This window comes from Bos javanicus, chromosome 2 (assembly GCF_032452875.1).
Source record: "Bos javanicus breed banteng chromosome 2, ARS-OSU_banteng_1.0, whole genome shotgun sequence".
NCBI classification, from domain to species: Eukaryota; Metazoa; Chordata; class Mammalia; order Artiodactyla; family Bovidae; genus Bos; species Bos javanicus.
The window spans coordinates 1,302,314-1,446,492 of NC_083869.1; the positions used below are offsets into that span (position 1 = coordinate 1,302,314).

The 144,179-nt window shown below is 42.0% G+C and overlaps 4 protein-coding genes, 2 long non-coding RNA genes and 1 other non-coding gene across 16 annotated transcripts; 2 read left to right on the forward strand and 5 right to left on the reverse strand.

Moving 5' to 3' along the window:
- Positions 1–2,422: 2,422 nt before the first annotated feature.
- On the reverse strand, positions 2,423–52,947 carry TUBGCP5 (tubulin gamma complex component 5). Its single transcript, XM_061431472.1, has 23 exons — positions 52,763–52,947; positions 50,472–50,525; positions 50,242–50,350; positions 37,764–37,860; positions 37,306–37,385; positions 36,705–36,840; positions 32,393–32,507; positions 25,138–25,227; positions 24,590–24,683; positions 23,865–24,111; positions 21,976–22,178; positions 20,701–20,816; positions 18,428–18,696; positions 17,246–17,444; positions 15,707–15,895; positions 14,729–14,911; positions 10,018–10,102; positions 9,783–9,903; positions 9,115–9,293; positions 7,764–7,889; positions 6,887–6,975; positions 4,246–4,346; positions 2,423–2,809 (listed from the first exon to the last, which is right to left on the reverse strand). Exons 1-23 carry the CDS (start codon positions 52,906–52,908, stop codon positions 2,763–2,765), a joined length of 3,075 nt encoding a protein of 1,024 aa, XP_061287456.1. The 5' UTR covers positions 52,909–52,947; the 3' UTR covers positions 2,423–2,762.
- A 29,979-nt stretch (positions 52,948–82,926) lies between these two features.
- TRNAE-UUC (transfer RNA glutamic acid (anticodon UUC)) lies at positions 82,927–82,998 on the reverse strand. The gene has a single exon. It is a non-coding gene; the product is annotated as a tRNA-Glu (tRNA).
- A 713-nt stretch (positions 82,999–83,711) lies between these two features.
- On the reverse strand, positions 83,712–87,791 carry CCDC115 (coiled-coil domain containing 115). Of its 2 annotated transcripts, none has more exons than XM_061431594.1 (5): positions 87,681–87,791; positions 87,498–87,601; positions 87,327–87,409; positions 86,581–86,712; positions 83,712–85,073 (listed from the first exon to the last, which is right to left on the reverse strand). In XM_061431594.1, the coding sequence occupies exons 1-5, from the start codon at positions 87,789–87,791 to the stop codon at positions 84,961–84,963; spliced, it is 543 nt and encodes a 180-aa protein (XP_061287578.1). In that variant the 3' UTR covers positions 83,712–84,960. The 2 variants fall into 2 exon arrangements, with proteins under 2 accessions (XP_061287578.1, XP_061287569.1); XM_061431585.1 differs by having other exon boundaries at positions 86,581–86,727.
- A 157-nt stretch (positions 87,792–87,948) lies between these two features.
- Positions 87,949–92,954, forward strand: IMP4 (IMP U3 small nucleolar ribonucleoprotein 4). 2 transcript variants are annotated; one of them, XM_061431572.1, is made up of 10 exons: positions 87,949–88,038; positions 88,435–88,570; positions 88,717–88,825; positions 90,632–90,715; positions 91,410–91,519; positions 91,595–91,727; positions 91,813–91,967; positions 92,058–92,152; positions 92,272–92,345; positions 92,427–92,954. In XM_061431572.1, exons 2-10 carry the CDS (start codon positions 88,568–88,570, stop codon positions 92,537–92,539), a joined length of 876 nt encoding a protein of 291 aa, XP_061287556.1. In that variant the 5' UTR covers positions 87,949–88,038; positions 88,435–88,567; the 3' UTR covers positions 92,540–92,954. The 2 variants fall into 2 exon arrangements, with proteins under 2 accessions (XP_061287556.1, XP_061287549.1); XM_061431565.1 differs by having other exon boundaries at positions 87,955–88,038; positions 88,479–88,570.
- A 101-nt stretch (positions 92,955–93,055) lies between these two features.
- Positions 93,056–122,760, forward strand: PTPN18 (protein tyrosine phosphatase non-receptor type 18). Of its 8 annotated transcripts, XM_061431486.1 has the most exons (15): positions 93,056–103,703; positions 106,161–106,269; positions 106,536–106,612; positions 106,692–106,787; positions 106,900–106,938; positions 118,078–118,146; positions 118,862–118,924; positions 119,141–119,283; positions 119,691–119,757; positions 119,836–119,913; positions 120,008–120,097; positions 120,351–120,439; positions 121,114–121,322; positions 121,741–121,815; positions 122,029–122,760. In XM_061431486.1, the coding sequence occupies exons 1-15, from the start codon at positions 103,611–103,613 to the stop codon at positions 122,094–122,096; spliced, it is 1,365 nt and encodes a 454-aa protein (XP_061287470.1). In that variant the 5' UTR covers positions 93,056–103,610; the 3' UTR covers positions 122,097–122,760. The 8 variants fall into 8 exon arrangements, with proteins under 8 accessions (XP_061287470.1, XP_061287479.1, XP_061287485.1 ...); XM_061431495.1 differs by lacking the exon at positions 106,900–106,938; XM_061431520.1 differs by lacking the exon at positions 93,056–103,703 and having other exon boundaries at positions 106,269–106,331; positions 106,699–106,787.
- Positions 103,145–106,126, reverse strand: LOC133256712 (uncharacterized). Its single transcript, XR_009739272.1, has 2 exons — positions 106,043–106,126; positions 103,145–104,204 (listed from the first exon to the last, which is right to left on the reverse strand). It is a non-coding gene; the product is annotated as an uncharacterized LOC133256712 (long non-coding RNA).
- LOC133256709 (uncharacterized) lies at positions 119,428–121,104 on the reverse strand. Its single transcript, XR_009739270.1, has 2 exons — positions 120,509–121,104; positions 119,428–119,895 (listed from the first exon to the last, which is right to left on the reverse strand). It is a non-coding gene; the product is annotated as an uncharacterized LOC133256709 (long non-coding RNA).
- Positions 122,761–144,179: the final 21,419 nt, after the last annotated feature.

The following is a 144,179-nucleotide window of genomic DNA, read 5'->3' on the forward strand; positions in this document are numbered from 1 at the left end:
GTGGAAGAAAAGCATTTTGTAGTATGCCTGTTATTCTTGCAGTCAGTCTGTGCCCCTGTGCTATGACCTTTCCGAGTACTTCTTGGTTATCTCTTCCCTCTGCTCCTACACACACACACACACACACACACACACACACACACACACACACACGTGGCACATGAAGGCTAGAAGGGGCTGGAGTTGACTGTAATTCTCTGGGCATATTATGAAATGGACACTGTTCCCTTCCACATGGCAGAAGCACAAGAGGACTTCTCTCTGATCTTCACTGTGAGAAACTGGCAATGGTCTTAAAACTCACAGAAGTGTGCCTAATCCCTTATATCCAGGTCTCCTGGAGTCTTTTAACTAAGAGTTTCATCCACATTGAGCCTCTAGTGATTTATCAATTATAATTTAAGTTCCCTTAGCCTGGTTCTGGTTCCTGCAAAAGATGAATAGTGACTTCCAAGCTCCTAACATGCTCAACTGGAAAACTGTAAGATTAAAGGTCCAAACAGAACCAGCAGAAAAATTAAAAGAGATCCCATCAAATTCCACATATAGGAGAAGGTAGTTTAATGTACATCAAAGCATTAACTTTCCCACACAACTCAAGAATCACCAGATGAGTGTAGCTGATGCACTGATGCAGTTCCAGCAGACAGCTTCAATGTTGCTCCTTGGGTGGCCTCAGCTGTAGAGATTATGCTTGCCCTAGGGTCATGCAACAAATGACTGATGGAGATGGGGAACAGAAGCCAATTCTCTCAGCCCAACACGGGACAACCAGCTGGGACAGCTTTTCTCTCTGGCCAGTCCATCTCCCTTTCCCTTTTCACTAGGTGCTCTGTACTTTGGAGGCTACTTTCCAAAGAAATTGGTGACGGTTTGTAAAGTCTGTCCTTCCCTCAATTTAAACTCTGCTAATCTTTCCTTGGAAACTCTAAAGTCATGAGAACAAATAAAAAGAACAAATATAGTATAAAACCAGTCTGTGGCAACAACAAATTCTAAATACTTAAAGTGAAAACATTTCCTAAGTATCCTACGAATAAATGTATCTTCTATTTCAGGTTTAGTGACACAGACAATAAATGTAAGTCAGTTTATGAAAGAAGTTATGTTTTGGTATGTTTGACATGATGATTTTTGCTATGCATAAAGAACTGTACCAAAACAGCCAGGCCATTATTGTTTGGGCCTTGACTCCATCATAACTGCTTTATATGAGCATGCGCTTCCATCAATTTCCACAGTTGTGACTTGTAGGACCAGATTAAGAAATACTTCTCACATTTTACAGTTGTTAGGTTGCACTGCAGTCTTTTCTTGAGACCTGAAAGTAATAACTTACTCATTGCTGACATCTGAAGGCCTCCTCAGCGAACTGTTTCCAAGACTTCAGAGTAAAGTCTGAGACCTGGGCTAGTTTCCAGGACCTCTGGTTGGCTGAGTTTGCATGCTGTAAAACAACTGAAATTATGTACAGGGTAGAAGCCCCTGAATGCTCAGCTCTGAGGCTATTTGGACTTCAGTTCAGTTCAGTTGCTTAGTCGTGTCTGACTCTTTGCAACCCCATGAATTTCAGCATGCCAGGCCCCCCTGTCCATCATCAACTCCTGGAGCTCACTCAAACTCTTGTCCATTGAGTTGGTGATGCCATGAAGCCATCTCATCCTCTGTCGTCCCCTTCTCCTCCTGTGCCCACCCCACCCCCACCCCCAGCATCAGAGTCTTTTCCAATGAGTCAACTTTTTGCATGAGGTGGCCAAAGTATTGGAGTTTCAGCTTCAGCATCAATCCCTCCAAAGAACACTCAGGACTGATCTCCTTTAGAATGGACTGGTTGGATCTCCTTGCAGTCCAAGGGACTCTTAAGAGTCTTCTCCAACACCACAGTTCAAAAGCATCAATTCTTCGGTGCTCAGCTTTCTTCACAGTCCAACTCTCACATCCATACATGACCACAGGAAAAACCATAGCCTTGACTAGATGGACCTTTGTTGGCAAAGTAATGTCTCTGCTTTTGAATATGCTATCTAGGTTGGTCATAACTTTCCTTCCAAGAAGTAAGCGTCTTTTAATTTCATGGCTGTAATCACCATCTGCAGTGATTTTTGGAGCCCCAAAAATAGCTGTTTTCAAAAAATAAGTAGTAAATATAGTGCTGAGTCATAACTGCTAGAGAAATACAACTCTACAAAGAAAATGTGGGAACAATGAACAGTAAATATAGTTTTAATCAATTATGGTTAGCTCACGAAGGCCATATAATAGGATTCTTGTACCACAGCTGGCTTTACATTTATTGACATTGGTTGAAATTGTTTTCTATCCTGGAACTTTCCAAGCATATAAAAAATACATTTTTCAACTGCCAAATCTACGACAACCTTTAGGGAAAATAGTATGTAAAACTATAAAAAACTTCTGTGACTAAGCAAAAGGGGGAATAAAGTGCTTTATTTTAAATCTTAATTACATTTTCAAAAATGATATATTTTACATTTAAAGGTACCAATACCATAAAGCTATTGCTTACAGTAGGAAATATAAGTGTAAACAGACTGTATTCAGTTTGCATTGATAAAGTTTTATACATATAACTCTATATACCAACCAATAATCCCAAGAGAATACACATAAAACCCACTTGTTTAGACAGTAGACAACAGTTTAAAAATAAACCAAAATAAGAGTCCCATTTCTTAGCTCCATATGGTGGAAATGTATATGTATAAAGATTAAATCTGAGGTATTTACTACACTGAAGATATTTAACTCTGTTCCATGCCAGCCATGAGTGACAGTGCTAGAGATTCCACTGTGGGAAGAATAAAAATAGGTTAACAAGATAGATTTAAATGACAATGGCTGAATAAGCTTTAACCAATGTCTCAAAAAGTATTAGACATTTTCTATTTTTAATGAAAATACTAATTATCTTTAACATATACTAAAGATAATAATCTTCATTTATTAAATGCAAATTGAAAAACTATGATTTACTTCTATTTCATAACATTTTAGTTTTGAAAACAACAAAGAAAAATCTGGGTTTTACACTGAACAAATCACATTTTTTGAAATATCATAAAACCTGGACTTACTTCATAACACAACACTATGTTCTAAGCTATGAATGGAATCTGTTTCCTTTAACACATTTTTAACACAGTACTTTTCTGGGCCAAGGGTATAAATGTGGGAGGCTGAGAGGTGGCAGTGGGGGTTTACAACATTAGTTTTTATATACCTGCATAACAGATGAAAGCCTCTTCATTGTAGAAGAGTCAACTCAACACAGGAAATTAGGGATCTGTGAGATTAGAATTGTCTTCCAGCCCTGCTGGCCCCCAGCTTCCACATCACTACGTACAGGGTAAGCTGGGAGTGGGGAAGACTGGCTCTCTGTGCGGGCATCTCGGATTCCAGCCTGCTACACCAACAATGGGTTTCTCTGTTCTGGCAGTCTATGTGCCTCTGGTCAGTCACTGCCCCACGTACCTGCTCTGTGGGTACAGCAGGTTAGCGCTGAAAGGCTCATCTCATAGCAGAACTTAATTTACTTAGATGTCTTTGCATTAACAACTTTTTGATATGTTTTTGTTTATTCCCAGTGTTCTGTCTTGTTACTCTAATAGTGTTTTTAAAAATGTTCACCTACTCTTAATGAGCATACCACAATCTGAATATACAGAAATAGGGAAAAAATTAGCCCAGCATACTTTTCCCAAAAAAGCTGTGCAAGAAATACTACTTTGTCCTTTGTGTCTATAAACATACAGCTCTTTTTTCCCTGTGACTCGCCACACAGACCTGTTTGCTTCCTGCTGTTTTGAACTGTCAGGCTTGCATTTCTTTGTTTAAGAGTCAGCCTTGGGAGTTTTAAAATTGCTTAAAAAAACAAACAAACAAAAAACAAAGCAAACTGACCTCCAAACCCTATTTTTTGAAAGGAATAGTTACAAAAGCTATGCATGATAGTGAAATGTGACTGAAACCTATTTTGCCATCTGGTTTACTTATGGTTTTAGAAATCCATTGGTGTTACACATGATATACCAGAAAGCAGTATCTTCAGTCTCAATATTTTACATCTGATTCACTTACACCACTTACTTGGAAATCAACTGCTGAGGGACTTTCCAGGTTTGAAGTAGTGAAAAATTATAAATCTTCATGAGATCAGTAACAAAACAGTAACAGACTGAGTTACCGGAAAATATAAAAGCAATAATATTTTAACATAATACTCACAATGGGGAAAGGATCCTCTACAGACAGCTTTGTTTAAAATGGTTACAAGAAACATATGGCAGTTTTTAAAATCAGACTCCATTTTCTCTATAGATTCCATCCTAGGAAAGAGTAAATTTCAATTTAAGTAAGCATATAAGGAGTTACTAAGCAGGCTATAAAATACCTTTGGGGTAATTACAAATGTGCTTCAGTTTAATTTATTTAGATTCCTAAGTCTAAAGATTCTAAAATAAAATAAAATAATAAAATAAAGATTCTAAAATAAAATAAAATAAAATATAAAATCTGCCAAACTTTCAAAGAGTCTGAAGGGCAGTGTCATTAGGACACAAAACTGCTGCTCCAGCATGCTGCTGAGTTCCAGAGTGAGGGTCACTGGGGACAGTCCCCTTTTTTGGCCACAGGGCTTAGGAGATCTTAGTTCCCTGACATGGGATTGAACCTGGGCCCCCTGTAGTGGAGTCTTAACCACTGGACTCCCACGGAAGTCCCTCCCTTTTCTACTGCACAATTCTATATTTTTACTTTTCAAACGCATACCTTCTTTTGAAATAAATAGCACATTAAAAGATATAAAAAGTTTATTTTTAAAAATTATTAAAAACTTGTTAATACAGGCAATAGCAAACACCCACATCCAGCTTCAGCAGTCACCCCTCCCCCCAGCCCCACATCTTCAGAAGCAAAGTTGACATCACAGCATTTCAGGCGTAAATATTTCAGTATCACAATAAACACAAAGACTCCTTTAAATCCGTAGCCACAATACCACATGTTTAAAAATTCTTAATGATTTAAAAAATATCATGAAATAATACTGTTCAAATTATACCTATCTTTAAAATTTTTTCACTTTTTTGCTTTAAATGTGACTCAGGATCAATTAATGTCCACAAACTGTGATAGTTAATATGCTTAAGTCCTCCTCACGTCCTGCTTTTTTTCTTACAATTTACTTGTTGAAGAAACAGTTCTATTTTAGCCATGTGTGCACAGCAGTATTATTACCTTCTCCTCCATCTGACAGTGACATGGAAGGAGAAGTCTCCTTCACACACTGGAAGCAGCAACAGTAAAGCAAGTAAGACTCCTATTTTCACCCCGGCAATTAGGGATTTAACCTACCATCGGAGTTTCTTCATTGAGAGCATTTTGATAAAGCCCTATAGGTTAGGATTTTCAGTTCAGTTCAGTCGCTCCGTTGTGTCTGACTCTTTGTGACCCCATGAACTGCAGCACGCCAGGCCTCCCTGTCCATCACCAACTCCCAGTGTCCACTCAAACCCATGTTGATTGAGTACGTGATGCCATCCAACCATCTCATCCTCTGTCGTCCCCTTTTCCTCCTACCCTCAGTCTTTCCCAGCATCAGGGTCTTTTCAAATGAGTCAGATCTTCGCATCAGGTGGCCAAAGTATTGGAATTTCAGCTTCAACATCAGTCCTTCCAGTGAACACCCAGGACTGATCTCCTTTAGGATGGACTGGTTGGATCTCCTTGCAGTCCAAGGGACTCTCAAGAGTCTTTTCCAACACCACAGTTCAAAAGCATCAATTCTTTGGTGCTCAGCTTTCTTTATAGTCCAACTCTCACATTCATACATGACTACTCGGAAAACCATAGCCTTGACTAGATGGACTTTTGTTGGCAAAGGAATGTCTCTGCTTTTCAATATGCTGTCTAGGTTGGTCGTAACTAGGGTTTTAGATTAGTGCTATAATGAACTTTCAGTTCCTTACTAATATCAACTAACTATAAACTATTAACTCTTAACAGTCTAGTCAACCAGACTTAACACTTTTATTTCAGGCAAGTAATACCAGCAGCATAACATTAATTTTATAAACAAGAGAAGGACAAGCTGTTGAGCTACACTTTCAAGGTAACAGTAGAAGATGGTATTCTGGATAGGAAGAAAGAGCTCCTGGGTTTTCAAGTGTCCTCTGACTTTCTATGTGATAGGCGTGAATAATAAACACCCTAACAGTAAAATGTACAATCATTCTTCTAGAGCTCTCTAAAATACGATTTTGGACTGAAGTCTAGCATAATGTCCCGAATTTGGTTTAAAATAACTGAGTGTGTGGGAGTGAGCAGTAAACATAAAACAAAACTGGGTGTCACTGTCATCTGCTGAAGTGGAGTAATGGACTCCAGGGTCTGTTATGCTTCCCCTCCACCACCCTGCCACCTACTTCTGTGTATATCTGGAGGCAACCATAACAAAAACTTAGCAAACTTATACAACAGTATGGAGAAGGAAATGACAACCCACTCCAGTGTTCTTGCCTGGAGAATCCCATGGACAGAAGAGCCTGCCAGGCTCCAGCCCATGGGGTCGCAAAGAGTCAGACACAACTGAGCAACTAACACTGCTATACAACAGGAATGTAATTTAAAGAAAATTGCTTCTGCTAATCAAGACTTCAGATTTTTCTTACTGTTTCACCAGCCACAAATTAATTGCATGATTTTTGATGCTGTCTATTCTTTAGACTAGATAATTTTCAATTCTTTCCATAATTATAAGTGTATGTGGTATGTTGTCACGATGAAAAAACAAGACTGCCAGAATGAAGTCAGCTAAAAGCAAAACTGAAATGGTCACAGCACAGAGCTCCACAAGCCGCATACTTACTGCCATGCCCCCAGGCCAGCCTGCCACCCCTCTGCAAACATGAGAGCCAAGTTCAACACCTTCATGATGGCTTCCTTCACAAAGCTGACCTGGAGAGAAAGCCATGGAAGAACACAAACCTGGTGACCATGTTTGAACACCGACACCAACACTTTTACCTAATTTAAATGTCACAGAAAAAGTTCATTAATGCAATAACTGCCTTCCAAGTCTAAGGACAAGGGAATAGCAGAGGACGAGAAACGTTAGATGGCATCACTGACTGAACAGACACAAATTTGAGCATACTCTGGGAGACAGTGGAGGACAGAGGAGCCTGGCGTGCTACAGTCTGTGGGGTTGCAGAGAGTCAGACACAGCTTAACGACTGAACAACAACAACAGCAAAGTATAAGGAAGGGTGCTAGGCTCTGAACACAACACAGTTGGAATTGGGCTGTACCCATGCACCATGTAAAGGTGCATCAGCAGCACAATCTGACCAGCAGAGCCAGTAAGCTACCATTTCCTGAGACAGGTGTTTAAATTCACCAGTGAACGGGGCATGTCATTCCAATGGCTGCATGATGACCTAATCCCATATATTCACATCAAACTGGACACAGTCCTGAACAAAAAGTACTACCAGCAGATAAAATTTTCTAATTGAATTCAAGCACAGTGCTGAGTGAGTATAGACTGTCACAAAAAAATGTCAACTGTTTCTTTTAGATCTAATTTCTGGTAATATGGCACATATTTATAATCTCACTGGATCTGGTGCTTCCTTAAAAAAATATTCTGCATATCAGAAGCTTACTAAGCATAAAACTCCAAAGATCACAGACAATTTCCCTTGGCTGGCTTCATTCCTGCCTCAATGGCCAAGTTCATGTACCTTTTCTCTCAGCAGACATCGATCATGGATGGTTGATAAGTATCTATAGTGAATTTTAATCAACTGATCTAAATCCTTGGCTTCTTCAACTTGATGTTGAAACTCCAGCCCTGTACTGTGAAGAATCTTCAAAGAGAAAGATGACAAATTTAATCAGCATATCTTTTCTGTGAGAATTTGTATACAATACACAAAACTTTTTTACCAACTTCTTCTACATTCACTTGCACAGGGAGGGAATGCCTCACTCTGGACTAACAGATTGCTCCTGCACAGAGGGACAAGTATAGAAAACTGTATAGAAAACGCACTGATTTTTTAAAAGCATCAGGTAAACTGAATTTATATGTTTCAATAAATTCCACTACTTACATAATGGTCCTTTAAAAGGAGCATAACTGTACTTTAAGTAGAAAACAAAACAAAACAAAAACAATCTCTTACCATTTACCCTCAACAATTAAGGGCTTAAAAAAAAGAATGCATATATATGTAGAACTGAGTCACTTTGCTATACAGCAGAGATTGGCACGACACTCGGAATCATCTAAACTTCAAAATAAAAAATTGAGAAAAAAGACTCAACAATTAAGAGATTAAGGTTGCCCTCTGAAGGTCACTAGTGTACAGAAAACAGAGGGCACCTCTGCCATGTGGACCATGTTTAAAACAAAGGCTTCAAAGGCACACTTCATCCACACACAAGTGGGCTCTAGAACCTATCTACCAGAGTGACTACAAATTTTTTTTAGCAACCATTTTAAACCCCAAGTGAATATTATCCTCTAATAACACTGCCACTGTTCAAATATCTGATTTTTCTCTTCAGAACTTCCTCTAGAACTGGTTTTAATATGTGTAAGAAAAGCTATTTACTCTACGAGTTACTTCTTATATTTAAGAAAAAATTACATAATCTGGCTGCATTTTCCCTCTTATACTCCATACTAGCCTGACAGATTTTTTTTTAGGCTTCCATTACTAAAAATTGAAGCCATTTTCCAGGGATAGCCCTGTTACCACTGGTGAAATTTAAAGGAATACGTGGCAAGTTCTGATGGCAATTCCAAAAGAGGAGCTCTGGGTGTGTCGTTCCAAGGGGTCACTAGACAAGAGAAAGAGCAGTCTCTGGATACATGTGCTCTGGCATGTTTAAAAAAAGGAAAGAAAAGCAAACACTTAACCTGCTGCCATGTTATTTTATGATCAAGTTTTTAGTATCTGATATCTTCACATTTACAGCCTGTAAGTATTCTGCACGCTTCTTTGTATTTATATATATATTACAAGCAATTCTCCATGAACATATGTACATACGGTGATAGAACTAAACGGATGGACAGACACAAACCCTGGTCATGATGTAGTTGTGTAAGCTGTTCACAAAGTGCATGAGCTTCACTCTTAAGAGGAACATACGATGAACCTGCAGTCTTACTGGCTCCTTCTGTGGGCCAAAATGAGCAGCTGTGTCTGGGTTACCTAAAACTCCTTCTTTACGTTGTGATCTGTCAGCAGGATTAGGTAGTTCTGTAAAGGAACAAAGAGGAGAGGGGTGGGAAGAGCGTCTGCTTAGACCTCACCTGCACTACTGCCCTAGGACTTGTGATGGTGTCATCACTGGCCCTGTGAAGAGCACTTGTCTGGATGCACAGCAGGGACACTACCTTCCCTATCTGGAAGGTGAAGCAATAAAAGTTGCTGTATCACTCTGATTATCAATGTCATCAAAATGTAAAAACAAAGTCCCATTAACTTGTCATTAAAATTTTTTTCATATGACCCCAAAATTTTATTTCTAGTTAAATTCTGGTTAAATTCCCAATTTAGTTATGGTATTTCAGATTAACTGTACTGATTCAAGAAGTTAATTCTGATGTCTGTAAAACTATTATGTAATGCCATAAATTTATGTCATTCTGGTACCTGTGTATATATAAAAAATGACCTAAGACCACCAACCTCTCTGAAAGAGAGCTAAAATTAAATTATAATTTATCTGCTGAAAACAAATCTTACCACCAAATAATAAAACATCCAGGCTATATTTTGCCCATTTTATTTGCAGTAAGAGAAGGAACACCTGATTATAAATTTTTTGACATTCCAAACTTATAACAATGTCCACAGGCCATGGGACCTGTGAAAGCAAAAACAGAATTTTCACTGTTTAGACTCAGAACAGAAAGTAACCTGTTACTTGTATGACTTAATTTTAACAGAAAATGTTCTTACAAAGAATATCAGCACATACCTTATAGCTCAGCGTCAGACCATCTAAGATATGAACAGGGAGTTTCTTCTTAGCTGTGTCAACATTCTCAAAAGATATAGATAGACTAGATAAAGAGATATCAGTTTTAGCTATTTAGCATTTTAATTTAATTTATATATTACAACAAGATATTTCATAAAAGAAACACAAATATTCCAATAAAAGTATATTTTCTAAGCATATGTTGCAGAATAGAAATCAGGTTTTAGAATTAGGGAAAGGGGGCAAAATTTTAAAATAATGAGTTTAACTATAAAAAACGAGATAGAGTAAACCTACTTAGGAAAAAAGATGAAGTCAGGGAAGGTTAACCTGCCATGTGCTTAAACCTGGCAGAGTTCAGCAACAGGCTCAGGAGACAGACCCTCTGCTGAGGGTGGTGTGAGTGTGTGTCTGTCTTGGGGAGGGGCACTGTTCTCCTCACCCTGGAGAGCACACAGGCAGTGTGTGAGCAAGCATGGAGTCTGCTTCTAAAGCAAAGGTGTCACAGACTGCTTTATCCACTCTTTCCTAATAAGCCTGAGTGTAACTCTCAATAAAATGCAGCTACCGTAGGGCATGGAAACGTCCCTGAGCCAGGCACTTGTCCTTAGAACAGTTCTGTCAGTGGACTGAGCAATGACATGACTCTCCCACGATTACAAAGCACCTCTGACAACGCCAGTAAGCAGCCCACAAAAGATTAACTGTAAGGCTTCAACCAGAAATATAAAGGGCAGTGTGTGATTTATGAGTTTAGCCAATTCATTCCATGTCACAAGCTAGTTAGAATTTTTTAGTACACATGTGCATCCACTGAGTACTTAGTAGTCACCTACTGAATACCTTATCTGTCAAGTGCTGTACAAGCAGGTGATAAAGAAATCAATCCCTCCCCTTCTTCCAGAGGCTCAGAGCCCAGAACAAATGCTCAGTCACCCTCTTGTCACCAAGCAGACATAGGGTGCTGCACCAAGCCAGATGGGCAGATCACTGCTGGCCATGCCCACGGGACAGCAGGTAACTTAAGTAACTGGGGAGTACAGAAAAACGTGAAGGCTCCTGGGGGAGAGGATATAGTTCTCAAGGAAACCAGAAATATTCCTGAATTGGAAATCTCTGAATTTCCAAATCTCTGGAGAGTATGGTGGAGAAAGTACACAATATGTCTGTACCTTTGTGTGTATAAGAAACAAGGTGGGGAGCCGAACAATGAAAAGTTTTCTCCCTCATGAAAAGCTCAGCCTACCTGCTCTGAGGCACAGAGGAGCCTGAGCATGAGTGGCAGTGGGGTGACTCGTGTTCTGAGTGGCCCTAAAGGGCCAAATGGAAGGGAGAGACTCTGAGACAGCTGGTGAGGAGGTGGCAGGGAGTACTGGAGTGAGCACTGAGATGGGGAATATTAGCCAGGAGGCAGAACTGAGGGACTACGGGTGTGTGAAGGCTGGCAGAGAGGAAGGAATCTAAGGTGAGCCTCATGGGCACTGGGATGAACAGCAGTATCCATCAAGGAGAAACAAAGGGCTCAGAAAACGATGAGCTCAATGATGTAAACATGACATTCGAGTGAAGTCATGAAGTGCTGGTTGTGCAGACGCCTGGGCCAAAAATACAGATTTGCAGGTCATTAGGGGTTGCTGAAGCCATAAACTTGGAATGAAGATGCCCAAGGCAGGGGAGCAAAAAGCTATACCAAGGGTGGGTGGAGGTCAAAGGACCCACAGGGAAGTTGCAGGTGGAACACCAATGACACGGGAGAGGTGTGAGCAGGGCAGGGGAGCCTGGAAGCGAGGGAACTCATGGGTTCAGACTTAGGAAGCTTGAGGGCACAGACAGGCACCTAGAGCACATGGGAGCCACAGGAGAAGGGGTCCCAAAGTGACGGCTCATCTGTCTTGAGTTAAATCTATGAAAGAGAAACTCAATAAAAATACCACTAAGTTTTTGCTTTCATTTTTCTGGGTAGAACTAGACAAAATGATAAAATACATTTGGAAAAATAAATAAACAAGAACAGCCAAGAAAACCTTATTGCTAAAACAGAATGCTACTAGCAATGTGAATAAAAGAACAGTGAAACAGGATGAAAAATCTAGAGACACAATGTATATAATGAGTGTATATGAAAATTTAATGACAAAGGGGTAATCAAACAAATAGGGAAAATAATTTTTTTCAAAAAGAAATAAGCAATGGCAACCAGTCATCTGGAAAAAGATAAAACCGGATCTATTTCTCATGTTTTTTAGCTGAGTAAACTCTAAATGGATCAACATCTAAATGTTAAAAAAAAAAAAAAAAAATCCATTAAAGCATTAAAAGAAAACCTGGGTGGAATTTCTTTGTAACTAGGAAAGAGTAAAACTTTCTTAATTATGACTCAAAGTCCAAAAGTAGTAAGGGAAAAGACTGATACCTGGTAGATACACTATGATACATGATACACACACTAAAAAAGGACTGCAGGGCCAAAAAGAAACTGTTACACCATAAGCAGAACAAAAGGACAAATGTCAACCTGGGAAACCTACAGAAAGAGCTTCTAAGGAATTCCCTAGAGGTCTCGTAGCTGGGACTCTGCATTCCACTGCAGGAGGCATAAGCTCAATCCTGGTCAGGGAACTAAGATCCCACAAGCCTGATAGCACAGCCAAACAAAAAGAGAGAGCTTCTAAAAACAAAGAGGATAAAGACCAATAAATAACTTGATACTGACAGAAACAGTGGCAAAAGATATGGATAGTTCACTTTAAAACAAAGGCAAAAATACACATATGAAAAGATGACTAAGAAAAATGTAAATTAAAACTATATTGAGACATCATTTTTCGTCATCAGACTAGCAAAAATCCCAAAGTCTGACAACATATTCTGTTAGTGAGGTTGTGGTGAAAGCTATGTTGGTGGGAGTCAGAAAAAAATACAGCCTTTCTAGGGACTTCCCTGGTGGTTCGGGGGCTGAGACTGTGTGCACTAGCAGCCGGACTAAAAGTGCCTTTGCATTAATGATCTTAACTTAAAAAAACAGAGCTGTTTTATACAATTAAATCTAGAAAAACAAAAACAAGGCAATTCCTAAAAGTAAAAAATAAAACAAATGAACCCAACCTTGTATCAGTGCTATAATCACATGCAGAATTAGTCCAAGTGACCTTGAAAGACAGGATTCTGATGACTTGAAAGTACAAAGAAGAGAATAAAGTCACAAGCATGTTCTAAAGTCTCAGCGGGTTTGTTGCTGCTATTGTTACTTTGGAACTATTATGATTTATTATAGAATAAATCCAGTAAGTATTTATATTAACGTGTTGGTAATCACTCAAGGAGAAAGATACAAAAGAAAATCAAAGAAGTGAAATCTTGTAATCTTTAATACATATTGGAAATATCAATATGAGCATATGATTCATTTTCCTTTTTCTACATATTTCCTAGCTCCAACCACTGAGTGAGTCCAGAAGTATTGATAATCCAGAACAGACGAACACTCTGGGACACTGAGCAAGGGCCTTTAAAGTCACAGAAGAGACGGGACGGGTGCTCCTAGGGGAGGTGTACTGCCTGGGGCAGGAAGTGCACAGGACAAGCCCAGGTATCCAGTCCTAAAAGCAAGGATGCTCTCCAAGATTACTAGGGTCAAGTGAAGGAGTTCCCTTTGGGTAAAAATGGGACAGTCAAAGCAAGAAACAGGAATAACTGTAATAGATTGAAGCATTCTAAAAATAACAAAATTCACGAGTTTCTATTGGTAGTGGAAAATATAACCTTAACTTTCCCTGGCCCCCTCTGGGGATTACTGGGCATTAATTTTTTACTACGAAAAGAATCTAGCAGTTACCCTGCTTTTACTAACCAAAGTTTTTGATGAAAATTCTGCTTTTGTGCAAAAATCAAAGGTAATACATCACATAAAAATAAAAGGAATTATTTTATGTACTACTTAGAAGTAGAATCTGGTATGGCTGCGGGGAAAACAATGTTCTAAGTGGCATGAAACAAATGTTAATTATCATCATTATAACTTTTCAAGGGCCAACAAGGGTGCCAAGAAATGCAGCCAAGGACGGACACAGAATGGGAAAAAGGACTACCAAATGGGATGGAAGATGAGCCTCTGCCATCTAAGTAATCTACTGGCACCACCCAGGCCAAGTTGATCAGCAGGCAGGAGGAGGGACAAGGAGGAGGGAAGGTGAGCTCCCCGACTAAGGAAAAGCCAGTACAACTCTCTGAAAACAGGCAACCCTGCCCATGAAGAGAAGTAAAATCTCTCTTCCCCTCCTAACTCGGGTGGACTCTGACTTGGTCTGTGGTGGAAGTGAGGGTCTGTGAGGCCTGGAGTTCAGGCCCTGGCGGTGCCAAAGGCCCTGCTCTCACTCTCTCAGAAAACCGCCTGTGACACCACCATGAATGCTGGTACAGCTGGCTGAAGAGGAAGAACCATGGGGCAGGAAGGCGGGCAGCGTGGACCCCGGCCACGTGAGCAAGGCCATCAGATCCTGAGAGGCCACACGCTCCCATCTCACATCTCCTCTCACTCAGCTGGCAAGTGGCTGCTGCCTCGGTTTTCTAATGTGCAAAATAACATTAATAAAACTCACAGGGATCGGTGCGCGGATAAAATAAGATAGCATAAAGAAGTCATAGAAGAGTTTGGGGCACATGGGTTATTTTATAGCATTTAAAAGAAAAGGTGCCTCCCATATTTTACCGTGAACTGTCTTCAGGATAACGTTGTCCTACTGCTTCTTGGAGCTGGACATTAAGAAAAGACACATTCTGCCAGGTTTCCCTTTCCCTTATTTTATCAAAAATTGACGTGTAAAAGTCATACATGGTATCTCCCCCTTCCATTAAGAAGAAATTCCTCATGGCCTGCAAGTATTCAACCAGCCTGAAAGAATAGAAAAGTCACAGAAAGACCTTAGGCTCATAAAATAGGATTCTAGACCAGTACCAGGTTTTGTACATCATTTTTAGTGAAACAGGTTTACATACTACATTTACTAAAATCAGAAATACTAAAACATTTTAAATACTTTCAAAAATAATAAAACAGCATATAGCTTACTTTTAATAATCAGAGAGGTATGTTATTTTCCTGTAACTAAAAAAATCTGGGAAACTTACTAAAGTGTTACAAAAAAGGTTAATCCAAATCATGATGAATTTCCACTGTTAATATTCAGGGCATTTGTTCCCCAGTCTTTTTAATCTATGCATTAAAAAAAAAAAAGTTCTTACCATTTTATACATCCTGGATTTTTTTACAATTTAAGAAATTTTACATTATTTAAAACTCTATATAAGTGTAATTTACATGAACTTTACAAAGTTCATACATGGAGATGAATATGCCATATTTTAATATGGATATGCCATAATTTAAAACACAAATTATCCATTATTAAGCAATTTCATGTTTTCCCCTCTGATAGCAAATATTGTGACAAGCCTTTTTGTGTAACAAGCTTTTTCTGTGTTCATTTGGGATAAATTCTCAGAAACAAATTTCACATAAAGTTAATAAAACACTGATGATTAATCGATCATCTCAAAAGTGTTCAGTGCATATCCATTCCCTATTCTAACAAAAATTAGTTCGAAATCTAGGTTTAAAAAATTATTCAACTGTTTTTCAAGTATAAAAAACTACCAGCTACTTCCCAAACTTAACCATTCCTCATACCTATAATCTTTTTTTAGAGTTCGCATGAGGTTTCCACAGCAATCTAGATATTGTTTGTCAATATGGGGATAGAGGCAAGATCTCAGCGTTAATTCAAAAGTCTGGCAAGTCACAGATTCTGATGATCTATCCACACATACGTCTCCACCAGCAAACTTCTCATGAAAGTCACTCTGTTCCAAATACAACCTTGAATATAAAAACATGAGTCTTCTTTTTAAGAGCTGCTGTCAACAGAATTCTCTCTTTAAAAAACAAAACACTCAGTTCCTTTTTTCCTTTCAATGGAGGTATAGTTATTTAGAATATTTTATTAATATAAGTTTCAGGTGTACAACACAGCAATTCACAATTTTTAAAGGTGATACTCCATTTATAGCTATTATAAAATATCAACATATTGCCTGTGCTGTCCACTGTATCTTTGTAGCTTATTTATGTTATACATAGTAGTTTATGCCTCTTAATGCCCTGCTCCTATGTAGCACCTCCCCCACCCAACTCTCCACTGGTAACCAATATTTTGTTCTTTATATCTATGAGTCTGTTTCTTGTTATTTCATCAGTTTGTTGTATTTTTCAGATTTCCCATATAAGTGATATCATATATTATTTGTCTTTCCCTTACTTGTTTCACTAAAGTATAATACCCTCTAACTCTATCTAATGCTGCTGCAAATTGCAAAATTTCATTCTTTTTAATACACCACACCTTGTCTATACATTCAACAGAATTCTCTTTAATCAAAACTTGAGTCCCATTTTTATCTTTAGTCTTAAAAATGCCAATTATTATAGAAACAGAAATCTTTTTCCTCAAAATATTCTTTGTGTGAAATAGTCCTTCACACGTTGCTTTTGCCCTAAAAGATCAAGTACAGAGGAGGCCTTTCTAGCCATTAGGCTGAAGACAGTGAACGATGGCCACTAGACAATAAACAGGGTATTTACTGTGTGGGTATTAACAACTTAAGGCTTCCCTGGTGGCTCAGAGGATAAAGCGTCTGCCTGCAATGCAGGAGACCGGCTTCGATCCCTGGGTTGGGAAGATCCCCTGGAGAAGGAAATGGCAACCCACTCCAGTATTCTTGGTTGGAGAATCCCATGGACAGAGGAGCCTGGCGGGCTACAGTCCACGGGGTCGCAAAGAGTCAGACACGACTGAGCGACTTCATACTCACACTCATTAACAACTTATTGCCTCAGGCTAAGTACCTAAAAACACTTTCTAAAGTGCCAAGATACACAGGGAGGGTCTGACTCAGCATGTCCCAGGACCGCAACTTCTACGAGCATCTTCTATATGAGTGGTGGCGTTGCCCATGGGCTCAAGGCACAGGACAGTCTATGGACTTTGACAAATAACAAGGATGCCAAATTATGTATTTGAAACAAGTAAACACAATATATTCTTGTATTTCATTCATTAGAAAGGAGAGAATAAAGGTTTCTATTTTAAAGGCTAGAAAGCCCTACCTGGCAGAAATAAACAGATTCTGCCATTTCAAACATCAAAAATCCAGCAGGTATGTATCACACCTTGCAAAATTAATTGCCAGCAGTGGATCGTGAACGTCATCCAACTCAAGATGCCTCTCGGCAATGGACTGCATCTTTATCAGGGTCTCTCTGGTGGCCTGCTGCTCAGTGAGGGCCTGTGCAGTGGAGTCTTCTCCGTGTCGAAGACGAGACTGTACAGACTCCAAAAAGAGCGTATACAGACTTTTTCTTTCTGCATCTGAAACAAAAATGTGTAAGGTGAACTATGTTTTAGTAAATAAGGAGCTATAAGAATTATTAAGTAAACTTCATATAAATATAGCCTGGTATTTTTCCTTCAGCCTGTGAATGTCTATCCCTGTTTTGTTATGTTATTCTTACAGTATAGTACCTTTAGTACAACTAAACATTTTTATACCCTCTGTTAGACAACTGCAAAGTTCATGGTCAAACATTCAAAATACAAGCTTGTTTTTTTCTGAACAGAATAACAGACTAAACAGGATTGCCACCATACTAGACAGCACTATGATAACACTAACAGGAGTCACAATTCACTGGGAAAACACTTCCAACAGTGGCCCTGTCAAGTTCTTTGTTTTATTACTCAGTAAGAAAGGAAATAGTCCACAAACTGAAAAAAATATTAAAGTAGACATAAAATAATTCAAAATAATTAACATAGCATTAAGGTGATTTACAAACAAAACAAGTAAGGTCACACCTATGCCTCTCAGAGCCTTTTTAGTCAGATGATAAAACCTTCAGTATACTGCTTAAATTACATTGCTCAAAAAAGACCATATATAATATAAATTTTATATAATATAAAAAAGTATATCAAGATTTCCTTAAAATCTATGGTCAAGTCTGAACTGCTCACCAACAAATTCCTATCTGCCAGAGTTCATGTCCTCAGATGCCAAATGCTGCACTACATTAAGAAATGCCAGAAAATTACTATAAAGGACCAGTCCTAAAGCAACAAGAATAAGGAAGATGCATGTGGAACATATCATCACTGCCTTCAAACACCATGCTCAAAGTCTCCAATGAGGACAATCTGTTTTTAGCCAAGACCAGCATGATCTATTAATTTGATCACGATGATAATTTTCATGAAAATAAAAGGCTTTGATCATTTCCAAAGTGCAAAATAATGACGTATCTCAGGACAGCAAATATGAAGAGGGAGCTGCTGCCCCACCACTAAGGGGGTACCTCTGGCTGTGGCCGGGCACGTGGTGCTCTCCGTGCACTGCAGGTTCTTCAGCAGCTGCATTGACTTGCCAGCCATTATGATCTGCTTGAGGACGGGTTTCAGGAAGGACACCATGGTGTGCTGCCTGCTGGACAGCCCTTGATCACTGCCAGAACTGGCACTAGCATTATCACTCATCTTCTCTTCATTTTCTGTCTTTTCAGATACACTGTATAGTGTGTAGGTTGCATACCAGAAGTCTCTGTGATTTACTGGAACATTTTTGTTTCTACAGGGATTCAAAACAATTTTAAACTTTATCCTTTCTTTCTTAAAAACAATATACCTGCTCTAACTTATGCATGTTTTCCAGACATTCCAAAATACAGTAATATCAACTATTAGTAAAATGATGCAATCTTTAGGTAAAATGGGACTTACCTGACTTCAGTTTAACATAGAAAAGTGGATTAATATTCTGAATGGCGTTAGTAAAATCTAATAAGCAGAAAGTTTCCTGAATTGGAATTAAACAAAATTTGATTAATTTGGTTTTCTTTAAAGGTAGAATAAATTACCTATTTTGCCGTCTCCTATGAAAGTAAACTCCAGACTTCGATATCTTTTTTTCCACATAGATTCCTAGCTGGACTGTTTTAACAATAAAACGAGGGCTACTCATTCCCCTCTAAGGAGATTAAGAATCCTGATTTTACAGTAATCCTCATGTGCAATAGAAGAAGCAGGACATTATGAGAGACTGAAGATGCAGATAAAAGGCCAGTTCATTTTATATAAGCACTGTGTAAACAGGGCTGCTGCTGCTGCTAAGTCGCTTCAGTCGTGTCCGACTCTGTGCAACCCCATAGAGGGCAGCCCACCAGGCTCCCCTGTCCCTGGGATTCTCCAGGCAAGAACACTGGAGTGGGTTGCCATTTCCTTCTCCATGTAAACAGGGCTACCTTTCTGTAACTCTAAGAAAGCGATTCTCCCTGATGAGTTAAGTGGATAGCCATCAATTAAAACACATACCTCTACACAGTGCAGAACTTAAGACTGAGATAAGAGAGCCCAAACAGTTCTACATTGCAGCTTCTATGATTCTGTTCAGAAAAATCAATTAAGTGAAGGGGAATCATCACAAGTGGATTTCGTGATGATTAAGATTTTCCTTAACTGTTTTGTTAAAAATGTACTAAATAGGTTAAAAAAAAGAGTAGCTAACTAGGAGAAATAAGTATATTAGAGGTATATTTGGTAATATTTTCACATCTTTTATCTCATCATTAATTTATTCTCCTTGATTCCCATTAATGAAGCCATTTGACATCACCTAATTCACCATTTCATGGCAAATAGAAGGGGAAAAATTGAAAGCAGTGACAGGTTTTCTTTTCGTGGGCTCCAATATCACTGTGGATGGTGATTGCACTCATGAAATTAAAAGACGTTGTGGATGGTGATTGTAGTCATAAAATTAAAAGACGTTTGGCTCCTTGGAAGAAAAGCTAGGGCAAAACTAGACAGCGTATTTAAAAGCAAAGACATCACTTTGCCAACAAAGGTCTGTCTAATCAAAGCTATGGTTTTTCCAGTAGTCATGTACAGATGTGAGAGTTGGATCATAAAGCAGGCTGAGTGCCGAAAAATCGATGCTTTTGAACTGTGGTGCTGGAAAAGACTCTTGAGATTCCCTTGGACTGCAAGGAGATCAAACCAATAATCCTAAAGGAAATCAACCCTAAATTTTCTCCAGATGAACTGATGATGAAGCTGAAGCTCCAATACTCTGGTCACCTGATGTGAACAGCCAACTCATTGGAAAAGACTGATGCTGGGAAACATTGAAGGCAAAAGAAGAGGACGGCAGAGGATGAGATGGTTAGCTAGCATTACCGCCTCAGTGGACATGAATTTGACCCAAGTCTTGGAGATTGTGAAGGACAAGGAGGCCTGGTGTTCTGCAGTCTATGGGATACAAAGTCATGACTTAGTGACTGAACAATTCATTTCAAAGGACTCGGTTTGCCTTTCACCATACCAGCCATCCATAAACATACTATAATTCAAAAAATGCAATTTGCTAATATGGAAAGCTGTGAATTGACAAAACCTTGGAAAAAAATTTTTTGGCAGGTGGTACCTGATGTCTTCTACTTATATAAAAATGCAAGAGAACTTGCCTATGCTGACAACACAGCTCTATTACTGGAACTGTCCCCACCTCCCGATATCACCTGAAGCTAATGGAAATGTTGGGGAGAAGAGCCAATGTCTGGTGCACCTCCCTCACCTCTGGATGATGAACTCCCTGGCAGAGTCGCACAGGTGCCCATGCACGATCCACTCATCCACAGTCTGCAGGTAGGGCCGCACGGTCTCCACCCAGAGGGAGAACAGCAAAGAGACCTGAAGAGAGGCACACCCATTCTCAGAACTCCCTCGTCCTTGGATAAGATGAGCCTCAAGCATTTCTGAAGCACCTTTTAAAAAGTGACTCCTGTTTTGTTTTGTTTTTTGCCACACTGGCCACGTGCGATCTTAGTTCCCCAACCTGGGATCAAACCACATCCCCTGCAGTGGAAACACAGAGTCTTAACCACTGGATCACCAGGGAAATCCATCTATGTTTTTTGAAACAAAGTAAGAAATTAAAAACCCAAAATACATGGTATAAAATCCTTATGAAAAACCTCACTTAAATATAAGAAACCATACTGTCCATAATAGCACTTTCTTAGTAGTGAAAGTTACACAGGCACAACAGTTCTAAACTGGACAATCCAAACTCTATCCAAATGGTGCTATTAGCAAAATGTCCATTAACAACAAGGAAGTGATTTCATTCTACTATATATATATATAGTTATTAATAAAAAAGAAAGTATAGAGATGAAAGAAATCAACTTCCTTTTAACTGAAATGCAGTACCAAAATGGTGAGGAAAAAAGGATCACACCAACAAACTAGGTGAAACACCTAAGTTATGTGCCTAAACAAACCTGCAGCTACCTACATCAAAGTCTCCAGTTAGATTTGCATTTTTAAATTATAGTAAAGAAATATACTATCTTAACCAAAGTGCACAGATTGGCAGTTTTAAGTATATTCACACTGCTGTGAAATAGGCCTTTCTAATCTCTTGCATGCCGCCAAACTGAAACTATGTACCCATTAACTATCCCCTTTTCTCCTCTTCCCCAGCTCCTGGTAACCAACCCTCTCATCCTCCTCTCTGTTTCTATAAGTTTGGCTACTCTAGATACATCATATAATAAACTTGTATTTGTATTTAACAAAGGGTATGGTGAGTATCTATTTCGAAGTCAGCTAGGTATTTTTCCCATCTTGCTTTTATGTTTTGCTCTGTTTTTGCCACATTCATCTGGTGAGCTTGGCAATTATAGCTAAAAAGCTAGTTTTATGCAGCCTCAAATTTAGAAGCTAATTTAAAAACTCACAACTGTCTGACACACCATTTTTACAAAGATCTACAACAGGCTATCCACCACTCCTATGCTGAGCAGAATGAGTCACACACAGTGGACTAGACAAGGATCCCACCTACAGTTTGCTCAGAGGCTTCTCCAACATTGTCGTATTCAAGAATGGCTTTGTACAGGGTGTTGAGCAGATGAGATGCTCGGACAACATTTCGAGTGTCAGGTGGAACTTCCGCTACTCCAGTACTAAACACTTTGTGCAGAACTTTGAGTTGAGCCAATCGAGGTGACAACTTGTCCACCACTATTGCAAGAGTTACTGTAGTATCTGCAAATATCAAGAAATCAAACTCCTTAGCAAGGAAAAATATCTGCATTCGAAATGTGATATAAATGCTAAGCCACTTATGGAAAAGCATAGAACAGTGGAGGATGTTTTTTTTTTTTTTTAATTTACTTTTGGCTGCACTGGGTCTTTATTGCTGAATGCAACCTTTGTCTAGTTGTGCTAAACAAGGGGCTACTCTAGTTGTGGCTTTTCATTGGGTGTCTTCTCTTGCTGCAGAGCAACGGCTCTAGTGAGCACGAGCTTAGCTGCCCCACAGCATGTGGGATCTTCCCAGACCAGGGACTGAACCTGTGTACGCAGCACTGGCAAGCAGACTCCTAACCACTGGACCACGAGGTGAGTCCAGGATGGTGGGTTTTAATCTCATGTTACAAGGAACTAATTTCCCCAAGAAAGAACTCCCTAAAAGAAGGAAAAGACAACTCGGCAGAAAAATAATTAAAGGAACTGACAATTCACAGAAAAGGAAATTCAAGCGATTCTTAAACATACAGAAAGATGTTCAACCTCACGAAAAAAAGACTGCAAAATAAAACTATACTGGGCAAATAAAACAGACTATAGTGGGCTCCTGTTTCATTGAGGGGAGGCAGAAAAGGGTGATTAATAAAGAAAGGGTAGCAAGAGTGAGTTCCCTGGTCAGGAACAGCTCTGAATCCTAAATATGGAGGTAGTAATACAAATCTACACATGTGGTAAAATGCCAAAGAACTAGAGAAAGATTTACTTACCTCCCTGAAAAATAAGCACCTGCAAAACTGGTGAAACCCATGTCAGGCCTGCAGACTAGTTATGGTACTGTGTCAATTACTGTATTTTAAGTGTCAACACAAAGGATGCTGGGTGAAGTGAACATGGGACCTCAATGTACTATTTTTTACAACGGTTGCATATATAAAAGTTAAGGGAGAAAAACCTGCACTGGGCTACCATTTTCACCTAACATACTGGTGAAGATCCAAAAGTTTGATAACACACTGCTGACAGGACTGAACAAATGCATACTCATATATATTCCCAGCAAGGGTGTAAAGTTATTTATCTACACCTCCACGGAGAACAATGTGACAGTAACTACTAAAGTCACATGTGCCATCACATACCTTCTGACTCGGCAACTCACTCTAAGAATTTGTGCTAGATAACTTGCTGTACATGTGCACAATCACTGATATGTAAGTGGTTATCACTGAAGCTGGCAACAGGAAAAGATCAGGCACAGCCCAGATGTCCGTGAAAAGGGTACTGGTCTACGATACATCCATACAACAAAATGCTCAGTTGATTAAAAAAAAAAAAAAAAATGAGGCTCTTTAAATACTTGTATGATTTAATTCTCAAAATTTAAATTGAAAACAATTTGAAGACAGTAGTGAAAAGACTACTAGGACTGTGGATATGAATATGTATCACTGTCATATGTCTGAATTATACCTGGAAGGATGCTCAAGAAATGGATCACTTGGTTGCCTCTGGACTGGGGAACCAGTGGAGGAGGAAAAATTTTTGCTGTAAATCTTTCTATACTGTTTGGGTTTTTAGAGATATGAATGGCTTAAAATTACAAACTTAATTTAAAAAAATGAGTGTATTCAGGACAATTGCTTATTTGCCATGTAAATTTCAAATCTTATATCAATTATTAAAGGAAGAATATTTAAATACCATTATTGATGATGCACTTCTCAATTTCTGCAAGTTCCTCTTTGAAATTAATGAAGTATTTGTACAGGGCCCACATGAAAGCCTGGTATGTTCTAAAAGGTGCTTCCGTTGACTTCTTAGGAACAGAACCATTTCCAGGTAACATGCTTTCAGAACTATGCCCCATGACTTCATCAATGAATTCCTGGAGTCGAAACACAACCTGGCCATATGCTGCGATTTGTTCTAGCACTGATCGTAAACAGCTCTATAACAGAAGCAAACCACAATGATTTATAGTCAGACTTCTACAGGAATTCTAATGAGTATTTTCCTCACTATAAAATATTTCTTTTGTGACTGCTTGAAACAGTATGCTTATCAAAAGACAAAGTAATAAATATTTAGTTTTATTTTCAGAGGGAACAGCGTAAGTATTAAATTTTATATGATATAGAACTGTGGCTTATACTGTTTCAAAACACACAAACAAAAGGTATATGTACTACAGGCAAAAAGTTACAGTAGATAGCTTTCCCAATACGAAATGAGAGAAAATACAAAACTAAACGTGAACACCACAAACAATATTAAAGAATTCTCCAAGCACTCTAAAGACACAAAGTTAATTTTGCCTTCTAAAACTCAAATATGTTTAGTAGTTAATTTCAATATTGCAAAATGTTATAAAATTACATTACCATGGTTTATATAAATCTTAATTACAACAAGCACAAACAACTTACATGTGTCAAATGAGTTACTATAATATTGTTCCTCACAGTTACTTTTCCATCAATCAACTGGAATATAAAGAGCTTTTTTACCCCTGAAAGTAACCTGAAATGAAATAAAAAGATGAATATAAGTCTAAAAAATATTCACTACAGTAATGTCTAGGAAATTTAAATAAAGATTCTGAAGAGAAAGGTGAGGGAGGGCAAAGAGGTAAGATAATTAGAAAATAAAAGACATCAGTCTTTTTACCTGATTATTTTAAGACTCAACATATTCCAATTTCATCTTTAAAAAAGTCCAAAACAGTGTTGTTAAAGCATTTCCTCACGTAGGTGATGGTCAAAACACAACTTCCCACTTTTGAGAACCAGAATCTGGAAATCTCAGCAGGTAACAGCACTAGATTAGGTGTCTAAGGACCTGTTTTGGGTTCAAATCTAATGGCCTATTTTTAATATACATGTGAATACCCTCAAACACCTTTCTTTAAAAAACCAAAATTCTGCTTCTCATTAATAAAGTCTTTAGACTATGAAATTAGGTTAATGGATCTTACCATAGGGTTTCCCGAATAACCTGTGTTTCAGTAACAAAAACTCTGTCATCTGGAACATATAACGGGTCACTGCTGTACAAATGTTGGTCCCTATTAGATAACAAACATCAAATGCCAATGAAAAGATGTCTCATTAAGTAAAGTTAGAAGTCTCAAAGAATATAAGTAATTTACTAGCAATTTAACAAGTATTCAATAAGTTAATAAACATAACACATGCTTTAATTTTCCTCCCATATTCATTTTCACAAGTCAACTGAAATACTCTCAGAGAAGCACTTTCAGAGTATTTGTTATGATTATTGCTGACTTAAGCAATATTTAAAATTATGTCTTGTTGTTTTGGGAAAAATTGTTAAACTATTTTTAAAGTTCATGAAAACAGAAATCAAGCAAATGGCCTAATATATACCAATCCATCCACTCTGAAAATAAACAAATCAAAGACAGACCATAGTTAAATAATAACCTCATTATGAAATTAAATTAAATAATTAAAGTCATTAATTAAAAGCTAAATTTATCAATTCAACTGAAATTGACAAAAATTTCAAGAAAATCTGAGATCTGTTTTCCCTTCTCACTTGGCTGCCTTGGGAATAAACCCTTTTCTGCTGCAACCTTGGTGTTTCAGAATTTGGCTTGCTGCTCAATAAGTGAATAGACCTAGGAAGTCGAGGAAATGACCACAGGGTAAGTGGCAAGTGTAAAGTGTTATAAAGAATAAGTGATTCAGGAGAGTGGCCAAGATGGCAGAGTAGGACCTTAAGCTAATAATATCCTCTCATAAGCACATCAAAATGACACCTATTGCAGAAGAAAACCTGATGAAAAACACTGGAACACACCAGTATAAAATAAATATTAAGTAAATATTACTTAATATTAAGTAAATATTAAAGAAGGAACCACAAGACAGGTAGGAAAGGTAGATTTGCAGTATGATCAAATCCATTTAACCCCTAGGTAGGTGACCCACAAACTGGAGAATTATTACAGAGGTTCTCCCACACGTGAGCCTTTGCTGGATGCCTGGCACCAGAAAGAGGAGAACATTTAGCTTCAAAGGCTAGTGGGGCATGATTGCACGATCTCTGTAGCCTTGAGGGAAACAGACTTCACTCTTAAAGACACACACAAAATCTCAAGCAGACCACGATCGGGGACAAAAGTAGCAATATGATAGGAACCTGGGCCAGACCTACTTGCTGGTCTTGGAGGCGGAAGATGTTTGGTGGCTCACATTGGGGACAGACCCTGGTGGTGGATATACCAGGGAGCATTCACCTACATAAGCTCTCGTGCAGGCTGACACTTTGGCACCAGGACCTGGCCCTAGCCAACAGCCTATAGACTCCAAGAAGTGCAGGGACACCTCAAGCAAAATAATAAACTGGGCAGGGATACAGTCTCACCCACCAGGAGACAGGCTACCCAAAGACTTTCACTTCCTGAGCCCATAGCCACTTCTATACATGCTCTAAGATATGACCCTGCCAACAAGAGGGACAAGACCCAGATCTACCCACCAGGGGGCAGGCACCAGGCCCTCCTGCAGGAAGCTTGCACAAATCCCACCACGGGACAGACATCACAAGCAAGAAAACCACAGTCCTGCAGCCTGTATACCGAGTCCACAAATGCAAGCCAGACAACACCCTGGGACCAGCTGGCCCCTGGCCCTTTATGCTAAGAGGGGAGTGCACTATTGGGGCACAAAGGACATTTCCTACAGAGGGCCACTTCTACAAGGTTGAGAAATGTAACTAACCTTCCACATTCATAAAAATATACATAGCAATTTAACAAAATGAGGTGACAGAGGGCATATGTTTCAGATGAAGGAATAAGATAAAATCCCATAAAAGTAAGTGACATAGAGATAGAAAATGCATCCAAAAAAGAGTTAAAAGTAATGATTGTAAAGATGATCAAAGGATGTGAAAGGAGAATGGATGTACAGAGAAAGAAATTAGAAGTTTTTAGGAAAAAAGTGAGAAAATAGAAGGAACAACCAAAAAGAATTGAGAAATACAGTAACTGAAAACTACACTAGAAGGAATCAACAGTAGACTAAATGAGGCAGAAAAACAGATCAGTGAGCTGGAAGACAGAGTAGTGGAAATCACTGCTGTTGAACAGAAAAAAGAATAAAATGAAAGGAGATCCATTTTTAAGAGACCTTTGGGACAACATCAAGTGTGCTAATATTTATAGGATAGAGCCCCAAAAAAGAAATGAGAGTAAAGGGCTTGAAAAAAATATCTGAAGAGGTAATAGCTGAAAACTTTCCTACTTGGGAAAGGAAACAGTCACCCAAGTCCAAGAAGCACAGTTTCCTACGGGATTAACTCACAGAGGAACACACCAAGATATACTACAATCAAAATGACAAAAACTTAAAGATAGAGTATGAAAAGGAACAACGGAAAAACAACAATACAGGGAACTCCTATAATGCTATCAGCTGATTTTTCAGCAGAAAATCTGCAAGGCAGAAGGGAAGAGAATACAAAGGCAGGGTATCTAAAATGCATTTGAAATTAACAGATCAGCAATTTAAAACAAGCATGAATGTATACAGACTGCTATACAAAAACCTCATGGTCACTGCAAAACAAAAATCTATAATAGGCATACACAAAAAAAGGAAAAAGATATCCACACATAACATTAAAGACAGTCATCAAATCATAAGAGAATAAAAGAAAGAGGAAAAAAAAGACCTACAGAAACAAATCCAAAACAGTTAATAAACTGGCAGTGCTGCTGCTGCTGCTGCTAAGTTGGTTCAGTTGTGTCCGACTCCGTGCGACCCCATGGACTGCAGCCTACCAGGCTTCTCCGTCCATGGGATTCTCCAGGCAAGAACACTGGAGTGGGTTGCCATTTCCTTCTCCAATGCAGGAAAGTGAAAAGTGAGAGTGAAGTCACTCAGTCGTGTCTGACTTTTAGCGACCCCATGGACTGCAGCCTAACAACGCTCCTCCATCCATGGGATTTTCCAGGCAAGAACACTGGAGTGGGTTGCCATTTCCTTCTCCAAACTGGCAATAGAAACATACATATTGATAATTACCTTAAACGTAAGCAGACTAAATGCTCCAACCAAAAAACACAGTCTGGATGTACAGGTACAAAAACAGGACCTGTATACATTCTGCCTACAAGAGACTCACTTCAGATCTACAGACACATACTAAAAGTGATGGGATGCAAACAGGTATTCCACGAAAATGGAAATCAACACAAAGTTGATGTAGAAATAATTATATGAAACAAAACAGACTTTAAAATAAAGAGTTACAAGAGACAAAAAAGGACATTACACAACGAAAAAAAGATCTAGCCAATAAGATATAATGGCTACGTAAACATATACACAGCCAACATAAAAGTACCTGAATGTACAACTAAAATGTTAACAAATCTAAAAGGAGAACTGATAGTAACCGAAAAATAACGGGAGATATTAATACCCACTTACATAAATGGACAGAGCATCCTGACAGAAAATAAATAGGGAAACATTGGCCTTAAGTTACACATTACAGTAGATCACCTTACTGATAACTTATAGAACAGTCCATTTGAGAGCAGTAGAACACACATTCTTTTCAACTTCAAATGGAACATTCTCCAGGACAGATCACATGCTGGGCCACAAAGGAAGACTCGATAAATTAAATGGAAATCATACCAAGCATCTTTTTCAACTACAATGCTATGAGACTAGTGATCAACTATGAGGGAAAAAAAGCTGCAAAAGAAAAGAAAAAGTGGGTCATGGGTCACTGATGAAATCAATGAAGAAATAAAAAAATACCTGGAGACAAATGAAAACACAAACACTTTAATCCAAAGTCTATTTACTGGACACAGCAGTTGTGAGACAAATGCTTACAGTGATACAAACCTAACTCAGGAAGAAAGAAAAATCTTGAACCTTGTACCTAAAGGAACTAGATTAAAAAGATGAGCAAATAAAACACAAAGTTAGTAGAAGGAAAGAAACCATAAAATAAATGTTAACAGATCTAAAAAAAGATATTGACAGTAACACAATAATGATGGGAGACTTTAAATGAAATAGAGACAAAGAGATAAAGAAGACCAATGAAACTAAGAGCTGGTTCCTTGAAAAGATAAACAAATTTGACAAACCTCTATTTAATCAGACTCAGTGGGGAAAACACACACACACACACACAAAAAACAGAGAGAAGGCCCAAATCAATAAAGTCAGAAATGAAAAAGGAGAAGTTAAAACTGACACCACAGAAATATGAAGGCTATTGAGAAAATACTACGAGCAACTATATGCCAATAAAACAAACAACCTAGCAGGAATGGACAAGTTCCTGGGAATGGACAATCTCCCAAGACTGAATCACAAAGAAATAGAAAGCATGAACAAACAAACATCCAGTAATTAAGTTGAATCAGTACTCAGAAAAAGTCTCAACAAACAAAAGACCAGGACCAGATGGCTTCACAGGTGCATTCTACCAAACATTTAGAGAAGAGTTAACATCCATCCTTCTGAAACTATGCCAACAAAATTGCAGAGGAAGCAACACTTTTGACCTCACTCTATGAAGCCACCATCACCCTGATATGACAAAGATATCACACAAAAAAAGAAAATTACAGGCCATCACCTGATGAACACAGATTATTAATACAAAAGTCCTCAACAAAATACTAGCAAATTGACTTGAACAATGCATTTAAAGGATCATATCATGATTAAGTAGTATTTATTCCAAGGATACAAGAGATTTCTCAGTATCTGCAGATCAGTCAATGTGATACACCACATTAACAAACTGAAAAATAAAAACCATATGATCATCTCGATAGATGAAGAAAAAAATCTTTGATAAAATTCAACACCAAAATATGATAAAAACTCTTCAGAAAGTGGGCATAAAAGGAACACACCTTAACATAATAAAAGTCATATTATAACATCATACTTAAAAGACGAAAAATTGAAAGCATTCCTCTAGGATCAGGAAAAAGACAAGGATGTTCACTCTTGATACTTTTATTCAACATAGTTTTGGAAGTCCTAGCTACGGCATTCAGAAAAGAAAAAAATAAAAGGAATCAAAATCAGAGAAGAAGTAAAACTGGCACTGTTTGCAGATGACATGATGCTATACATAGAAACTCCAAAAGATGCCCCCATAAAACTACTAGAGCTTATCAATAAATTCAGTAAAGTTGCTGGATACAAAATTAATATACAGAAATATGTTGCATTTCCATACACTAGCAACAAAATGTCAGAAAGAGAAAGGCAGGCAACAATCCCATTTACCATTGCATCAAAAAGACTAAAATATTTAGGAATAAACCCAGTTGAGGAGACAAAAGATCTGTACTCTGAAAACTATAAAGATGTTGATGAAAGAAATTTAAAACAACTCAAACAGCTGAAAAGATATACAGTGTTCTTGGATTGGAAGAATCAATATTGTTAAAATGACCATACTACCCAAGGCAATCTACAGGTTCTATACAATCCCAATCAAATCACCCACGGCATTTTTCACAGAACAAAAGTCTTAAAATTTGTATGGAAATACAAAAGACCCAAAATAGCCAAAACAATCTTGAGAAAGAAAAATGGAGCTGGAGGACTTCAGACTATACTACAAAGCTACAGTAATCAAAACAGTACGGTACTGACATAAAAACGTACATACAGATCAGGATAGAAAGCCAAGAAATATAACCACACATTCATGGTCAATTAATCTACAACAAAGGAGGTAAGAATAAACAATGCAGAAAACCAGTCTCTTCAATAAGTGGTGCTTGGGAAACTGGATAGCTGATGTAAAAAATTGAAATTAGAACATTCTGTAACACCATATACACAAATAAACTTAAAATGGATTAAAGACCTGAGTATAAGATATTACATCATAAACTCATAGAAGACAACATATTGAAATATTCTCAGACATAAATCCCAGCAATATTTTGTTGTATCTGTCTCCTAGAGTAATGAAAATAAAAACAGAAACCAACAAATCATACACAATTAAATTTAAAATCTTTTGCATAGCAAAGGAACCCATAAACAAAACAAAAAGACAACTGAGCAAATGGGAGGAAACATTTGCAAATAAAGTAATTGATTAGGGATTGATTTCCAAAATCTATAATCAGCTCCTATAGCTCAGTATAAAAAAACAAACAAAACATCAAAAAATGGGCACACAACCTAAACAGATATTTCTCCAAAGAAGATACACGGTTGGGCAATAGACATTTAAAAGATGCCCAATACTACTAATTATTAGAGAAATGCAAAACAAAACTACAGTGAGGCATCAAATCATACCACTCAGAATGACCATCATTAAAAAGTCTACAAATAATAAATGTTGGAGAGGGTGCAGAGAAAAGGAACCCTCTTCTACTGGTGGTGGGAATGCAAACTGCTGCAGCCACTAAAGAGAGCTGTATAGAGGTTCCTTATAAATTAACAACAGAGTTACCATATGATCCTGTATTCCACTCCTGGGCATATATCCACAGAAAACTCTAATTTGAAAAGATACATGTACTCCAATGTGCATAGCAGTACTATTTACAATAGTACAAGACATGGAATCAACCTACATGTCCACTGACAAATGAATGGATAAAGATGTGGTACACACATACACACTAATTGGAATATTATTCAACCATAAAAAAAAAAAATCATCTGCAGCAGCATGGACAGACCTAGAGATTAACTTACTAAGTGAAGTAAGTAAGAAAGCCAAATGCAAATATCATACGATATCATTTATATGTGGAATCTAAAAAAAAAAAAAAAAAGCAAATGAACTTATTTACAAAACAGAAATGTAATTATAAGCATAGAAAACAAACTTACAGTAACCGAAGGGGATAGCAGGGGTGAGGGGGAAGATACACCAGGAATTTAGGATTAACATATATACTACTATATCTAAAATAGGTAAACAAGGACCTATTATATAGGACAGGGAACTATATTCAACATCTTGTAATAACTCAGTGGGAAAGACTCTGAAAAATATATATACATACACACATGTAATGTATGTATGCATAACTGTATACCTGAAACTAATACAACACTGTAAATTAAGTATACTTCAATTTTTAAAAAGTTTAAGGAACTACTTGATTTAAATCACAACTCAAAACCAAATTTAAAACATAAAGTTTCTTCTGTCAACACATGAAATGAAAACTAGCTGCTTACCAGACAGTAGCTAGATTAGAATGCAAATGTAAACTATGAGGAAATCTTGAGGACCTGACTGTCCAGTACTGATGCACTACATGCTGTTCCAACCAGCTTCGGGCATCTGGCTCATCTAGTGGAAAGAAATTTAGTTACATTTAAGTTATAAGAGTTAAGAAAAGAACACCTGATCAACTTTGCTATGATAGCTAGACTTAGGATTTCATTTGAATATTCAACTGAAAAAAAGCTCTTTAAAATAACAGGTATCTGACAACATTTACATACATTTATATAAAATCAGTTAAAACTATAAAGAGAGATATATACAAAATTTAATTAATGTCATTGCTACAAATTAAAAGTTACTCAATCTTAAAATGACCCCATGAATAAAAAAAACACAAACAGTATATTTGAATAGTTTAATAATCATGAAAGACATTGAAATGGTAACTAAAGATGTTTCCAAGCACCCCCAAAGCCTCAGGACTAGTACTAAGCTTTGAAGGATTAGCCATCTTACACAGATTGGTGCAAAAAACAGAAAAAGAGAAAGCTATCTAACATTATGAGGCTAATATAACCTTGCTTCTAAAACCAAATGAAGACATAATATGAGAAAGTAATTCATCAAAGAATAAAGATTAAAAATTTCCATTTAAAAAAAGCTAATAACCCAATCCCACGATGTAGTCAAAAGAAGTTTAGCTTAGGAATATAATAATGATTCACAATCAAAAAAATCTATCAGTGAAGTAGTAGAGCAAAATAGATGAATTATAGAATTACCTCACAGATAAAGAACAGCATTTGCTAAAGTTTAATATTTATTTATGATTTAAAGACTCCCAGAAAAACAGGAATAATAGTCTTAATTTTGCAAAGGCCACATATCCAGAACCTATGCCAAAACCATCACGCTTAACTACGGAATTTCATGGGCAACCTTCTTGGGATAACCACTCCAGGAAATACACGCCCATTGCTACTGCTTCCTCTGTAGACTAGAGGGCTGGCCAGAAAAGAGACATGGTTAACATTTCATTAATAAGATATTAAGAACTGGTAGTGGATAAAACTGTCAATATTTGCAAAGAATACTGATCATCTATTAAAAAACCCCAATATTTTGGGAATTAACAATATATAATTAATACAAGAGTTCAGCAAGAATGCTGGGAAAAAAACAATTTACAAAAACCAAGTGTCCCCCTACATCAGCAATAAATAAAAGAAAAAAAGACACTATTAACCATAACAACTAGTAACACACATAGAAATCAACAAATACTTAAGATCTTGACAAAGGAAATTTCTAAAATCTAGTAAGACATAAAAGAATTAGAATAAATATAGATATTTCCACAGAAAAGATGTCAAATCTCCTTAAGCTAAATCTATAAACTCAATTCAATCCCAATAAAAATTCCAGGTGGATTTTTTTTCCAGCTGGATTTTTAAAAAGGAACTTACCAAACTGCTCCCAAAATGTCTACAAAAGAATAAAAGTCTACAAATAACTAAGCCAATTTTGAAAAAGAGCAAAGGAGGTGAAGGGAAAACTTGACTTCTGTGTGTTGAAACATATTACAAAGACATATAAACAGTCTGTGCTTCCACAACTCACACTCAGGACAGAGAACTGAATGTTCAGAAATAAGTGTATCAATATACAATAATTTTAGAACCACAAAGCAATGTGTAAAGAATGGACTGTTAACTAGACACTGCTGGGAAATGTGCTCCTGACATTGGAGAAAAATAAGCTGTTCTTCATTTCATATATAAGAGATCTGGTGGTCACTGAAGAGCTACACAAAAGCTATAAAAAAGCAAAGAGAAGGAAAATACAGGGGAATGTTTTCATAAAGAAAAATATCAAGGTCCAAATTCTAACCATATCATGAAAAATTCACAGATTTAAGTACAATAAAATATTTTAAAAAATCAAATTCTGTTTGAAGGATACCATGAAAATGTTAACAGGTGACTAAAGGAAGAAAATAGCAATGTATAAAGCCTTGGAATTACTATCTACATATACAAAGAACTCTGATTGGTGGGGATGGGCAGGAAGGACATGAAACTCCAAAGAAAAGCAAGGAAAGGACATCAGTGGACACATCATATAAGGGGCAAACCTGAGGAAACCAAGGGATCCGAAGTACTTATCCTGAGTAGTTAGACAAACACAAATGAAAACAGCAAACCAAATCAAAGTGGGTGATTTAATCAAGTAGGGATGAAACTGTGGGCCATGTCCATAAAATAGGCATGGCACCAGGCAGAAGGGGAGAAGGTAGCTCAGGCCTATCAACAAAAGAAGCAATAACACAAGTGTGGTGTTGCAAACTGCAGTATCCTATGTAGCCACTAGAGCAACACAGACAGATTAAAACAGTTAAATGGAAAGAGCGAAACAACAGAGGTTACACACAGCATATTATCAGCATGTAATTTAAAAATAAAATACAACCAATCGACACAATGTACTTTACAAGACCTCAATGTGTTTGAGAACAGATATCAAATACATTAGAAGAGCTTGTCACTGGGCTGGCAGAGAAAGCAGAGTGAGAATCAGAAAGAGCAGATGAGCAGAAATAAGCTAAACCAAAAGGCCCTGCACAGGCTGCTCTTTATGACATTGAGCTGATTAATCCACATTCTGCCCTAAAGGTCCAATTCAATAATGAAAAGAGAAAAGAGACCAGAAAATTGTTAGCATGCTAAATCAATTTTAACTACTTTATGTGCATTTGGCAAGATTCAGGTACAATGAAGAGGACCAGGCCAGAGATCCTAGCTTCTGGAGTTAGCTTCACAGCTGTGTGCATGAGAAAACCATTATAACCACATCTTTGTTTTTTATCTACAAAATGAGAAGTAGATGTTCTAATCTCTAAGGTTGTTTCTAGCTCTTTCTATATTCTACCAAATCATACTTTTTCACTAAAAACTGAAAAAGCATTAAAATTTAAATTGTGTAAGATATTTTTCTTTTATTTAGTCACTAACTTTAGAACTTTTTGATGAAGGTGAAAGACAGTGAAAAAGCTGGCTTAAAACTCAACGTTCAAAAAACTAGGATCATGGCATCTGGCCCCATCACTTCATGGCAAATAGGTGGAAAAACAATGGAAACAGTGACAGACTTTATTTTCTTGGGCTCCAAAATCACTGCTGGAGGGTGACTGCAGCCATGAAATTAAAAGATGCTTGCTCCTTGGAAGAAAAGCTGTGACCAACCTGCTGCTGCTGCTGCTGCTGCTGCTGCTGCTAAGTCGCTTCAGTCGTGTCCGACTCTGTGCGGCCCCATAGACAGCAGCCCACCAGGCTTCCCCGTCCCTGGGATTCTCCAGGCAAGAACACTGGAGTGGGTTGCCATTTCCTTCTCCAATGTGTGAAAGTGAAAAGTGAAAGTGAAGTCGCTCAGTCGTGTCCAACTCTTTGCGACCCCATGGACTGAAGCCTACCAGGCTCCTCCGTCCATGGGATTTTCCAGGCAAGAGTACTGGAGTGGCTTGCCACTGCTTTCTCCGTGACCAACCTAGACAGTGTATTAAAAAGCAGAGACATCCTCTGTCTAGTTAAAGCTATGGTTTTTCCAATGGTCAAGTATGGATGTGAGAGTTGGATCATAAGGAAGGCTGAGAGCTGAAGAATTGATGCTTTCAAACTGTAGTCCTGGAGAAGACTCTTGAGAGCTCCTTGGACTGCAAGGTGATCAGACCAGTCAATCATAAAGGAAATCAATCCTGAAAATTCACTGGGAGGACTGAAGCTGAAGCTCCAATACTCTGGCCATCTGAAGAGCAAACTCATTGGAAAAGACCCTGATGTTGGGAAAGAGTGTAGGCAGGAGGAGAAGGGGATGATAGAGGATGAGATGGTTGGATGGCATCACTAACTCAACGGACATGAGTTTGAGCAAACTCTGGGAGACAGTGAAGGACAGGGAAGCCTGGCGTGCTGCAGTCCATGGAGTCGCAAAGAGTTGGACATGACTGAGCAACTGAATAACAACTTTATCAAAGCCAATCTTTGTTCAGTATAAATATAAACAAACCATTTAAGACTAACAAAGTTCTCAAACCTATTAAAAAAAAAGACCAAAATTGCACTGTAAATGCCTTTTCAACATTAATTCTATAGAGCTATAATACTTAAAATGCGTTACAGAAGATGTGCCAATGGTTTAAAAAGGTTTGTTTATTAGGAAGGCAGAGCTTACCAATGTTATAAATCACTTGGAACTGATTCTCAAAGCTTGCCTTTCCTTTTAGAGAATTTTATTAGAGATGCCAGCATTCTGAACACACAGTACCTTTCCAGATGACTCGAGGCCCCAGTTTTCTGTTTTGATCTTGTTCTTCTAACGGTGTCCTGTCCACCTGAATCCCAGAGTCCTCTCTGCTTAAGGACTGTTGATCATTTTCATCTTCACTTTCTTCAGACCAATTCTGATTAAAAGAAGGAAATACACCTTAACCTTAGAGCACCTAACAAATGGACCTATTTAGATGAAAAGATTATGAAAATTTCAGAAGCAAAAACTATATCAAATGAAACTTTTTATACATGTTCAAAGTTACTATTACAGGATGGAATTATTTCTGGTGGCAAAAATCCCTAGATTTATAGCTCCTTAAGGAATACATATATTCATTCTGATCAACTTTCTAGTACCAGTATTTTGGAGCAAAATCTTAATAAAAATTCCATAATAAACTACTCTAATTTAAAGAAGAGTATTCCTATTTTAGATAAGTTACGATAGGATAAAAAGACCCATAAAAATAATCTAAATAACCTGAGATGTATTTATATAGCAAAAGTACTGCCACTCATCGATAGGATAAAAAGACCCATAAAAATAATCTAAATAACCTGAGATGTATTTATATAGCAAAAGTACTGCCACTCACCGGTGTGTTTACACTTGGGCCAAGGTCAATTTCTTCACCTTCCATCAAGTATTTTCCCCAGTCAAAATCATCCTTCTTTTCTAAAATATAACAAAAGAATTTCAGTTTTATCAGAAATATATGGGAAAGAAACCCAAAATTATAGTAAAAAGTTTAGCAAAACTCAAAATAAAACATACTTGAGAAATTAAAGTTCAAAAGTAGTGAAACAATAAATTGACATTCTAATATATTTAAAATTTTAATATTTTATCTTCAGTTCTGATTTTTCTCTTTACATAATTGAAAGTAGTTTAACTTACAGTCATAATTTATATTTTATATGAAAATTTACAATTACAATTGCATTTCAAGACAATAGAAATATTTATTTCATACATTTATTTACAGCTTTTTATAAACTCTCAATGTCTAGTAATTGTATCATAAAACAATTTCTCTCTTATTTGGTAACATACCCATTTCTTTATCTCTTGGTGTTTCCACATAATTGCTGTTCAAAGGAGAATCAGACAGACACAGAAGAAGTGATAGTATGGAATAATGTACATCTGTCTTTAAAACAAGAAATGAAAAATATGAATCACTGAGGTTGGTAAGAGCTTTCTAAACCAGTTTGAGTAAATAAAACTTCACCCTGGGACTTCCCTGGACATCCGGTAGTTAAGACTTGGAATTTCCACTGCTGGAGGAACGGGTTGGATCCCTGGGTGAAGAACTAAGATCCTGTATACCAATTTGGTGCAGGCCCCTCCCTCAAAAAAAGAACAGATTACCTCATGACAGTTACGTCCTCAATGTTTTTGTGTGCTTCAAGAAAACAATCATACCTAACATCTCTAAACTTGCTTTTATAGTTCAAACATGTACAGATAGAGGAACCTGTGCAATAATGCACTACCTGAATAATAATGAGGAACTGTCAGACAAACGTAAACTGAAGGACAAGCTACCAAATAATCAGCCTGCTCTCTTCAATAATGTCAAGGTCAGAAAAAAAATGGTGAGGAATGTTCTGGATCAAAGGATACCAACTGGTGAACCTGAACAAAAAAAGTACACAGATGTTCCTTTTACTATTCTTCAACTTCTATACTTTTTCAAAATTTAAATTGTATTTATAAAAATCACATTTAAAAAGGTGTCAAAGTTAAAAACACTCCAAATAAGCAAACTATGCATGGAAACTATGCACTATAAACTACGCATGGAAAGGAGAGAGGAGAGAATTAAATTCAAGGAATGGAAGGGAAGTTTCAGGTGACCTCTCCCTATTATATAATGTGTGGTACTTCATGTACATCTTCATAGGGTTTATCATAATTATAACTAAATAGCTATTCAATAACTACTTGGGTAGTGATGATCATGTATTGCTTATTCTGTATTCCTACAACCCAGTGACGCCAGGGACACAGAAGACACTTGGTAAACTTCCCTAGGTATAAGGCAATGTATGGCTAGTAAGACTGCAAGAGCTGCCTCTTTTTAGATAATTCCTCTGCTTGGAAATACCTTGACTTCCTTTAACCAAAAAAAAAAAAAAAAAAAGAAAGAAAGAAACTTTAATTCCATAGAGAAAAGTGGTCTAAAATGTAAATACTTGAAGAAAATAACTCCCAATATATAAATCTATTATTTTGTGGTAATCACTTACGTCAGATTGCTTATTCTGAAAGAACTCTGTACACCTGAAACTACAGTTTCATGTATTAGTAATAACATACTGATGGTATTAAGGAAAAAAGACTGCTGTGAAGTTAGGACTCTGGAAGTTAACGTTTAGATGATATAGGAGACTGTCTAAGATGGTGGATTGGGAAGCTCATCTCCTATAGGCATATCAAAATTGCAACTATTTACAGCGCAACTAATAGTGAGAATGATGGCTTAGTGGTAAAGAATCTGTCTACCAACACCAGAGATGCAGGTTCAATCCCTGGGTCAGGATGATCCCCTGGAGAAGAAAATGGCAACCCACTCCAGTATTTTTGCCTGGGAGATTCCATGGACAGAAGAGCCTGGTGGGCTACAGTCCATGCGGTTGCAGAAGAGTCAGACACGACTTAGCAACTAAACAACAACAACTGGTGAGAATGCCCCAGCAGGGTAGCAGAAAAGATCTTCCTTCTACAACTAAAGAAACAAAGAAGGAATCACAATGAGATGGGTAAGAGAGGTGGGGACATGGCATAGTCAAGATCCATGCACCCAGTAAAAATTATCCTCCCACAAATGGGAGTTCTCCCCAAGGAGGGGTCTGAACTACACATCTGGCTCTGTAGCCTTGGAGCTCTGCACTGGGAAGATGAGCCTCTAGAACTTTTGGCTTTGAATGCCAGTAAAGCTTATATTCAAGTGACTCAGAAGGCTATGGGAAATAGACTTCACTCTTAAAGGGTGAACACACAAATGTCACATGTTCTAGGACCCAGAGCATAAGCAGCAATTTGAAAGGAGCCTCGGTCAAACCCACCTGCTGATCTTGGAGAGCACCCTGAGGACACAGATGCTGGTGGCAGCCATCTTGGAGTATTTCTCTAGCCTATTAGCACAGGGGGCTTACCCGCCCAACAGCCAATCAGCAACAATCCTAGGACCCCCAGGCAAGCTGCCAGCCATGTGGAGACCAAGGCCCAACTACCAGTGTGTTCAGGACCCAGCCTCACCCACTAGTGGACCAGCACAGGGACTTCCTGGGTCCTGAAGCCAGCTGTGCCAGGCGCCAGCACTGCCCACCAGAAGCTGGCAGACCTAGATGAGGCCAGCTCGTGCAGCCAACCATGCTGAGGATCAGCCCTATGTACTATTGTGCCTACAACAGTTAGCCCACAACACAAGGGTCCATGTAGCTCACAGAGGGGATACTCATAGAGCAAACAGCTCTGGTGACCAGAGGGCAGTGCTCTGCCAGGGGCCCAGAGACATCTCTTACATAAGGCCACTTCTCCAAGACTGGGAAACATGAGCATTCTACCTAAGGAACAGAAATAAAAACAGAGGATTAGGAATAATGAGATGACAGAAAAAATGTTCCAAATGATGGAACAAGATAAGATGCCAAAAAAAAAGCAGCAAAAAAGATAAGCAATCTACCTGGTAGAGTTTCCCAAACTCGGGAGAAGAAAGAATGAACAGAATGAGAAGCATGACAAAGTTAGAAAACACAAAGAAAAACCAAACACAGGTGACGAATACAATAATTGAAATTAAAAATACACTAGAAGTAATTCACAGTAGATGAGATGATACAGAGGAATGAATGGATCAATGAAATTTAAGATGGAGTACTGGAAATCATGTAAGCTGAACAACAACAACAAAAAATTAAAACAAGGATAGTTTAAGAGCGTTCTGGGACAATGTCAAGAATACTAACATTCATATTATAGGGGGAGGTCCCTGAAGAAGGAGGAGAAATGGGCAGAAAACTTATTTGAAGGGATAATAGCTGAAAAATTCTTTAACATGAGAAAGGAAACAGACATCGAGCTCAGAAACACAGTGTTCTAAACAAGATCAACCCAAAGAGATCCACCCCAAGATACACTGTAATTAAAATACAAAAAATTAAAGCTAAAGAGACAATCTTAAAGTCAGTAAAGGAAAAGCAATGTTACTTATGAAGAAATTCCCTTAAGGCTATCAACTGGCTTTTCTGTGGAAACTTTCCAGCCCAGAATGGAGTAGCATGATACATTTAAAGTGACAGAATAAAAAAAAAATCTACAACTAAGAATACTCTACCCAGCAAGGCTACATTCAGATTTAAAGGAGAGATCAAAAGTTTTACAAATAAGCAAAAGCTTAAAGTGTTCAGCAACACCAAACCAGCTTTTCAAGAATTGTTAAAGGGACCTCTTTAAATGGAAAAGGTCACCACTAGAGATAGAAACAGAGAAGGCAATGGCACCCCACTCCAGTACTCTTGCCTGGAAAAACCCATGGATGGAGGAGCCTGGTAGGCTGCAGTCCATGGGGTTGCTAAGAGTCGGACATGACTGAGCGACTTCACTTTTACTTTTCACTTTCATGCATTGGAGAAGGAAATGGCAACCCACTCCAGTGTTCTTGGCTGGAGAATCCCAGGGATGGGGGAGCCTGGTGGGCTGCCGTCTATGGGGTCGCACAGAGTCGGACACGACTGAAGTGACTTAGCAGCAGAGATAGAAAATTACAAAAGGAAAAGTCTCACTGGTAAAGATGAATATACATTAAAGGTAATAGATCAACCACTTATATAGCTAGTAGGAAGGTTAAAAGATAAAAATAATAAAATGGTCTATATCTACAATAAGTAATTAGTATTAGTCGTTTAGTTGTGTCCAAATCTTTGTGATCCCATAGAATGTAGCTCTTCAGGCTCCTCTGATAAATGATCCACATCCACAATAAGTAATTAAGGGATACACAAAACAAAAAGATATACAAAATGTTAAAATGTCAAAAACATTAAATGTTGGGGGATAACACAGGGTTGTGAAATGTGTGCCAACTTTCAGTGATCAGCAACTTAAAATAATCAGGAATATATAAAGCCTGCTATATAAAAATCTCATGGTTATCACACACCAAAACCCTATAATACACACACACACACACACACACACACACACACACACAGAGAAAGAAATCCAAATATTAACACTAAAGATAGTCATCAAATCACAAAAAAAGAGAACAAAAGAAGAAATGAATGACAACCAAAAAAAAAAAAAAAAAATCCCAGAACAATTACCAAAATGGCAATGAGAACACACCTATCACTCATTTATTTGTGGCTGTGTTATGCAGCTTGCCAGATCTTAGTTCTCTGACCAGGGACTGAACCCATGCTCCTGGCAGTGAAAGTAAAACCACTGGACCAACAGGGAATTCCCTCAATAACTACTTTAAATATAAATAGACTACAAAGGCTCCAATCTAATGACAAAGGGTGGCTAAATGGATACAAAAACAATACCCATATAGATGTTGCTCATAAGAGTCTCATTTCAGATCTAAAGATGGAAAGTGAGGAAATAGACGATTTCCATACAAATGGAAATTAAAGCTGCGGTAGTAAAACTTAAATAAGACCAAAGAGACCTTAAAACAAAGATTGCAAAAGGCGACAAAGGACACTACATCAAAGGATTAATCCAAGAAGATACAACATCTGTAAATACATAAGAACCCAACTTAGGAAGACCTAAGTACAGAAATCAAATAACAAACATAGAAAAAAATGACAGTAACACAATAATAGTAGGGGATGTCTTTCCATACTTAATGGACAGATCATCTAGACAGAAATAAATTAGGAAACACTGGTCTTAAGTGATACATTAGGTCAGATGGACTTAACAGATATAAGTAGAGCATTTCATTCAAAAAAAGCAGAATACACATTCTCTAAGAAAGATTACATACTAAGCCACAAAATAAGACTCAGTAAATTTAAGAAGACTAAAAATCAGTTCAGGCATCTTTTCTAACCACAGTGCCATGAGACTAGAAATCAACTACAAAAAAAAAAAAAAATTGCAAAAAACCAAAAACAAAACCATGGGAGACTAAATAATATGCTACTAAAGAACCAATGACAAGGAGCTGACTGTGGCTCAGACCATGAACTCCTTATTAGCAAATTCAGACTTAAAGTGAAGAAAGTAGGGAAAACCACTAGACCTTTCAGATATGACCTAAATCAAATCCCTTAAGATTATACAGTGGAAGTGAGAAATAGATTTAAGGGCCTAGATCTGATAGATAAGAGTGCCTGATGAACTATGTATGGAGGTTCGTGACATTGTACAGGAGACAGGGATCAAGACCATCCCCATGGAAAAGAAATGCAAAAAAAGCAAAATGGCTGTCTGGGGAGGCCTTACAAATAGCTGTGAAAAGAAGAGAAGCGAAAAGCAAAGGAGAAAAGGAAAGATATAAGCATCTGAATGCAGACTTCCAAAGAACAGCAAGAAGAGATAAGAAAGACTTCCTCAGCGATCAATGCAAAGAAATAGAGGAAAACAACAGAATAGGAAAGACTAAAGATCTCTTCAAGAAAATTAGAGATAACAAGGGAACATTTCATGCAAAGATGGGCTCGATAAAGGACAGAAATGGTATGGACCTAACAGAAGCAGAAGATATTAAGAAGAGGTGGCAAGAATAAACAGAACTGTACAAAAAAGATCTTCACGACCCAGATAATCACGATGGTGTGATCACTGACCTAGAGCCAGACATCCTGAAATGTGAAGTCAAGTGGGCTTTAGAAAGCATCACTACGAACAAAGCTAGTGGAGGTGATGGAATTCCGGCTGAGCGATTCCAAATCCTGAAAGATGATGCTGTGAAAGTGCTGCACTCAGTATACCAACAAATTTGGAAAACTCAGCAGTGGCCACAGGACTGGAAAAGGGCAGTTTTCATTCCAATCCCAAAGAAAGGCAATGCCAAAGAATGCTCAAACTACCGCACAATTGCACTCATCTCACACGCTAGTAAAGTAATGCTCAAAATTCTCCAGGCCAGGCTTCAGCGAAACGTGAACCATGGACTTCTTGATGTTGAAGCTGGTTTTAGAGAAGGCAGAGGAACCAGAGATCAAATTGCCAACATCTACTGGATCATGGAAAAAGCAAGAGAATTCCAGAAAAGCATCTATTTCTGCTTTATTGACTATGCCAAAGCCTTTGACTGTGTGGATCACAAGAAACTGTGGAAAATTCTGAAAGAGATGGGAATACCAGACCACCTGACCTGCCTCTTGAGAAATCTGTATGCAGGTCAGGAAGCAACAGTTAGAACTGGACACGGAACAACAGACTGGTTCAAAATAGGAAAAGGAGTACGTCAAGGCTGTATTTTGTCATCCTGCTTATTTAACTTATATGCAGAGTACATCATGAGAAACGCTGGGCTGGAAGAAACACAAGCTGGAATCAAGATTGCCGGAAGAAATATCAATAACCTCAGATATGCAGATGACACCACCCTTATGGCAGAAAGTGAAGAGGAACTAAAAAGCCTCTTGATGAAAGTGAAAGAGCAGAGTGAAAAAGTTGGCTTAAAGTTCAACATTCAGAAAACTAAGATCACGGCATCTGGTATCATCACTTCATGGCAAACAGATGGGGGAAAAATAGAAGCAGTTTCAGCTTTTACACTCTTGGGCTCCACAATCACTGTGGATGTTGACTGCAGCCATGAAATTAAAAGACGTTTACTCCTTGGAAGGAAAGCTATGACAAACCTAGACAGCGTTATTAAAAAGCAGAGACATCACTTTGCTCACAAAGGTTTGTATATTCTAAGCTTAGTTTTTCCAGTAGTCACGTACAGATGTGAAATACAACTAAGCAACTGAACAACAACAATGTTGCTGCTGCTAAGTCGCTTCAGTCGTGTCCGACTCTGTGCGACCCCACGGACTGCAGTCTACCAGGCTCCTCCGCCCATGGGATTTTCCAGGCAAGAGTACTGGAGTGGGGTGCCATTGCCTTCTCTGAACAACAATGCTACCTCTTCACAAAGAGATGAAAGTACAGAGTTGGAGCTCCATCTCTGTATTAGTCACGTGTCCCTTCACAGTCTGTCTTATGAAAACCTGCACCATCCCTGCTACTCTATGGGAAGTCAGGAAATACATTACATATACATTGAAAAGCAGCAGTCCCATGTGCTGCACATTTATTATAGCTGAAGTGGTTCTGAATCTCAAAACCAGAAATAACTTCCACTTTCACATCCTTTGAAATGCAAAGCGACAAAGAGCCAAATTTCTTAGTTCCAGTGGGTTTTTTCCCCAGATGTGCCAAACTCTTTGTTTCCTCTAGAATAACAATCTCAAGTTCTCCTTTGCCACACATTTTTTCAAGCCTGCTGCTGCTGCTGCTGCTATGTCGCCTAGAGGATGGTAAAGTGTCATTTACTGAGTAACGCCTAAAGAAACTATATGTATACCTATTTATAAATCTAAATAAAGTGTGGTTTGAGATTCACTTCTGGCATGATGGAGGAAAAATGAAGTCGTTCAGTCGTGTCCGACTCTTTGCGACACCATGGACTGTGGTCTGCCAGGCTCCCCCAGCCATGGGATTTCCCAGGCAAGAATGCTGGAGTGGGTTGCCATTTCCTTCTCCAGGAGATCTTCCCAAACCAGGGATTGAACCTGGGTCTCCTACACTGAAGGCAGACTCTTTACTGTCTGAGCCACCAGGGAACCCTGGAGGAAAGTTGCCTTCAATCCTCTCCCCAAAAAAGTAATGTTAAGTCTGGACCAAATTACCAGAGACAACCATTTCAGTGCTCTTGTTAAGCATAGGCATACAAATGTAGAGTGTTTATTTGTGAAAATAACCTCAGGCAAGAACAGAATGAGTTTGATACATATATGCCTAAAGCTGTCTCCTCTCTCCCACCAGCTCTATCAAGTGGTAGTCCAGGGCTGGACAGCAAGTGAAAACTCGCAGCTTTGTTGTCACTGTCTTAGTAGTGGTAGCACTGGCAAGTGAGTGGGGGAACCAGTGGTTGCAGGCCTGCAGTTGGGCAAGCAGTGGGCCAGCAGAATAGCTGAGGGTTATCAGGGAGCTTCCTGAATGCAAGACAATAAAAGGGGGCTTGCTAATCTCTCCACATGTCTTGGGCTGACTAGAGGCTATGACAGGCACAGCAGAGACTAGAGTGAGCCCAAGACAACCACACATTTTTGGCCAACGGAGCCTGAGTTCATGGGCAAAGATCACACAAAGCACAAGCCAGGACAGTCTTGAAAAGAGAGTAAGTAGCAATGTATTTCTCAATTCACACATAAATAAATCAGATTAACACCCAAAACTCATTGAATGTAATATGTTATATATTAAAGACTGAATATATCCCCCATGACTTCCCTTGTGGCTCAGCTAGCAAGGAGTCTGCCTGCAATGCAGGAGACCCAGGTTCAATCCCTGGGTTGGGAAGATCCCCTAGAGAAGGAAATGGCAACCTACTCCAGTATTCTTGCCTGGAAAATCCCATGGACAGAAGAGCCTGACAGGCTACAGTTCATGGGGTCTCAAAGAGTCGGATGTGACTGAGCGACTTCACTTCAAACTTTTTCAATATCCCCTTCAATTTATATGCTGAAACTCTAACTCCTAATGCAATGGTACTTGGAGAAGGGGCCTTTGGGAGGTAATCAGCTCCTGAGGGTGGGCCACTGGTCCAGTGGGATAAGACCAGAGAGCTCCTTCTCTTCACATGAGGACACAGAGAGAAGGCAGCCACTGACAAACTGGGAACAGTCTTCACCAGCAACCCCAAACTGGCCAGCACCTTGCTCTTAATTTCCAGTCTCCAAAAGTATAAGGAAATAAATTTCTGTTTTTAAGTCACTGAAAGATCAGTGTGTGGTAATTCTGTTATGGTAGTCTGAGCTTACTAAGGCATATGAACAGAATTCAAGGCAAAAAACATAGGAATATCTCAAAGACATAGAAAAAGATTTGACAATTCACAATTAAAAAAACCTTAAGAATAAAAAGAAATATTAAGAATAAAAAGGAATATCCTCTTTCTGATAAAGCACACCTGTGAAAATCCTGAAACTAAAGCTTTTCCTTTAAAATTAGAAACAAGGCAAATATGTGGACTTTGTCTTCTGTCCAGCATTGTATTGGACCAACTGCAATAAGACAAAAAACAAAAAAAAATCTCCCACTGGAATGGAAGAAGTCAAACTGTCTTTATTTAGAGATGATACAATCCTATGTGTAGAAAATACTAAGGAATTCAGAAGAAAATTACTAGAATAAATGAGTTTAGCAAGGCTAGGTATATAATAAGCAAACTGCAAGTGAATTTAAGAAGAAAAGTTCCACTCATAATAGCACCAAATAGAATGAAATATTTAGAAATACATATAAAAGAAATGCAAGATTTGTACATGAAAAAATAAAACTGATGAAAAACATTTTAAATGATCTAAGTAAATGAAGAGTCCATATTCACAGATTAACAGATATAATATTGGTAAGATTGTGTATTAGCTTCCTAAGGCTTCCTTAATAAAATATTACAAATCATGTGGCTTAAAACAAAAGAGATTTACTCTCTCTCAGTTCTGGAGGCTAGAAGTCTTAGTCAAGGTGCTGGCAGTCCACGCTCCCTGTGAAGGCTCAAGGGAAGACTTCTTCCTTGACTCTTCCTAGCTTCTCATGGTTGCTAGCAATCTTTGGCTTTCCTTGACTTGCAGCCACATTGTTCCAATCTCTGCCTCTTTCACTGCATAGTATAACACTATGTGCATCTCCGTGTTAAATTCTCTATTTTCTTATGAGGATATCAATCACTGAATTAATCCAGTTTGACTTCATTTCAACTTGCTGACATTGTCAAAGACCCTATAGTAAGAAATCAGGGGCTAAGACTTGAACACATCTTTCTGGGGGACACAACTCAACCTAACAAATGACAATACTTTCCAAATTGATCTATAGATTCAATGCAATCCCTGCCAAAATCCACCTGGCTTTTGCAGAAATTTAGTTGACCCTACAATGTGTATGGAAATTCAAAGGCTCTAAAATAGACAAAACAGTTTTGAAAATGAAAAAAATTGGAAGGACTTTTATCACCCAATTCCAAAGCTTAAAAGCTACAGTAACAAAGACAGTAAGGTATTTGTGTAAGGATAGGCATACAGATTAATCAAACGATTGAGCACTTGTAAATCCTTACACATACAATTTGTTTTTGACAAAGTGCCTAGGCTATATGCTTCAATTAGTTTATTTAATTTAAATGCAGAGTACAAAAATAAATAAATAAATAAATGCAGAGTACATCATGGGAAATGCTGGGCTAGATGAATCACAAGCTGGAATCAAGACTTTCAGGAGAAATATCAACACCTCAGATATACAGATGATACCATTCTAATGACAGAAAGTGAAGAGGAACTAAAGAGCCTTTTAATGAGGGTGAAAGAGCAGAGTGAAAAAAAGCTAGCTTGAAATGCAAAATTCAAAAAACACTAAGATCATGGCATCTGGCCCCAACACTTTATGGCAAACAGAAGGGAAAAAAGTGGAAACAATGACAGATTTTCTTTTCTTGGGCTCCAAAATCACTGTGGACGGTAACTGCAGCCATGAAATTAAAAGATGCTTGCTCCTTGGAAGAAAAGCTATGACCAAACTAGACAGCGCATTAAAAAGCAGAGACATTACTTTGCCAACAAAGATCCATACAGTCAAAGATACGGTTTTTCCAGTAGTCACACACTGATGTAACAACTAGACCATAAAGAAGGCTGAGCACCAAAGAATTGATGCTTTTGAACTGTGGTATTGGAGAAGACTCTTGAGAGTCCCTTGGACTGTAAGGAGATCAAACCAGTCAATCCTAAAGGAAATCAATTCTGAATATTCATTGGAAGGACTTACGCTGAAGTTGAAGTTCCAATACTTTGGCCACCTGATGTGAACAGCCAACTCACTGGGAAAGACCCTGATGCTGGGAAAGACTGAAGGCACGAGGAGAAGGGGATGACAGAGAACAAGATGGTTGGATAGCATTACTGACTCAATGGACATGAATTTGAGCAAGCTCCAGGAGATGAAGGACAGGGAAGCCTGGCATGCTGCAGTCCATGGGGTTGCAAAGAGTGAGACACGACTTAGTGACTGAACAACAACAAGAAGTGCCTAAATTATTAAGCTCTACAGTCCACCCAGAAAGCTACACAAAGTGAATCAAGAAGAGACATAAAAAAAGATTTGTCTCCTTTTTCAAAATGGTCCTTGCAGGAATACAGGGAAGTGTTTTACTAATCCTTAGGGCATGGATTCACAGCACTGCAGTTCTCTCTCTTCCAGAAATACCTTTATAGCCCTTCCTAAAATTGATGGACAGTTTTAAAAATTACCTAAAGCTCTTTCTTAGGTCACCAACTCAGGGTAAAGAAAGGGAAAGCCTATCAGTAACAGACTATTCCACAAGGACTATGAAGACTGACTTAATGTATGTAGGCACAAAGAGTTAATTTGGGAGGACTGGGTTGTCCAAACCCTGCACATCTCAAAGATCTTCAGGACTGGCCCTTGACTGGCTCCTGAGATGTTCTCCTAGCCCTTGGAATACCCTGCTAGTACAGTGTATCTGTATGGCAGTCTTTAGGCCACACTGTAGCAGTCTGACCAGACAGTTTATGCTAACAATGTGACTTATGGCGAATAATTCTGCAGGCCTGAAGTCCTTGGTTTGACCTCTGGGGGTGCTGGAGATTGAGTAGCTAAGCATATTCATATGACTGACCCCCAAGAAAACCCTGAACACCAAGACTCAGGGGAGTTTCCCTGGTTTGCAACATTTTGTCATTGAGAAAATTAAGTGCATCCCTATGTAACTTCACTGGGAAGGGACATCTGGAAGCTTGTACCTGGTTTCTCCTGGACTTTGCCCCATACCTTTCCCCTTTGCTCATTTTAAATCTGTATTCTTTCACTACAATAAGCCATACAATAAGGATAGCAGTTTTCTTTTTGGAGTTCTGTGAATTATTCTAGTGAATCATTGAGCCTAAGGGGTGGTTTTAGGGACACATGACTGAATATAAAAGAGCTTAGAACAGCACCTGGCATCTAGTGAGCAATATACCAAAAATTATACTGCAAAGTGCTGAGAAGTCACTGAAAAGTTTTAAGAAAGCTAGAAGTGCTATTATTTCTTTCAATCTCTGATCTCAATTTCCACAGTAGGTTGGGGCCAACATGATTAAACAAGAATATACTTCTTTAATCACAAGCCTGAGACACAGTGGATTTTATGTCAATTTCCAGGAGATGGTGATTCCAGTCGGTGGACAATAGTAAAACAGAATGAATGTCTAAATGTTAATAGATACAGGCTGACAATAATCAGATTAGAAATAGTAAAATACAGCAGAGATTTCACAATATAGCATACTTTGAATTCCTTTATGTTTGGAAGCGATGCATTTAGAAATTCTTCAGTTAATCTCTTCCAACTAGCAGCTTTGCTTAGATCGGAATGAATGATGAATTTTTCGTAAATCCTAGAATGTTAACAAAAAAAAATCAACTAATAACTATAAAGCTATATTAATAAAAAGGTCTATAAGAAAATACATAGATATCTGAACATGCACACATATATATACATATAAACTGACTTACCCTTCTATTGTCTTTTCTACTTTGTGGCTATTGACATCTAAGAAACGATGAAATCTAAAAGAGAAAATGTGATTCTTCTATCAATCGTGTCAGAAAGCTAAGTAGACTAGTCTCACAATCCAACACATTGCCCCCCAAACACCCTATACTCAGTTATGTGTTTCCAGTGAGTGCACCTGTATCGCCTCTGTCATTCATGCAAACCACCAGTCAATCTAAGACTGTTTAAGCATCCTGTCTTTATGACACAGATTGTCTTGAGTTTCCCAACTCTGTCCTCTGGCTCCTCTCTCCTTCCATAATGCCCTGTGTGTAAGTCAGGCACAGTGCATCCCTGTTAGCAGGGTTTCCTAAACTTTTTATGCCATTGTGAAGCCCCATGAATCCTAGGGATTCCGTCTCAGGATACAATTAAATAGAAGGGAAGCCAAGCATACTGAAATACACTTTAAAAATATTTTTTGACGTCTGTGATATAGTGAGACATATTTCTTTGTTAAAACATTAAATAACAAGATCTAGAAGTGGGTTCATAACTACATAAGTCAATAAGATTTATTAGAAATACCTGCAGTAACTACAATATGACAGTGAAATATGTGATTTCTACTGGTGACACAGTCATACATAAGCTATTACTTCTTGTTGCTTTCACTAATAATTGAAGGAAATGCTACTTTTTAGCTAGAGATTAGTAAAATTTTCTTCTTGTCCAAATCTGTAATATCTGAATTCTACTATTAATATATTCAGACCCTCAGGTTAAGAAGTTCTAATCTACATCATATGTAATAATTTTTGTCTGTCTTATTTAAGAATAGAAGCTGTATTGCACCTGTCTGTGAATTTCTAAGGCCTAGAACGTGGCCTCTATTTTTTAAAATATAAATATGAACTGTTCATTTTTCTGATGGATTAAAGCATCACAAAATTACAATACAGCTCACTTAACTCTTGTTTTCCATCTTTTAGTGGAAGCCACACAACCTGTACATAAAAGAAGTAAATTACACTATTAAATAAAATATCTAATTCTAACCTAGAAAATGGCTGAATGGAATACTATTTTACCTATAAATTTAGTTTCTCAACGTGTAAAAGGAGTTAGTAACTGCTAGTGTCTCTCCTAACTCTAAAATGATGTCTGCTTACCTACTGTCATTTAGATATACTAACAGAAAAATTATTTGGGATTAAGTTTCTCTTAATATGACCTTTTCTCTGAATATCGCCTATTAAGGAATTGTTATATTTATGTTACACTTAAGAATTGAGTATTTCAGAAACGGGGCCGTTTAGACTCATCTATTCTTATTACAAACCAAGTGGGCACTTTATGTATGATCATTAAGGTTGATAAAAAGATTACCGATTTTGAAAAACTGTTTACCATTCAAGAAGACTATTATCGACGTTAAACAGGCAAAAGATTAACAATGACTACCATTCTTCTAATAATAATTTCATTACAGGTAATGATCATAACTGATTTACATGTCCCATAAAGAAAAATGATGGCTCTGATTTCACCTAAGTACCTAATCTGAATTAATCTTTTTAAATTAATTAAATAAAAAACCTATTAAAAGTTGTATTAGACCTCGAATACGCTGCCAAGAACTGTTTTAGGTGCTGGGATAAGAAATGAACAAAACATACAAGCTCTGGTGGACCTTGTATTTTAGACCTCGAATATTCTATGCCAAGAACTGTTTTAGGTGCTGGGATAAGAAATGAACAAAACAAACGCAGCTCCCTACTCTGGTGGAGCTTGTATTCTGCATGACGGTGGGGGTGGAGACAAACAGTAACAACAAATAAGTTATCCAATGTGTTATGCTTCGCGTTTTGGAAAAAAAAGAGCAGGGTAAGAAATACGGAGTGGTCCGAGCAGAAAGGGAGTCAGTGAGAATAGGGTGTGACCATTATTTTGCTCTAAAATTTTACTCAACCAACCACTCAAAAAATTGTTTGATGGGCAGGGGCCCGCGCTAAGCGCAGTGGGCGGAGCAGGGAACCGGATCGTCAGAACTCTTCACTATGAGAAAGATCGGAGGACGACCCCCAGCAACCCACAACCCATTGTTTGCGCTAAGCCTGGCGTGCGCCAGTCCACGGAGTAGCAAAGAGTCGAACACTACTGAGCGACTGAACTGATCACCGCCTCGGGCACCCAGAAGGCACGAAGGCATTAAGCTGCTGGAGCGGCAAAGCGCGCGGGGACTCTACCGGTCGTGCAACACAACTGGCCAGACCCCTTCCCTTCCCCGGCTGCGACGCCGTGTCCACACCTGAAGTTGGACCAGGCGAAGTGCAACGCGAGCTGGAAGTTGGGGTCCGCTTCGTCCTGGACGCCCGCCACAAGGCGAACGAGCTCGCGCACGTCGCGCTCTTGTCGTCTCTCCAGCCGACTCCAGGACGGCGGCAGGGACGCCATACCTCTCGCGCTCCCGCCGTTCTTCGCGAGGTCGCGCCAGCTCTCGCGCGAGTTCGAGCTGCGGTCGCGTTGCGCGTCGCCCTCGCGAGAGTTCGCGCTGCAGTCACGTTGAGCCTTGGGTCTGGTTCTTGTTGGTGGCAGGGTTGTGAGTGTTCTCCAGTCTCATCTGATTAAATTTAAGAATGTCGTCAAAGGAGAAGCAGTTATTATTAATTTATTGATAATAGTCTCTGACTGACTTTGGTTGATGGTCTAACGTCTGATGTTTCAAGAGCAGCCACTTCTCTTTCAGTGTATCGGTTTGCACAATTTTTAGGTACCACCATTTGTCAGTTGTCCATCATTCACTTTCTCCTAGAGGTGATATCCAGTGATCTTTGCGTTCCGCTCTGCACTTTCTCTTTTATTTTCATGCATTGGAGAAGGAAATGGCAACCCACTCCAGTTTTCTTGCCTGGAGAATCCCAGGGCCGGGGGAGCCTGGTGGGCTGCCGTCTATGGGGTCGCACAGAGTCGGGCACGACTGAAGCGACTTAGCAGCAGCAGCAGCTGCCCACATGGGCCACACTACGTGGCACACACTACAGCAGGTATAAAGAAAGTGCGTTGTCCCGCACACAGGCTGAGCTCCTTGCCTCCTGCTCTCCCCAGTGACTCCCAATGGGCCAAGGAGGACTTAGTAAACAACACTGGCTGAAAGTGGAGTAGTGCTTTTGTTGTTCGTAATTAAAACTGTACTTTTAGACTGTTTATGTAAAGGATTGCTCATAACCATTACAAGACTTGTTGCATAAAACGTTTAACTTTTATTTTTCTTTTAGGGATCTACTAGGTTTTCATGTGGTTTGTTACATTGCATTACTCTAGCTGTTTGGGCTGTCATAACAAAATACCATAGACTGGATGGCTTGAAAACAACAGAAATTTGTTTCTTATAGTCCTGCAGGCAGCAATTTGAGATCCACGTGCCAGCATGATTGGGTAAGGGCCCTCTTCCTGGAATCAGACTTCTGGTTGTGTTTTCACATGATGAAAGGGGCAAGGGAACTGTCTGGGGTCTCTTTTATAAGGGCACTCATTCCATTATCAAGACCTCCACCATCCTGTTCTAATCACCTCCCAAATACCATCATGTTGGGCATTAAGATTTCAAATTATTAATTTTGAGGGTGCACAAACACCCAGACTATAGCAACTAGCTAAAATATAGACTGCACACAACTGAATAAATCCTGTAAGAAGGGGGAAATCATAGGAGTAGAAATGATTCTATGAAGAAATTTATACCTTCTCCCTGGGGCAGTCTTTTCTACTTCAGTCTCAACTATCATCTGTGTGTTTATAACTCTCAGATTTGTGTATGCAACCCACATTTTTCTTAGCACTCCAAATCTAAAATTGCTTATTGTACATTTCCAGAAATGAACATACACACTTAGCATGTGTCTCCTGTGACTCCCTATCCAGCCAGTTGGTCTTGACCTCTGCAGGGAGATCTAGAAAACTTTCCATAGGGTGCTCCCAATGACTTAGACCCAGTAGGGACTGAGCTACTCTCACACACCTTCCTGGCTGGCGTAGGCCAATGTTCCCTTTCGAGAAAAGGAGTTGGAGCCTCATTCAGAATACCACTGGGCCCCAGGTGTCCTCTGTGGGCCTCTAAGGCTGGGGACATGGAAGTACTTTTGGAAAGAATATGCAAAGCAAGAACGGCAAACAGGCTGGGTGCACTACCACAGGTCCTTTGCTGGTCTAGGCCAATGCAGTCCTCCAGAGTGGCCTCTAGGTAAATTTTCTGAAAGTGTACACACAGACCCTGCTTATTTAACTTATATGCAGAGTACATCATGCAAAATGCCAGGCTGGATGAAGCACAAGCTGGAATAAAGATTGCTGGAAGAAATATCAGTAACCTCAGATATGCAGATGACACCGTCGTTATGACAAAAAGCAAAGAACTAAAGAGCCTCTTGATGAAAGTGAAAGAGGAGAGTGAAAAGCTGGCTTAAAACTCAACATTCAGAAAAACAAAGATCATGGCATCTGGTCCCATCACTTCATGGCAAATAGATGGGGAAACAATGGAAACAGTGACAGACTTTATTTTCTTGGGCTCTAAAATCACTGCAGATGGTGACTGAAGTCATGAAATTAAAAGGCTCCTTGGAAGAAAAACTATGACAAACCTAGATAGCATATTAAAAAGCAGAGACATTACTTTATCAACAAAAATCTGTTTAGTCAAAGCAAGCTATGGTTTACCAGTAGTCATGTATGGATGTGAGAGTTGGACTATAAAGAAAGCAAAGCACCAAAGAATTGATGCTTTTGAACTGTGGTGTTGGAGAATACTCTTGAGAGTCCCTTGGACTGCAAGGAGATCAAACCAGTCAATCCTGAAGGAAATTAGTCCTGAATATTCATCAGAAGGACTGATGCTAAAGCTGAAACTCCAATACTTTGGCCGCCTGATGCAAAGAACTGTCTGATTTGAAAAGACCCTGATGCTGGGAAAGATTAAAGGCAGGAGGAGAAGGGGATGACAGAGGATGAGATGGTGGGATGGCATCACAGACTCAATGGACATGGGTTTGAGCAAGCTCTGAAGATGGTGATGGACAGGGAAGCCTTGCATGCCAGTCCATGGGGTTGCAAAGACAAGGACAAAACTGAGCGACTGAACTGAACTGACTGATGCAAAGATCAGGCCCCAGGCACTACTGTAGCCTGGCTAAGGGAGCCAGCCCCATCTTCCTTGTCTAGCTTGTCCCAATAACCTCTTTGGAGGGACTTAGAGATATTTAAGGGGTATCTCTGGGAATGTGCCACATATGGGACTGCCAGTCTAGAGAGGCCTACCGCAGATCTGCATGCCCAGCCAAAGTTTGTCCTGGCCTTAAGACAGAACTTTCAAAAATTGAGGGGTTGGGGGGTGTGTGTGCAATGCTCATCCCTTTATTCACGTCCAGCACAAAGTGATGCCCACCTCTGGGGTGGGGGAATTGGAAATGTTTGGGGGAAATATAGCCAATAAACAGGACTGACGCAGGATTGTGGCCAGTGAAAGTACCCTTCCTGGGCCTGTTGTACTTCTTGGAGGAGGCATTAGAAATTTTGGGGGTGGGGCTCCCAATACCAGGACCTATCCAGACTCCTCTTCTAGGTCTTTCTGGCCTTCCCAGGTCTTTCCATACCAGAGAGAGGCTTAGGAATGTTTTGGGGTGTCTCCAAAGACCAGTCCTCAGGCAGGAGGACAGCCAAGTTCAAGGTGCCTCCACAGTCTCCAGGCCGGTATTGGTGATGACCCCCTCGAGAGGGAGACATCAATATCTTCAGAATGTACATCTACCTTTTAGTATCTAAGAAGGACCATGGCCAGAACTTGGGTGCCCTCAGGACCTGGTACAGGGCTGATACAGGGCTAGTATCTGACTTTAAAGGAGAAGGTGCCTTCCCAAAATATTTCTCAGTCCCCCTCCAGTGACTGGGAAGTAAACAGCCTGCCAGGAAGGCCTGGGGAGGGCTCTGGGCTCTACCACAGTCCCACGAAAGCATGGCAGTCAGCAGCACCCACTTGAATGTTCATAATCCCAAGCCAAATTGGAAGCAGGGGTAGGTGGAGTGGACTCAGCTATGGTCCTGCATGGGCTCAAGTCATTAGTATGCCTCTGAAAATATTTCCAAGCTCCCCTCAAGGGGAGGGGCATGCCACCATGAACCTTCCAGGGAGGCCTGAGAGGGCACTGAGGGCCAGGCCCTGATCCTGTGTGGGTCTGTACGTTGGATAGCTTCTAGAAGTTCATCCCATGTGGGCCCTCAACTATGTGAGGTCATTTTTGATGTGCCCCCAGAAACTTTTTATGTCCCATTTTGGTGGTGGACACCAGCCTGTGACTGATATGGAGGCTCTAGGAAGGTGCCTTAGTCTCAGCCATGGTTGCTGGATCCCCCTTACAGATGGGGATTGGTCTGAGCTGGCCAGAGAGGTCCCTGGAAGGGTGCCTTGTGGGACCCAGTCATAGAAGTCCCTTCTAAAATATTCTAGATTTGCCTGTATATATATAAAAATAAAGATGGTTTCTCACTTACATAGAAAAAATAAATAAATAAATAAAATATTCTTAAGTCCCATTCCAGTGAATGGGAACCACTGAGAATCAAGAAGGGCACACTCAGGCCTGGTGGTATCCCATGTGGGCCTAGTCATTGCGTGCAGCCCCTCTAAATGTTTTCCTGTCCCCAACCAGAGGAGGCATTGCAGGCGAGTTGGATGCAGCCTGAAATCACACCCAGGGCAGGTCATCAAGGGCCTGGTCACTGGAGGCAGCACCCAACAACTTTCCTAAACTCTAATAAATGGTGGAGACTGGCCTGAAATGGCCAGGGAGCCTCATGAGATGTCCCAACCATGGTCAGGCATGGGCCCTGGTCATCTGTGGAAAATGTTTCCAAGTCGTCTCTGTGCATAGCACTGCGTAGGGATGCCATGAAGTGGTTCTGGGGCCCGGACACAGTCTGGCCTGTTTATCATATGTGTCTGTTGAAATTTTTGCTAAGTCCCTTTTGGAGACAGAGACTGACCTTGGATGGACAGGGAAGCCCAGTGATGGCACTGTCCTAGCCACAGTCCTAGGTATGGCTCGGTGGCCAGACGTGCCTCTGAAATGTTTTTCCATATCTGTAGAATGGCTGTGGAGGGGCAGATGGTTCAGTCACAGTCCCACATGGGCCCCTGTCATCACATGCCCCTTTAGAAAATGCTTCCACATCCGCTTCTGGACCCAGGGAGGCATGGAGAGGGTGTCTGGGACTGGCTTCCTACTCCCAGAGTTGGCGCACCTCACACAATGTTCCCTACAGTCCTGAGGTGATCCAGTCAGAGAGGGATGATTGTGGAAGTTGTCCATCCCCACCCACACCGCTGCATGGGGCCCGCCTCCTGTGTTGGTGGGAGCTGGTCATCCTGGGAGGCCCAGAGCATAACATCTGTAAGAACTCCTGGCACAGAACAACTCTATCCAAACACTTGGACTGAACGACTTGACGAAGCTGTAGCTTGTCTTTTGGCAGCATGTGTCTCTAAGATGACCCCCGATCCTCCCCAACCCCGACCCCAAATAAAATACCTGCTTGATAAAGCTCAATGCTGACAGGAAATGCACTATTTGTTCCAGCCAACACCTGATGATTGGCCCCTGCCCTCCCTTTCCAGAGTACTTACTAAAACAGGCTTGTAATTGTTTGTGCAGTATCACTTGCAACTCAGAAGCATCTCTGTCAATGACCTGAGAGCCATTCCTTGGAAATGTAATTGCTGAGAATAAGGTCCTTGTCTTCCAGTCTTTGTCGTAACGTCTCTAACTGCCAGTGAACTACGTTGCGTGTAGAACAGATTGCATCTGTACTGAAGAACCCTGTGTACTTCTTCACCTCTCTGCCCAGCCACCACACTCCCCTCCCTTGTGCGCCCCTAAAACACACTCACTGGAACAGAGGTTAGCTGTATTCCCCTATTCTTATACAGCTTAGCAAAAGTTACTAGTAAAACCTGTTTTCATGGCTTTAACTAATGTCTGGCTGTGTTTATCTTTTACAGGGGGTACCTGGGCCTGGCTGACTTTTGGTCAGTGTGTCTCCCAAAGTTTTCTAGCCAGCTGTGGTGGTGGGGACATCCCAGGATAGACAGGCAGCCCCTGCGAGCAGCAAGTCTGGTCACAGTCATGTTAGGCAGCAGCAGGGCATAGTAATTGTATGAATCTCCCTTACCATTTCCAATTCACCCCCTGGAGTCGGTACAGTGGTCTAAGTTGAGCAGGGGGCCATAGGTTGCACACCTGGTCATGCCTCAATCATGTGGGGTCTCAGTAATGGGTTCAGTTCAGTTCAGTAGCTCAGTTGTGTCCAACTCTGCAACCCTATGAATCGCAGCACGCCAGGCCTCCCTGTCCATCACCAACCCCTGGAGTTTACTCAAACTCACGTCCATCGAGTCAGTGATGCCATCCAGCCATCTCATCCTCTGTTGTCCCCTTCTCCTCCTGCCCTCAATCCCTCCCAGCATCAGGGTCTTTTCCAATGAGTCAACTCTTCACATGAGGTGGCCAAAGTAATGGGTAGCCCCCATCAAAAAATGTTTAAATGTGGGGAATGGGGCCAGGACTGTTTGGTTTGCACCATTAGGCCAGTGGAGGTGCCCCAGTTCCACCACAACCCTTCATGGGGTGCAAGAGGCTGCGCCCCATGAAGATGTTTCTGTCTCCCTCTGGAACAGGGCCCAGGAAGTTCTGTGGAGGGCACTGGGACTTCACCAAAGTAAGCCTGGGTTGGTTATAGGGGGCACAGGGTTCTGTTGCAGGATGCACCTTCAAAAGGTTTTCTGTCTCACTTTGGAGGGGAAATGAAGCTAGCCAAGGTGGGAGGGGGCATTAAGGAAGGACCACGTGGCCCTTGGTTTTGAACCACCTTTACAAGATATCTCTAACTCATTTGTAGAAATGAACATTGGCAAGACCATCTTTCCCTGGGAAAAGAAACTGCATACTTCCTAGAACATTTCTGGAGTAGTCCTCTGGGGGAAATGCTGGTTCAGTCCACTGGAGAATTTTAAAAGATTTTTCAAGATGTTTATATAGGATGAGGCTCAGGCAGGTTCTGTACTCCAGAGAAGACTTAGAAAGTATTTTCAGGAGGTGCTTCCATGATTGAGCATCACAAGCGATCTCATCTGGCTGGACCAGATTAACCCGGACAAACCCACTTGGCCAGAGGTGGTGGAAAGGTTTTGGGAAGTGCACGCAATGACCAGGCCGGCCCAAGACATCCTTCTTAAGACTCTCCAGCCTGGTGGTCATTACCTTCATGGGGAGGCTTAAGCAATTTCTCAGGAAGCACATCCTGTGACTGCCCTGCCTCTCCCCACCCCGCAGCCTCCCCCTACCTTGTTCTGGCCGCCACTGGAGAGGAGACGTAAGAGTGTTTTCAGGTGGTCACTAAGACCCGCTGCAATGACACTCCTTGCACATCCACTGTACTCCAGCCAGCTTCTGTTTGACAAGCCCCCTCTGTGCTATTCACCTGACAGCTGCTGCACAATCAGGCTGTTCTCTCCATTTCCACACTTTTCACACAGACCATGCAATTCAATTACAACTCCTTGCAGAGAAATAATAGTTCTTTGCTCACCCATTCCACGTTATCCTAACATGACTCCTTGCACATCTAGGTGTTCCATGCACCTACTAGTCTGTACACCAACCAAGTCATCTGGCTTATATGACTCTCACGCCCACTGTGAGTCTCCTCACTTCCAGGTGTTATACACTATTTTTCAGCTCTTTGATCATCCACTTCCACTCCTTGGACACCCACTCTCACTTTCAGCACCTGTGCAGTGTTGATTCAAAACCACTGTCTGAACACTATAGTGCATCATTCTAGGACTACATCTTGCCCACCTGCTTTGTCATCCAGATGTCACTTTTGCACACTTACTCTGTGTGGTTCAATGGCCACCTCTTACTCATCCACCTGTACCATTGAACATATACTTCATGAACACCCACATGGGTTCCGTTCAACTTTCTCTCCTTGTAAACTATTGACTTGAAGAAAACCAGATATACTGTGGGAAACTGCCAAAGAGGTAGGGAAGGAGTCTGTATATAAATGAGTTGGTTTTTTTTTTTCTGGCTAGGGAAATACATGTATTCAAGCATATATCTTGGTTAAAAGATTACTGCTAGTCACAAAGAGATGTGTGCATGCTCAGTTGCTTCAGTTGTGTCTGACTTTTTGCGACCCTATGGACTGTAGCCCACCAGGCTCCTCTGTCCAAGGGATTCTCCAGGCAAGAATACTGGAGTCGGCTGCTGTGCCTTCCTCCAGGGGATCTCCTGACCCAGGGACTGAATCTGCATCTCTTATGTCTCCTGCATTGGCAGGCGGGTTGTTTATCACTAGCATCACCTGGGAAGCTCAAATGCTTAGTAGATACCTTCTAAATAACTAAAATGTTTAGACTTGGAAATCTTTCTGGTTCACAGAGATTAAAGCTTTAATAAGATCTCTTGCAAACTGGGGATCCTCTTTTCTCTCTCTCAAGTACACATATTACCCTATTAAGAGAGAGCTTTTGTCCTTGATGCAAATCAAACAGTTCACTATCAAACTTGTCTAATAAGCTCTTCAAAAAAGATCTGCTATTTTATGTGACTGTTTTTCCAATTTTGATTCAAAACATGAACCAGACCATCATCCCCAGGGCCTCACAATTTGTATCCCATTTGGGCATCTGCTAGCAAATATCCATTAAACCCAGCACTACCCCAGGTACAGAGCAGACAGGGGAACTTCCTTTTGGCTGTAACAGCTCCTGTATCAGCAGTAGGAAGAGGAATGTCAAGATGGCTACCCTCTGGATGGGAGCAACAGGCTCTGATCCAAGAGGGGCCAATTAACAGGCTGATCAGGAATTCCTGAGGCCAAGCTCTGCCCAGGAAGGACAAGAGCAGCTACTCAAGTCAGTCAGACAGGTTTCCTCTGAAATTTGGACTAGAGATATACAGAGGATGGGCCAAAGGAAGGAGGAACAGGGAAAAGTTCCACGGACAGGCAGAGCTGCTTTGAGAAAGCAGCAGAGAGCAGAGAACAGCCTGGCCCCAGTACTGGGCCTATTCCAGCCCAAGGGTCCCTGACCACACACTATCTGTCCCAGGGTGGCCAGCGGCATCTCTGGGTTCCTAACTGAAGGAGAACAGGACACAAGACCAGTCAATTAGCAGAAAACATGGATCAAAATTTCAAAATACATGATAATGATACTTGGCACTCCAAGGACAGGAGAGGAAGTTTCATTAATACTTAGTCTGCAGTACCTAGCACAAAGGAAGCTCTCAATATAAGCTCAGTGACCTAACAAATATTGGAAGCAGAAATAACGAAACTTTAAGGTAGAAACTTGACATTTGAGTTCATTTGCTCAGTGTGTGGGTGATACTGAGCTAATTATAATGCACCAAAAGCCTGCCTAGAGTTTGAAGCAATACTAAGAATAATAACTAAATAGAATAATAAAAATAAAGCACCCCTCAAAATTAAAAGCAGAATCATCACATGACTCAGCAATTTCACTTAGGGGGATATACCTAAAATAATTAAAAGCAAAGACTTGAGGACTTACTGTATAGCACAGAGAACTATACTCAATATTTCATAATAACCTATAAGAGAAAAGAGTCTAAAAAGATCACAGGCACACATATATATGTTATATATATTTATATAATATGCATACAACTGAATCACTGTGCTATACACTTGAAACACAACAATGTAAAATCCACTATATGTCAATTTTTAAAAATTAAAAAAGCAGAGTTCTATAGGTATTTGTACATCAATGTTCACAGCGGCATTATTCACAACTGTCAAAGGGTGGAAGTAACACATGTATCCATCAACATATAAACAGGTAAACAAAATATGCATACAACAGAATATTATTTATTTTTACAAAGGAAATTTTGACACATGCTACAACAAGACGGACCTTGAGGATATGATGCTAAATAAAATAAGCTGGTTATAAAAGGACAAATACTGAGGTACTTAAGAATAGTCAAACTCACAGAGACAGAAAGTAGAATGATGGTTGTCAGGGGATGAAAGGAGGGTGGAATTGGGGAGTTACTATTCAATGGCTTGAGAGTTTCAGTTTTGCAAGATGAAAAAGGTTCTGCAGATGATGGAAATGACTGTAGCACAACGAGAATGCGCTTAATGCCACTGAACTGTACACTTTAAAAATGGTTAAAATGATAAATTTTATGTTATGTGTATTTTATCACAACTAAAAAGAATTTTAAAAAAATAAAGCACTTTATTAATTTCAACAAATTGTTCAGAAGCTAGAAAGTTCAACCCCTTAAGATACTCATGTCATCTTACAACTTCAAGACATTTCTCCAGGTCATCCATTAACTAACATTACCAAATGCATCAAAGGCAAGCTGCAATAATTTAGAGATCAGAAACTGAGGCATTCTGCAGTTAAAAATATAAGTTAAAGGGAAGACAAGAGACAAATATATAAGAATCAATAGCCAGAGTGCAAAAACCTAAGGGATCCTCCTTTTGCTGTTGAAGAATTAAAAGAGAGAAAAAGGGCAGAAATAGAGGACCAAAGAAGACATAATTATGACTACCACAAGAAAATGTTGGAAAAAAGAACAATTCTCTTTGACTGTAAAAATTCAGTGCTATACAATTCAAAATTATTAATTATGAAACTATTTAGACCTAAATAAAAATCCAACTCAAGTTCAACCTAGCTCAAATGCCAACTGGCCAAATTACATTAAAGGAAAGAGCTTAAATATTCCTTCTGACAACCAAGTCACTAACTTTGGTTTGCTTCTTTTACACACAAGAAAAACCAAAACGTTCTCTTTTGGATCACCAGGTCTTTCTTAAATGCCATAATTTATATTATGCCATTTGACAAGGTTTTTATCACATCCTTTCTGACCCCAGATAGTAGTTAATTAATCTCTAGTACAACAGGAAATGAAGCCTTTCTGGAAATATCTGGTGTGATGACTTGTTTGACACTGTGTTTCTCCCACTGGACCTGTGCTATCCAATATGGCAGCCACCAGCCCATGTAGATACTGGACAGTACTATATTAAAAGTAAGTTCCATGAAGGCAGGAAATTTATGCTCTTTTCACCAGTGTACATCTCCCACAGAAACTAGCAAACAGAAGGCAATCAATAAACATGGGAAATAAATATTCAACAGCTAATGTGGTAAATGGAGAAGACTGAAGGGAACTGAGTCTTAGAATAATGTGTATAAGTTGAAGGGGTTCATGGGGACTATAGAATTCAAGAGATTTAGGGTCAGATTTAGAAAAGCTAAAAGAAAACAAACGAAATTCCCAAAACAAGTAGCAAAGACTTTAACATTCCCAAAAAGTGGACCTTGCTACCCAAAGTGTGGTTAAAAGATTACTGCTAGTCACAAGGAGAGTTCAAGGTAATGATTTTGGTGCTTTCCCATGCATGGGAAGATGCAAGAATCTGGCTCACTGAAATTCTTTTTTAAAGATTTTTAAAAAATATTTAACAATTTTGGTGCTTTCCCATGTATGGGAACATGCAAGAATTTGGCTCATTGAAACTCTTTCTTAAAGATTTTTAAAAAATATTTATTTATTTATTTTTGACTCTGCTGGATCATTGTTGCGGTGCATGGGCTTCTCATTGCAGTGGCTTCTCTTTTCGGAGAGCATGGGTTCTAGGGGCTGTGGGCCTCAGTAGTTGTGGCACTCATTTTTAGTTGCCCTAAGGCGTGTGTTGGAAGGAAAGTGATGACCAACCTAGACAGCGTATTAAAAAGCAGAGACATTACTTAGTCAACGAAGGTCCATCTAGTCAAGGCTATGGTTTTCCCAGTGGTCATGTATGGATGTAAGAGTTGCACTATAAAGAAAGCTGAGTGCTGAAGAATTGATGCTTTTGAACTGTGGTGCTGGAGAAGACTCTTGAGAATCCCTTGGACTTCAAGGAGATCTAACCAGTCCATCCTAAAAGAGATTAGTCCTGGGTGTTCATTGGAAGGACTGATGTTGAAGCTGAAACTCCAATACTTTGGCCACCTGATGCGAAGAGCTGACTCATTGGAAAAGACCCTGATGCTGGGAAAGATTGAGGGCAGGAGGAGAAGGGGATGACAGAGGATGAGATGGTTGGATGGCATCACCGACTCAATGGACATGAGTTAGGGTAGGTTCCGGGAGTTGGTGATGGACAGGGAGGCCTGGCGTGCTGTGATTCATGGGGACGCAAAGAGTCGGACACGACTGAGCAACTGAACTGAACTGAACTGAACTGAAGGCATGTGGGATCTTCACGGACAGGGATGGAACCTATGTCCCCTGCATTGGAAGGAGTATTCTTAACCACTGGAAAAACGAGGGAAGTCCTGAAATTCTTTCAGAGATATGCATCTAACTATCTATCAGGATGAGTGTCTCATCCTTTTTTTTTTTTTTTCATCCTGAACTCTCTTGTAGGCTCAACAGGTGATGTTCCACCTAATTCCTCACACAGCCAGTGGGCTCCATTCATCCTCTGTGCTATTCAACTTACATCTATTGCACAACAGAGCTATACTATAGTGTTAGTCTCTCAGTCATGTCCGACTCTTTGTGACCCCATGAACTGTAACCTACCAGGCTCTTCTGTCTATGGAATTCGCCAGGTAAGAATACTGGAGATTCCCTTCTTCGGGGGATCTTCCCAACCCAAGAATCGAACCTGGGTCTCCTGCACTGCAGGCAGATTCTTTAACATCTGAGCCGCCAGGGAAACTGTACTATAAAATCATACCAATAATATACATGTTGTACAATTGTACATCCAAACAATGGGCCTGTAATTATAGCCATTGGACAACAGTGAGATGCGAGTATAGTGGGGGATGTGTGTGAGACTGTTTGATGTGAGTATGTGCGTGTGAAGTGTTTGCCATGTGTGTGAGACAGTGTTTTGAATGGTGGTGTGTTGCTGTATTTAGCTGTGTGTGTCTGTAAGACAGCTAATGTGTTTAGTAGTGTTTTGCTCATTTGTGAGACACGGTTTCTTAGGTTTGTGTGAGACAGTCTGGTGTGAATCTGTGAAACACTGTTTAGAGCTACATGTATATGAAACTGTGTTTAGTGTTGTGCATTTGTGGCGGACACTGTTGGGTGGGCTTTGTGTGTGAGACACTGTGAATGAATGAGGGCACTAAGTTTATGGGGTGGGAGCTGTGTGTGAAAAAGAGAGAGAGAGACACTGTGTTGAGTGGTTTGTGTATTTGTACTCATTATGTTTTGACTCCGGGGGTTCTCTTTTAGCTGTCTCCACTCTGCTTTGGGTGGTGAGTGGGCAGGGCAATAGTTTACTCCTTGCTCTTAATTAAGAGAGTGATTGTTTTTAAGGGTCCTTGGCCACTTCTCTGGGTGCTGGGTAAAGAAAAGGCTCCCCTACGCTCAGCTGCACAAATCAGAAAGTTAGCTTCTTCTACTGGAGTTGCAGGGAATGAAAAATGCTGATCCCCCCAGTGAAACACTGGTCAGTGGGGAGCTGACAGGGAAGAGTGCTCCCTTCTTGGCCACCACCTGGAGGAGAGCTTTCAGCACACTAAGAAGGTAGGGGAAGAAGAGAGCTGGTTGTGCTTCAGATGCTGTAGGCTGTAGCTCTTTTTACTGAGTTTTAGTTAATTAAAAAAAATAAATGTTGGGAATTCCCTGGTGGTCCAGAGGGTAGGACTCTGTGTTTTCACTGCCAAGAACACAGGTTTGATCCCTGGTCAGGGAACTAGTATCCTCCAAGTTGCGTGGCATGGCCAGAATTTTTTTTTAAAACAAAATTTGTCATTTGTTGTATGTCCTTAGGACTATTTTCAGATATTTGAAATGTGTTCACAGCTCCCCTTGTTTTGCTGGCCCACAGAGATCCTCGTGCTAGCACCACACAAGTGGAACCCTGTCTTGTCTATCTCTCTTCCTGATTTATATACTTGTCTGTGTGTCTGGATACTTATTTATTTTCTATTTATCCATGCCTATAGTCTTTATCCATTCATTTATACATCTGTTTGTCTATATTACCTTCAGTACATCTGTTTTCTGTCTACCTAGATGTCTTAATTTCCGTTTGCCTGTCTGACCATCTGTTTGTCTATTGGTTTTCTGTCTGATTCTCTGCTTAGTTTTGTTTCTCTATTTCTCTCAAAGTCTCTCTCTACTCCCTATGATAGCTGTCAGTATGTCTGTCTGTCCACCTGTCAATATCACTATGTATCCATTTCATCTATTTGTCAGTCCTAGTAACTGTCTATTTGTAGGTCTCTGTATGTCTGTCTTTTTGACTTTCTACCTTTTTGTCTATATTTATGTCTATTTTTCTATCATCTTTGTTTTTATGTCTTTCTTCCTGTTTACCTACCTGTCTTTCTGTCTGTATGAATGCTTGCATATATATCTATCTAGCTGTTTCTCTGTCTCTATCTATTACTATCTAACTACCTATGCAAGTATACAGTATCTACCCACTACCCACCATCCCTCTATCTATCATCTATTTCTCTTTCTGTCTGGTTTCTAGTTGTCCACTTGTCCATCTGTATCATTTTCTGCCTTTACACTATTTGTATATCTAACTGTCCATATGTTCTTTAATGATCTTTCTGTTCATTTGTCTATTTTAAACCTATTTTTTTTATTCATAGGTTCATCTACCATTCTTTTTTTTAAACAGCTGTTAGTAAACTATATGTCATCTGCATATATACTTCACCCACTTAAATGATATGATTCATGGCTATTTTAATATACTCACAGTGTTGGGCATCCTCACTATAAACAATTTTTAAAAAGTTAATTTTTTAGAAGAAATTCTAGACCTCTCATCTATTATCTCCCAATCTCCCATTCCTTCCAGCTTTAGGTAGCCACCAATCTATTTTTCTGTCTTTATAGATTTGCTTGTTCTGGACACTTCACGTAACTGTGTTCATGCCTTGATGACTGACTTTTTTCACTTGACAAAATGTTTTCAAGGTTTATCCACATAGCACGTATCAACTGCTATTGCTGCTGCTAAGTCACTTCAGTCGTGTCCGACTCTGTGTGACCCCATAGACGGCAGCCCACCAGGCTCCCCCGTCCCTGGGATTCTCCAGGCAAGAACACTGGAGTGGGTTGCCATTTCCCTCTCCAATGCATGAAAGTGAAAAGTGGAAGTGAAGTCGCTCAGTCGTGTCCGACCCTCAGTGACCCCATGGACTGCAGCCTACCAGGCTCCCCTGCCTATGGGATTTTCCAGGCAAGAGTACTGGAGTGGGCTGCCATTTCAACTGTCAATACTTAATTTCTGTTTTTCCCAAATCATTTTATGATATCATTTTTTATATATTCAGTTGTTGATTAATAGAGTTATTTCTGCTTACTGGTTATTATGAATAATCTTGCTATGCACAATTGGGTACAAGTTTTTGTGTGGATGTACGTGTTTATTTATTTCTCTGGGCGTATACCTAGGAGGGCTTCCTAGGTGGTGCTAATGCTAATGCAGAATCATCTGCAGTGATTTTGGAGCTTTCTTCCAAGGAGCAAGAGTCTTTTAATTTCATGGCTGCAGTCACCTTCCACAGTGATTTTGGAGCCCAAACAAAGAAAAATCTGTTATTGCTTCCACTTTTCCTCCTTCTATTTCCATGAAGTAGTGAGACCAGATGCCATGATCTTAGTTTTCTGAATGTTGAGTTTTAAGCCAGCTTTTCACTCTCCTCTTTCACCTTCATCAAGAGGCTTTTTAGTTCCTCTTTGCTTTCTGCCATTAAAGTGGTAACATCCTCATATCTGAGGTTGTTGATATTTCTGCTGGCAATCTTCATTCCAGCTTGTGCTTCATCCAGCCCAGCATTTCACATGCTGTACTCTTCATATAAGTTAAATAAGCAGTGTAACAATATACAGCCTTGATATACTCCTTTCCCAATTTTAAACCTGTTTGTTGTTCCATGTCCGGTTCTAACTGTTGCTTCTTGACCCCCATACAGGTTTTTCAGGAGATAGGTAAGGTGGTCTGGTATTCCCATCTCTTTAAGACTTTTCTACAGTTTGTTGTGATCCACAGAGTCAAAGGCTTTAGCATAGTCAATGAAGCATAAGTAGATGTTTTTCTGGAATTCTCTTGCTTTTTCTATGATCCAACAGATGTTAGCAATTTGATCTCTGGTTCCTCTGCCTTTTCTCAATCCAGCTTGTGCATCTAGAAGTTCTAGATTCACATACTGTGAAGCCTAGCTTGAAGGATTTTGAGCATTACCTTGCCAGCATGTGAAATGAATGCTATTGTGTGGTAGTTTGAACATTCTTTGGCATTGCCCTTCTTTGGGAATGTAATGCAAACTGACCTTTTCCAGCCCTGTGGCCATTGCTGAATTTTCCAAATTTGTGGGCATACTGAGTGCAGCACTTTCACAGCATCATCTTTTATGATTTGAAATAGCTCAGCTGGAGTTCCATCACCTCCACTAGTTTTGATTGTAGTAGTGCTTTCTAAGGCCCACTTAACTTCACACTCCAGGATGTCTGACTTTAGGTGTATGAACACACCATTGTGGTTATCTGGGTCATTAAGACCTTTTTTGTATAATTCTTCTGTGTATTCTTCCTACCTCTTCTTGATCTCTTCTACTTTGACATACAGCAAGGCCTGCATACCTGTGTTTAAAACATATATGGTTTCCCAGGTAGCACTAGTGGTAAAGAACCTGCCTGCTAATGCAGGAGATGTAAGAGATGAGGGTTTGATCCCTGGCTTGGGAAGATCCCCTGGAGGAAGGCAAGGAAACCCACTCCAGTATTCTTGCCTGGAGACTCCCATGGACAGAGGAGTCTAGCAGGCTACAGTCCACAGCGTCACACAGAGTTGGGCATGACTGAAGCGACTGAACACTTATAGGTAGAAAGTGAAAGGATAGAAAAAGATATTTCTTGCAAACAGTAATCAAAAGAGCAGAAGTGGCTATCTAATATCAGACAAAATATACTTTAAATTAAAAAACTGTTTTAAGAGACAAAGAAGAACATTATATATTGATCAAAGGGTCAAATCACCAAGAAGATAATAACAAGTATAAATATATGTGCACCAAACCTCAGCACTCCTAAATATGTGAAGCAGACATTAACAGAATTGGAATGAGAAATAGTTCTACAGCAGTAGTTGGATACTGCAATACCCCTACTTTCAATAATGGTTAGAACATATAGACAGAAGATAAATAGAGAAATAGAGGATTTCAGCAATGCTATACTAATTAGGCCTAACAGATATATATATATATAGAGAGAGAACTCTCTGCCTAAGTAAAGCAGAATGCACATTCTTCTCAGGTACACATAAAACACTCTCCAGCATAGACCATATATTAGGATACACAGTAAGTTTTAAAATTTAGAAAGATTGAAACCATACAAAGTACACTTTCTGATTGCAATGGAATAAAACTAGAAACCAATAGCAAAAGGAAACCTAAAAAGTTCACAATATGTGGAAGTTGAACAACATACTCTTAAACAACCAAGTCAAAGAAAAAATCACAAGGGAAATTAGGAAATATCTTGAGACAAAATAAAATAATAACACAGCATATAGTACCTTATGGAGAGCCTTTCTTGGTGGTCCAGTGGCTAAGACTCTGCACTCCCAATGCAGGGGACACAGGTTCAATCCCTTTTCAGGGAACCTGATCCTACATGCCACAGCTAAGAGATCACATGTCTCAACTAAAAGATACTGCATGCTGCCACAAAGACTGAAGATTCTGAGTGTAGCAACTAAGACCCAGTGTGGCCAAATAAATAAATTAAAAAAAAAAAAACTTATTGAATGCAGCAGAAGCAGTGATAACTGGTAAATTCATAGCTAAAAATGCTCACATTAAAAAAGAGGGATGATCTCAAATCAATAACTTAACTTTACACCTCAAGAAACTAGAAAAAGGAAGAACAAAAAACTAAATTCAAAGATAGTAGAGAGAAGGAAATAGTAAAAAAAAAAATTAGTTCAGAGATAAATAAAATAGAAAATAGGAAAATGATGGAGAAATCAATAAAACCGTAAGTCAGGTCTTTGAACGGAACAACAAAGGCGATAAAACTAGATTAAGAAGAAAAGAGAAGAATCAGATAAAAAAACAAAAAATTCAAATAAGTAAGAGTGAGACAATTAATAGAATTTTACAGAAATAGAAAGGATTATTAGAGAGTACCGTGGACAATTGTGTGCCAAAAATTGAATAACTGAGATGAAATGGACAAACTCCTAGAAAAACAATCTACCAAGACTGAATTATGAAGAAAAAGAAAATCAGAAAGATCTATTATTAGCAAGGAGATTGAAATGGTCATCAAAAACTTCTCAACAAAGAAGGTATTTTACCACAGTTTAAAAAGAAAGTCACCAAAAACTCTCAGCAAAGAAAAGCCCTGGACCAGATAACCTCACTGGCAGAATTCTACCAAATATTTAAAGAAGAATAAACACCAATCCTTCTCAAACTCTTTTAAAAATTGAAGAGGAGCGGACACTTCTAAACTCATTCTGAAGCCAGTGTAACAGAAAAGAGCAAAATCTGACTCCAAGATAGATCTGTTTCTTTTACTCTAACCTTTACTTTTTTTTTTTTTTTTTGCTTCTGTTATTATAATCACTAAAAGAATGCTGTCTATAGCCCTAAGTGTACACAGTGGCCTTCCTGGGGAACCTGCCTTTTGCTTGAATGTTAAACTAATATACTTTTGTTCAGCTGCAAGAGAGAGATTCTGTGCCTGCCTACCTGTGAATGGCTACAGAAAAGTTAACACATCCCCTCCCTGATGTTGGCCAAGCCAAGAGATATTTTGTAAGACTAATGGCCTTTTTCTTGGGCTCCAAAATCACTGCATGTGGTGACTGCTGCCTTGAAATTAAGACACTTGCTCCTTGGAAGAAAAGCTATGACCAACCTAGACAGTGTATTAAAAAGCAGAGACATTACTTTGCCACCAAAGATCCATATAGTCAAAGATGGTTTTTCCAGTAGTCATGTATGGATGTGAGAGCTGGACCATAAAGAAGGCTGAGCACCAAAGAATTGATGCTTTTGAACTGTGGCATTGGAGAAGACTCTTGAGAGTCCCTTGGACTGCAAGGAGATAGAACCAGTCAATCCTAAAGGAAATCAATTCTGAATATTCATTGGAAGGACTTACACTGAAGTCGAAGCTCCAATACTTTGGCCACCTCATGTGAACAGCCAACTCATTGGAAAAGCCCCTGATGCTGGGAAAGATTGAAGGCAGGAGGAGAAGGGGATGACAGAGAACGAGATGGCTGGATGGCATTACTGACTCAATGGACATGAATTTGAGCAAGCTCTGGGAGGTGGTAAAGGACAGGGAAGCCTGGAATGCTGCAGTCCATGGGGTTGCAGAGTCGGACACGACTGAGTGACTAAACAGCAACAAATGGCCTTCTTACTTTACTTCTTCACCTCTCCCTTTCTGTTCTGTAAAAGAAACTAGCATCCAGACCCTGAGAAGATGGTACTCTAGGACACTGAGAGTCACAGTCATGTCCAACTCTTTATGACCCCATAATTGGAGTGGGTAGAATTTCCCTTCTTCAGTGGATCTTCCAATGCAGGTATCAAACCCAGATCTTCTGAATTGCAGGCAGATTCCTTACCAGCTGAGCCACAAGAGAAGCCCAAGAATATTGGAGTGAGTGGCCTATCCCTTCTCCAGGGGATTTTCCTGACCCAGGAATCAAACCGGGATCTCCTGCATTGCTGGCAGATTCTTTACCAGTTGAGCTATCAGGGAAGCCCTAGCCCACTGAATTCTCAGAAGCCTGGCTTTCCAAATAAAGTTACCATTCCTTGCCTCAGCACCTCATCTCCCAATTACTGGCCTGTTGTATGAGCAGACGGAGCCTGGATTCAGTAATACTAGCAATTTCTTTTATACTATCACTGGACAAAGAAACTGTAAGAAAAGAGAACTACTGACCAATATTCTTTATGACTATTGATGCAAAAACCCTCCACAAAATGTGTTGGAGGAATTCATTGAGACGATATCACTCACTGGTGGATGACTTACGAGCTAGACCTAGGTAATGAGGCTCCTCACCCGCTCCTATTCACTTACCTTCCCTATCCTACAAGCTGTCCCAAGGACACAAATTTCTAATAATACAGTGTTGTTGAGACCATCTGGATGGCATATGTCTGATGGAACTCAGTTAAGACTTCCATGTAAGTTTTTAAGATTCTGGTGGGTGAATATGGAGGTCTACCTGTGGCCATCCAAGACAAGATTTGTATGCAAGTTCCCTTGCTTATTAAACCTGCCACCTACCAATTTAGAGTGTCTGCTCTTTCTTTAGTCTTTCCCTAGCTTTTGTATATGGAGGCCCATTTTAGATTTTACCCAAGAAACTCCTGAGGGTGTGAACCAACTACTGGTGAGCCAGCCAGCTGATCGAAGACATGGGCTGTCATCTGAAAAATGCATGCGACTTCAAAGTTGAGATTTAGGGTTATTTGGTGGGAATCACGTGGACTTCAAGAGAGAACTGTTTCTGAGGAGGCGGGGAGATTGTAGTGTGGAAGTTTTCAGCAAGGGGCAGGTAATCTGAATTTTAAGAGATTACTGTTAATTAAGGAAAACCATATATCTCAAATTAAGGGATTTTGTGCTCTTCTATATATGGGCAGGGCAGAAATAGATTTGCAGAGGTAGAGAACAAACGTGGACATGGCGGGAAGGGTGGGATGAATTGTAAGATGAGGTTCCTAGTGGGAACCTGTTGCATAGCACAGGGAGCTCAGTCTGGTAGTCTACAGTGACCTAGAGGGGTGGGAAGGGGATGGGGATGATGGGAGGGAGGACCAAGAGGGAGGGGATACACTGGTATGTATACATATAGTGATTCACTTTGTTGTACAGCAGAAACTAACACAACATTGTAAAGCAACTATACTATGCCTTCCCAAAAAGGTAAGTCCATTTTTATTTCCTCTCAAAAAAAAATTCTTTTTCTGTTTTTGGCCACATCACAGGGCATGAGGGGTGAACCCCTGCCCCCTGCAGTGGAAGGACTGAGTCTTAACCACTGGACTGCCAGGGAATCCCTAGACTCAGTCTTTTAATGAGCCTCTGCCCCTGGGCTATGACCCTCACAAGTGCTTCTGAGCTTTTATCCTCATTTCATGTGACACAGGATGGCTAGAGTGGCTGGAGTTGGTTATTTCCCTTCCTTCAGGTTGGCAGACTCTGGTAAAAGTTTTCCTGAGGACAGGATTTTGTTAAGGAGAACTGGGTGCTGTGGTACATTTCAAAGTAGTTCCTATCTTCCTCCCCTTGCCAGAAGCACCTGGAGATTTTTCTCCAGTCTTGACCCTGAGCAGCTGGTAGGGCTGCTGGAGGTGAAACCTACAAGAGGGTGAGGATGAACAAGATTTTAAGTTTTCCTACCAGTTGCTGACTGTAGCAGCAGCTTCTGGGCCTGGGTAGGTATGATTCTGTACTCACTCTTCCCTACAGTTTTCAAGGCAGCAGTTTGCCCTGTGACCTCAATTTTCTCATGATCTGAGAAGAGCTGCTAAACCATAGTTTATTCAGCATTTTCCTTATTGTGAGGTCAGAAATGACATCCAAGCTCTTTTCATGCCACATCAGAGACCACTGTATCCTATTTTAACTTCTACACTGAAAAAATTAATACGATTATAGATATAATTTCTCCCCGACCCACCCAAAAGTGTGACTGAATAAACAAGTGGGGTAGTACACTCCTGTCTCAGGACCTCAGGCTGCACAAAGCTTTTCCAGATTAACTGATTGAATCAAAGTAAAGGGGTGGAATGAAGAAGGGACTTACTGACTTGTGTCTGTGGGTTTGACTCTCCTCTCGATGGAAAGTGTGCACAGGTTGGGGGTGGATAGTGGGGTGGTGGAGTGGGGGGGGGGATTGGTTGACAAGCCTGGATTTCTCCCCTGGAAAACCAGTGAAAGGCTGTTGCTGAGCCATGAAAGACACAGAGATTCCTGCCTCCGAGGAGAGAAATTCAATCCAGGGCCAGAGATGAGGCTTGATTGCTCAGAGCTTTTGTGTAATAAAGTTTTATTAAAGTATAAAAGAGATAGGGAACGTTTCTGACATAGACATCAGAAGGAGGCAGAAAGAGTGCCCCCCTGCTAGTCTTTAGCCAGATGTTATATAGCTAACACTGCTAAGTCATTTCAGTTGTGTCTGACTCTGTGCGACCCCATAGACGGCAGTCCACCAGGCTCCTGCGTCCCTGGGATTCTCCAGGCAAGAACACTGGAGTGGGTTGCCATTTCCTTCTCCAATGCATGAAAGTGAAAAGTGAAAGTGAAGTTGTTCAGTCGTATCCGACTCCTAGCGACCCCATGGACTGCAGCCTGCCAGGCTCCTCCATCCATGGGATTTTCCAGGCAAGAGTACTGGAGTGGGTTAGCGAGCTGCTAATTAGAGAAAGGGAATGTCTCAAAAGCCAGAGAATGGCACCAGGCCCCTCACACACAACATGCATTCTGAGACAATAGTGGCAAAAGGTGAGTCATCCTGGGCCGTAAAACAATTGACATGAATCTTGAAGAAAGGCAGGTTTCCAAGTAAATATATAGTTTCATTAACATAGATTTAGTTCACTGATTCCTAAAATGTCGATGTTCACTCTTGCCATCTCACATTGCCAGTGGCAATTTGACCACTTCCAATTCATGGACCTAACATTCCAGGTCCCCTCGTCCAAGGTAAGGAGCAATGGCTGAGCTTTGCTGGAGCAGCCGTGAAGAGATACCCCACACTCAAGGTAAGAGAAACCCAAGTAAGATGGTAGGTGTTGCAAGAGGGCATCAGAGGGCAAACGCACTGAAACCATACTCACAGAAAACTAGTCAATCTAATCACACTAGGACCACAGCCTTGTCTAACTCATTGAAAACTAAGTCATGCCCGTGGGGCAACCCAAGGTGGGCGGGTCATGGTGGAGAGATCTGACAGAATGTGGTCCACTGGAGCAGGGAATGCAAACCACTTCAGAATTCTTGCCTTGAGAACCCCATGAACAGTATGAAAAGGCAAAATGATAGGATACTGAAAGAGAAACTCCCCAGGTCAGTAGGTGCCCAATATGCTACTGGAGATCAGTGGAGAAATAACTCCAGAAAGAATGAAGGGATGGAGCCAAAGCAAAAAGAATACCCAGCTGTGGATGTGACTGGTGATACAGGCAAGGTCCGATGCTGTAAAGAGCAATATTGCATAGGAAACTGGAATGTCAGGTCCACGAATCAGGGCAAATTGGAAGTGGTCAAACAAGAGATGGCAAGAGTGAATGTTGACATTCTAGGAATCAGCGAACTGAAATGGACTGGAATGGGTGAATTTAACTCAGATGACCATTATATCTACTACTGCGGGCAGGAATCCCTCAGAAGAAATGGAGTGGCCATCATGGTCAACAAAAGAGTCCGAAATGCAGTACTTGGATGCAATCCCAAAAATGACAGAATGATCTCTGTTCGTTTCCAAGGCAAACCATTCAATATCACAGTAATCCAAGTCTATCCCCCAACCAGTAACGCTGAAGAAGCGGAAGTTGAACAGTTCTATGAAGACCTATAAGACCTTTTAGAACTAACACCCCAAAAAGATGTCCTTTTCATTATAGGGGACTGGAATGCAAAAGTAGGAAGTAAAGAAACACCTGGAGTAACAGGCAAATTTGGCCTTGGAATACGGAATGAAGCAGGGCAAAGACTAATAGAGTTTGGCCAAGAAAATGCACTTGTCATAACAAACACCCTCTTCCAACAACACAAGAGAAGACTCTATACATGGACATCACCAGATGGTCAACACCGAAATCAGATTGATTATATTCTTTGCAGCCAAAGATGGAGAAGCTCTATGCAGTCAGCAAAAACAAGACCAGGAGCTGACTGTGGCTCAGACCATGAACTCCTTATTGCCAAATTCAGACTTAAATTGAAGAAAGTAGGGAAAACCACTAGACCATTCAGGTATGACCTAAATCAAATCCCTTATGATTATACAGTGGAAGTGAGAAATAGATTTAAGGGACTAGATCTGATAGATAGAGTGCCTGATGAACTATGGAATGAGGTTAGTGACATTGTACAGGAGACAGGGATCAAGACCATCCCCATGGAAAAGAAATGCAAAAAAGCAAAATGGCTGTCTGGGGAGGCCTTACAAATAGCTGTGAAAAGAAGAGAAGTGAAAAGCAAATGTGAAAAGGAAAGATATAAACATCTGAATGCAGAGTTCCAAAGAATAGTAAGAAGAGATAAGAAAGCCTTTCTTCAGCCATCAATGCAAAGAAATAGAGGAAAACAACAGAATGGGAAAGACTAGGGATCTCTTCAAGAAAATCACAGATACCAAAGGAACATTTCATGCAAAGATGGGCTCGATAAAGGACAGAAATGGTATGGACCTAACAGAAGCAGAAGATATTAAGAAGAGATGGCAAGAATACACAGAAGAACTGTACAAAAAAGATCTTCACGACCCAGATAATCACGATGGTGTGATCACTGACCTAGAGCCAGACATCCTGGAATGTGAAGTCAGGTGGGCCTTAGAAAGCATCACTACGAACAAAGCTAGTGGAGGTGATGGAATTCCAGTTAAGCTATTCCAAATCCTGAAAGATGATGCTGTGAAAGTGCTGCACTCAATCTGCCAGCAAATTTGGAAAACTCAGCAGTGGCCACAGGACTGGAAAAGGGCAGTTTTCATTCCAATCCCAAAGAAAGGCAATGCCAAAGAATGCTCAAACTACCGCACAATTGCACTCATCTCACATGCTAGTAAAGTAATGCTCAAAATTCTCCAAGCCAGGCTTCAGCAATATGTGAACCGTGAACTTCCTGATGTTCAAGCTGGTTTTAGAGGAACCAGAGATCAAATTGCCAACATCCGCTGGATCATGGAAAAAGCAAGAGAGTTCCAGAAAAGCATCTATTTCTGCTTTATTGACTATGCCAAAGCCTTTGACTGTGTGGATCACAATGAACTGTGGAAAATTTTGAAAGAGATGGGAATACCAGATCACCTGATCTGCCTCTTGAGAAATTTGTATGCAGGTCAGGAAGCAACAGTTAGAACTGGACATGGAACAACAGACTGGTTCCAAATAGGAAAAGGAGAACGTCAAGGCTGTATATTGTCACCCTGTTTATTTAACTTATATGCAGAGTACCTCATGAGAAACGCGGACTGGAAGAAACACAAGCTGGAATCAAGATTGCCGGGAGAAATATCAATAACCTCAGATATTCAGATGACACCACCCTTACGGCAGAAAGTGAAGAGGAACTAAAAAGCCTCTTGATCAAAGTGAAAGAGCAGAGTGAAAAAGTTGGCTTAAAGCTCAACATTCAGAAAACTAAGATCATGGCATCTGGTCCCAATACTTCATGGGAAATAGATGGAGAAACAGTGGAAACAGTGTCACACTTTATTTTTCTGGGCTCCAAAATCACTACAGATGGTGACTGCAGCCATGAAATTAAAAGACGCTTACTCCTTGGAAGGAAAGTTATGACCAACCTAGATAGCATATTCAAAAGCAGAGACATTACTTTGTCAACAAAGGTCCGTCTAGTCAAGGCTATGGTTTTTCCTGTGGTCATGTATGGATGTGAGAGTTGGACTGTGAAGAAAGCTGAGCGCCGAAGAATTGGTGCTTTTGAAGTGTGGTGTTGGAGAAGACTCTTGAGAGTCCCTTGGACTGCAAGGAGATCCAACCAGTCCATTCTGAAGGAGATTAGCCCTGGGATTTCTTTGAAAAGAATGATGTTAAAGCTGAAACTCCAGCACTTTGGCCACCTCATGCGAAGAGTTGACTCATTGGAAAAGATTCTGATGCTGGGAGGGATTGGGGGCAGGAGGAGAAGGGGACGACAGAGGATGAGATGGCTGGATGGCGTCACTGACTCGATGGACGTGAGTCTGAGTGAACTCCGGGAGTTGGTGATGGACAGGGAGGCCTGCCATGCTGCGATTCATGGGGTCGCAAAGAGTCGGACACGACTGAGCAACTGATCTGATCTGATGCAATATTGTTCTTTACAGCTTCGTACTTTACTTCTATCACCAGTCACATCCACAACTGGGTGTTGTTTTTGCTTTGGCTCCATCTCTCCATTTTTTCTGGAGTTATTTCTCCACTGATCTCCAGTAGCGTATTGGGCACCTACCGACCTGGGGAGTTCACCTTTCAGTGTCCTATCTTTTCACCTTTTCATACTGTTCATGGGGTTCTCAAGGCAAGAACACTAAAGTGGTTTGCCATTTCCTTCTCCAATGGACCACATTTTGTCAGAACTCTCCACCATGACCCGTCCATCTTGGGTGGCCCTACAACGGCATGGCTCACAGTTTCATTGAATTAGACTAGACTGTGGTCCATGTGATCAGTTTGATTAGTTTTCTGTGAGTGTGGTTTTCATTCTGTTGGCCCTCTGATGGATAAGAATCTTATGGAAGCTTTCTGATGAGAGAGACTGACTGAGGGGGAAACTGGGTCTTGTTTTGATGGGCAGGGCCATGCTCAGTAAATCCTTAATCCAATTTCTGTTCATGGGTGGGGCTGTGTTTCCTCTCTGTTGTTTGATCTGAGGCCGAACTATGGTGGAGGTAATGAATATAATGACGACTCCCTTCAAAACGTCCCATGCATACACTGCTGAAATGAGTGCCCCTGCCCCTATGGCAGGTCACTGCTGACCCAAACCTCCACAGGAGACGCTCAAGCACTGTTCTGGCTCAGTCTCTGTGAAGTCTCTGGGTCCTGGTGCACACAAGGTTTGTTTGGGCCCTCCGAGTGTCAAACAAACTAAAATGTACTGGAATGGGTGAATTTAACTCAGACGACCATTATATCTACTACTGTGGGCAAGAATCCCTTAGAAGAAATGGAATAGCCACCACAGTCAACAAAAGAGTCCGAAATGCAGTCCTTGGATGCAATCTTAAAAACAACAGAATGATCTCTGTTCATTTCCAAGGCAAACCATTCAATATCACGGTAATCCAAGTCTATGCCCCAACCAATAATGCTGAAGAAGCTGAAGTTGAACGGTTCTATGAAGACCTAAAGACCTTCTAGAACTAACACCCAAAAGAGATATCCTTTTCATTATAGGGGCTTGGAATGCAAAAGTAGGAAGTCAAGAAACACCTGTAGTAACAGGCAAATTTGGCCTTGGAGTACAAAATGAAGCAAGGCAAAGGCTAACAGAGTTTTTCCAAGTGAACACACTGGTCATAGCAAACACCCTCTTCCAATAACACAAGAGAAGACTCTACACATGGACATCACCAGATGGTCAATACTGAAATCAGACTGATTGTATTCTTTGCAGCCAAAGTTGGAGAAGCTCTATATACTCAGCAAAAACAAGACCAGGAGCTGACTGTGGCTCAGATCATGAACTCTTTATTGCCAAATTCAGACTTAAATTGAAGAAAGGAGGGAAAACCACTAGACCATTCAGGTATGACCTAAAGCAAATCCCTTATGATTATACAGTGAAAGTGAAGGCGCTCAGTCATGTCCGACTCTTTGCGACCCCATGGACTGTAGCCTACCAGGCTCCTCTGTCCATGGACTATTCCAGGCAAAAGTACTGGAGTGGGTTGCCATTTCCTTCTCCAGGGGATCTTCCTGACCCAGGGATTGAAACTGGGTCCCCCGCATTGCAGGCAGACGCTTCACCATCTGAGCCATCCATAACTAGGAGGATTATACAGTAGAAGTGACAAGTTCAAAGGATTAAATCTAATGAGTGCCTGAAGAACTATGGATGGAGGTTTGGGACAGTGTACAGGAGGCAGTGATCGAGAACATCCTCAAGAAAAAGAAATGCAAAAAGCAAAATGGTTGTCTGAGGAGGCCTCACAAATAGCTGAGAAAAGAAGAGAAGCAAAAGGCAAAGGAGAAAAGGAAAGATATAAGCATCTGAATGCAGAGTTCCAAAGAATAGCACGGAGAGATAAGAAAGCCTTCCTCAGTAATCAATGCAAACAAATAGAGGAAAACAATAGAATGGGAAAGACTAGAGATCACTTCAAGAAAATTAGAGATATATCAAGGGAACATTTCATGCAAAGACGAACACAATTAAGGACAGAAATGGTATGGACCTTACAGAAGCAGAAGATATTAAGAGCAGTTGGCAAGAATACACAGAAGAACTGTACAAAAAGATCTTAATGACCCAGATAACCATGATGGTGTGATTACTCACCTATAGCCAGACATCCTGGATTGTGAAGTCAAGTGGGCCTTAGGAAGCATTACCTAACAAACCTAGTGGAGGTGACAGAATTCTAGCTGAGCTCTTTCAAATACTAAAGGATGATGCTGTGAAAGTGCTGCACTCAATATGCCAGCAAATTTGGAAAAACCAGAAGTGGCTACAGGACTGGAAAAGGGCAGTTTTCATTCCAATCGCAAAGAAAGGCAATGACAAAGAATGTGCAAACTACTACACAAGTACACTCATCTTACATGCTAGCAAAGTAATGCCGAAAATTCTCCAAGTGAGGCTTCAACCGTATATGAACTGAGAATTTCCAGATGTTCAAGCTGGATCTAGAAAAGGAAAAGGAACCAGAGATCATATTGCCAACATCCATCCACTGGATCATCGAAAAAGCATGAGAATTCCAGAAAAACATCTACTTCTGCTTTATTGATTACGCCAAAGCCTTTGACTGTGTGGATCACAACACACTATGGAAAATTCTTAAAGAGATGGGAATACCAGACCACCTGACCTGCCTCTTGAGAAACCTACATGCAGGTCAGGAAGCAACATTTAGAATGGACATGGAACAACAGACTGGTTCCAAATAGGAAAAGGATTATGTCAAGGCTGTATTTTGTCACCCTGCTTATTTAACTTATATGCAGACTACATCATGAGAAACGCTGGGCTGGAAGAAGCACAAGCTGGAATCAAGATTGCCGGGAGAAATATCAATAACCTCAGATATGCAGATGACACCACCCTTATGGCAGAAAGTGAAGAGGAACTAAAAAGCCTCTTGATGAAAGTGAAAGGGGAGAGTGAAAAAGTTGGCTTAAAGCTCAACATTCAGAAAACTAAGATCATGGCATCTGGTCCTATCACTTCATGGGAAATAGATGGGGAAACAGTGGAAACAGTGTCACACTTTATTTTTTGGGCTCCAAAATCACTACAGATGGTGACTGCAGCCATGGAATTAAAAGACGCTTACTCCTTGGAAGGAAAGTTATGACCAACCTAGATAGCATTTTGAAAAGCAGAGACATTACTTTGCCAACAAAGGTCTGTCTAGTCAAGGCTATGGTTTTTCCAGTGGTCATGTATGGATGTGAGAGTTGGACTGTGAAGAAAGCTGAGCGCCGAAGAATTGGTGCTTTTGAACTGTGTGGTGTTGGAGAAGACTCTTGAGAGTCCCTTGGACTGCAAGGAGATCCAACCAGTCCATTCTAAAGGAGATCAGTCCTGGATGTTCTTTGGAAGGACTGATGCTAAAGCTGAAACTCCAGTACTTTGGCCACCTCATGCGAAGAGTTGACTCACTGGAAAAAGACTCTGATGCTGGGAGGGATTGGGGGCAGGAGGAGAAGGGGACGACAGAGGATGAGATGGCTGGATGGCATCACCGACTCGATGAACGTGAGTCTGAGTGAACTCTGGGAGTTGGTGATGGACAGGGAGGCCTGGCGTGCTGCAGTTCATGGGGTCGCAAAGAGTTAGACACGACTGAGCGCCTGAACTGAACTGCACTGAGCCTTCCTGCCTGTTACCCTCTCACCAGGAACCCCAGCCACTGGATCACATGAGGAACACAGCAGCCACAGGACTAAGAAAGTTAAAATTTTCAGGAAACTCTCCAGTTCCTCCCCGCACCCAGCCCATCGCCCCTCCGCGGACTCAGGTCAGCAGCAGCTCACCCTTGGGCTTGCCGGCAATCTCTTGGGCCAATCTGCAGCGGTGGGGCTCCACCTCTCCCTGCCGCACAGCCCTTCAGGGAGGAGCCGGAGAGCAGGGACGCTCTGCGCAGCGAAGGTTTAATATTTAAAAATTAAATATTTAATATGTAAACAATAATATTAATTCTGTAGTATTAAGGTACTGTATTATATAGCAGTATATAAGGTATCTTATGTAACTCAGTGTTAGAGAACAACTAGCTAATAATGTGATGAAAATTGACAATGATTAAAACATTTAAGAATGGGCCCCGGAGCTTCCTGGGCATCGATTTCGCTAGGATTAAACGGAAAGAAACAGTTAATTTGACTTGAGACGTACTAAAGGCAAAAAACTAAAACTTTGGCAAATAAAAGAACATTCTTAGTTCCCATACCGGGAGTCGAACCCGGGCCGCCTGGGTGAAAACCAGGAATCCTAACCGCTAGACCATATGGGAACCACTGAAAGTATTTGTCTCTTATTCATATATATATCCTCTGTGTCAGCCTGTCGTCATCTCATCCACACGCCTGCGCACTTCAGGCTTTGCGTGCACTTGTAGCATTTCGGCCTGACTGCGGCTGCGCGAGCCCGGCTCCGCCTCCGCAGTGTTTGTCAGCACATCCGGGCGTCTCTTGAAGGGAGGGATTCTTACTCCCGAAAGCGCCCTCTAGAACCCGAGCGAGGGTGGGTGACGAGGCGCTTGTAACCGCCTTGGACCTTGAGCGCCCTCGAAGCCTAGTTTCAAACAGTAAAGGAAGGAGGGCTATTGCTTGACCTTCGTTGTCAACTGACGTCTAAAACAAAAGACTTCTCTCCCCGGGGCCACTCCCCTCCCCGGTGTTCACCTTCGCTCATTTTGGCTTGAGAATCTCTGAAATGCAACCTTTGTGTTGGGGGAGGGATGCCCTTTTCCCCTCCAGTCACACTGTTTCCATTTGAGTGCTTCAATTAAGCTTTTCACAAACAAAGGTAGGGTGCCCCCTCTCCAAATTTCCTCCAATCCAACCAGAAAATTTGCCCTACTGCGATTTCACTTTCATGCATTGGAGAAGGAAATGGCAACCCACTCCAGTGTTCTTGCCTGGAGAATCCCAGGGACGGGGAGCCTGGTGGGCTGCCCTCTCTGGGGTCGAACAGAGTCGGACACGACTGAAGCAACTTAGCAGCAGCGATTCAAGTATATTTTTATTAAAGGCTCAAGAATTAAAACACTGTGGTACCTGTGTCTTAACTTCCATTAAGATCAATGAAAAAAATGGAAATGCCAAAATATGGTAGGGGTATACAACACTGGGATTAATCGAAAGAAAAGGGTGGCATTTCAAATCAGCGCTAAGGATGGTCCACTGTATGAACTATGGTAGAAAAGAAGAAGTTGAGTGCAGGACTCACCCTATACTTCACTTGAATACAAAAGTTCTTGAGGAAAACCCTGGAGAATTCTATTATCCCATCAACTGCAATCCCAAAGCCAGAAATCATAAAATAGCTACCTGATAATTTCAACTGTTCTAAGAAACTTGATTTAAACACAAGAGCTGAGAGAGCTTTCACCTTACTCATTACACTATTCAACTGTTCTGTGCAGTTTAATGCAATGTGTTTTATAATAAAAAGTTAAAAAAAAAAACAACCACCCACCATAAATGAAGTTAAAACACAAAAACTGGGAAAAAAGATACAGCTCATATTATAAACAAAAAACTAACATCCCCCATAAGCTCCTAGAAACTGCTAAAAATATCAACAAGCCCATAGAAAAATGAAGCCAGGACACAGAGTTTCTGGCCCCTCAACAAATTAAAAGACTCATTCTTGAAAGGCAGTCTTTTAAAAACCTGAATGGTCTTTTGAAAGAGTTCCCTTGAAAATTTAGGTCAGATCCTTTTTACTTTCTGGCTTAAAACCTGCTAAGCATTTCCCATCTACTCAGATACGTGTGTTTTTCTATCAACGCAGAATCATTCTGTCCTGATCTGTGTAGCTATGTATGTTTTTTGCCCCCCATCAAAGTCAGTTTTAAGGATCTGGAGAAACTGAAGCACCTACTTCTTGTCCTTCCCTGCCACTAGCTGTGTAGTATTTCATCCAGTAATGAAAAACCACAGCTAATTGATGCGTGAAGTTGTTATTGTTCAATAGTATGAACTAACCTAACGGCTTTGTGACTGCTCCACATGGATGTGTCCTGGGACAATGTGAGTTTACAAGTGGTTTCACAGTAGTAACCTTGAACATTATGCAGTTTGCCTCTTCAGACTTTCCCACCTAACAAAGTTGGAAACATGCAGACCAGAGAAGTATTAAGGAGCAGGAGCTAGTTGGGGTGGCAGGCAATCTGTGAAGGAGGAAGGGCTGATAAGGGAGCCACATCGAAGAATAGCTGTTCCCACTGCCTTGCTTCTGTGGTGACAGGTCAGGGAGCCCTGGGTTCTAGCTGCTTGAGTTTCTCCTGGAGTTCCTGGAGCTGGCTTTGACCCCAGGTGATGCGGCTCTGAAGGCTGGCCATGTCCGCAGCCAGCTGCAGACCTAGAGGACGAGAAGAGATTGTCACTGTGGTATTTATGGTGCCACATGTCTCAAGGGGCTCTGGACACCCTCAGGCCACTCTGGCCTTCAAACTATTCCTAAAACATTCCAGGTACAGCTGGCATTGACTCCTTGAGAACCTCACTGGACTCATACTCTCAAGTTCTTCAGGTCATTGCTAAAATGTCACCTCCCCCTCAAATTTCCTTGACCCTCTTATAGCACCCACCACGAACTAAAAATTCACAGATTATAACATAGTCTCTGTCCTTATCATTCCTTCTTTTATCCATTATCACAGGCCCTCACTACTCTTGCCCTCTCTCCTTCTACTTGTTTTCTCTGCCCCCAAGAGTGGTCCACTTTCTGGATCCGCACCTATGTTGCTTCCACTTGATACCTCTCCTGGAATAGCTGCTGGGAAGTCCTCTGGGCCCTCCACACCACCCAGTCCACTGGCCAGTCCTGTCTTCTGCCATACTGCCTGGTCACACTGATCACTCCCTCCAGATAACACTTTACCCTCCTGATGTTGCTTCTGCCCCACTCCTTAGTCTTCTTGACTGGCCTCTTCCCTTCTTTTCCCCTTACTTCCTGTTCACATTCCTGGGACCTCTGCTGACCTCATCCCATTTCAACTTTAATGCTGTGGCTGTGTCAGCGAAACCAGTGTTATGCAGTGAGCTCTCAAATCTCTCTCTCCAGTCCAGGCCTCTTCCAAACTCCAGATACATGTACCCAACCATCCACTCAAAATCTCCACCATACCAGGAACATACCCCACATCACTCCTGACTCTACCTCAGCTGCTGCTCTGTGGCCCTCCCGCCTCACCTTCTCAGGCATTCTGACTACAGATTGGGCGCATCCTTCACTGCTCTCCTTCCCTTACTCCTGAATTGATCTATCAGTAAATCCTGTGGTTTCCACTCAAAAAAACATGCAGTTCCACCCCCCCAACCCCCCCACTTATCCTGTCTTCCATTGTCCACACCACCTCCACTCTTGCCCACTGGCCTCCTCTCTGCCATATCAGATGCAACATCACCTCAGAGATCTGCCCTGGCTGGTCCCTGGCACCTAGAACACTGTTCCCCCAGATCACCAACAAAGGTCTTTCCTTCATCTCTTCAGAGGCCTTTCCAGGCTACCAAATACACAACAGCTCCCCTAGGCTATGCCATCCATTGCACTCTCTCTACCTTATTTTTTCGTAGCAACTTTCATTGCCTGGTATTTTATTTAGGGCCTACTTATTTGTTTTCATGCATGTTGTTTTTCTGCACTCAATAAACATCCCATGAGGGTGTTATACCTTTTGTTTCCTGCTGTATCCCCAGCACCTCCTATGAACCTGAACTCTGCCAACAGCCAATAAATGCTTTTTTAAAAAATAGTAGGTGTGCAACAAGTCTGAAATGGAGAAAACCTGCAAAGCCTTTTGCAGACTAATCCCAAGGCTGGCATTAGCACTCACGGTAGATAGGTCCCTTTCGGGGTCACTCACCCTCCCGGAAGCTGGCTTGAGCTTGTCGCAGACTGTGAGGAACCAGGATTCCAAACCATTTCAAAGGGTTCTGGGGAGCTGGGGAGGAGTCTGGCTCTGGGGTCCTTGGGAGACCCTTGCGCCTGCGCAGAGCTGAAGAAAGAAAGGCTAGGGGTCTTGTTACTAATACCTGGCCGTCTTCTTGGCCACAATGTTAAACTCGATCTAAGCTCAAGATCCCAGAAAATTCCCACTGTTGTAAAATTCGTTTTATGTTTCGGAAAACACCTTATTACAAGGAACTACCCTTCCCCTTGTGTCTGTCCACTCTTTTTTACTGACTGTCATAAAATCAGCAAATGACCCCCCTTGTTTTCCTGTGAAAAAGGTACACAGACTTCTGCCATTTTGCCTGAATCTGCTGAAAAGCCAGACACACCCTTCAACTCCCCATTGTCTCATGAATGATTAACTGGGATTAGAAATTTGTCCCCCTTAAACTAGCTAGACACAGAAATAAACATCTTCTGTTCAGCTGAGACTTCCTCTGACTGCAAAACAATTCTAACGGTAAGGGACCTCGCCCGTAACTTTCTATTCCCCCTATAAATCTAAGGCAAAAAAACCTCTCTGCTGAGATATTCTTATCTTCAAAATTGGGGCGCGCTCCATCGCAACAGCCTAAATAAAATCATCTCCTCAGACGTCCCATGCATTTTGTCTTTTATATGGGAAGGGACCCTAGGGGAAGAAGAGGGGGAGCTCACCTGCCTCGCGGGATCCCACCTCCTCTGGAGTCTGGGTGCCCGCTCTCACCATCCAGAACTTCTGGAGTCCGTCCTGAGCCTCGCTACAGAACGAGAAGGGAGATTGGACCTTTGGCGGCCCCGGCCCGGCCCTCTGCCCGCCCACCCGCTGCAGCATGCAAGGCTCCTCACCTGGTGCCGACGCGGACCTGGGGCTCCATGTGGGACGCATACTGCAGGGGCCCTACTGACTTGGCACCCATGGCATAGCGCGCTTTGGAGAGCGAGAGCCAGCCCTGGGAAGAGAGGAGAGAGAGGTGAAACAAAGTAACTTTCGTGCGCCGCCCAGCCCGCCCTCCCGCCCGAAGCTCCCACCTCCTCCACCCGGGCGTTTAGCGCCTGCCGCTTCGCCTCCAGTTGCTCCAGGTCTCCGAGGAGCTGCAGGAGAACAAAGTCCACCTCGGCCCGCAGATCCCGAGAAGCCATCTGCTTCGCAGAGTCGAGAGCCGGCTCCTGACAGGTCGCCCAATCAGTGTCCGCAGTCCTAGCAGGACAGCCAATAGGCGTGCGAGGCCCGCCCTCTCGGGGGCGTTCCCAGTCGTGGGTGGATTGTAGCTGCCTGCTTTGCACTTTTCAGGATCAGCGCGGCCTCAGAGCTGCGACCCTGGAAGTGATAACCTTCGTCAGGCAAGCATCCGAAGGGCACCAGCCACCCGGACAGTCGGCAAGAGCTGTGGGTATCTCCGAATCACTTCTGGAAGCGGCCGCGATTTAAACGTAGGGTTGTCGGGGTGGCGATGAAACGAGGCGTCCATTTTAGAGGGGCGGCTTTAATTTCAGAATGGGCGGGTAGGCGATCATCTGGTCAATCGCTGTACAGCTTTTACAGCTGCTGGAGCTACAGTTATGATTATTTTAGGGACTCCTCACCTTCAAACGAACATTAGCCTCCTCGCCGTAGGTAGTGAAGCCGGGCTGTCGCCTTTATTAACTGCCGGTCTAAGTCACGTGACAGCACCTTGCCTCCCTATCCTGCCTATTGGTTGCTTCAGTGAGCACGCGCTTCAGTCTGGCCAATCGCTTTGCTACTCCCACCTTCTGTTCGCCATTTTAACTTCGGGCATTGTAGGAATCAGCGGAATCTAGTGAGGTCTCTACCGACTTTTGGTTAAGGGCGGAAGCGAGGACCGCGGAGGCGAGGACTGCGTTGCGCAAGCGGTATCCAAAGATTCTCCTGGACCCACGTGGAAGTTGCCCTCAGGATGGTAAGGAGGGATGTTTTAAACTCCTGTTTTGGAGGTCGGGGGCTAGTGGAGGCTGGGGTTGTGGCCGGTGGGGTCGGGGCGTATGTTTCTGGAGCCTGCTTTGCTTGGAGAAAACGGGTCGTCTGAATGGGCCCGCTCTTCCCCAGCTGCGCCGCGAGGCCCGCCTTCGCCGCGAGTACCTGTACCGCAAGGCACGAGAGGAGGCTGAGCGAACGGCCCAGGAGAGGAAGGACAAGGTTCGGCGCGCGCTTGAGGGTACGTGTGTCCCCCGCTTTCCGATCTTTTCTGGAGACCTTAGTTTTAAAACCCAACGGGAAACAGGCCCCAAAGCTGTAAAAGGCGTTTAATTAACATTTACTTGTGTTAGAGTGGTGAGTATTTTTTCACGTATTTACTGGTCATTTCCCCTAACTGTTCGATCTTCTTCATGGTTTGCAAATGTTCCTTTCAAGATCGTATGAATTACTTGTCATTTATGTTACAGTATCCAGATTTTACAGCTTGCTTATTAATTTTATTTACAGTGTCTTTGTTGTTTAGTCGCTAAGTTGCAGTGTCTAGGCCTTTCCAGATTTAAACATTTCACGTGGTCCTATACATATTTCCCCTGCATCGTTTCTGTTCTTGCTACTTGTTGTCACTACAAGGTAATATCTGATTGTCCTTTACTGTTGTTACAAGTCCCTTGTATTTGAAAACTGTTAATTCGTGTAGAACTTAGTTTTATTTGCGTTGTAAATTAGGAATTTAACTTTGCAATATTTTGCCCACTTTCCATTTGCACTGCTGTTAAAAGAGTCTGTCACACGTGCCTGATTGGAAATGCTTTATTTATATGTATCTTGTTGGTTCTTGTGTTGGTGGAGCTCTGTTTCCTGATAGTACATCAACTCAGTACCTCCGTTTTAAATTCACTTTGATGGGCTTAGGTTTTAGACATGTAAAGTATGTGTATGTATATTCATGTCAAGCATAATGTAATACAGAGCTTCTCAGCGCTAGTGGTAAAAGAATCTACCCTGCTGATGCAAGAGGTGTGGGTTCGAACCCGGAGGAGGAAATGGCAACCCACTCCAGTATCCTTGCCTGGAAAATTCCAGGGACAGAGGAACCTGGCAGACTGCTGCCCATGGATCCCGTAGAGAGTCTGTTGGGACTGAGCTCCTGATGTAATGACCTATCTGCTCACATTAAGAAATGAAAATGATAAATATATTGAAGTTTAGAAATATTTCCCCCGACCTAGAGAACCACAGTATTAAATATTGATTAAAAATAAGCCATTTCCTTCCTCTTCTTTTTTTCCTGTATCATGCTTGTTTGTAATATTAAATCATATTGGTTGATTTTAGGTAGTATTAGGTTTTGTGTATTCTTTTGCCACATTATGTTTTTGTTTGGCATCGTTACTAAGATCCATTGAGTGTAGGTGGGGCTCCTGCAGGTAGATATTCCACAGGGTCTTCATCCAATTCCCTGTGGGGGGTGGACAGCTTATTTTTAGTTTGCGTCAGCCCTGCTGCTGTGAACACTGTCTTCAGTATGCAAGAGTTTGTCCAGGGTATGTTAGAGAGAAGTGCGGGGTTCAAGGACGTGCTCCAAAGTGGGCACGGCCACACAGCCCAGCCCTTCGGCCAGATCTAGCTTTAGTTCACAGAGGGGACCTCTGACCCAGAGCACGATGAATGATTTTAATGCCAGAGGGTTTGAGGGTTTCTGATCCACCTTCATATAGAATGAGTAGTTTCCATTTATTTTTTTAACATTGTTAATTTTTTTTCTGACTACAAAGGGAATGCATACTTGTGGTTAGATATTTTAGAAAACTCTCAAGTCTTGACACTCAGGACCCACAGTAAATGAAATCACCTATAAACACTCTTAACAAGGTGGCATATAGCCAAAAAATAATTGTTTCATTACCACCTCCACCTCTAATTAAATATCAGCTCTCTGCTCAGAAAGGAGTAAAGGGGTGTTTTCCTATCAAGTTTGTACAGTGTTGTAAAAACTGAAGGTTCTATGCATGTCTCTCTCAACCTCTCTGTCTTCCCCCTGCAGAGAACCGCCTGATTCCCACCGAGTTACGCAGGGAAGCTCTGGCCTTACAGGGGTCCCTGGAGTTTGACGATGCCGGCGGTGAAGGTGACCTTCCCGGACTCTATGGGCCAGCTTCTCTTCCTGCACTTGAGCCCACTAAGTTCCGTGTCATTCCTGAGACACCTTGAAGAAAGGCTGTGAAGCTCCTGATCCTGAAATGGTCTTCCAGGCACCCTTGTGGCTGTGCACAGATGACACCTCAGGGGCCCTCTCACTGAGTGCTCCCAATTCTGTTTACATGGCACAGTATTACCCCACTTTGTACTTTGTTTTGTCTGTTAATTGGCCCTCTCACTAGGAATGTAGGTTCTGCTGGGACAGAACAGTGTCATTTTATTCGTGTTCTCAGCTACCAGGACTTCATTGGTATCCAGATGTTTGATTCATTCCGTTATTCAACAAATATGAAAGGAATCACAGCATAAATATTTGTTGTGAGGTAAAGGAGTCTGTTACTATGGGCCTTAATAGAATCTGGACTTGTGCTAACATGGCAGCTACTTGTTCCATGTGATTACAGGAGCTTAAATGAACTAAAATCAAATAGATTCAGTTCCTCAATCACACTTGTGCTTGTAGCCAGTTTGGCCAGGGGCTACCCTGTTGCCCAGAGCAGGTACAGAGCATTTCCATTCTTGAAGATATTGTCAGACAGTGTTCTGGGTGGATTTGGCCACCGCATGTTAGCATTTCACTTCCCTCGGCAATATTGTGTTCTCGTGCCTCATGCTCCTAACAGGTGTGACCAACCACGTAGATGATGAGTATCGTTGGGCAGGGGTTGAGGATCCCAAGGTCATGATTACTACCTCCCGAGATCCCAGTTCCCGCCTTAAGATGTTTGCAAAGGTATGACGACAGGCGTGAGTGGGAGGTGTTCAGACACTCGGAGCCCCATCCTAACCAGATGGAGTTCACATGCAGGAGCTGAAGTTGGTGTTCCCTGGTGCCCAGCGCATGAACCGTGGCCGGCATGAGGTAGGAGCTCTGGTGCGAGCCTGCAAAGCCAATGGGGTCACTGACCTGCTGGTTGTCCACGAGCATCGAGGCACACCCGGTAAGGCTGGTGGGAGGGAGCTCGGTGCTGCGAGGGTGGCTGGGTAGGAGCAGAGGGTCTCTAACGGCTTGTGTGGCCCTGCCAGTGGGGCTCATTGTCAGCCACCTGCCCTTTGGCCCAACTGCATACTTCACACTGTGCAACGTAGTCATGAGGCATGACATCCCTGACCTGGGCACTGCATCAGAGGCCAAACCTCACCTCATCATGCATGGTTTCTCCTCCCGCCTGGGTAAGCGGGTGAGTCTGCGGCCATGGGCTGGGGGCTGAGGGCTGAGGGCTGGGGGGTGCTAGGCCAGGCATTTTAGGCTTTTCTTCCTGCTGCCCTAGGTCTCTGACATACTCCGCTACCTGTTCCCTGTGCCCAAAGATGACAGCCACCGGGTTATCACCTTCGCCAACCAGGACGACTACATCTCCTTCCGGTAGGTCTGTTGGCTGGGCTCAAGTGATGTCCCCACCTTTATGTCCCTGTACTGTTTGTTGTTTATCCTTCAGCTGCTCCCTGCCTCCGCTCAACCCTGCCCTGTCCCCTTTGCCCCAGGCACCATGTATACAAGAAGACCAACCACCGCAATGTGGAGCTGACCGAGGTTGGGCCGCGCTTTGAGCTGAAGTGTGAGTTTGGGGCTTTCTCCTACATCTGGTGGTGGGCAGTGCTGGATATGTAGGTGACTATATCTCATCCCCTTCCCCCAGTGTACATGATCCGCCTGGGCACGCTGGAACAGGAGGCCACTGCAGACGTAGAGTGGCGCTGGCACCCCTACACCAACACTGCACACAAGAGAGTCTTCCTGAGTGCTGAGTAGCCCACTCACTAATGAGGATGTGGACCTGGACCTGGGAGGTGGGGAGAGGTCAGATAAAATCTAGTTGCTGTAGCACCGTGTTTACCTCTTAAGTGGTCAGGGCAGGTCTGTCGGGTTGAGTGTGAAAGGTGTGGGGGTCTCCTCAGGTGCGGACCTGGCAGCTCTGGGATGTCCTCAGGCCCGGTAGTGACATTGTGTGTAGGACAAGGCAGACCTGATGCAGTGACTAGCTCCTGTGCTGTTGGGAGGGTTTGCTGCTACCCTGGGAGATCTGGTGCTGCTGTTAGTGGCCGTGTACATTCATCATCTGGGAATGGGAATAAAAGTGTGAGCACAGAAGTCTCACAGCAGAGGGTTGCCCTGGGGACCAGCTTTCAGCCAGGGCAGGCAGAAAATAAACAAGATGTAAACCATGTATTCATTTCATTGTGGTCGCCTTTGAGTGTAATTCAAGTTCTTCAGAGAACCCAGTGCACTTGGGTTCACAAGCAGGGGGAAGCTTTATGTGGCCATCTTTCCCTTTAAGGATCTCTTTAGAATCTCCCTAGATTACCGAGGATCTCTCTTAAGTTATCAAGGATGTCTGGTATGTGAATTCACCACTTTTTGCTGGGCACAGACTCAACTTGTTTCCTGTTTTAACAACCACAAACATTGCTTCAGGAACACTGAACATAATGTTTGTGCATATTTATGCAAGTATATCTGATGAGTAAACTGCTGCAAGTGGAACTGTGTCTTGAAAATGATTATAGATGCTGCTGAATTGTCCTCTAAAAGGCTGTCTCTTCCAGCCACCGTCAGTAGATCTGAGTGTTTCCTGTCCTTGTCATAACTGGGGACTGTCAGACTTGGTCAAGCTCTAGGTGCAAAATTGTTCCTCAACTGAATGTATTTTTAAAATTATAACAGATGCTAGTGTTAGTTGCTCAGTCATGTCTGACTCTTTGCAACCCCATGGACCATAGCCCACTTGGGTCCTCTGTCCATGGGATTCTCCAGGCAAGAATACTGGAGAGGATAGCCATGCCCTCCTCCAGGGGATATTCCTGAGCCAAGGAATTGAACCCGGGTGTGCTGCATTGCAGGCGGCTTCTTTACCATCTAATCCACTAGGGAAGCTCGTAATAGATGTCATAAATATTCAAATATTCATTGGCTATATGTGTGTTCTCTGAGATCCGTTAGCTCTTTATAGAAAGTTGTTTACCTCTACGTTGATAGATTGTTTTAAGTCTTTTAATTGTGGAGAATTCCAAAATAAGAGCAGAGAGGACTGTACAGTGAGTCCATGAAGCCCATCTCATTGACCAGTATCCTGGTGGCTCAGAAGTAAAGAATCCGCCTGCCAATGCAGGACACAGGGGAGACGCAGGAGCCACAGGTTTGATCCCTGAGTCAGGAACATCCTCTACAGAAGAAAATGGCAACCCACTCTAATATTCTTGCCTGAGAAATGTCTTGGACCGAGGAGCCTGGCCAGCTACAGTCCCTGGGGTCGCAAAGGATTTAGCAACTAAACAACAACCCACTTTGTAGCTGCACCCTTTCCCTATATCTACTCCACTTATTTTGAAGCAAATCCCAGATGCATATCATTTCATCCAAAAATATTTCCATATAGCTCTAAAAAATAAGACTCAACAAAAATAATATAGCACTGTCACACTTAAAAAAATCAATAGTTATTCCAGATTCTACTCTACATATCCAGTTAATGTTCAGTTTTCCCTGATATGGTATGTTCATTTGAACCAGGATACAACTTAGGTGCATTTCATTGCAAATGGTTGACAATTCTCTTGTCCTTTTTAAAACAGCTTTATTGAGATATAATGCATGTCAGCACCATTCATCTGTTTAAAGTATACAGTTAAATATTTTTTAATTATATTCACAGGGTTGTACAGTCATCACCACAATCTAATTTTAGGCCATTTTTGTCCCTTCTAAAGAAACGCCGTGCTCTTTAGCTGTCACTTGCCATTCCTTTCCAATCTTCTCCCAACTCTCAGCACCTTGTAACCACTAATCTACTTTTGGTCTCTATAGACTTGCCTACTCTGGACATTCCATAGGAACTGTGATAGAGAAGAATCTTGTATTCCATTACAAGTTATTCACTAAAGGGATGTTGCCTCCACAAGCTTAAATTATACATAATGGCCCATCTCTGGGAACCTTGCTTCCAGGTAATGAGTGTTAGGCTGAAATACCTTTGTTTAGCTCCAGGAAACATCCTGACCAGGCCCAGCTGTGAGTAACTGCAGGGAGGAAGAAATTAACCCATCCCCTCTGGAGGCGAATGGGAACCAGGAAGTGTTTGACTTTTCTCCCTCCCCTTTTGGTGTAAAGGAGCCTGAATTCAGACACAGGAAAGATGGTTCAAACCCATTATCTTCGTTTGCTGGCTTTCTGAATAAAGTGTATTCCTTGTCTCAGTGACTCATCTCTTGAACCTGCCTGTTGTGCAGCGAGCTTAGTATGAGCTTACACTCGGTAACGGAATGGAATCATACAATTTGTAGTGTTTTGTGACTGGCTTCTGTTGACTAAAGAATAGTCACAACCGGAGCATAATAAGTTATTTTATTTGGTGGGAATGTTTAGGACTTTCAAGCCCGGAAACAGCATCTCAGGTAGCCCTGAGGAACTGTTCTGAAGAGGCTGGAGAGGGAGGCAGGCATATATATAGAAGTTTGAAACAAAGAGGGCAGGCAGTCTGAACATCAAAGATTATTGTTAATTAAGGAAAACCGGATGTCTCAAGGAATTTAGTGCTCTTCTTTATATGGGAAGATGCAAGTTTCTGGGGTCACTGAACTCTTTCCTTTCATATGCACTTCTGCTATCTGGGACCAAATCCTGCAATCTTCCTTTTTGAGTGTTCACATTTTTAATTCCTCTTTCACTGTAAGGGGTAACAGAAGACTGCTACTTTTGCTTACATCCAGCAACTCCACCCCCACCCCACCCCAGGCTCCTTAGCAATCACTGTGGGGCGGGGTAGCAGGATCTACTGGATCACAGGCATTGTTTTCCCTTTTGGGAGCTCTCATTCACGTTTAGAAGCCTGAAGTCACTGATGGCAGTGACATTCTTGCCTACTGATACGGCAGGAAATATTTCACACTTCCCAGTGTTGTTTTCAAAATTTATGTTGTAGTATCTAGTTCATTCCTCTTTGTTGCTAAATAGTATTCTATTATATGTGTATGTAAGGTGACCGTGGCAGTCAGGCAGAGAAAGATACATTATAGGAAGAGAGGAACGGATCTACCTTAGAAACCAGTGCTCTCCCTTTATAGCCAACCTTTCTTATACCCTATCGATGGGAAATTATGCCTCGAAGGGAGGAGTCCTTAGTTAAGCTCACAGCTGGGGTCTTGTGATCTTGAATTCGGAGGGTTCTCACGGTCGGGTGGTCATGTTTCAGTTTTCAGTTCAGTCACTCAGTCATGTCTGACTGCGACCCCATGGACTGCAGCACGCCAGGCCTCCCTGTCCATCCCCAACTCCCAGAGTTTACTCAGACTCATGTCCGTTGTGTCCGTGATGCCATCCAACCATCTCATCCTCTGTCGTCTCCTTCTCCTCAATCTTTTCAATCTTTTCCAGCATCAGGGACTTTTCCAAGAGTCACTTCTTTGCATCAGGTGGGCAAAGTATTGGAGTTTCAGCTTCAGCATCAGTCCTTCCAGTGAATATTCAGGGTTGATTTCCTTTAGGATGGACTAGTTGGATCTCCTTGCAGTCCAAGGGACTCTCAAGAGTTCTCTGACACCACAGTTCAAAAGCATCAATTCTGCGCTCAGCTTCCTTTATAGTCCAACTCTCACATCCATACCTAACTACTGGAAACACCATAGCTTTGACTAGACGGACCTTTGTTGGCAAAGTAATGTCTCTGCTTTTTAATATGCTGTCTAGGTTGGTCATAACTTTTCTTCCAAGGAGCAAGTGTCTTATTTTCATGGCTGCAGTCACCATCTGCAGTGATTTTGGAGCCCCCGAAAATAAAGTCTGTCACTGTTTCCACTGTTTCCCCATCTGTTTGGTATGAAGTGATGGGACCAGATGCCATGATCTTTGTTTTCTGAATGTTGAGCTTAAAGCCAACTTTTTCACTCTCTTCTTTCACTTTCATCAAGAGGCTCTTTAGTTCTTTTTCAGTTTCTGCCATAAGGGTGGTGTCATTTGCATATCTGAGGTTATTGATATTTATCCTAGCAATCTTGATTCCAGTTTGAGCTTCCTCCAGCCCAGTGTTTCTCATGATGTACTCTGCATATAAGTTAATTAGGGTGACAGTATACAGCCTTGACATATTCCTTTCCCTATTTGGAACCATTCTTGTTCCATGTCCAGTTCTAACTGTTGCTTCCTGACCTGCATACAGATTTCTTAAGAGGCAGGCCAGGTGTCTGGTATTCCCATCTCTTTAAGGATTTTCCACAGTTTCTTGTGATCCACATAGTCAAAGGCTTTGGCATAGTCAATAAAGCAGAAATACATGTTTTTCTGGAACCCTCTTGCTTATTTGATGGTCCAGCGGATGTTGGCAATTTGATCTCTGGTTCTTCTTCCTTTTATAAAACTAGCTTCAACGTCTGGAAGTTCATGGTTCACATACTGGCTTGGAGAATTTTGAGCATTACTTTCCTTGCCATGTGAGATGAGTGCAGTTATGCGGTCGTTCGAGCGTTCTTCGGTATTGCCTTTCTTTGGGACTGGAATGAAAACTGACCGTTTCCAGTCCTGTGGCCACTGCTGAGTTTTCCAAATTTGTGGGCATATTGAGTGCAGCACTTTCACAGCATCATCTTTTCAGATTTGAAATAGCTCAACTGGAATCCCATCACCTCCACTAGCTTTGTTCGTAGTGACGCTTCCTAAGGCCTGCTTGACTTTGCATTCCAGGACGTCTGGCTCTAGGTGAGTGATCATACCATCATGATTATCTGGGTTGCGACAATCTTTTCTTGCCATCTCTTAATATCATTGCTTCTGTTAGGTCCATACCATTTCTGTCCTTTATCGAGCCCATCTTTGTATGAAATGTTCCCTTGGTATCTCTGATTTTCTTGAAGAGATCTCTAGTCTTTCCCATTCTGTTGTTTTCCTCTATTTCTTTGCACTAATCACTGAGGAATGCTTTTTTCTCTCCTTACTGTTCTTTGAAACTCTGCATTCAAATGGGTGTATCTTGCATTTTCTCCTTTGCCTTTTGCTTCTCTTCTTTTCATAGCTGTTTGTAAGGCCTCCTCGGACAGCCATTTTTCTTTTTTGCATTTGTTTTTTTTTTGGAGATGGTCTTGATCCCTGACTCCTGTACGATGTCCCAAACCTCCATAGTTCTTCAGGCACTCTATCAGATCTAATCCCTTGAATCTGTTTGTCACTTCCACTGTATAATTGTAAGGGATTTGATTTAGGTCATACCTGAATGATCTAGTGGTTTTCCCTACTTTCTTCAATTTACGTCTGAATTTGGCAATAAGGAGTTCATGATCTGAGCTACAGTCAGCTCCCAGTCTTCTTTCTGGTGACTGTTTACAGCTTTTCCATCTTTGGCTGCAAAGAATATAATCAATCTGATTTCAGTATTGACCATCTGTTGATGTCCATGGGTAGAGTCTTCTCTTGTGTTGTTGGAAGAGGGTGTTTGCTATGACCAGTGCGTTCAGTTGGCAAAACTCTATAGCCTTTGCCCTGCTTCATTCTATACTCCAAGGCCAAACTTGTCTGTTAATTCTGAGTATCTCTTGACTTCCTACTTTTGCATTCCAGTCTCCTATAATGAAAAGGCAATCTTTTGGGGGTGTTAGTTCTAGAAAGTCTTGTAGGTCTTCATAGAACCGTTCAGCGTCAGCTTCTTCAGCATTACTGGTCGGGGCATAAATTTGGATTACTATGATATTGAATGGTGTGTCTTGGAAATGAACAGAGATCATTCTGTCATTTTTGAGATTGCATCCAAGTACTGCGTTTCAGACTCTTTGGTTGACTGTGAGGGCTACTCCATTTCTTCTAAGGGATTCTTGCCCATAGTAGATATTCGTGGTCATCTGAGTTCAGTTTACCCATTCCAATCCATTTTATTTCACTGATTGCTAAAATGTCGACATTAACTCTTGCCATCTCCTGTTTGACCACTTCCAATTTGCCTTGATTCATGGACCTCACATTCCAGGTTCCTATGCAGTATTGCTCTTTACAGCATCAGACCTTGCTTCCATCACCAATCACATCCACAACTGGGTATTGTTTTTGCTTTGGCTCCATCCCTTCATTCTTTTTGGAGTTATTTCTCCACTGATCTCCAGTAGCATATTGGGTACCTACCGACCTGGGGAGTTCATCTTTCCGTGTCCTATCGTTTTGCCTTTTCATACTGTTCATGGGGTTCTCAAGCCAAGAATGCTGAAGTGTTTTGCCATTCCCTTCTCCAGTAGACCACGTTTTGTCAGAACTCTCCATCATGATCCATCGGTCTTGGGTGGCCCTACACAGCATGGCTCTTAGTTTCTTTGAGGTAGACAAAGCTGTGATCCATGTGATCAGATTGGTTAGTTTTTTGTGATTGTGGTTTTCAGTCTGTCTGCACTCAAATAGAAAAGGATAAGAGGCTTATGCAAGCTTTCTAATGGGAGAGATTGATGAGGGAGAAACTGGGTCTTGTTCTGATGGGCAGGGCCATGCTCAGTAAATCTTTAATCCAATTTTCTGTTGATGGGTGGAGCTGTGTTCCCTCCCTGTTATTTACCTGGGGCCAAACTATGGTGGAGGCCCACCAGGCCCCTCCATCCATGGAATTTTCTAGGCAAGAGTACTGGAGTGGGTTGCCATTTCCTTCTCCAGGGATCTTCCCAACTCAGGAATCGAACCCGGGTCTCCCACATTGCGGGCAGACGCTTTACCGTCTGAGCCACCAGGGAATCCAGTGAAGATAATGGTGACCTCTTTCAAAAGGCCCCCAGTGTGTTCTGTTACATTCAGTGCCTCCAACCCTGCAGCAGGCCACCACTGACCCACACCTCCTCTGGAGACTCCTGGACACTCACAGGCAAGTCTGGGTCAGTCTCTTGTGGGGTCATTGCTCCTTTTTCCTGGGTCCTGGTATGCACGAGGTTCTGTTTGTGCCCTCCAAGAGTCCATTTCGAAGGCCTTTGTAAGTCCTGGCAGCTCTATGGTGGGGTTAATGGCGACCTCCTCCAAGAGGGCTTATGCCATACCCAGGTCTGCTGCACCCAGAGCCCCTGCCCCTGCGGCAGTCCACTGCTGACCCATACCTCCACTGGAGATACTCAAACACAGATACTCACCCCATGTTCAAGGTCGGAGAAGCCCCAGCAAGACAGTAGGCTCGAGCAGCAGCTTTGTGGCGCTGGAGCAGCTGTGAGGAGATAACCCAAGTCCAAGGGCTGAGAAGCCCCAGCAAGACGGTAGGAGAGGCGAGTTCACGCTTAGAATCAAACCCCAAACTTGCCAGAGATGCTCAGAGGGCTCAAATCAACCTCGTGTGTGCCAGGACCAGAGACCCTATAGAGACTGGTGGCCATGTAGTCTTGAGACACTGGCACCAGCAGGGAAAAACAGGATATTGCTTTAAGGAAAAAACAGCCCGCCACCAGGGCATTGTGGTCACTGTGACTTCATCTCCTTTGTCAGGTCACCTACAATGGGCCATTTCTTTAACAATACGCCATGAGCCCCTTGTGGACCCTAACGGTGTACACCATATTTTCTTTATCCATCAGTTTATGAAATTTGGTTTCTCACTTTGGGGCTGTTTTGAATAATGCTGCTATGAGCATTTGTGTTCTCTTTAACTTTTTTCTTTGTAATTTATTCAGTTAGGAAATTGGTTTGTCTTGTAGAGTTTCCAGAGTCTGGAATAAAAGCCCTCACAAAGGCAGTTAGCACCAGTCACTGGTGAATGCAAACTGGCATTTATAACTGGAGTGAGTGGCATTTTTCTGTTTGCCAAATGGCAGAGTTGTAGATGGGCCAATAGGTAAGCCCACCCAACCAAAGGTTCTTAACAGAGTAGAGCAGTGGGAGAGTTTTTTCAAATTTCTTCTTCCCTCTTGTGGCCTAGTTAAAAAAGGAAGTTGGAGAAGAACTTTTCAGTAGGGATTTCAGTAGTCTCAGACTGTCTCCTCACAAGCTTTCTAGGTGAAGGTGGTGTCTCCTGTTTACGATTTCCCCTTTGTAACAACAGCCTAGGCTGGGCTCTGCATAGTATTGTGAAAGCTTCCCTGATCACCTTCCAGCACCCTGTCCACTTGGCTCTGTTGCTGGCCTCTGAGCTGGCAAGCAGGCGGCAGACTGGCATGTGGGTGTTGGAGTGCCCAGGACCTGCAGGACAGTGCCAGCTGCTCCCACTGCTTGCCTCCAGGAGTGTGTACAAGAGGACCAGCAGCAGCAGTGAGTCCCATTGCAAGAACACAGCTTGCAGTTCTCTGGGAGAATGGAGAGGGGTGAGCTGTGGCTGCTGGAGGAGGTCTTGGTGGTCTTCCCACCTCCCACACCCAATGCCTGAGCTGAGTGGAGGGCAAGCCAGAAGAATCTGGATGTTGAAGAGACATGGAGGGGTGGCCAGTGTCAGGATGGCAGTCCGCTTAACTAGAGGAGGACATAGAGTGGGGCGGGGAGGAGGGTATGGAGTTGTGGTTGAATGTGCAGCCAGAAACAGTGAATCATGGTGGAAGCATGGCAGGTGGACTGAAGTCTCAGCCACTCTGTTCACAGGCCAGATAGGCAGATAGATCCCTAAACAGGCAGACAGACACACAAACCTCTGGTAAGACAGACTTCTAGATAAAATCCCGGGCAAAGACAGACTACATAGCAGGACAGCCAAACAAATGGACAGATTCTTAGACATTTGGGAAGATGACCAGCCAGGCATCCAGAGAGACCTGTGTCCAGACACGACACCCCTCCCACCCTGCTTCCAGCCAACCGAAAGACAGAATCCCTCAAGAATAGACGAAGCACCACAACTGGACACAGAGACAGTCAGTGGAAAGACAGCCTACTACCCAGTCAGCTATCCAGCCAGACCTTCGGCTTGACAGACTTAACTCTGCCAGTAAGAAAGACCCCAGCCTATCAGAAAGGTGCTCAGGATAGACAGATGTTCCCTAAACCAGGGGGACAGATAGACACCCCATCCTGTTGGACAAACACACCCCCAGTCCCTAGTGGAACAGAGATCCCCCAACTAGCCAGAACCCATTTGCTGCATTAGCTGCCCTGCCTCCGGGTCACCACCACAGATATGCAGGGCTCACTGAGCCTCAGTGTTGTCTCTGCACTCCAGGTCACCAGTTTCCAGTGACTACTGACAACCGATGACATTCACTGCTAGCAGGGTTCAGAAAGCCCTCTTGTGATCTGCAGTGGATATTCCCCCTTTACTCTGGTGTCCACTATCCCCAAATGATTGCTATTAGTGTCCATGATTACTCAGGGGCTCAAGCGTCTCTGTGACTCCTCCAGTGGACCTCCATATTTTCTCAAAGTTCAGTGATGCTTCTTTATCCCACCACCCTGAGTCCAACAACTGAATCTTGAGACCATCCAAGAAATCTCAGTGATTACACTGACATTCACTATCGAGCCCTGGTTAGGGGTCCTCAGTGAACTTGCCTGACTGTTTTGACCCCTCAATTACTTAGTAAACACTCCAAGTCCCAATGGTTCCCTGGTTACTTTCAGTCTGTCACTGACCTCCCAGTAACTGCCACTGGGATCTACTGCCAGTCTCCGTGAACATCCAAGGAACTCTCACTGGCCTGCAGTGAACTCACTGACAATGTCAATCCTCGGTGGTCACTACTGACCTCCATCCCTACTGACCTGCTTTTTACCTTCTCAGTCACTTAAACTGGGATTGGCAACCTACAGCCTGCAGCCCACCAAAGAAAAAAAACTGACACATGAAATTAAAATTTAAAGTCCACAAATAAAGTTTGGAATACAGCCATGCTCATCCCTTTACATATGGCCTACTGGTTGCTTTCACCCTGCCTGTCAAAGTTGAGTGGCTGGGACAAGAACCAGAGACCTGAGTCCTTTAAGAAAGTTTGCCTGTCTGTGACAACATTCTGATAACTCCCTAATGAATTAGGTTCACACTCCTTACCTCCAAAGTGAAGGATGGGCTAGCCCATCTACACTGACCGGCCCTCGGCAGGGGCCCCTGGCTCCTCCCTACTCTCTGCAGCCTTCCCCTTGGTGGCCCTAGAGCAACAACTGTCCTCTGGCCTTCTCATTTTCTGAAGAGGACAATATGAGAATGAAAAAATTCCTTAAAAGCGTTGAGAACATTTAGACCCCTGGAACCCACTCCCAAAACCTCAATTCTCAGTTTCCTGGAAGTTTATACGGCTTGAGATTCTCAAATTAGGATGATCCTGGCTCCCTCAGCTCCTCCTGGCCCGACCCACCCAGAAAAAGAAGTAACCTCAAGAAATTCTGTCTTTCTCACAGCTCAGGTGCCCGGGGGTCATTTCCCCCCGCGGCAACCTCTCCCAACCTCCCTTGGACTCCGCCGGAGAGCAGAGCGGGGTAAGGTCTCCACACAGGGTTTCCCGGTCAGGAATTTCAGCTCGATTTAGGCAGCCGTCTTTACTCACAGCTGACACGCCAGCCTGGTTGGGATCCGGACACAGCCCAGAAGACCGGGCCCTGGAAACCGGGCGAGGGCGTGCAGCCATCCGCCATGCCAGGGCGTGGACACCGGGCCCAAGCTAGAGGCGGTGTCCAGAGGACCACAGGGACTCAGCCAGCCCTCGCGGAGACAAAAAAATTGAAGCGCCGGCGCAGTTTTCTAGCTCCAGGCGCAGCCAGGAGGACCTAGCGCCCCTAGTCAAGGAGCCTATGGGCGGGGCTGGGGCGGGCTCTGAGTGTCATTGGCCGAGGGGCGCGCCCTGTCTGCCGCTGCGCACCCCCATTGGCCGGCGAGATCTGAGGCGGGGCCTCGGCTGCCTTCAGCGGAGTCTACCCCAACGGAGAGCGCGGAGCGCCACAGGTGGACTGCACCTCACTCCTAGTCGGCGCAATGAGCCGCAGTTTGGATGCGGCGCGGAGCTTCTTGGAGCAGCTGGAGGCACTGGGCGGCAGGCATGGGGTGGTCTTCGCCGGCGAGTTCAGTGTGAGTGGGCGAGTGTGGACTGCCGAGCTCCTGCTCCTCGCCCTGGACAGTCCGGACCTCCGTCTGTTCTTCTGTGCACCCTGCTGCACTTTGCTTCTCTCTCGGCGTCCAGGGTCGTCTTCTCACTTCAAGATCTGTTTTTCTCTCCCCAGCACCTCTCTCTGTCGCACTCTCTCCCTGCCTGTCTTCACCCTCTGCCTGCAGATACCCAGAGGGCGAAGTCCACGGCCGGCCCAGGCGGGGCCGCACACGCCCTCGGGTCCCTGCGCCCTAGCTGCGCTCCCTGTATCGTCGGGTTGCTGAGCGGAGAAGGCGGGCGCTTGCGCGATGCCCGGCCTCTCCAAGCGACCCGGTGGTCACTGTCCCTACTGTGGTCCTAGGGAGGAAGGGGCTGGGAAAAGAGGAACCAAGAGGCCCCGCTGCGGTGAGGATATGGTCGCCAGTTCTTACAGACGATGTGGCCTGAGGCGCTTTATCCGGTCTCTCTGGCCTCTGTTTCTCCTAGGGTGAAATGTAACGAAACTGACCTGAGGATTAAAATAGCCAGTGTGGGTAAAGCGCGCTTAGCACATCTTGAGCGCTTACTTTATAGGTGCATTTGTCACTAGTTATAAATAATCCTAAACTTTACAGTGGGGTAGTGCAAGCCATATGTAAGGAGTGCTAATGCAGCAGCGTCGTAGGTATCGCACTGTACAAGTACTGAGATATTTTAAATATAATAGCATAGAAACGTGTTAGAATCATATATGGTGACATCTTAAATTTAGAAATGTCTGATAAATATATGTAATAAATGACTATATAATCATTAAGTACAATAGAAATAGAGAACAGATTTATGAAATAATTGTATTAATAAATATGAAATATATAGTGTATATGTATAAATATGGTCATAAACTATAATTGACACAATTGCATAGAACAGTAGAATAAACATAATTATAAAATGAGCAGTTATTCAAGTTTCTAAGAAACAATGTAACAGATAAAAGTATAAATCTGTTTATACAAATATAAAATAAATATTTATATAAGAAATGTGTAATAAATGCAGAATATATAATTTATTCAATATGAAAATGTGCATAATAAAGTAAAAATATAATTCCCAGGTAGTACATGACATCATGTCCATCCAGGTCTGGGTCCAGTCTGGGACAGTGAGCAGTGCTCAGGATCCCTATGCAGAAGCTGGGTGGTGAGCAGTGCCAGTTGCTGGAAGCCAGCCTCCTGAAATCTCCTGCACTCACAGGAGTCTTCCAAGGCCTCTCTGGACGTTGGTTTCCTCATCTACATAGTAGAAATATCCAGGAGAAGGAAATGGCAACCCACTCCAGTGTTCTTGCCTGGAGAATCCCAGGGATGGGGGAGCCTGGTGGGCTGCCATCCATGGGGTCGCACAGAGTCGGACACGACTGAAGCGACTTAGCAGCAGCAGCAGTCTCAATCTGTCTCTATCTCTAAGTAACTTTTAGAGGTAATCCATTTAGGATTACTTAGGCTAATCCACCTGGCTGGGTCTCAGTTTTACATCCTTAAAAATAAGGAGAGAGGCCAGGTATTCTCTGATATCCCCTACAGCTTTGAGATTTTTATAATCTCTCCAAATAGATTGTAAAATGCTTTGTTATGTGATGACTTCTTTTTTAATCTACTACTTTATGTATTGTTATGTTCACAAGAGCTCTTGAATAAATGAGTCTCTGAAAAAAAAAAAAAAAAATATATATATATATATATATATATATATATCCATAGTGGTACCCACTGCAGAAATGTGTCCATGAAAACTTAAATGACCTACCTGATGGGTGTAAGAACGCTTAGAATGGATGGCTTGCACTCATGGTGGCTTGGTAGGTGTTATTTATTATTGTCATGATTATGAATACCTGGTGATGATGGCAATTCTATTCACTGATCATAATAATCTAACAGTATTAAAGCACCTAATAGTACATTTAATTCATATACACTGTATATTATCCTCTTGTGTATCATGTTTGTTATATTAAGTACATAATATATTACAATTATTGTTCACAATAAGATGTAAATACACACTGAGGGTGCGAGGACAGATGCTCAGAGGTCTGAGTTCAACACTCACTCACCCACTTCCTGGGTGGCACTTTCAGAAAGTCATTGACACATGTGGTGCCTCAGCTTTCTTACCTGCACAACGGGGAGTCAATAATACCCACTTCAGTGGCACCTTGCAGATAGTTCAATGCCCTTACACAGGGCTTAGTGTAGAGAGGGCACTCTGAATGGCTACTGTTATTGAATCAATATAATTAGTAGGCTTTACACTATCTGGACGCAACACTCACCTTTCATAGGCCACGTGCCGCATATCCTTGTGAGAGCCTCAGTGTCCCAGGCGTCTGATCTGGCTCCTCTCTTACTCTCTCTTCCCACCCCCGGGTCTTCTTGCGGTCTTCCCACCAGGACATCCGGGCCCGCTCAGCCGCCTGGAAGACGGAAAGTGTGCGCTCAACGGAGGCTGGCAGTCGCCCCGAGAACGTGAGGAAGAACCGTTACAAGGATGTGCTGCCTTGTAAGTCGGGGGTGGGGGTGGGGCCTCCGGAGGAGTCGGTGCCCCGACCCTGTGGGATCCAGGTGCTAGCCAGGGTCCATGTGTCCTACTGGGATCCCAGAACTCTCCCTCCCAGAGCCTTGCTGTGGCTGCATTTCTCCCCAGCATCCCACCAGTGCACCTCGATGGGATGCCCCCAGGTGTGCCATCCCCTGCTGGCTTTCATCTGGGAGGCCATCAGGGCTGTCACCCACAAACTCCATGTTTCTCGCTTCTCCTGCTGGCAGACGATCAGACACGAGTGATCCTTTCCCTGCTCCAGGAAGAGGGACATGGTGACTACATCAATGGCAACTTCATCAGGGTCAGGCTGGGAGTCAGGAAAGGGGCAGAGGTGGTGGGGGTGACAGCGGAACCTCGATAGTGAACTTAGCCTTTACCAGGGTACAGATGGAAGCCAGGCCTACATCGCCACGCAAGGACCCCTGCCTCACACCTTGCTAGACTTCTGGCGCCTCATCTGGGAATTTGGGGTCAAGGTCAGCTTTGGGGTCAAGGTCAGGGGGAAGTGTGGGCAGTATTCTGGGTCCTCCCTTGGCGCTGATAACTGCACCCCCTAAACTGATTCTCCTCCCTTACCCCAATATCTAGGTCATCTTGATGGCCTGTCAGGAGATGGAGAATGGACGGGTAGGTGTGCTCAGCCTCTCGAGTGCATGTCCTTATGCAGGAGACAGGAGAAACTCACTAGCTCTCCCCTGATCCCATGACTCAAGGGACCAGTTCTTGGAGTGACCCCCACTGTAGCTCTGCCAAGCCCACTGTTACTGGCTTTAATTTTTTTTATGATCTTTTTCCTTTTATTCGTGGGGCTCATCCTTCCAATGTTGGCAACCCTCTCCTGCTGGTCTTCCTGCCCGATAGACCATAAGGCCCTATAACTGTGGCTTCCCCAGTACAACTCTGATGTCTTTCCCCATCTTTCTCCCACTTATTCACTATGCTCCAACCACTGGGGCCTTTGTTCTGCCTCAGATCCTATGCTTTGTCTGTTCCCTCTGCCTGGGACATTTTTCCCCTTGGGCTGCTGCATCACCACCTTCAGGTCTTGGGTCAAATGCTCCTTCCTCAATGAGATCTTCCTGGACCTCACCCCACTTGAAACTCCCACTCGCCTTCCCTGGTCGTACTTTCATTTTTCTTCATAGTTCTTACCAACTTCTGAATGAAATATAAGATAATCTACAAATGCATTATGTATATTATTTATTCTGTCTCCCTGAATAGAAGCAAAGTTCCAGGGAAGCAGGGATCTTTGTTTTTCCCATAAGCATAAATTAGTTACTCAATAAATGTATATCAGCACTGAAGGCACATGGTTTCTGCATCCTGGCTGGCTGGGATAGCTGGCTGATCATGGAGTCTAGGCAGTCTGTAGTGATGTACATTTTTCATCCCTAATTTTGATAGTTGTGATACCTTCTCTCCTGGCTATTTGGTCTGGTGAGAATAAAGAATCAAACTTTTAACTGTTGTACTAAATCTGTCCTGCTGCCTGTTTTTGTAAATAAAAATGTATTAGAACATAGTCATGCTCATTGATTTACATAGTGTATACATGCCACAATTGTTAAGTTCAGTAGTTGGAAGTTAAGTAGACTGTATAGCTCACAAAGTCTAAAAGATTTATTATCTGGCCATTTATAGAAAGTTAGCCAATCTCTGGGCTAGAGGATTATTAGTTTTATTTTTTCAAAGAAGATGCTTTGAATTTTATTCATTTTCTCTATTTTTAAATTATTACTTCATTAATTTCTTTTATCTTTATCATTTCCTTTCTTCTGGTTTAGGTTTAACTTGCTTTTTTCTAGTTCTTTAAGCTTAGATAATAGATTTGTGATTTTTATCATGTGTAAGTAATGTCATTCATTTTTCTCCACACACTGCTCTAGCTACATTTCATAAACTATGTTGTCTTTTTTTTCCAGTTAATTCAACATGTGTTCTAGTTGCCCTTGTGATTTCTTCTTTGACATGGTATTTGACCATGGCTGTGCTTAATTTCCAAATATTGGGGACTTTTCCATATATCTTCCTGTTATTAAATTTCAGTTCCATTGTGGTCAAAGAACAATTTTATATTATTCCAGATGTATTGAAACTTGTTTTGTGGTCATGAATACGATTTATCTTGGTAAATGTTTTGTGTGCACTTGAAAAGAGTGTGTATTCAGCTTGGTTGAGTATTCTATAAATATCAGGTCAAATTGATTGTGTCTTTTTGAAAGATACTTTAATCTTTTATATCTTTATTGTATATTATATATCTTTACTGATTTCTTTTCTCTAAATGTTCTGTCAGTTCCCAACAGGAATGCTGAAACCTTCAACTGTTTTATAACTATCAATTAGTACAAGCTTGTCTATAGTATTACTCAAATTGTATTATTCATATTTTTTTGTCTCAGTTCAGTACAGTCACTCAGTCATGTCCAACTCTTTGCAACCGCATGAACTGCAGCACGCCAGGCCTCCCTGTCCATCACCAACTCCCGGAGTTTACCCAAACTCATGTCCATTGAGTCGGTGATGCCATCCAACCATCTCATCCTCTGTTGTTCCCTTCTCTTCCTGCGTTCCATCTTTCCCAACATCAGGGTCTTTTCAAATGAGTCATCTCTTCACATCAGGTGGCCAAAGTATTAGAGTTTCAGCTTCAACATCAGTCCTTCCAATGGACATTCAGGACTGATTTTCTTTAGGATGGAGTGGTTGGATCTCCTTGCAGTCCAAGGGACTCTCAAGAGTCTTCTCCAACACCACAGTTCAAAAGCATCAATTCTTCGGTGCTCAGCTTTCTTATAGTCCAACTCTCACATCCATACATGACTACTGGAAAAACCATAGCCTTGACTAGATGGACCTTTGTTGACAAAGTAATGTCTCTGCTTTTTAATATGCTATCCAGGTTGGTCATAACTTTCCTTCTAAGGAGTAAGCGTCTTTTAATTTCATGGCTGCAATCACCATCTGCAGTGATTTTGGAGCTCCCCAAAATAAAGTCAGCCACTGTTTCCACTGTTTCCCCATCTATTTCCCATGAAGTGATGGGACCAGATGCCATGATCTTCGTTTTCTCAATGTTGAGCTTTAAGCCAACTTTTTCACTCTTCTCTTTCACGTTCATCAAGAGGCTCTTTAGTTCTTTTTCACTTTGTGCCATAAAGGTGGTGTCATCTGCAAATCTGAGGTTATTGACATTTCTCCCGGCAATCTTGATTCCAGCTTGGGCTTCATCCAGCCAAGCGTTTCTCATGATGTACTCTGAATATAAGTTAAATAAGCAGGATGACAATCTACAGCCTTGACGTACACTTTTTCCTATTTGGAACCAGTCTGTTGTTCCATATCCAGTTCTAACTGTTGCTTCCTGACCTGCGTACAGGTTTCTCAAGAGGCAGGTCAGGTGGTCTGGTATTCCCATCTCTTTCAGAATTTTCTCAGTTTATTGTGAAACACAGTCAAAGACTTGGCATAGTCAATAAAGCAGAAATAGATGTTTTTTTTGTCTACTTGTCCCATTATTTGCTGAAAGAGGAGTATTGAGATTTCTAACTGTAATTTTTCATTTATCTATTTTTTCTTTCAGTTCTGTCAGTTTTGGCTTAAGTTACTTTAAAACTATAATTGAGTGCTTATACAGTCAGGATTATGTCTCCTGATGAATCAAGCCTGTTTTCAATATGTAATGTCTCTTTTATGACCCTTTCTCTGAAGTGTACTTTGGTATTAATATAGCCATTTAAATTTCCTTAGATTAGAGTGTGCGTGATTATCTTTCTTATTCTTTTACTTTTTAAAATCTGTGTTCAATTTCATTTTATTTTTTTCCATACCGCGAGGCTTGAGGGATCTTAGTTCTCTAACCAGGGATTGAACCTGTGCCCCCTGCAATGAAGCATGGAGTCCTAACCCTTGGACCATCAGGGAATTCCTCATTTTTATTTTTAAATTGTTTCTTATAGCTGTCATATTGTGGACACTTACTTTTTAAATCCAATCTGACAATCTCTGCCTTTAATTGGCATAGTATCTAATGTGTTGGGCTTCCCTGGTGGCTCAGACGGTTAAGAATGTCTGTAATGCAGGAGACCTGGGTTTGATCCGTGAATGGGGAAGATCCCTTGGAAAAAGGGAATGGCTACCCACTCTAGTATTCTTGCCTGGAGAATCCCATGGACAGAGGAGCCTGGCAGGCTACAGTCCGTGGGGTCGCAAAGAGTCGGACATGACTGAGCGGCTAACAGTGTGTTGGGGGATTCCCTGGTGGCTCACCAGTAAAGAATACACCTGCAATGCAGGAGTTTGATCCCTGGGTTGGGTAGGTCCCTGGAGAAGGAAATGGTAACCCTCTCCATTATTCTTGCCTGGAAAATCTCATGGACAGAGGAGCCTGACAGGTTACAGTCTATGGGGCCTCAAGAGTTGGACAAGACTTAGTGACTAAACCACCACCACCTTTAATATGTCAGTGATGAGTATAAATCTATGATTTTGCTATTTGTTTTCTATTTGTTCCATCTGTTCTTGTTCCTTTTTTCTTTTCTGTCTTTTTTACTTAGAATTTTTATGACTCCATTTCATAGTCATTATTACCTTATTAGTTTTACCTCTGTATTATGTGCTTGTGTGTTTAGTGAAATGTGTACTTATTACAGTCTGTGTTCAAATATTATTATTATACCATTTCAGGTAAAATGTGAGAACTTTACAACAGCATATTTCAATTTTCTCTTTCTATGCTTCAGCCTATTGTTGCCACAGGTTTAGTTCTAAATTTAAAATTACTACACAACATACTGCTATTATTTTCATATAGATTAAAAAAAACTTTATTGAGATATAATTCATCCATCTAAAGTGTGCAATTCAGTTGTTTTTAGTATATTCCTGAGTTATACAACCATCACCACAATAAATTTTAGAATATTTTCATCACCCCATAAAGAAACCCTATATCCATTAGCAGTCATACTCCATTTCCTACCAAACTCCATCCTAAGCAACTACTAATCTATCTGCACTATTAGATTTGCCCACTCCGGACTTTTCATATAACTGCAATCATATGACACGTTATCTTTGGTGAGTGGCTTCAAACACTGGGTAGTGTTTTTAAGATTCATGCATAGTGTAGCATGTGTTGACTGAGCCACCAGGGAAGCCCATGTCAATACTTCAGTCCTTCTTGTTGCTGGATAACATTCCGTTTTATATTTCCATGGCTCAGTTGGTAAAGGATCCACCTGCAAAGGGTCTGATCTCTGGGTTGGGAAGATCCCCTAGAAGAGGGCATGGAAACCCACTCCAGTATTCTTGCCTGGAGACTCTGCATGGACAGAAGATCTGCCAGGCTGCAGTCCACGGGGCTGCAAAGAGTTGGACATGACTGAGTGACTAAGCGCACATAGCACAATCACTTTATAAAATTTGAGGTATTTCCATTTTTTGGTGATTGTGTCTTTCTTTTTTCAGTTGGGGTAAAATATACATAACATAAATTTTGCCATTTTAATGATTTCAAATGTACAATTTAGAAACATTAAGTACGTTCACAATGTTTCAAACCATTATCAATATTCAATTCCAAAACTTGTTCATCATCCAAAACAGAAACTCTATCCATTTAATAACTACTTCCCCTTTACTCTTCCTGTAGCTCTTGGTAGCCTTTATTTTACTTTCTGGCTTTATTAATTTGCCTATTCTAGGTACCTCATATCAGTGGAATCATATACCTGTCCTTTTGTGTCTGACTTATTTCATTTATCATGTTTTCAAGGCTCATCCATGTTGCAGAGTGTATCAAAATTTCATTCTCTTTAAGGCTGAATAACATTTTGTTTTATATTTGTATCACATTTTGTTTATCCATTGATTTGTTGATGGACATTTGGGTTGTTTCTAACTTTTGGTTATTGTGATAATGCTGCTATAAATATTAATATATAAGTATCTGTTTTGAGTCCTTGTTTTCAATTTTTTTGGGTAGTAGTATTAATTACTGGATCATGTGGCAATGCTGTGTTTAATGTTTTTGTTTTTTTTTCCACAGTGGCTGCACCACTTTATATTCTCACCAACAATGCACAGGGTTTCATTAACACTCACCAAGATATATGTTACTTTTTGTTTTTGTTTTTAGCCATCCTAATGGGTGGGAAGTGGTGTCTCATGGTTGTGGTTTGCATTTGCCTAATGATGTGGATTTACCAAATATCTTTTCATGTGCTTATTTTTCCATTTGTATGTCTTCTTTGGACAAGTATTTGTTTAGGTTCATTACCATTTTTTAATTGGATTATTTGTCTTTTTATTATTGGAGAATTCTTCTGAATACAAGTCCCTTATCAGTATATGATTTACAAATATTTGTCTCATTGTGTGAGTGTCTTTTCATTTTCTTTACAGTGTCCTTTGAAGCACAAACCTTTGATAAGTTTGAAGACTTCCCATCTATTGTTTTGATGTACTTTTGGTGCTGTTTCTAACAAGTCATTGTCTAACCAGAGGTCAAAAAGATTTACTCCTATGTTTTCTTCTAAGTGTTTTATGCTTAGGTCTCGGACTCATTTTCAGTTAATTTTTGTATATGGTGTAAGATAGGGGATCCAAATTCATTGTTTATAGATATCCAGTTGTTCCAGTACTACTTGTTAAAAAGACTGCTCTTGCAGTCTTTTCCTTTGTTGAAAATCAGTTGACCAACCGTACATGTAAAGGTTTATTTCTGGACTGTCAATTCTCTCCCATTGATTGTAGTACTATGCCAGTACTGCAACATATTGTAGATCTGTAGTTAAGTGTTGAAATCAAGAAGTGTGAGTCTTCCAAATTTGTTTTATTTTCAAGATTGTTTTGTCTATTCTTGGTCACTTGCTGTGCAGAAAAGAGTTAACATAGCAAGCCTAAGTGCTTATGCTTAGAAAGGCCTTCCTGCAAGGTTGGCTCTTAACTGGAAATTCGATTTCCAATAAGAGTGGCCCACTTTGCCTAAAGTATTTATATAAGCCATGTGTCTAAGTGACAGTAGGTTTATATGACACCTGCTTTCCTTCTGGAGTCTGAAGTTTTGGCCCACGCTAGTCAGAGGTGCCTACATACCACAGAGTCCCCCAGTAAAAACCTTGGGCACTGAATTCCTAAGGAGCTTCCCTGTGGACATTTCACACGTGTGGCCACAACTCACAGCTGGAGGAGTTAAGCGCATCCTAAGTGACTCTACTGGGTGAAGACCCTTGGAAGCTGGCACCTTGTTTTCTGCAGACTTCACCCTGTGCGCCTTTTCCCTTTGCCAATTTATTCTGTATCCTTTCATTGTGATAAATTGTAGCCATGAATACAACTCTGCACAGAGTCCTGTGAGTCCTCCTATTGAATCATGAAACCTGAGGGCAGCCTTGGGTATCCACAACACATTTATTAATGTTAACATATTAATTTTAAGATCAGCTTGCCAATATCGTCAAAAAGCCTAGAATTTTGATAAGGATTGCACTGAATCTATCAATTCAGGGTAGATATTGCAAACAACAGTTTTCTTTACATGAAAATACAATTGATTTTTCTGTATTGATTTTGTATTCTGAACCTTGCTGACTTTTGAGCTCTAATATAGTGTGTGTGTGTATTCTTCAGGTTTTTTTTAATATATGATTTCTATAGAGCTTTCCCAGTGGCTAGAATCTGCCTGCAATGTAGAAGACCCAGGTTCGATTCCTGGGTCAGAAAGATCCCCTAGAGAAGGGAATGGCTACCTGCTCCAGTATTCTTGTCTGGAAAAATCTGTGGACAGAGGAGTCTGGAGGGCTACGTTCGATGGGGTCACAAAGAGTCGGACGTGACTGAGCGATTAACACTTTATCTAATATCACTTTTATATATAACATCATGCTGTCTGCAATTTGAGATAGTTTTGTCTCTTCCAATCTGGGTAACTTCCCTTTCTTTCTTCTACCTTCCCATCTTTTTTCTTTCCTGTCCTTTTCTTTCTTCCTCCCTCCCACCTCCTCTCCTTTCTTTGCTTCATTTCTTTTTTCCTAACTGCACTGGTTACAACTTCCAATACAAAATTGTTCAGAAGTAAAAAAAAAAATCAATCAATCAATCAAATTACAGTAAAAAAAAAAAAAAGAAAGTGCAAACATCTTTGTCTTGTTCTTGATCTTAAGCACAAACTATTCAGTCTTTCAACATTAAGTGTTAAGTTACCTGTAGGGTTTTTTTTAGATACTTATTGTAGGTTTTGCTTTTTAATTTTAAATGAGGAATTTCTTTTCTATGTCTAGTGCCTTTCATGTTTTTATTATATATGAAAAGGTACTGGATTTTGTTCATTTTTCTGCATCTATTGAGATGATCATGTGTTTCTGTTTTACTTTCTGTTATTATGGTATATGACATTGATTGACTTTCCTATCTTGAACCAATCTTGTATGCTGTGTATAATCTTTTGTTAACGATTCTTCTGTCTTTATTCTTGAGATGTTGAATAGTTTTCTTGTGATATCTGTCTGGTTTTGATACCAGAGTAATACTGATCTCATAAAACATTCCTTCTTCACATTTTTGGAAAAATTTGTGAAGGATTGCTATTCCTTCTTTTTGGGTACAATTCACTAGATTATCTTTTAAAGATGTTAAAAATGAGAATACATATTTACCTTTTTCTTTATTTTTCATCCCTTTGTGTAGGTCATTATCCCACCTGATATCATGTTTCTTTTGTATAGAAAGCTTATTTTTTTTTGTTAAAGAAGAAATCAGAATTTTATTTATTTTGGCCTCACCATGCAGCATGTGGGATATTAGTTCCCAACCAGGGATCAAACCCATTCTCCCTTCAGTGGAAGTGCAGAGTCTTAACCACTGGACCACTGGGGAAGTTCCTGAAAAGTTACTTTAATATTTCTCATAGTGCAGCTTTGCTTATGATAAAGTCTTTCAGCTTTTGTCTGCATTTTTAATTTTAGCCTTTTTAGGGCATAACACCATTGACCTCTGGCTTGCAAGCTTCTGACAAAATTCTGCTGTCATTCTTATTTCTCAAATTTAATGTCTTTTTGTGTATGATGGTTTTAAGATTTTTTTTCTTTATTATGATTTTTTAGCAATTTGATCATGATTAACTTGGTGTTAATAATCCTTGGATTATTCTCTTTATGGTTCATTGACCTTTCTGGGTTTGTGGGTTCATAGTTTCATGAAATTTGGAAGAATTTCCAGCTATTATTTCTTCAAAAATAGTTTCCATTTTCCCCTCTCCTCTCCTTCTGAACTCCAGGTACACATACATTAGGCCACTTGATATATTTCCACAGATATCTGATTCTGTTAGTTTTTTTCCTCCACTTTTTCTCTCTCTTTTTCACTTTTAATAGTTTCTATTGCTATGCCTTTGCGTTCACTGATCTTCTGGTATCTAATCTGCTATTAAAAAAAATTATTTATTTGGCTATGCCAGATCTTACCTGGGGCACTCAGGATCTTCAGGTGGGTCTAGTACCCTGATCCAGGCCCCCTGTGTTGGGAGATAGAGTTTTAGTCACTGGACCACCAGGGAAGCCCCTACTCTGTGATTAGACAGTGAGTTTTTTTTTTCATATTCTTTTCCATTATGGTTTATCACAGGATACTGAATATAGTTCCCTGTGCTATATAGTAGGACCTTGTTTATCCATTCTATATATAATAGTTTACGTTTGCTAATCCCACATTCCCGATTGTTCCCTCCACACCCTCTTTTCCCCCAGTAACTACAAGTCTGTTCTCTGTGTTCGTGAGTCTGTTTCTCTTTTCTAGATAAGTTCATTTGTGTCAGATTTTAGATTTCACATATAAGTGATATCATATGGTATTTGTCTTTTCTTTCTGACTTACTTACTATGATAATCTCTATCATACTGAAATGGCATTATTTCATTCTTTTTTTATGGATGAATATATTGCGTGTGTCTGTATATATACGTACATCTCCTTTACCCATTCATCTGTCAATTGACATTTAGGTTGTTTCCATGTCTTGGCTATTGTGAGTACTACTGCTATGAACACAGTGTGCATGTATCTTTTCAGATAATAGTTTAGTCCAAATATATGCCCAGAAGTAGGATTTCTGGATCATATAGCAACTCTTTTTAGTTTTTAAAGAACCCCCATACTGTTTTCCATAGTGGCTGCACCAATTTACATTCCCACCAGCAATGTATGGGGGTTCTCTTTTCTCCACACCCTCATCAGCATTTGTTATTTGTAGACTTTTTACTGATGGCCATTCTGACTAGTGTGAGGTGGTACCTCATTGCAATTTTAATTTGTATTTCTCTAATAATTACCAATGTTGAACATCATTTCATGTACCTTAGATAGTGAATTTTTTATTCCATATATTTTATTTTTCCTTTCTAGAAGTTCTGTTTAGGTCTTTTTTATATCTTTTTTTTTTTCATCACATTCATGTTTTTCCTTTTCATCTTTGAACATATTTATAAAAGCTGTCTTAAAGTCTTTGTCTGCTTTTTTCCTCATCTGTATTGGGTCTTTTTCTATTGACTGACTTATCTCCTGGGTGTAGGTCATATTTTTTGCTTCTTTGTATGTCTAGTAAATTTTTATTGGATGCTTAATATTTTAAATATTACACTTGCTAAGTTGCTTGGGTCATGTCTGACTCTTTTTGATCCTATGGACTGTAGCCTGCCAGGCTCCTCTGTCCATGGGGATTCTCCAGGCAATACTGGAGTGGGTTGCCATTTCGTCCTCCAGGGGATCTTCCCAGGGATCAAACCCGCATCTCTTATGTATCCTGCATTGCCAGATGGGTTATTTACCATTAGTGCCACATGGGAAGCCCAAATTTTACACAAGTATTGATAAATTTTAGATCTTGTTATTTTCCTTTAAAAAGGAACTTTTTAAAAAAAGTGTTGGAATTTTTTGGGAAGGCAGTTTTTTTTGGATATTTGATCATTTTAAGGTTTATTTTTAAGCTTTTTAAGGGTACATCTAAAGAAGCCTTTATTCTAGAACTAAGTTCATTCTACTTACTAATGTGTGGTGTCTTGTTCCTTACTGAATGCCCTTTTTAATCAATCAGGTCTCCACTCTGGCTGGAGGAAATGTAAATTATTTCTGTTCCATTGTGAGCTCTAGGAAATGTTCATCTTATAGTTCTGTAGCTATTACGCTTTCATGGGAAGTTATTCTTTCCTAGCTTCATGGGGTTTCGTGTCATATGTGCCCAGATAATTATCAGCTAAAGACTCAAGGGGACCCCATGCAGACTTCTGGTGTTCTTTGCTTTTGTTTGCATAGTACTGTTCTTTCAAGAACTCTGTCTTGGTCTCCCTGAGCCAAGATTTCTGGTTTCTCAACTAGTGGGATCATCAGACCCTTCATGGTCTGCAGCCTGGTTACTGCCTCTAGGCAGTAACCTTGGGAACTCATAGGGTTTCACTCCTGTGTTTCCCTTTGTTCAGTGATCACAGTCTTGCAAATGCATGTGGACCAGTGTCTGAAAATAGCAGCTCATACATTTTTTTCCAGGTTTGTAGTTGCTTACAGTAGGAGAATATTCTGGACTGTCTTCCTCCTGCACAGTCAGAAGCTCACATCTCCACTGAGTCTGTGTTTAATCTGATGAGATGCTGCTGTTCTCTGTGCTTCCACGAGCAAGCTGGGCTGTTCCAAGGGGTGGTACACATGTTAAAATGAACTCTGAGGCAGACTCCCCCTCTTCAGTCCCTGCCTGTTTCCCCTTGTCTTTTGCAGAAAAAGTGTGAGCGTTATTGGGCCCTACAACAGGAACCACTGCAGATTGGGCCTTTCTGCATCACTCTGGTGAGTTGGGGCAGAGGTGGGAACAGCACTTTATGAAGTCTTGGATTTTGTCTTTCACAGAAGATTCTGAGTGGAAAGCTTTTGGGCTGGGCTTGAAAGAATGAACAATTTCCCCACAGTCCCCCTCACACTGCAGGGAGCTCTCTGGTATTAGCATGCAAATAGTCAGAACTCATTATACACTGATTTTGCATTTTAACTACTATCATGGTTATCTCTGTAAATATAAATGTACCTGATTAGGTTCTTAAAATTCTTATTTCCCTTACCATTTCAGAAGAACTCAGAAAAATCTCTCATAGGTTATAAAAACAATTGGTACTGATAAATACAAGCAAACTAACAAAAGACATTTCTTTCTTTCACTGTAAATGAGCTTGTTGGAACTAGCTCATAGTTTCTCTTTCTCCCTTATGTAAAATGTTTCCTTCACAGAAGTCATGGGGGATATTTGGACTAAATGAATTTTTAGAAATAGGTGTTTCTTTTTTTTTTTGGTGGGGGGAGGACTCTGTTGCATGACTGACAGGATCTCAGTTCCCTGACCAGGCACTGAAGCAGGCCATGGCAGAAAAAGCCCAGAATCCTAACTGCTAGGCCACCAGTGAACTACTTTTTTAAAATTTTTAATCAGAAATGCCGTTTCCTAAAAATGTGTCTTTTGGCACCTGTGATCTTTTTCTCTGCCCTCTTCCCACATGCCCCATATCCACAGACAAGGGAGATGTGGCTGAATCCAGACATCAAACTCAGGATTCTGCAGGTCACCTTCCAGAAGGTACTGAAAGGGGAGGAGGAGACTTCCACATGGTGAGAGCTTCCTGTCTCTGCTTTCTTATCTGTAAAATGGGCATTAACAATAGTACCCTTCTGTTTAGTTATTATCTGTTTCATTTAAATGGAAGATGCGGAGAATAGGGCTGACATGAAATATTGCTCAATATATGGTTTTCTTTCTCTTTTTATTCTTTGCCTCTCATTTTCCATGTTTCAGGAATCCCGGTCAGTGTCCCAGCTGCAGTATATGTCCTGGCCAGACAGAGGGGTCCCTAGCAATCCTGACAATGTGCTCGCCATGGTTGAGGAAGCTCGGCACCTCCAGGGATCTGGTCCCAACCCCCTCTGTGTCCACTGCAGGTTTAATAAATGGGCTTTATGGGGATCTGGTGAGACAGAGGGGATGGTAGTTGGGGAGGGAGGCAGGGAAGAATAGTGCAGGACTTGGAGCCAGTCTTGCAGTTTCTCGAATGCCTACTTTAAGAAACCTGAGGCCACACTCGCTAAAGTTGCAACTGAAATTGTCAGTATTTATTGAGCACAGACTGTCTGCTGGGGAATAAGTACACAGCTGATGCTAAACAAATATCAGCAGTTAAAAAGTTTTTCCTTTCAAATTATAACCTGGGATACTGGGAACCAAAAAGTGCTGCAGGGGCCCCTCCATTAATTAAGCCCTTCACCCCCCACCCCCCACCCCAAATATCCCCTTTAAAATGGGTTGCAGGAAGGCCCTGGTCGAGCTCATTCTGATTCTTACTTGTCAGTGCTGGCTGCGGGCGAACAGGTGTCCTGTGCACTGTGGATTATGTGAGACAGTTGCTTCTGACCCAGGTATGAAGAGGGCATGCGCGTGAAGTGTGCGTCCTGTGCCCACGAGGTCTTTCTCATGTGCCCGTCTCTCTGCCCTAGATGATCCCACCTAACTTCAGCCTCTTCAGTGTGGTCCTCGAGATTCGGAAGCAGCGGCCTCTGGCCATACAGACAGAGGTGTGAGCAGGGTCTCCCTATTCCAAGGACACATCCCTTCTGCTCTTGTCTTCCCTTCTCAATGACCTGTCTTCCCCTCTACCCACCACCCCAGGAGCAGTACAGATTCCTGTACCACACAGTGTCTCAGATGTTTCTCTCAGCGATACAGAATGCCAGCCCTCATTACCAGAACCTCAAGGAGGTACCAAGGCCCCCTTCCAACCCTCAGAGACCAGGACCCAGAGGTCTGTGGCCACCACTATGGCAGCATCTAGCCCTTGGACTCCTTCCAGTAGCACGGACTGACTCTGATATCTACCTTTGTCATCCTCCTTGCTTCCTTATCAGAGTGTCTCCTCTTAAGCTGCCCCCACAGAGACCACAGTGATCTCCACTAGGAGTCTGGACAGTGTCCTCTGAAGCCTCATGCTCTTCCCCTCCTGTCTTTCCCCCAGAATTGTGTCCCACTCTACGATGACGCCCTCTCCCTCTGGACTTCGCAGAACCTGAATGCCATCCCCCGCCCATCCAGCGGAGTCCTTAGGTACGTAGCCCCACCCCCGGAGTCTTCCCTTTCCAGTTTCTTCTTCTTGGAGGCTAGCCCTTTCCTCACCTTTGAAACACTGGCGCCATCCTTGTCGTTCAGTTCACCAAATATCCACCAGCCCTTTCGTTGAACTGAGCTCTGGGAACCTTTCCGAAGATGATTCTTTAATACCAGAGGTGACACTGCCTCTGCCCCTACCCCTACATTCCGGTGTCAGTACTTTCCTCATTCCCCCCAAGTCATTAATTCAGCAGGTATTTCTTGATGCTGCCCAACTGTCAGGCCCCATATCTGGTGCGGCAACTTCAGCCCTTGGTCTGAGACCAGCTCTCCCATTTTGAGACCTTCCCTTCCTTCCCTTTAGATGTCACTTCCTCATTCATTTATTCAATACACAACTACACAGAAATGACCACTCCTCAATAACACCTCGCCCCATTCACCTGCCAGCTGGGCCCTTCCTTCCTTCATCCACCGAACCTGCTGGGCCCTAGGGACACAGAAACGAGACCCCCTTCTACGGAGACCAACCGCCTCCATCTCAGTGCTCTTTCACTGCGAGCCGCCTCGGGCGGGAAGGAAGCCCGTGGTTTGCTCGCCCAGCGAGCTGCCCCCTCCTCCCCCCGCCTAGGCGCTGCAGTTTCACTTCCTCCCCGCCCTCCCACCCGCAGAAGCATCTCGGTGCTCGGGCCTCCGGCCCTCTCCATGGCCGACACTTACGCGGTGGTACAGAAGCGTGCGGCCCCCGCGGGCACCGGGGCAGGCGCGGGCGCGCGGGCACGCGGCACGGAGGACACGCCACTCTACAGCCAGGTGAAGCCGCGCGCCTGGCGGCACCAGGCGCTATCGGAGGACGCGCGCGGCGCGCAGCAGGGCCGCGGTAAGTCTAGGAGGCCGGGGGTCGGGGCTGGGTTGGATCTTCCCCCACCTGTTCCTCCAGATCCTCCCTGGCTAGGTTCTGGAGAGCCTGCAGGCCGCGATGACCTCCCCTCCCCCCAGCTCGAGTCTGGCCGGGGCACGCCCTGGAGGGCTGGGGTTCGGGCTTCCCGGCCATGCCTCTAGGACTTTTGCCTGTCCTCAGGTCACGCCCGGAAGCGTCTCGGGCCACGCCATGGTCTCTGGCCCCGCCGCAGTCTCTGACCTCGTCACCTGGTCTGGGCAGAGGGCTCCGTCTTGGTTACGCCCCTGGCCGCTGGGCCCGGACCCGCAGCCCCCAGCCCGCCGTCTTGGGTAGGGAGGATGCCAGAATTTGAAGGGCCGTCTGAGTTGACCTGTTCGGGGTGGTTTTCTGCCCGCAGTTCCTGTTGACGAAAGCCTGGCTGGGCCTGGCGCCTATGAGGACGTGGCGGATAGAGCTCAGACTGGTGGGCTAGGTAAGTCAGATAACTTCGGTTGCTGGGGCCGTTTGCAATTGCGACGGGGGTGAGGCGGAGGTGGTGGCAGGGGACTCACATCCTCAGAGCCCTGTGGACGTGGCTGCAGCAAACCGGGAGGGCCTGGAGGCCTGAGAATGATTTTCCACCTGTTGCCTTCCTATCCACACCTCAGCTTCTCTTATGAGCCTTATGGTGCCCTTCCTCTTCCAGGCTTTAACCTGCGCATTGGGAGGCCTAAAGGACCCCGAGATCCGCCTGCTGAATGGACCCGGGTGTGAGCGCTGCTCCCCTGCCTGTCTGTTGCTCCACATGGGTGCCTGGACTGCTGAGGGTCATGCTCTGCTTTATGAAGTGTTGGGGATGGGGGTGCTGGGCTGAATAAAAATAAACGTTTCTTAGCGTGGAAGATGTGGGGCTCTGCCTTAGTGATTATAGCATTCAAGGCACTGAAACCATGTCTAAGTCCCTGTGTCCTTATCTTTTGAAGTAAAATGCTGACTCAAGAGTTAATGATTTGGAAATGTGAAGATGTAGAAACAAAGCATAGTTGTTGAGCTAGGGAACTGGGACTGTAATTCTACCACATAGTAGAATCACTGAACTCCCAGTTTCCTGAAAGGGATAGATAAAGATCTGACACACACTCCTAAGTTATTTTTACAGGAAGCAGACCCCCACAAGATAAAAACTGCTGACAACAAGAACATAGACCCTAGACTGGTTGAAAGCAGAGGCTGAAGATGCTGAAACTTCACCTTGATGCCAACCAATCCAAGGACTGTCCATAAGCTTGGTCCATGATCACCCCCTGCTCCTTGAACACTATAAAACTCCTCACTAACCCCTCTAGGGTGGGTCACACGGTATTCATGGCATTAGCCCACTGTGGCCCCCTTTGCCTGGCAAAACAATAAAAGCTGCTCTTTTCTACTTCACCCAAAACTGTCTCTGCATTTCTGTTTGGCACCAGTAAACAGAGGCCGAGTTTCAGCAACACCATGAGACTTGGGGAGGTAGTTGGGTGATGATGGCTGGTGAGGTTACACTGAGCATACTCAAGAATAAACTCAACCCTAAGGGACTGGCAGGGTCCCCCATTATGAAGGGGATGATGGATAGACAGACTTCTGGAGACCACCTGAAAGACTGGTTCATTTCAGTATCTGAGACTCCCTCACTCAGACATTCAGCTTACAACACGAGTGATGGATGGACCTTCACCCCCCACTACCATTCAGACAAATGAAAGCCAGGCATAACAACAGCCAAGCAGACTGATTTCAGACAGACAGGTAAGGAGATCCCCAGATGGGTAAGCAGACAGAATTCCAACCTGGACAGGCAGATAGCCATTCCCCTTGACAGCCAGAGCTTCAGAGGGACAGTCCATTCCCTGGGTAGACCTCCAGTCAGGAAGAGTGACACACCAACAGCCTAACAGACCACCCCATGCAAAAGACATCACCAGAAAGACAGACCCTCTCCTCCGGCTAGGTTGCTAGACAGACGCCAGACAGACAGACCCGTGGCTGGACAGACTCCCAGACAGCCATAAACAGATCCCCAGCTGAATAGACAGATGTCCTCTGAGTTAGACAGACCTTCAGCTACACAGACCTACCTGTCAGACAGACTGACAGGCCTAATCACATGGACTCCCAGGTAGCCAAATGTACTCCAGTCAGGCAGATACCAGCCACACAGACCTTTGACTGCACAGACACTTCACCTAGCCAGGCAGACTTCCAACTAGGCAGACAAGTGGACTCCTGCTGCTGCTGCTGCTAAGTCGCTTCAGTCGTGTCTGATTCTGTGCGACCCCATAGACAGCAGCCCACCAGCTCCCCCGTCCCTGGGATTCTCCAGGCAAGAACACTGGAGTGGGTTGCCATTTCCTTCTCCAATGCATGAAAGTGAAAAGTGAAAGTGAATTTGCTCAGTTGTGTCTGACTCTTAGTGACCCCATGGACTGCAGCCTACCAGGCTCCTCTGTCCATGGGATTTTCCAGGCAAGAGTACTTTACCAACAAGTACAACAAGTGGACAGACTTTACCAACTCACCAACTATACAGAATCCGTATTTTGGCAGACAAATCGATATATCTCCTGCTGGGAAGACAGCCAGGTGGACTCCCAGGTGGTCAGCTGGTCAGATAAGCAGATAGAAAAAGCAACAGGAGTCAGATGGACCCCTCCCCACTACACAGACCATCTGCCAGTGGGACATACACTGCAAATCCTTCAGGTACACGGACTCCCTGCTAGCCAGATGGGCTCCTAGCCCTCAGATTCATAGGATCCCATTGGTTGCATGGACCCCTAGTTGGACAGATAAGATTCTCAGTCACAGTGAGACACCATCCTCAACCAAAGAAATAGATGGATCCCAAAGCAACTGGCCAGCTATATCCCAAGTTAGATGAAGAGGCCCCAAAACTAAATGAACAGGTAGACTCCCATCTGGACAGATGAAAGGATGCCAACAAATCAGACCCCTAGCTGTTCGCACAGGCTGCTAGCCACACAAGCCCCAGCCCTTGAGCTGGACAGCAGATGCACACAGATCACCAGCTTGGCAGACAAATCTGCAGTCAGCAAGACAGCCCACTAGCCTCACAGTCAGATGTACTGACCTCAGACTGATAGACTGGTGAACCTCCAAGTAGACTCAGCTGGAAAAATAAACCCCAGACAGACCGACTGCCAGCTTGAAAAGATCCTTGGACAAACCCATAGCACAGACATGCAGACCTCCAGCCAGAAAGACAGCAGACACTCAGTAAGCCACACAAAGCTCTAGCTGGACAGACAGATGGATTATCCAGCCAGTTATATAAAACCATCAAACCAGACAGAACACAAGGTAGACAAAAAGATGAGTAAATTTATACTTGATGCTCCAAAACCCTGATCCTGCTCTGTGAGCCTCCCTCCTGACATGATCTGCCTTCTGGCAGTGTCTGCCCAACAATGTTAGGTTTATCTAGGTGGATGGCTAGCTATTCCTCCCTAACGCAGTACATCCCCCAAGCTGTTGGAAAGCTACCCTGTGTCTGTGATGAGCACGGACCACCACCTTCCACCTGCCTAACCAGGCCATATCGCTCATACAGTAACTATGAGAATTCAGTGAAAGATAATATAAAAAGTCTAGCCTCTGCTCAAGAAATGTTCAACCATAATTAGCTCCAGGCCCCTGTATTCACTATAGGCACTGAGACAAGTCATTTGCCCTTTGAGTGTTGGGGGAAGGAGCATGAAATTTGCCTTCCTTGACCACAGCAGTGCTTGTTGAGAGTGACTCAGCTTTTCAAGTGTGTATAGTTTATGCACAAGAAGCAGTTCAACCAGCAGAAACTACGAACTGCAGAGAAACTAGGGAGTCCCTAACTTAATGGGCAACAGGTGAAAACTGGAGCTAATCTTGATTTAAATAGGCAGAAAGGAGGCTCTGGAACTGCTAATAGCAAAGAAGGCTGAAAGTGGTGTTTAGAGTGTAAACCAACCTCAAAGCCAGAAACATTGTCATTGTGCTCTGGAGACCAGAAGGGGAAAAAAGTAGTGTCTCAGGGGACAGGGGACCAATGGCAGGAGGAAGAGGCATCTTTCCAACATTTGGCTGTTTCTTTAAGCTGGGCTATATCATAATGATGAATAGCTTGGAGTCAGTCACTTACTAGTTTGATCTTGAGCAAGTTTCTTAATTTCTTGATGCTTCAGTTTTCCAGTCTATAAAATGGGGACTGTAAAATTATATTTATCATATTGCTGCTACATATATAACTGTATGTCTCACTCTTTCTCACTGTGTGCACTGTTCATTGAACCCATGGTAGGCAAGGCACGGACTAAGAGTTTGGAAGAAAACTCAAGGAGTTCTAGGAACTGCAAATACGTTTATCCTCCCCGACTGGCACAGCACCTGTAGCAGCAGACATGCTGTATTCTCTCCTCTCGTGGTTGACCCAGGGGACACAGCCATAATGCATCTTCACCACCATAATGCAGTTTTTCAGGGGGAGCTTACATATGCTTACAGAACAAAGTAGCCCATGGCCAAGAGAGTACCCCACATGTTCCTCACAGTGATGCGCACACACAGTGCTGTTAGTGATCTCAGCTGTTCTGTAATCATTATTTACAAAATAATGGGGTGAGAGAGCCTGGCCATGCCATCTTGGCTACTTTGCTCCTACACTGTGAATCTGGATTTTTACAATAGACATAGGAACAGAATTCCATATAGTTGAGATGATAATATCAAAAGCTCTACTAGAGTAATGGGAATTCCCTGGTGGTCCAGTGGTTAGAATTCCACTGCACGGGCCACTGATTTGATCAATGGTCAGGGAACTATGATCCTCAAAAACAAAACCAAAACCAAAAACATGTACCTAAGACAAAAATAACCTCAGATATGCAGATGACACCATCCTTATGGCAGAAAGTGAAGAAGAACTAAAAAGCCTCTTGATGAAAGTGAAAGTGGAGAGTGAAAAAGTTGGCTTAAAGCTCAACACTCAGAAAACGAAGATCATGGCATCTGGTCCATCACTTCATGGGAAATAGATGGGGAAACAGTGGAAACAGTGTCAGACTTTATTTTGTGGGGCTCCAAAATCACTGCAGATGGTGACTGCAGCCATGAAATTAAAAGACGCTTACTCCTTGGAAGGAAAGTTATGACCAACCTGGATAGCATATTCAAAAGCAGAGACATTACTTTGCCAAGAAAGGTCCATCTAGTCAAGGCTATGGTTTTTCCTGTGGTCATGTATGGATGTGAGAGTTGGACTGTGAAGAAAGCTGAGCGCTGAAGAATTGATGCTTTTGAACTGTGGTGTTGGAGAAGACTCTTGAGAGTCCCTTGGACTGCAAGGAGATCCAACCAGTCCATTCTAAAGGAGGTCAGTCCTGGGTGTTCATTGGAAGGACTGATGCTAAAGCTGAAACTCCAGTACTCTGGCCACCTCACGCAAAGAGTTGACTCATTGGAAAAGACTCTGATGCTGGGAAGGATTGGGGGCAGGAGGAGAAGGGGACGGCAGAGTATGAGATGGCTGGATGGCATCACTGACTCGATGGACATGAGTTTGAGTGAACTGGAGCTGGTGATGGAGAGGGAGGCCTGGCGTGCTGTGATTCATGGGGTCTCAAAGAGTCGGACACAACTGAGCGACTAAACTGAACTGAAGACAAAAATAAATGAAAGTAAATTTAATTATATATTCTCCTGCTTAAAATCTAGTGGCTCTAGTCTTCAATAAATGTTGCATTTTAAATCAGTGGGCAGAAAAATCATTTATTCAATATAGGTTATTGATATAATTAAGTAGCTGTGGGGATAGAGCAAATTAGCCAAGATGGCAGGGGCAGGCTCTTTCACCCACACCCTCCCTCTCCTGTTAATAATGATTATGTAACAGCTGAGACCACTTAGAGCACTGTGCATGTGCATGAGGAGGTACTTGGCCACGGGCTACTTTTGTTCTGTAAACATATATAAGTTCTACCTGGAAAGCCCTGGAGTTGTGTGTTGTATTGTGTCTGCTGCTACTGAAATGGGAATCTGAATTCTTGTTCAAGAGCGGAAGTATGGACTGGAGGAACACATAAACACTCATGGTTGCAAGCAAATATGATTTTATTAGAGAGGAGGAAAGTATAAAGCTATCAGCGAAGACACTGAGGAGGGTAAAGAGTCCTCCAGAAGGTGGGGATTACAGCAGTTTTGTATCTTTATCAGTATTAATCTCTTCCTTTTTTGGTTGACTCCTGTTCTTAAATCATGTTATTTCTAACCAAAGGTCAAGATGCTTAACTTAACATCTTTATGATTTCTCTCCTCACCCTATTTCATGCCTCCTGGCCATTTTACAATGGATGAGATGTATGGGTTTAAGATTAATGATCACCAGTTGTTTTTCCCTCAGGCATATGGAATAGAAGCTAATTATTGTCCTTCCCTGGATCTGAGTGCTGATAATTTATCAGATCAAAGACATATTCCAGGAATTCTAGACAAAGGATATCAGTTCAGTTCAGTTCAGTCACTCAGCGTGAATCGCAGCACGCCAGGCCTCCCTGTCCATCACCAACTCCCGGAGTTCACTCAGACTCATGTCCATCGAGTCAGTGATGCCATCCAGCCATCTCATCCTCTGTCGTCCCCTTCTCCTCCTGCCACCAATCCCTCCCAGCATTAGAATCTTTTCCAATGCGTCAACTCTTCGCATGAGGTGGCCAAAGTACTGGAGTTTCAGCTTTAGCATCATTCCTTCCAAAGAAATCCCAGGACTGATCTCCTTTAGAATGGACTGGTTGGATCTCCTTGCAGTCCAAGGGACTCTCAAGAGTCTTCTCCAACACCACAGTTCAAAAGCATCAATTCTTCAGCGCTCAGCTTTCTTCACAGTCCAACTCTCACATCCATACATGACCACAGGAAAAACCATAGCCTTGACTAGATGGACCTTTCTTGGCAAAGTAATGTCTCTGCTTTTGAATATGCTATCCAGGTTGGTCATAACTTTCCTTCCAAGGAGTAAGCGTCTTTTAATTTCATGGCTGCAGTCACCATCTGCAGTGATTTTGGAGCCCCACAAAATAAAGTCTGACACTGTTTCCACTGTTTCCCCATCTATTTCCCATGAAGTGATGGACCAGATGCCATGATCTTCGTTTTCTGAGTGTTGAGCTTTAAGCCAACTTTTTCACTCTCCACTTTCACTTTCATCAAGAGGCTTTTTAGTTCTTCACTTTCTGCCATAAAGGTGGTGTCATCTGCATATCTGAGGTTATTGATATTTCTCCCGGCAATCTTGATTCCAGCTTGTGCTTCTTCCAGTCCAGCGTTTCTCAGGATGTACTCTGCATAGAAGTTAAATAAGCAGGGTCACAATATACAGCCTTGACGTACTCCTTTTCCTATTTGGAACCAGTCTGTTGTTCCATGTCCAATTCTAACTGTTGCTTCCTGACCTGCATGTAGGTTTCTCAAGAGGCAGGTCAGGTGGTCTGGTATTCCCATCTCTTTCAGAATTTTCCACAGACAAAGGATATAGTTTTATGCTAATGGAGCGAGATGTTTACTGAAAAGAAGACAGAGGTCTCAATGTTCTATACTGACTGCATAGCAATTTCTACTTCACTAGGGCTGTTTTTGAGCCTAGAGAGAATAAACTTGTCTGCAGTTCTACAGCTCTTTGAGTTTTCTTCCAGCTTCCCAACTTGTGCTTGCCTACCCTGGGTTCAGCGAACAGTTAGATACAGCAAGACAATTGGAGCAGTGAGCAGGGTGCAGTGAGTCATTTAGGAAAAACAAGATTGAGCCATATGCTTCATGGCAAGAAAAATTCCAAATGCATCAAAGGTTTAAATGTAAAATATTAACCCATAAAAATCTTAGAATAAATTATCAGAAGATTTCTTTATAATTTTGGACTGCAGCACTCCTTGCTAGCTATGGAAATGTAAATCAGAAGCCCAGAAATACTGATAAATTTTAATGCAGATTTCAACCTCATAAAAATTACCATAAGCATAGTCAGAAAATTAATGACAAACTTGAAAAAAATTACAAATGAGATCAAAACAAATGGCTGAATTTCTGAGATGTAAAAGGTTTCTATGAATCAATAAAGCCCCCAAACTCAAATATGTGCAGAGATGCCCTATTTCATGTGTAATAAAAACCATGAAAATTAGAATTATACTGAGATCACTGTCTTCATTTATGTTAGCAAAGATCGAAAAGTTTAATGAAGTATGTTCACTAAGATGCGAGAAAACAGATGTTCTCATAGAAGGCCAGAAAGTGTATAAATTCATACAGCCTCTACGAAGAGCACTGTAACAATAGCTATTAAAATTTAAAATGCACGTGCAATTTGAACCAGAAATTTCATTTCTAGGCATTTATCTTACGTAGGTAGTCACAGAATTCCACAGTGATTGTTACACCATGTTATTCACTGTAGTAGTAGAATAGAAGACTGGAAACATTTGCTCTCCCTGGGATCATGGTTAAATAAATGCTGTGATGGAATTTTATGCAGCTAAAAAAGGGAGTGAAAGCACCTCTATGCCCTGGTGTGTTGGAATCTCCAAATCACATTGTAAAACGGAAAAAAAAAAAAAAAAAGAGTATGTGAGTTAATTTATATTAAAAAAAGAAAAGTATTTTTATATGAACATATATAGATATGTTTTTATGGCTACAGTTACCATCTGCCCAAGAAAATAAATTCTGTCACTGTTTCCATTTTTTTCCCCCATCTATTTGCCTTGAAGTGATGGGAGCAGATGCCATGATGTTAGTGTTTTGCATGCTGCATTTCAAGGCAGCTTTTTCACTCTCCTCTTTCACCTTCATCGAGATGCTCTTTAGTTCCTCTTTGCTTTCTGCCATTAAGGTGATATCATCTGCATATCTGAGGTTGTTGGTATTTCCCCTGGCAATCTCATTCCGGCGTGATCCAGCACAGCATTTTGCATGATGTATTCTGCATTTAAGTTAAATAAGCAGGGTGACAATATACAGCCTTGACATACTCATTTCCCAATTTTAAACCATTGCCTATTCCTATTAAGGTTGGTGCAAACATAATTGTGTTTTCGGACTGTGATTTTTAAATAATTATAACTAGGCTCAAACACATCTTTATTAGTCAAAATAGGAACCATTACAATCAACATATTTTTGCCCATGAGAAACAAGTTTATTCCTGTAATATAAAAATCCATGTTTCAAGATTCAGCGAACTCTTGGAAAGCATTTTCTGCCTCCTGCTGGTTGTTGAAATGTTTTCCCTGCAAAAAGTTGTTGCGATGCTTGAAGAAGTGGTAGTCAGTTGATGAGAGGTCAGGTGAATATGTGGATAAGGCAAAAGTTTGTGGTCTAATTCATTCGACTTTTGAAGCGTTGGTTGTGAGATGTGCTGTTGGACATTGTCATGGAGAAGAATTGGACCCGTTCTGTTGACCAACGGTGGATGCAGGTGCTTCGGTGCATTTCATCCATTTGCTGAGCTTACCTCTCAGATGTAATGGTTTCGTCAGGCAAGATTAAGAAAGCTGCAGTGGATCAGCCCAGTAGCAGACCACCAAACAGTAACCATGACCTTTTTTTGGTGCAAGTTTGGCTTTGGGAAGTGCTATGGAGCTTCTGGGAAATAGATGGGGAAACAGTGGAAACAGTGTCAGACTTTATTTTTCTGGGCTCCAAAATCACTGCAGATGGTGACTGCAGCCATGAAATTAAAAGATGCTTACTCCTTGGAAGGAAAGTTATGACCAACCTGGATAGTATATTCAAAAGCAGAGACATTACTTTGCCAAGAAAGGTTCATCTAGTCAAGGCTATGGTTTTTCCTGTGGTCATGTATGGATGTGAGAGTTGGACTGTGAAGAAGGCTGAGCACCGAAGAATTGATGCTTTTGAACTGTGGTGTTGGAGAAGACTCTTGAGAGTCCCTTGGACTGCAAGGAGATCCAACCAGTCCATTCTGAAGGAGATCAGCCCTGGGATTTCTTTGGAAGGAATGATGCTAAAGCTGAAACTCCAGTACTTTGGCCACGTCATGCGAAGAGTTGACTCATTGGAAAAGACTCTAATGCTGGGAGGGATTGGGGGCAGGAGGAGAAGGGGACGACAGAGGATGAGATGGCTGGATGGCATCACTGACTCGATGGACGTGAGTCTGAGTGAACTCCGGGAGTTGGTGATGGACAGGGAGGCCTGGCGTGCTGTGATTCATGGGGTCGCAAAGAGTCGGATACGACTGAGTGACTGATCTGATCTGGTCTGATGGAGCTTTTTCTCAGTCCAACCACTCACTGAGTTGGTGGTCACCCGTTGTTGTATACAATCCAGTTTTCGTAGAATGTCACAATCCAATCGAGACATGGTTCATTGTTCAAAACGATGATTTTTTCCACCACTTATTGAGCTTTTTCACCTTTCCAATTTGCTTCAAACGCTGAACAAGCGTAGAATGGTGGACACTGAGTTCTTTGGCAACTTCTTGTATAATTGTAAGGGGATCAACTTTGATGATTACTTTCAATTGGTCGTTGTCAACTTCCAATAGCTGGCCACTATGGTCCTCACCTTCAAAGGTCTCACTTCCTTCTTGAACCACCACTGCACTGTACATTTGTTAGCAGCTCCTAGGCCAAGTATGTTGTTGATGTTGAGAGTTATCTCTGCTGCTTTGTGACCCGTGTTGAACTTGAATAAGAAAATCACTTGAATTTGCTTTTTGTCTAATATCATTTCCATAGTCCAAAGCGTATATAAAAGAAACAGCAAATAGTGAGTCATTAGCAAGAAAATATAGTGAGAAATATGCATTAAAATGATGTATAACATAGCCACATTTATATAAGAATTATAAGAATGTTTTCCAATGTCAAATTGCAAATTTCAACAACTGAAAAACCCAAATTACTTTTGCACCAACCTAATAGCTTCCCAATTTTTAGTAAAATATGATGCTTTGTCTTCAATGTGCCTTAAGTCTTTCCATGTTAGTGGTTGCCTCAGGTTGACACACAGCCCTCCTCTTATTGAGAAGGTACTCAGCATTGAGAGAGCTATCCTCTGTGGGCCTCTTGCTTTCCTGAATATCTTTGCTGGGTGTGAGTGGAATATTGCTCCTCCTTCCCAAAATGTCTAATTCCTAGCTCTGGGAACCTGTGAAGTTGACATTTTTGGAAAAAGGATCTTTGCTAGTATAATTAAGTTAAGCACCCTGAGATCATCCTGGATTTAGGATTGGCTGACGTTCTTATAAAAGAAAGGAGATTTGAGACAGTGAGACAGAGAGACAGAGATAAGGTTACTGAAGATGGAGGCAGAGATTGAACTGATGCATCTACAAGCTGAGCAACACCAAAGAAAACCACTAGGAGCTGGCAGAGAGACCTGGAGTGGATTTTCCCATGGAGCCTCCAGAAGAAACCAGCTTGCTAACACCTCCATTTAAAACCTTTGGATCCCAGACCTGTTGATTTAAACCACCAGTTAATGATCATTTGTTATGGCAGTCACCAGAAACTCAAATACTGGGTGTGCCAAGAATGTGAGACTGGACCATTCTTTCCCCAGGCCAACCTCAGAGTTGTGTTTGCAGCAGGAAATTTTCAGAGAGGCGATGACTCCCTCTGGAATGTTCCCTGCACTCAGTGTTCCTCAGCTGTGATTCAGCCCTTTGTGTGAGTGGCACCCGTCTCTCACACATCCCTCTCCAGTGGGAGGTCATGGCAGGAGATGCAAGAATGATGGGTGTCCCATGGTCACTGACGCAGTAATCTCATGCCTTCTGCCAGCACCAGTGAAATAGGGACAAGTTGTGGTCCGTGTTTAAGTAGGGTGGTATCAGGTGACACCTCCTCCACTCTCCCCTCAGTGATTCCTCTCTCCTTTCTGAGTTCAACATCTTCTGACTTTACTACCCCTCTATGTATAGTATTTGTTATTGGTTTAGATTGTGATGTCTCTGAGAAAATATAAGGCCCTATCTGTGGCCACATGTATTATTAAAAAAATTTTTTTTTAAATTATTTATTTTAATTGAAGGCTAATTACAATATTGTGGTGGTTTTTGCCATACATTGACATGAATCAGCCATGGGTGTACATGCGTTTCCCTATCCTGAACCTCCCTCCCACCTCTCTCCCCATCCCATCCCTCAGGGTCATCCCAGTACACCAGCCCTGAGCACCCTGTCTCATGCATCAAACACGGACTGGTGATCTATTTCACATATGGTAATATACATGTTTCAATGTTATTCTCTCAAATCATCCCACCCTCGCCTTCTCCCACAGAGTCCAAAAGTCTATTCTTTACATTTGTGTCTCTTTTGCTGTCTTACATATAGGGTCATTGTTATCATCTTTCTAAATTCCATATATATGCATTGCTGCTACTGCTAAGTTGCTTCAGTCGTGTCCGACTCTGTGCGACCCCATAGACGGCAGCCCACTAGGCTCCTCCGTCCCTGGGATTCTCCAGGCAAGAACACTGGAGTGGGTTGCCATTTCCTTCTCCAATGCATGAAAGTGGAAAGTGAAAGTGAAGTCACTCAGTCGTGTCCGACTCTTAGCGCCCCATGGACTGCAGCCTACCAGGCTCCTCCATCCATGGGATTTTCCAGGCAAGAGTACTGGAGTGGGTTGCCGTTGCCTTCTCCATATATATGCATTAATATCCTGTATTGGTGTTTTTCTTTCTGACTTACTTCACTCTGTATAATAGGCTCCATCCTATTACTATACTACATACTATACTGTACTACATCCTATACTACTCTGTATAATAGTTTCATCCACCTCTTTAGAACTGATTCAAATGCATTCTTTTCAATAGCTGAGTAATATTTCATTGTGTATATGTGCCACAACTTTCTTATCCATTTGTCACATGTGTTATTTTTAACCCCAGTGGTGTAGAGGTGTTTTACACAGTGGTGGAAACTTTGTTTTCGTTTCCTAACTCTATCTTTTGGCCACATCACACAGTATGTGGGATTTCAGTTCCCTGACCAGGAATCGAACCCATGTCCCCTGCCTTGCCAGCACAGTCTTAACCACTCGACTGCCCACGAAGTCCCAGTTTCTTAACTCTTAGTTCAATGCTCTTATTGCTCACCTCCCTTTGCACCGCCCGCCACCAAAACGTGGTACTGAAAGATGCTGCTGGACATCGGGCAATGGGTAGCTGATCTCATGCAGCCAGAAGAGGTGAAGAATTTCCATTTAGGTCTCAGGTCCTCAGTGAACTTCTCAAATCTTACATAGAAGGGAGTCTCTGAGGTCTAGGGCTGCTAAGAATCTAATGGCCTTTGGCAACTGGGCTGCCTGGCCCCATCCCACTTCTTTTTCCCTCCGTCTACTCTCCCTCACACACAGAGCCAGTGCTCCTAGCAAAATGCACTGCCTTCCCCAAAGCTCCCTACTGTCCTTCAGTTACAGTTTCCCTCATCCCAGAGGACCCAGCTCCTATCACCTGCTCAGGGAAAGGATGGAACATTCTCTCACCTGCCCTACCCTTTGGCCTCTATTTCCCAGAACACCTGGTGTCAGCTCTTGTCATATCCCTCCCTGGCTGGCATGATTCTGGGACTGCAGGGTAGTTCTGTGGGTCAGGGGTGCGTCTTGCTCTTCTTCGCTGCCTATATGTTTGCAGCATACCTGTACACAGCAGTGCTCAGTACATGTGGATTTCAGTTCGGCAAGAGGAATTGCTCAGTCATGTCCTGCAAAATGGTCTTTTCTTGAAATTTTAATTTAATTTTTTAACACCAAAAACATTTTGCATTGGTGTGTAGGCAATTAACAATGTTGTGATAGTTTCAGGTGAACAGTGAAGGGACTCAGCCATATATATACATGTATCCATTCTCCCCTAAATGCCCCTTCCATCCAGTCTGCCACATGACATTGAGCAGAGTTCCATGTGTTATACAGTAGATTTTTGTTGGTTATCCATTTTGAATATAGCAGTGTATATACGACCTTCCCAAAGTCTTAACTATCCCCTCCCCCACCAGCAACCATGAGTTTGTTTTCTAAGTCTGTGAGTCTCCTTCTGTTTTGTAAGTTCATTTGTATCATTTCTTTTTATATTCCACATATAAGGCATGTCATATGCTATTTCTCTTTCTCTGACTTACTTCACTAAGTATGACACTCTCTAGGTCCATCCATGTCACTGCAAATGGCCTTATTTCATTCTTTTTTAATGACTGAATAATATTCCACTGTATATATGTACCACATCTTTCTCAGCTGGTAAAGAATCTGCCTGCAATGCAGGAGACCTGGGTTTAATCCCTGGGTTGAGAAGATCCCCTGGAGAAGGAAAAGGCTACCCACTCCAGTATTCTGGCCTGGAGAATTCCATGGACTGTATAGTCCATGAGGTCACAATGAGTCATGACATGACTGAGTGATTTTCACTTTCACTCACTGTTGATGGATATTTAGGTTGTTTCCATGTCTTGGCAATTGTAAACAGTGCTGTGATGAACATGGAGGTGCATGTATCTTTTTCAGCCATGTTTTTCTCTGGATATATGCCAGGAGTGGGATTGTAGGGTCAAAACTATTTTTAGTTTTTTAAGGAACCTCTGTACTGTTCTCCATAGTGGCAGTACCAATTTACATTCCCACCAAGTGTGCAGGAGGGTTCCCTTCACTTCATGCCCTCTCCAGCATTTGTTGTTTGCGGATTTTTTGATAATAGCCATTCTGATTGGTGTGAGGTGATATCTTATTGTAGTTTTAATTTGCATTTCTCTAATAACTAGCGATGTTGAGCATCTTTTCATGTGCCTATTGGCCATCTGTATGTCCTCTTTAGAGAAATGTCTATTCAGGTCTTCTGCCCAGTGGGTTTAAGTGGGTTGTTTGTGTTAATGCTATTACCTGTCATAAGCTGTTTGTAAATTTTGGAGACTCCTGCAAAATGGTCTTGTTGGAAAGTCTGAAGAATGCCAATTACAGCCTCAGTGAAAGTCATGAAAGAAATCACTAAGCAGCTATTGTTCACTGGTCAAAGTTTGATAACAGCTAAATTTAGTCCAAATATAAGGTCAACATATGAATAAATTATCTAGTAAGTGGGAATTGTTTTATTTACTTATTTTACGGCACATTTCTTGTAGAATATACAAATTGTTCCAGAGGATATGAATCCTTAAGAAAATATGAGAAACACGAGGGTTTGTAAAAGCCACATCAACATTCTAATCAACTTCAGAGGCTTTAACAGCTAAGAAGACGGTCAAAACATAAATACAAAATTTGCTTGAGAAGTGATTTCAATGGATTACACAGGTCTCAAGTAACTATATGGTCTGCAGCCTTCTCTTTGAGGATGACTTCCCTAAGAAGTCTATGTATCTGATTGGCTATTTTGGGATTGATGACTGATAAGGTCAACAGGGTGACTACCATGACTTTTCTTCAAGTGCCAAGAGTAGGAAATTTTAAAAAATATTTGTTTATTTGGCTGCATTGAGTCTTGCCATAGTTGTGGCATGTGGACTCTTAGTTGCAGCGTGAAAACTCTTAGCTATGGCAGGTGGGATCTAGTTCCCTGACCTGGGATTGAATCCAGGCCCTCTGCATTGGCAGCATGGAGTCTTAGCCACTGGAACACCAGGGAAATACCGAGGAGCAGGAATTTTTGCCTTATCTTGTTAAACTTATCGTGGTAAGCAAGACGCCAGTTTCAAAAATCTTTGTTTTCTTCCACAGGTTCAGCAGAGTTTGGGGTTAGTAAATAAATATTTATTGAATTTAATAAGAATGGAAACTGTTGGTGAGAAAGAGCACTATAGTGTGATCATGCCTAAAAGCCTAAAGTTGAACTTTTTCCACACTGACCTTTACATAGGTCAAAGCCCCCACGAGAGTGTGGGATCAGCAGCTCTACGGCTACCAGGAACTGGTTCAAATTTGCATTATGTATACAGTGGATGCTTTAAAATCAAGCAACATCAAAAATATCAACAATGGGATATTGTGATTTGTAACAAATATTTATTTTTGACTTCATCTATTGTTCCTGGCTCCCAGCTCCCAAAACCCTTGGATTTTCCTAAGTAGTAAGAGCAAGGGGAGCACTTTTGTTATAATAAATGATCTTTTGTCCTCAGTTCTTGAAAGTGCTTCAGAGCCATAAAGGTGAAATAAGTGTCATGTTATTCGTAACAGACCCATTTCTACCATACCTGAATTTACATTAATAAGGTGACTTTTGGAAAACCCCTGAGGTCTTTCCAGGTGGCATTAGTAGTAAAGAACCTGCCTACCAATGTAGGAGACACAAGAGATGTGGGTTCAGTCTCTGGGTCAGAAAGATTCCCTTGGAGTAGGAAGTGGCAACCACTCCAGTATTCTTGTCTGGAGAATACCTTGGAAAGAGGAGCCTGGTGGGCTATAGTCCATGGGGTTGCAAAGAGTTGAACACGACTGAAGCAACTTTGCCTGCAACTGAGGTTGGACGCTGGTTGTCTGGGAAACCACTAAGATGATTAGAGGGTTGGAACACTCAGCACCAACCTCCCACCTGGGAAGGTCATGTGGGGTCATGGGTGATGGCTGGAAATTGAGTTCAGTCCTCAATGGCCAAAGATTCAATTGGTCAGGCCCATGTAATGAAGCCTCCATAAATATCCCTGAACTTATGACTTTGTAGAGCTTCCACTTTGGTTAACCAGAATGCATCATCACACTGAGAGCGTGACACACCTTAAACTCCACAGCACAGAAGCTCCTGTGTTCACGACCTTTTCAGATCTCACTCTGTGTATCTCTTTGTTTGACTGTTCATTCCTGTCCTTTGTAATAAGTCAGTAACCTAATTAAGTAAACTGTTTTCCTGAGTTCTGTAAGGCACTGTAGCAAATTAATCATAGGTGTTTGGGGAACCTTCAACTGATAGCTAGTTGGTCAGAAGCATAGGTAACAACCCGGCCTTGCCTTGGCATTTAAAGTGGGGTAGTCTTGGTAGGACTGAGCCAAGTTATGACCCCAGGAGAACACAAAGTAGGACGGATTAAGTAGGACTTAACCTGTGGGATCTGATGCCTTCTGCAGGTAGATGTCAAAACTGAGCTTAATTTGTGGAACACCTAATCAGTGTCTGGGGTTTCCCAGGTGGTGCTAGTGGTAAAGAACCCACCTGCCAATGCAGGAGACAGACTCAGGTTCTATTCCTGGGGTCGGGAAGATCCTCTGGAGGAGGGTATGGCAACCCTACTCCAGTATTCTTGCCGGGAGTATCCCATGGACAGAGGAGCCTGGCAGGCTACAGTCCATGGGGTTGCAAAGAGTCTGCTGTGACTGAAGTGACTTAGCACGCACGCAATCACTATCTACTGAGAATCGCAGAATTATTTGGTGGGGTTGGAAAAAACACATTGGAAATAGTTGCTTTGAATAGTCGGCTTTGTATTCCTTAATTTGGGTTTGTTTTGGCAGTGGGAGAAATGTTCATGATCAAGACATCTGAGCTTAGGAGAGAAGACTCAGCCATATTTCTGTTTCTCTCAAATTCGGCAAATGTATTTAGATATGAGCAAAAGGACACCAACATGGGTGGTATACTGGGGAAACCTCTATAGTATGCACAGGACAGAGGAAGGAGCGGAGCAGAAAGAGCAGGAAGCACTTTCCTATCTAGGTGAAATGTACAATAAACAATGCAGAGGGGAGCAAGGTTGGGTGTGTCTTGGTCCAGTAACAAATGAGGAAGGAGGGGTCAGGAGGGGCCTCTCGAGGAAATGACACCGTGACAGAGCTGTACTCACTGAGTTCAGTTTTTTGTGGCTAGGTTAATTACCAGTGAGAGTTGACCTTTGTGTTCTCCTGGGGTCATTGAAACAGAACCACAGAGACCCCATAAAGTGCAGATTGGTCCTTTCATGTATTGCCAATGGGAAAATATATTGAAGTAACAGTTGTCATTAATTATTTGATAATGACTGCCTTTAGCAAACCAGTTCATTAGGAGTCTACTCTCTGGATATATTCTCAAAATTCACTAAACATGGTTTTCTCTGGAGTTGAGGGGGGCAGTCTGTTTGTGAAGAGGGCTATCACCCTTTGGGATAGTGCTGTGTGATTATTAAAAGCAATCAAATAAAACTCTCCTGGGAGGATCATGAAAGACATGCTTGTCTGTCTGAGCTGGCGGCCCACTGGGGAGACTCAGTGTGCATCGAATCAGCCGTCACTTGTTTCCCACTTTTCTCTCCTATTTCAGATGAGGAGCTAAAACCTAAGGGGCTCCTGCACAGGTGTCCTTCTACTTTTATGGGCAAAGTTGTGAGCATGGAAAGGACATCACAGGGACTGGTAAGAATGAATGACCAGGAAGTGGCATTTGAAACACGGTTATGTTCCCTCATTTATTTACACTGAGTGCTTTTCCGTCCAGAAACTTCAAGGCTTCTTCCTGGGATACCTGACTTCCCCCCATATGTGCCCACTGCACATGCACCATACCCAGCATGTATATTTGGAAAATGGGGCCATCTCATGCTCTCCTCCTTGAACTTGGGACAGCTGTTTGGCCTTCTCACTGAGACTGGGCAGAATCCGCCCCAACCTTGCTGTACAGGAGCACAGTCCATGGTGCTGGGTGGGCAGCGGGGGAAGTTGGGTAGGAAGAGTAGGCCTCTGGCAACTATTTCTTCTAGTCCTTTATTTATTTGTTTGTTTCACATAGATGATCTTAACCACATAAACACACTTATTTGATCAAACTATGTGCCTTACACACACAGTACACATCAGCCACAGAATAACATATCTAAGAAACATTCTTTAAGTGGCTCTGAACTTCCCTGCTTTTCAGAGAGTTTAATGATTGGTGGGGACCTGAATAACAGATGTTTGAGTTGAGGAAAATTTTGATTGCACTAATATAACCAGACCTTATGACATTTAAAATTAACACCCAGCTCTCATCATTAGCACCTGTCTTTCTATACAAGATTAGCATTCAATTATATAACTGTTCCTTTTTTTGAAAAGATAAGTTTAGATGTCTAGACAATTTCATGTCTACAAAATGCTTCATTTGAGGGTGCATTAAAAGAAGTTTAGATTCCCCAGGACTGAGTGTCCTCTTGGAGAACAATGAGTACATTCGTAGAATGCCTTTGCTGGAAGAAGATAAAATATGTCTCATGGCTTTTCCCTACCAATTTTTGGTTCTTTCCCCTACTCCCCCTACCTACACACACACACACATACACACACTTTACCCAATATTAGCTATTTCTGCATTCCCCCCATATTCTAAATTTCTTCATATGTTCAGTTTTTTCAAAGAGACCCATGTTATGTTTTCTTGTAAGCAACTGAGTTTTGTGATTCTAAGACAAAGATAATTTTAGCTCTAATGTGGAATTGAAGGCATGGTGTTTGGGGAAGGGAAAGAGAAAAAACCATGGTATGGTAGAACTATCAATAGTAAGCCCCATATTTTCTAGAAGAAGGAAAAGAAGAGAAGGAGGCAGGTAGAGGTGACAAACACGTCATTTGGGAGACTGGCATCAATCAATGTGAACAAAGATGAAGGTACAGCCGTGGGAGTGCAGATGCAGTCTGGAAAGGAACCTGGTTCCTGGTTGCTTTACCAGGTGACTTGTAGGCAAACAGGTTCCCGTTGAGTTCCTGGCAACTGACATTGATAGAGGCAGGGTGTGTTTATCAAGAGACCATCTTTGTCCCTCTGGTGGAAAGAGCAGGCAGTATGGTCCCGTGGATCTAGGACTAGCAGGTCTGACTGATCAATACAGTCTTATTTATAGAACTGCCATTCGTGTGTGTTTTGAGGATGGCCAGGGAAGATGTTCCCAGCACATGACAGGCGAGAAGCCCACATCCTTGGTGGCCTCTTGTAGTACGCCCAGTAAGGCTGCGCCTGAGTCCCAGTGGAGGGACGGCAGAGCAGTCACAGGGGGCTTGCAGTGTCAGAGTTGCCAGCCTTGTATCTGATTCCATGGGGTGTACTCTAGGTTAAGGGATAGAATTTGCTTCAGGGGCCTTGACCACACTGAGTCTTGTCCCCACATTCACACGCACAGGGCCAGTGCCTCAGTCATGTGAAAGGAAGAGCGCCGGGCACTAGGAGGTGGTGCCCACAGGGCTGGGGGTGGGGTTCTCACACGTGCGGTGAAGCTGTGGGGCGGGGCACTGTGCTCGGCCCCTGCCCCAGTCTGGCCTCTGATCTGTAAGATGGGGCTGGGGGCTTGGGGGGTGGGGGGCGGGGCTGGGGGGTGTTGGCATTAAAAGAAAAAAGGCCTCAAGCAAGAGGCACACTCCAGGAGCAAGTTCTACTGTCTCAGAGAAGCTTGGGAGGAAGATAGTGCTGTGCAGAGGGCTGGGGAAGCCCATTTCAGCACACTCACACAGACCCCACTAGACAGACTGTGGCCCCACTGCTCACCTGCCTCCTGTGTGGCCTAATCTCATCAAATCCAGTGGTCAGGTCAGGAGTTATTTGAATACTCAGACTTTAAAAGCTAGCATTGAAAATTCCTGTGCTTAGATGTCTAGTCATAGAAAGGCTTTGCTGGAAGTAAGTATGCAAAGTGTAAAATACACACTGTAGGGGATGTATGCACACAGACCCATGTATGGCCTGAGCCACTGGAGCCACTCTGTCCTGGCCCAGCGACACCCAGGTTCCTGACTCGGGGAAACTGAGATAAGAAGTTATTGTTTAAGCTTTTAAGTTTGGGTATGCTTTACACAGTAGAGGTAAAACACAAAATGTTAGCTGATAGGATATGGCCTGTTTGGAACCCCCTCAAAGTGGACCCTTTAGCCTTGCCATGGCTCTCTCACTGGGGTCTGGCTGGCTTTTCTCCAAGACACACATCTGGCTCCAATTCTGCTCTTTCAAGGCTGAGTTAGGTTCTTCCGGGATCAGAAAGCTCCTGCGGGATCACTGAATTCTCCACTTATTGGAGAATTCTATCCTTATTGGCACTGAAGAAAGTGGTACACAGGCATCTTGTCAATTGACTCATAAATTATCATCATTATTTGATCCTCATAAGCCTCATCAATTTTGGGTATCTGGGGGAAAAATCCAGTCTCTGGACCTGAACAGGTGTGGTAACACCTTTCGAAGCTTTGTCCAGGGGCTCAGCTAGCCTCTCCTTAAGGATATTCTGTGCCATCCCCCTTTAACATCACCATAAGTCATGGAGAAAAAGATGGAGTAAGAGTGGATATCTCCCCTAGAGGGTCAATACTCAAGAAATATTCACTGAATGAATATATAAGTTCCTTTTACATTGCTGTTAAGATTATATATATTTATACCTATAGCTATATGCTTCACTTTTCTTTTCTTTTCTTTTTTTAATTTATTTGGCTGCACCAGCTCTTAGTTGCAGCATGTGGGATCTTTAGTTGTAGCATGCAGGTTCTAGTTCCCTGACCAGGGATTGAACCCGGGGCTCCTGCATTGGGAGCACAGAGTCTTAGCCAGTAGACCACTAGGGAAGTCCCCACTTTTCTATTTAACATTTTTCATGAAGTGTCTCCAGGCCACCTGAAGTCTCTGTAGATGCCACTATGAGGGTAGCACCAAGCTCCACTGACAGTGGCCACTTATGGCTGGGCATTCTACCAGCTAGTCCAAACTTGGTCTGCCTGGCATGGCTAGTGGCATGTATTTGCTTCACAGATCTTTTCTATGCCTATATTTAGGGGTATTTTCTCTATTAATAATAATGCTGAGGTATACATACATTTTCACTTGAAGGCATATCTATTTGCTTTGGACTGATCCTCCAAAGTGGACTCCTTGGGTTAAAAGGCAACAAGAAAGACCACAGCAGCCATAACACATAGGGATTGGCCTGGCATCATGGCAGAACACAGGATGAGTGGAAATAGGATATGTTTTGTGTGAGGAGTGCTGTTTTCTGCCGGCAATGTGTGGTGTGGAAATGTGGTTGGTAAGGGCTGGGAGGAGGCAAGATTCATAGTGGGTAACATTTAACTTCTCACTATATTGTTTAGGCTTGGGCTTCCCTGGTAGCTGAGCTGGAAGAGAATCCACCTGCAATGTGGGAAACTCTGGTTAGATTCCTGGGTTGAGAAGATCCCCTGGAGAATGGTTAGGCTACCCACTCCAGTATTCATGGGCTTCCCTGGTGGCTCAGTTGGTACAGAATCTGCCTGCAATGTGGGACCTGGGTTCGATCCCTGGGTTGGGAAGATTCCCTGGAGGAGGATCTTTAGTAATCCACTCCAGTATTCTTGCCATGGACAGAGGAGCCTGGTGGGCTACAATCCATGGAGTCCCAAAGAGTCAGACATGACTGAGTGACTAAGCACAGCACATACTGTTTAGGCTTAGAAAATAAGCAATCAAATTACCTAAAGGATTTTAGAATTAAACTTGACAAACGGATACTAATATTCATCTAGAAGAGAAAATGTACAGCAACAGCCAAGAAGAATTTTAGGAATTTTGAAAACTGTATTAATTAAATTGATAGAGATAGATGGAACAAGAAACAAAAATCTCAGATCTAGAAAAAGCTGATGTACATCTAGGAATATGGTAAATATTGAAGAAAGTGTTTTACATGGGTGGAAAAAAAGAAATATATTAATGTTTAAAGAACTGATAAAAAGTTTGGCAGCTTTCTTTCTCATTATTAGCAAATTTAAATTTCACAAATATTAAAAAATTAAACATTCAAAAAATTATAAAGGTATATTAGAAAATATAGGGGAATATTATATACTTTTGGGGTAGAAAATGGCTATCTATATACCTATCGTCTATTTTATGACTATATTTGTAAGTTA

Coding starts and splice junctions, on each gene's coding strand:
- TUBGCP5 (XM_061431472.1), bottom strand. CDS start 52,908: ATGGCGTCCCTGCCGCCGTCCTGGAGTCGGCTGGAGAGACGACAAGAG. Junction 25,228..32,392: donor TCTAATCTAGCTACTGTCTG/GTAAGCAGCTAG, acceptor GTTATCTAATAG/GGACCAACATTTGTACAGCA. Junction 17,445..18,427: donor GTGCCCGGCCACAGCCAGAG/GTACCCCCTTAG, acceptor TTTTTGTTTCAG/ATGCAGAAAGAAAAAGTCTG.
- CCDC115 (XM_061431585.1), bottom strand. CDS start 87,791: ATGGCTTCTCGGGATCTGCGGGCCGAGGTGGACTTTGTTCTCCTGCAG. Junction 87,602..87,680: donor TAAACGCCCGGGTGGAGGAG/GTGGGAGCTTCG, acceptor CTCTCTTCCCAG/GGCTGGCTCTCGCTCTCCAA. Junction 86,728..87,326: donor GGTGGGATCCCGCGAGGCAG/GTGAGCTCCCCC, acceptor CAAGACCCCTAG/CCTTTCTTTCTTCAGCTCTG.
- IMP4 (XM_061431572.1), top strand. Junction 90,716..91,409: donor TGACGATGCCGGCGGTGAAG/GTGACCTTCCCG, acceptor TGCTCCTAACAG/GTGTGACCAACCACGTAGAT. Junction 91,728..91,812: donor CGAGCATCGAGGCACACCCG/GTAAGGCTGGTG, acceptor TGGCCCTGCCAG/TGGGGCTCATTGTCAGCCAC.
- PTPN18 (XM_061431486.1), top strand. CDS start 103,611: ATGAGCCGCAGTTTGGATGCGGCGCGGAGCTTCTTGGAGCAGCTGGAG. Junction 106,939..118,077: donor AGGAGATGGAGAATGGACGG/GTAGGTGTGCTC, acceptor TGTCTTTTGCAG/AAAAAGTGTGAGCGTTATTG. Junction 120,098..120,350: donor ATTACCAGAACCTCAAGGAG/GTACCAAGGCCC, acceptor TCTTTCCCCCAG/AATTGTGTCCCACTCTACGA.